This window comes from Azolla caroliniana, unplaced genomic scaffold (genome assembly GCF_043228905.1).
Source record: "Azolla caroliniana isolate FFs.n. ecotype wild unplaced genomic scaffold, voAzoCaro1.0.p SCAF_7, whole genome shotgun sequence".
Classification (NCBI taxonomy): domain Eukaryota; kingdom Viridiplantae; phylum Streptophyta; class Polypodiopsida; order Salviniales; family Salviniaceae; genus Azolla; species Azolla caroliniana.
Genome location: NW_028230442.1, coordinates 22118441 through 22239790, shown reverse-complemented (window position 1 = coordinate 22239790; position 121350 = coordinate 22118441). Strand labels below are relative to the sequence as shown.

General features: G+C 40.3%; 6 protein-coding genes, 1 long non-coding RNA gene and 1 other non-coding gene across 9 annotated transcripts; 2 read left to right on the top strand and 6 right to left on the bottom strand.

Annotated features, from left to right (window-relative positions):
* Positions 1–8047: 8047 nt before the first annotated feature.
* Positions 8048–11336, bottom strand: LOC147862355 (uncharacterized). The gene is made up of 5 exons (XM_087322007.1): positions 10943–11336; positions 9226–10368; positions 9068–9147; positions 8901–8972; positions 8048–8786 (listed from the first exon to the last, which is right to left on the bottom strand). The coding sequence occupies exons 1-5, from the start codon at positions 11294–11296 to the stop codon at positions 8300–8302; spliced, it is 2136 nt and encodes a 711-aa protein (XP_087178133.1). The 5' UTR covers positions 11297–11336; the 3' UTR covers positions 8048–8299.
* Positions 11337–40894: 29558 nt separating this feature from the next.
* TRNAV-GAC (transfer RNA valine (anticodon GAC)) lies at positions 40895–40967 on the bottom strand. The gene has a single exon. It is a non-coding gene; the product is annotated as a tRNA-Val (tRNA).
* Positions 40968–49233: 8266 nt separating this feature from the next.
* Positions 49234–53101, top strand: LOC147862353 (uncharacterized). Its single transcript, XM_087322471.1, has 6 exons — positions 49234–49506; positions 50234–50376; positions 50505–50598; positions 50745–51311; positions 51914–52251; positions 52599–53101. The coding sequence occupies exons 1-6, from the start codon at positions 49332–49334 to the stop codon at positions 52821–52823; spliced, it is 1542 nt and encodes a 513-aa protein (XP_087178597.1). The 5' UTR covers positions 49234–49331; the 3' UTR covers positions 52824–53101.
* Positions 53102–53864: 763 nt separating this feature from the next.
* On the bottom strand, positions 53865–60457 carry LOC147862352 (Leucine-rich repeat (LRR) family protein). 2 transcript variants are annotated; one of them, XM_087322717.1, is made up of 21 exons: positions 60330–60457; positions 60155–60218; positions 58949–59085; positions 58587–58673; positions 58403–58478; positions 57787–57861; positions 57606–57675; positions 57447–57524; positions 56945–57005; positions 56790–56868; positions 56619–56709; positions 56476–56536; positions 56272–56339; positions 56033–56127; positions 55814–55951; positions 55149–55253; positions 54927–55051; positions 54713–54809; positions 54534–54608; positions 54379–54434; positions 53865–54289 (listed from the first exon to the last, which is right to left on the bottom strand). In XM_087322717.1, the coding sequence occupies exons 1-21, from the start codon at positions 60392–60394 to the stop codon at positions 54208–54210; spliced, it is 1785 nt and encodes a 594-aa protein (XP_087178843.1). In that variant the 5' UTR covers positions 60395–60457; the 3' UTR covers positions 53865–54207. The 2 variants fall into 2 exon arrangements, with proteins under 2 accessions (XP_087178843.1, XP_087178844.1); XM_087322718.1 differs by lacking the exons at positions 60155–60218; positions 60330–60457 and having other exon boundaries at positions 58993–59073.
* Positions 60458–84486: 24029 nt separating this feature from the next.
* Positions 84487–87677, top strand: LOC147862351 (transcription factor BC1-like). The gene is made up of 7 exons (XM_087321938.1): positions 84487–85001; positions 85141–85227; positions 85399–85494; positions 85625–85690; positions 86127–86192; positions 86983–87102; positions 87215–87677. The coding sequence occupies exons 1-7, from the start codon at positions 84549–84551 to the stop codon at positions 87440–87442; spliced, it is 1116 nt and encodes a 371-aa protein (XP_087178064.1). The 5' UTR covers positions 84487–84548; the 3' UTR covers positions 87443–87677.
* An 859-nt stretch (positions 87678–88536) lies between these two features.
* On the bottom strand, positions 88537–90758 carry LOC147862350 (uncharacterized). The gene has a single exon (XM_087323104.1). It carries the CDS (start codon positions 90625–90627, stop codon positions 88537–88539), a length of 2091 nt encoding a protein of 696 aa, XP_087179230.1. The 5' UTR covers positions 90628–90758.
* A 557-nt stretch (positions 90759–91315) lies between these two features.
* LOC147862349 (putative pentatricopeptide repeat-containing protein At3g01580) lies at positions 91316–94970 on the bottom strand. Its single transcript, XM_087322841.1, has one exon. The coding sequence runs from the start codon at positions 94696–94698 to the stop codon at positions 91684–91686; it is 3015 nt and encodes a 1004-aa protein (XP_087178967.1). The 5' UTR covers positions 94699–94970; the 3' UTR covers positions 91316–91683.
* Positions 94971–97179: 2209 nt separating this feature from the next.
* On the bottom strand, positions 97180–97664 carry LOC147862348 (uncharacterized). Its single transcript, XR_015530053.1, has 2 exons — positions 97248–97664; positions 97180–97217 (listed from the first exon to the last, which is right to left on the bottom strand). It is a non-coding gene; the product is annotated as an uncharacterized LOC147862348 (long non-coding RNA).
* Positions 97665–121350: the final 23686 nt, after the last annotated feature.

Genomic DNA, 121350 nt, shown 5'->3' with positions numbered 1-121350 from the left:
GATTCATTCGGCATTCTAGATCCCCTGCTGGTGCACCTATCTTCTTCATTAAGAAGAAGAATGGGACTCTTCGGTTGGTCGTGGATTATCGAGGGCTAAACAAAGTGACTATCCGGAATAGATATGCTCTACCATTAATCCCGAATCTTTTGGAATGTCTCAGTGGTGCAAAATATTTCACGAAGTTGGACCTTCGCGGAGCATATAATCTAGTTTGGATTCGCTCGGGGGATGAATGGAAGACAGCTTTCCGCACTCGCTATGGACATTTTGAGTATACAGTGATGCCATTCGGTCTCACGAATGCACCTGCTGTTTTCCAACATATGGCGAACTATATTTTTCGAGATTTTCTTGATATCTTCACTATAGTTTACCTAGATGATATTTTAATCTACTCAAAGACCCAAGAGGAGCATGATGAACATGTTCGTCAAGTACTGCGTCGACTCCGAGAATATGGTCTCTACGCAAAATTAGAAAAGTGTAGTTTCGGCCAGAATAAAGTGGAATTTTTGGGGTATGTTGTATCGTCAAATGGTATTGCTATGGACCCCATGAAGGTACAAGCAATTTTAGAGTGGCAAACGCCCCTTTCAGTGCGTGATGTGCAATGTTTTCTCGGGTTTGCAAATTTTTATCGAAAATTTATTAAAGATTATTCCAAGGTTGTGCTTCCGCTTACTCAACTCACACATAAAGATCAACCATTTATATGGAGTTCAGATGCAGCCAAGGCATTCGAAAGCTTAAAACGAGCATTTACAACGGCACCTATCTTAGCACATGTTGACCCAACAAAACGCTTCATCCTCGAAGCCGATGCATCCGATTTTGCACTAGGGAGTGTCCTCTCGCAGACTGGAGATGATGGACAACTACACCCTGTCGCCTTTCATTCACGAAAGTTTGAAGCTGCAGAGATCAACTACGAGATCCATGACAAAGAGCTTCTTGCAATCGTGGATTCGTTTCAACAATGGCGACATTTCCTAGAAGGTTCTTCTCAACAGATCATTGTCTACAATGATCATAAGAACCTGACTTATTTCCAAAATGCTTGAGTCTTGAGTCGGCGACAAGCCCGGTGGGCGCAATTTTTGACTCACTTCGACGTTATCATCATATATCGCCCTAGGATGCAGCAAGGCAAAGCAGATGCTCTTTCTCGGCGCTCTTGTATGGAACTTCGTCCAGGGGAACCTGCATTTGAGCATCAAAAACAAATCCTTTTGGGTCCTAATCGATTACGATTAATGGTAGTTAACGCCATAACAACTCTTGAAAATTCCACTCTTCTTGATTCCATTCGAGATCATATGGCCATTGATGATTTCGCCAAGGATGTTTTGGATCATATTGTCCCGGATCGTGCTTCTTGCTCACAGTCGAAAAATCCTCGTAATGACTATGTTCAGTTCTATTGGCATGATGGTTTTCTATTTCGACAAAATTTATTGTATGTTCCTGATGGTCCCCCACGGCTACAAGTTTTGCAACATTGCCATGAATCACCAATGGCTGGTCATTTTGGAGTTCACAAGACTTTAGAATTAATTTCTCGACGCTATTGGTGGCCTCACCTTTGTCATTTTGTTGAGGAGTATGTTCGGAGTTGTGAATTATGTTGTCGATCAAAGAATCCTCGTCACCGACCCTATGGCTTACTACAACCACTTCCCATTCCGGAAACTTCTTGGAAGTCTATATCCTTGGACTTCATTACTGATCTCCCAGTTTCAAAAGGTTTTGATGCAATTCTCACAGTGGTTGATCGATTTACCAAAATGGCACATTTCTTGCCATGTACAAAGTCGATTACTAGTCAAGAGACGGCTGATCTCATTATGCGGGAGGTATTTAAGCATCATGGTCTGCCGAATGATATTATTAGTGATCGTGGTCCACAATTCATCTCAAAGTTTTGGAAGCACCTGTTCAAACTTCTTCACATTTCAGTTAAGCTTTCTTCGTGCTATCATCCTGAAACAAATGGCCAAACAGAGCGTACCAACCAGACATTGGAACAATATCTTCGTTGTTTCATCAACTATCAACAAGATGACTGGGTTGCTTTTTTGCACTTGGCGGAATTCACTTACAACAACTCAGCCCATTCTTCTACAGGATATTCCCCATTTTTCGCAAATACGGGATGTCATCCTCGATGGACGATGAATGCGCATCTAGAAGTTCCTACCAACCCTGCTGCCGAGGATCATCTTAGTCGCCTCCAAGAAATTCAAGCTAACATTCTCCACAATTTGCACGATGCTCAATTTACACACAAGAGGCTTGCCGATCGTCATCGTCTAGACTCCTCAAAAAAGTTCCGCATTGGGGATCATGTATGGCTTCTCCAACACAACATCAAGACCACTCGACCTTGCAGTAAATTGGATTACCAACGTTTTGGCCCTTACATGATCACTGGTAAGATAAGTGATGTTGCATTTCGTCTTGACCTCCCTCCGCACATGCATCTTCATCCGGTGTTTCATGTATCCCTTTTGGAACCTTATACTACAAGTTCAATTCCGGGCCGTCTTACGACACCCCCCCCCCCCCCGCCCCCCCCACCTATCGAGTTCTTGGACGGGCCTGAATTTGAAGTTGCTGTCGTTCTCGATTCTAAAATCGTGCGTAACAAGCTGTATTACTTAGTCAATTGGCTAGGCTATACCCCCAATGATCGAACTTGGGAACCTGCCACAAATCTTTCCAATGCTGCAGAACTCGTCAATGCATTTCATCGCCAATATCCTTGTAAACCAGGTCCTAATACAAACCCTACGATCCGTGAGACGTGTCGTCGAAGAAGGGGGATAGTGTCATGATAACAGTCACATCATGCATGGAAAGGATCATGACACTCACATTATGACTCGAAAGGATTTGAACCCACGACCTTGTTGTACACATGTCAAATCCTTAACCATTGTATTAATATTCTTATATGTGTAGTCTCTAGAATATGAAATCTAATATCATAGGAATATTCTATATTACTCTACATTCTAGAATGACCTAGAATATTCTAGAGTGTTCTATACCACTAGAACCTTCTAGAATACTCTAGAGATCTTCTAGATTACTCTACATTCTAGGATAACCTAGAATATTCTAGAGTGTTCTCTATTACTTATAAATAGGGATCTACCACCCATCCCAAACCTAAATTGGTTCAACTTCATTTTGTAGCCTACTCTTTGTAATCCATTTTACGCTTCAATATAATAATTCTCTTTCAATTATCTCTCTATCTCTTTTTCTCTCTCTTTCTCGCTCTCAGTCTTGACAGGTTAGTGATGAACCACGTCCACCGTGGTATCCAGGCTGTGCATTCCGTTTGCTTAATCATGGGCAACCCATTCATTACTTAGGTTGTCTTGTTGGTATAGATTTATCATATGAAGCGATGCTATCACCATCGTTGTTATCAATCAAGCGTAAGCTAGTATATTGGGACTCTCAACACCTATCCTTCGTAGGCCAAGTTGTGATCACAAATTCGGTGTTGTTGGCCTCAATGTGGTTTATTGCATCTGTTTGGTTGTTCTCTAGCTCGCCAATCATGAAAGTTCAAAGCCTCATATGTAACAGTTTCCTCTAGGGTGGAAAAAATGGGTCTCGTGCAGTGGCCAAGGTGGGATGGGATGTTTTGATTAGACCCAAAAGCCAAGGAGGGTTGGCTTTAATTGATCCCTTGATGCAATCTCGAGTTCTCATGATAAAGTTTGTAGTTAGAGGACTGTTGCCAAGGACATAGGCTTGGAAGGGTATGTTGCTTAATCAGTTGATGCAATTATCTCCCAAGACGGGAGGAAACTGGTTGCCTTCTTTGAAATGGATGTTCTTGGCAGATGCACAAACACCGAGACAGAATTGGACATCCAATAGATTTCTCCTGGGAATCGTCAGAGCATGGGATGCAATCAAGATTTTCTTACACAAATAGATGCTTGACACATGGCATGGTGGGATGAATGTTGTCCAGGATTCTGTTGGAAATGTATTGGGCCTTAGGACTCGTCTTGCTTGGGGAAAACTTGACAATGGGCCAACAACATCAATGAGATCCTGGATTCAATTTTACCAGATGCCAGAAGTGGATCGGCTTAAGCAATTACACTCGGTATATGGGGCGAAAACAATGACAATGGAAATCTTAGCGGCTTTCTCACAGACCTCAACACGACTTCAACCAATGCAGGAGCATATGTGGTTTGGATGCCTTATGAATGTCATGATGCTTTATGTTAAAGGAATTTCTATAGACATATGTATTTTTTATTTCCATATTCAACATGACAATAAATTGCAGCCTTATACACCCTCAAATAATTTACTAGAGAACCTGCTCATTGTGCTAGTTAGGGTGATTGCCAAACCGTCAATAGCTGGTTACGGTTGTGGATCCAATTACTAATTTGTGGCATATGCTCTGGTTATATGCACAGTCACAACCAGGCAGTAAGCTGACGTGGGATCCAGAGGGATGGTTCTGGACCAATCCCATGATGGATCCATTGTAGAAAGTTCCATTCTTTTAGTACAATGTGAAATTTGGCAAAACCTTACTCATGTCTAAGAATATTCCAACTCCTGCAACTCAAAAGCACTGGAATAAGTGGGGTGTTTCAAGCATTCATTTGAAGGCATATTGGAAATGGATTTGGTCATTCAAGGGACCAACCAAATATATTCTCTTCAGATGGCTTTTACTACATGCAACACTACCAGTAGGTCAATCATTGAAAGGAGATGTGGCAACTAGTCTTAGATAATGTTGTTATTGCGGTGACATGCAAGAAACTACCAAGCATGCTCTCGGGTCATGCTCACTAGCCCAACAAGTATAGAATAAAGTTCTCTCTTTATTCCTGACAATTAATGTAGGTTGCCTCTTCTCTTGGGGATCAATGGTATGGGGAGTTCTCCATTCCAGTCTCCTGTTGTATAAAGCAGATGATGCTCTAGAGGCTATGACAGTCATCAATAGACATCTAATTAATGTCTCCCCTTTCCAGCAACCTCGCAAGCAAATGCGTGCAGCCCATGTATGGAAAATCGTATCTACGGTTACATTATGGAAGTATCGTTGTAAAAGACGATATGATTCCACAATTCCTCTTCTCTCCGATATATTGTTGGAATTATGGGGGAGCTTATTGGCGGTTGTGCGGGGGCAATATGACAATATGCCAGGCTCTTTTGAGGTTGTTCTGAATAAAAGGAAACAATTACTGCACTTATGGAGGAAGTTGCCTCTGTTTACAGTCTCCTCTCAAGGACCGTTATGGAAATATCATCACCCCTGGTCCTTGCCCTATCTATTTCTTTTATATATAATACTCTCTGATTTTACATTTTTGTAGCCCTTCGACGCTTTTCTTAATACTAATGAAGGAAATCTTTATGAAAAAAAGAAGAGCTCCTTTATTGAGCTCATTCTACATGTGAGTTCATTTTGCTCATGAGCTTGGTTGGATGGTAGGTGAGGAGTCTTTAAAGTGAGGGGTGCTAGGACTTTCCACAGTGATGTATTTCTAACAATAATGAAGAAATGTTTCTCTATGATATTTCAAGTCCCTTATATCCTTGACAAATACTTAGTATACTTTGTAGCATGATGTTGATGTCATTATGTGCTTAATTAAAGTCGGGTAATTAATAAGAAGAAGAAACGAAAACGAAAAACGAAGGAACCAATTCAAAAATTTAAAGAGATAAAGGAGAAAATCAACCAAAAACTTAAACGCAAATCATTGAAAACTAATGTGATATTGAGATGTTAAAAAACTATCAAGTTTAACGTCTAGTTTTTCCCTTTGTTAATTACTTGTTGCACATAGAACGACACATGAAGATACACATCAGAATCAACGTGGGTGCTACACTAAGGGCAAGACTAGGAAAAGGGAGGGGATAGAATAAATTTACTCCTAAAGATTTAGGCTAAAATGGCCATCTCAATGTGAAAGGGGACAAACACTATGTAAAAAGCTATAAAAAGCACTTTTTGTTTTTTACTTTTTAGGTGCTTCTTCAATCTTTATTTTTGAACCCCTTCTATAGCTTAAGCTTGGGTTCTTTCTAATCCCCTTACCCCCCATGTATTCATTGTGAGTTAGAGAGATTAAGGATAAATGATCATTAGCTCAAACCCTAATCACTCATCTTCTTGTACATGTTGTGTGACTTCCTTAATTAGTTGAGGTTTGATTAGTACCATTACAATGAATGTTTTGCTCTTACATATATATGCACTTAACACTTAAGGCTTCTGGAGGGATGAAGGTTAACTTATTAATTAATGGTATTGACTGGTAGGAGTGTTACATCGAGTGCATGTATTAATCTCAATCAAAGTACTTATGCCTCCAAGAGACAAGGTTGTGTGGAAGAACAAAACCTCTCTTCACTCACTTACAAAACTAATTTAATTCAGAACTACAAATGATTAACCAACACACTTAAGTACATTTCAAGAGAAGGAAACGTACTTACAAAGTGAGCATATACATTGGAACTAGTTGAAATTTGCACTAATACAATACTAATCCAATGCGTAAGTTAAGGAAAAGTGATTAGGAGTAATTGATGGGAAAGAATAGTTCCATTTGGCATTTGATTACATTTCAATTGTGGGGGAATAGAAGAGCTTTGGACAATAATTAAAGAATTGATCAGGGAATACGAGATCTAAAATTGGGCATTTGACTACGTTTAATTACAACAATGAAGAGAGATTGATCAAGGAATATGAAATCTAAATTTGGGCATTTCACAATAATAAAACTGTAGTTATGTGAAATAGATTAGCTATAAATAATAAATTGGGCATATCGTGATGATGGAAATCATTGGAAATGAGAAATTTTCTGGGGATTTATTTAGAGTATTTGGGAGGGATTAATCATAGAAAGTAGTAATTGATCGAGCATTTGCTTAGAGTTTTTGACATTGTGACTCGTGAGGCAATCAAATGGAATTAGCAATGAGAATGGTCGACAACAAAAAAATTGGGCATGTGATTTAATGTGGAAAACTTCAGACTTGTTGCTAATATAAAATTAACGACAAACTTTAAAGAAAAAGTATGCATGCATGCTTAAACATATTGTGTAGAATCTATGTATCGACGGAGTTAATCTCTCCCCAATGTCGTTTGCAGAGCTCGAATTGGCATATGCCTTTTTGATGGTGAATCGGGTGAAGATGGTTGTCACTCACCTTCGAGCCTCACTCTCACTTAACGATTAAAAGATGATTAACAATAATATCTCACTCACTCGCTCTCATAGACAAATGGAAGCAAAAAATATCTTTATTATCCCTCTTGCTAAGAGGTTTAGCGCCAACAAGCACGAGAGATTATTGATTCTCTACTAAACACAATCACTAATCTCTCTTAGGCTCAAAGGTTACAAGAAGAGAGAAGAGAGGAAATTTAAGCTCTTAATCATTAGGGAGATTTTTACAAATGGAAAAACCCTTACAAAGTCCCACAATGTGGTTTATATAGGATTTACACTTAGGGTATGGCCCTTTCACACTTGGTCACCCATTAGCTTCCCTTTCCTTTGGTTTGCTCTTGCTATTTCGACTTCGTGGTTCCTTTAGCCGTACAACGTCCTTGTTGATGTACCCTTCTTCACGATCAACTGTGGTGCAGTCCAAGCGCTTAATACATACACCATGATCACAATATCATGTGGCTTGCACCCTAGTCTATTCCAATTCATTTTGTTTCTAACTAATGGGCATAAACATTCATGCCATGAGTTGATGATGCCTTTAGATTGGCCACGAGATGTAATGTATAAAGAAAATTAACGATGAATGTTTCTTCAACTATTTCGGGTGTCACTCATTGTTTCTCCATGGCAATTGTGTACCCTTAGATAACCTTGACTTATATGGGCCTTATGTAACATATTAAAGATATTTTAAGACTTAAACTTTCTCTATAACACAATCTATATAAAGCATTTCTTTCACATTTTGCTTAACAAAACCAATTCAAGATTCGAGCTTTAGTTTTAAAGCATCATTTCATTATTTTGAATTTGTATTCAACACGATTTTTTAGTTGATTGCCTCAATTATAGGTTTCTTACATATTACAATGTCTTTTCTTGATAATTTGATGGACAAGATTATGTGGTTTTGAATTTGATTTTCATGACGATTATACTTAGTGGTAAAATGTTTTAGTAGTAAATTGATTAAAACAAGAAAAGCAAAGAGGAAGTGAAAAATACAAGGAACAAATTGATTTTAGGAGGAACAATATTTATGCCCTCAATTTTGAGTTTGATCCATATTCATAACGTCTCCGTAACATTGGCATCCTCATAGTCTCTTCCTCGAGGTTAAAATCATTGAACCGAGATCCAACATCATGTTGTGGTGGTGCAAACTTTGCAACATGCTTTTCTTTCATTGGAATTCTATTGTTTGTATGTTTGTTAGAACTTTGAGGATAAGGGGTCATAGATGAGAAATTCCCATCAAGGGTTGTGTCAACACACTTGTTGTTGAAGTCAGTTGTTGTTCTTCTTCGTGGGGGTGTATGATATTTAACATGGTTATGTTGCATACTAGGTGATAATGATGGTCTTTGCATACTTTCATCATTTTTTTGTAGGGGCGAGCCGGATGTTGACATGTTTCGTGGCTTGAATATCGTTTTTTTTGCCACCTCCATATCTTCTACATGCTCCTTGAGCTCCCTTTGCACTACCTCAAGGACGACATCGCCGAATCTGTCACACCATGCTCTATTCCATATTGAAAAAACAAAAAAACAAAGTAAACACTAAGCACACATTGGTTTGCAAAGAAGAACATAAGTTAATCAACCATCAATTTGAGTTCTCCATCCCACTACTTACCGAGGAAAGAATTTCCTTAACTCGGATTTATCCATTGGCAATCTTGTTGCTATCATGTTTATCTGCTCATTGCTGGGATATGTCATTGAATAAAAGATATCAGTTACAAAAAAGGTAGTGTTTAGATGACTAAAATTTATATATATACAAGCATAAAATGAACACACGTGAACATTTGTCCGGGTTGTAACTTGGTCATATTAGCTTGAATCCTATAAAGCTCATTTTTCACGTTCTCACCCAAGACCTGCAAAACTTTTAGTCACGATCAATAAAATTGAGTGCCTAACTTTTTATTTGAAAAATTGCATTAATTTTATTTTACCTTGTTGACGAGAGTATTCGAAGGTTCACTTGAAGAATAAGTCATCTTGTTTTCAAAATCTCTAGTATTGTCCCCTAGTCCTTCACTTTCGTTAACAAGATTTATCGACATATGGTGTTCATATTCATGGTGGTATTGATTCTCGCTATCACTATCTATTTTGTGTTCATCGTCATCAAATCCGTAATTTTTTGGGGGGGAAGAGGATTTATCTTCATCATCATCGTTGTCATCATCTAAATCACTTCCCTTGGAAGAATATTGGAAGCTTGAATTTGGCACACTATTGGACATGATAACTTCTTCACGTTTACTATCTTTTAAAGTTGGCCACTTCCCTTCTGTAGTAGCAAAAAATGGATTTTGTTCATCTTCTTCTAATTCCTTTTTCTTCACATCCAACCGCTCAAGTTTCTTCGTGATAAACCCACTCATCATGGATTTAAACTTGTTAGGATTGTTGGAAAAAACCCTTTTTGTTGATCCTTTATCGAGCATTGGCATATCTTTGTCACTTGGAAGGGTATCTTTATAACCCAAAAAGGGATTGGATATTCTATCATTTTCTTGTTCTAGATTAGGATCAAGTTGTGGATTAATTGGCACATCGTAAATTTCTTTCATTGTTTCCATGGATGTTTTGTGATGGTAGGGATGAAGAGGAGCTGGAGGATCTCTTTTTGGACAATGCTCTGTTCTCCAAAAGCTGAATGGGCGAGCAATTTGCGATCGCCCAAATACTTTTTCGGCCTTCAAAGGACTTGAGGGCTTGATGTGGCTCTTACTTCTACTTGGAGACTTGCTTAATCTAGATAGAGTCCCCATCACATGCTTGAAAGGAGATGAGGGTGTTGGAGCTTTCACACTATCATTCCCATCTACCTTATTTGAGATTTGTGATGTTCTAAAGGTGCGAAAGTCCTCGGGTTTGACCTTAGCTCTTCTAAGTGGTGATGGTGTTCTTAATGTAGGTTTTAGTTCTTCGTCTTTCACAACCTTTGCATAGCCTTTGGAGGGATTACTTGTATCAAAGATGAAATCACTGGCATCGATCATAGCACCTTGGTTAGCCAAACGCAAGATGAGGGTATTCTTTGCATTGTGGTACTCTTTTTCAGTAATGCAAGTCGTGTAAAGAAGGTCCTATAAATAGTACAATATTGTTCCTAAGAATCGTTAATGTTAATGTAAGAAAAAAGAGAGTATAAGATCACAAGAAAATTAGAGAACTCAAGTAATGCCTACTATTCCAAAAATAAAGTCTAACTTGTCTAGTTCCTGTGGTTATATTTAGGATAGTGTTGGTCACACCACAAAGGGCACTCTAAAGATCCTCAAGGCTCATCAAGCAAAGCCCATCCTACTCATGAATGTCCTTATCTACATTAAGGCTATTAAATACAATTATGCTCACATTAGGGAAAACTTGGACCCAAATCTTGTGAGGCCAAAATGATTCCAAAATATTGGGTTTGGATAACCCAAAATGATGCTCTCTCAATAAACAAGAAAGAGGTCCCCATTGAGAAATATGATGTGATTCTAGAGGTTCGATCAAACCCCTCGATTTTGACTTTATATCACAAAAACTTATGGCATCTTCTTAGCTACTACCACCCTGTTCTCTAGTCAACTTTTAATCCAAAGGTCCCTTTAAGACCCATTCTTACCCACACAAAAGAACAAACAAATATTATATTGAATGGTGGGTTTCAACCTGCAAAAAAAGGAGTTTGTCTCGGGTAAATTCTGGCCACTCATCAACATCTGGATGAGGCGGCGATGACTCAACAAGGAAATCGAGAATGTGAACCTTACAATCATGAACCTCTCTTTGAGGAATGAGGCCTTCTCGAGCAAGGAAAGAGAGATGAAGGAGTCGATGGAAGGCATCTTGTTGCCATTTTAAGCTCTCTGTGTGCACAGTGGATTGATGATTGAAAAATGAAGACTTGCCATGAGAGGACACAATGTCGAAGGCGGACATGCCACTTGCATAGGATGCACTCCTTTGCAAGAGTGGATATGAGGACAACACATCATCATTCCCACGACGGTTTAAGTGAGTCATAGGCAAATCCCTCAACACACACACACACAATATATATATATATATACACACACACCTCAATTGTGAATTGCTAATTCCTAGTTAGAAACATTAAATATATTGAGATACAAGTGTTTGCAGGATATTAAACTAGTACTAATGTAGAATTATGATGTTTTCCATTGTTTTCTAAGTAGTTACCACAAATATATCTACTTCTCACAAGTGTTCTTGTTTATAGCTACCTTATAGCGTACTACTTATTATATACTAATATTACAAGATAGCCTTTTGTGAGTGCCTCATTTTTCTCTTTAAGGCATTATTTACTCATGATTGCTCGTCTCTTGTAAGTTGCACAATGCCTGCCTTAAAAGTTACACGTTGCTATAGATCAGTTAGTGAGAGATCAAATAGCCCCACGATTACAAATACTATGAACCTAAATGTTTACAAGCTAACATTTTTCTCGGTGCATATAATTTCCCCTTATGTCATTTTTAACTGCATTATATGGGGTTTCACTAATTTTTCTTGATGAATAGTAAGTAAACTTTCTTAGTTTAATTTTCTCAATGATTGTTCATGTAATGATTTTCAAATTTTGTTGCGCATTGTTGTGTACCTTTAAGATGCCTTTTCACGCGTTAAAGAATAAATAAGGTTTGGAGTATGATGCTATTTTTCCTAGTTCAAATTAGGAACATCTAGTATTTCTTTTAAACACAAATCTAAAGATAGTAGGAACGATACCAAAATTTGGATCTATAAATGAAGCAAAATATACAAAGTGATGTAGCCATAATAGGGGATTTAGAAAACCCTAAAGCAATCTAGCTACAACTTACAATTAATCTAGTATTACCACATAAAACAAAGCACAATATAGTAGAAATGATGGTTTTATTAATGTGTTTTCTTTTTTTGACCAAATTAAGCAAGAGAATAAGTCGCAACTAAGTTCATTGGAGCTACCACAAAATGTCCTTGATTAAAATACCTAGAATGAATTCCGCATTTACGTTTTCTTGATGATGACAAAAAAGCCTTATTTACAAATTTCAAGTTCCAACAAAACCTAGTCTTAGTTTCCAACTTGATTATAGGAGGAAGTTCTTGTGAACTTGCCTAATTCATGGCATATCGTTCTTGCTTAATTTATGATCTTGAAGAAATGAGAAAGGTATATATTCATGAATTTGAGCATGCTTTTCGAGTGGAACATCACCTTTTACCCCCACATTTAGCACGAGTGGCAATTAGATTAGTTTCCTTCGTGATGGATGACGTTACTTTGTAGTCCATGAAATTCTAAACATTGAAAACATTCAAACTTTTTGCACAATCCCACACACTTTATTTTATTTTATTTTATCTTACTTCGAAACTTGTAAAGCCCAACTAGCCTACGGGGGTTGTTCCCAAGATTGTGGCCCTACGTTACATTTGTTGTCCATGAGTTAATGGTTGCTTCCTATTTAAATTAGTAAACAATGATAGGCTTTGATTTTTACAACGATGTTCCAATGGCGTTATAGAGTATTCCATTACATTCTAAAGTGATAGAGAAAACCAAAATATTAAGAAACTCTAGAGAATGTTGGAATTGAAGGGCATATTCTTAATAGTATTTAATTAAACATTAGTTCTTATCATCTTATTGAACATGAAGTGTTGAATAGAGCAATGGCAATTGGTGCATTGTCTTCATTAGGATGAATTAACGCAACTTGTCTTCATCTTGAATTTCATTGATTTTGTTCATGGGAAAATTAATGTTTCTATAACACCTATATGGATCATTCTTTAGTATGTGGTTCTCAATGCAGGACTAGCCAAAACATCCACATGTAGTTGGTGAGAAAAACATGGATCCGTTAGAATGTTGTAGAAGATCCTCTCACCTGATGCGCCCATGTTATTAGCATGGAGAAGGAGGTGGTTCTCATGCTACATATAACATGGTCTAAACATTTTGTTGTCATTTGTGAATCTCTCTTAACGAGTTTCCCAAGGAGTTTTGTTACGCTCTCTTTACTATGTGTGGTCTATTTTCAGCCATGTTTTTTGACATCGTACCCACCTCATCCAATGTTTAGCTTGCTCAAGAAAATTGTTGGCATGTGTTAGGTAGGTTTGTTGATAAAATATAGTGAGTGTTACAATTGCATCCTCAGAATCTATGACCCATATATAAGAAGCTCCCTTAGGGGATGCCTTAACCACCAACTTTCTCACCCTCTAGGTCACTAAATACCGGTCATGACAACATGCTCTATTAGAATTAATATTGCAATGTGTTTTATTGGGGGGTTCAATACCCTCAGCATAGGGATAATTAAGGTCTTCCCGTGATGAAGTGATGTTGAACGACCATAGCCAAGCTTTATAGATAAAGATAACGATAAAAATCCTCGTAAAATATTGCACTAGTAAAGAAAGTACAACAAAGCCATAACATTCTCTAAATCAACAAGATGAAGAAGAATGCAATATGAGTACTCCTATGACTTGAATCAGAAAATCTTCACCGATGGCACTGCCACCTTTTCCACTTATTACTTTGTAATTAGTTTTTTCTTTGATTTTTAGGTACCCTAAGTTAGTGTTTCGAAATTATTTGCCCCTTCAATGCTTCACTAGTGGCTCTAGCTCTAAGCACAACAATGGTTGAAAGACTTGAAATATGGTGATGGCACTAGTTTGATGTTCGTCTGGCATTAAATTTTTTTGGGCACTAGTTTGTCTTGGCATTATGAATGCTTTTGGCGACAAATTCAATTAGTGTTATTTGCATGGTCACTCATTATTCACTAATTATCATATTTATTTCCTAATATTCTTTCTTCTAATTTTGTCCCTTCATTTTGATGCTTATTTTTAGTAACAATAATCATCATCATAACAACAAATTATTTGTTACCAATAGATTCATTTCCCTAATTGGGCATTTTTGTTTCTAAACAAATCAATCTTCTGGAAATGGGTTCATTTTGATTCAATAAATTTTCATATCAAAGGGATTCAATTCTATTTTTTATACATAATATATTCATCATAATTCATTTGTTGTTTTTAATGAAATCTATTTATTTCAAATTGATTACTTTTTTATTACAAATGGTTTGATGATTTCAATTTGTTGAGAATAAAACTCAACTTCCCTAGTGTGGGAACACGCCTTAGGAATAGCCAAGTGTGTGAACACCCCACCACTTTGTATCATAACTAATGTGTCATAGGAGTTAAGTCATATGACACATAGTTACTAGGTAGTTACGTCTCCACCTCCTTCCCAAGAGGTGGTTGCAGTAAGAGAAATATATAGAGAAGGTGACTACAGAAGCACCTTCTCCTCTTCTTTGTAATTGTTGGCTGTCTTTCCTTGTTAATACAATTTTTTCTATTTTCTACATACCTTGTGTTTCTCTCTCTCTCTCTCTCTCTCTCTCCCTATCATACACACACACACACACACACACACACATACACACACATATCTCTTCCGCTACACAAAATCACACTTGATTCTTTACATGGTATCTGAGTGATTGGTAGCTTGATCCAAGCTCATTCGCGTGTGTTGTGCTTATGCGAATGTTCACGAAGAACCAGCAGATCGTTGTAGCAGCAACCCTCCACAGTTCATATCACAGAGAAGAAGAAATCACAAGTTGACCATCATGAACACTCAGATGAGCAGCTCTCTCCCTAGTGAAAAGCACACACAGCGACTACCCAGCATGGGAGCAAGCATCAAGTAGTGTGTTGTACTGCCTTGCATCATGCGTTCATGATCACATGCTCGGCTACATTCGAGAGGCCAAAACGCCAAAGGAGGCACGGGGGAACCTCAAATAGATATTCACGACCAACACAGTCGCACGAAAACTTCGACTCCGTCAAGAGTTTAACAATATCCAGTATAGGGATATGTCAATCGGCAACTACACCTTGAAGATCAAGGAGTTGTGTGACTCGCTCAGGTCAATCAATGTCAACATTGACGGCGATGAAATGGTGCAAATATGCCTCGACGGCCTAACACCTTGGTTCGGTGCAATAAGATCAGTCGTCCTCACAAGGGAGAACCCTCCCTCATTCAATCTCGAGTCGATGTTACTAGTCGAAGAAAATCACGTCCGAACAAGTGGCAATACATCAAACAGACAAACACTCTATACTAGTTCGGATGGAGGAAGAGGGCCCGACCATGGAAGAAGGGGCCAATTAGGCCAAGGCCGAAACAATCAAAGGTAGTCCCATTAACACAACTTCTACTACCGGCAAGACGTCACAAACACGCGAGGAGGGGCGTCTGGCTGAAGGGGGAGCAATCATGGTTGACCAAGCCGAGAGAACAACTTTGTTCAATGTAGATATTGTGGCAAATTCAATCACTATGAGGTAGAGTGTTGGAAGAAGAAAAGCGAGTCGGCTTTCACAAGCCGACAACTTACTAACTACGCCTCAAATTCCGATTATGACGATCATGGAGGAATGTTCATGATGCAGCATCGAGCGAATTCGATGACAAATCGTGCTCGATTGACACCTCCATTTCAGAAAATGTATGGTTTGTCGAGTCGAGTGCATCTAATCACATGACGTCTCATGAAGATTGGTTACGATAGTTGCGAAAGACCAACGACCCGGCTATGTGGAAACTGGGGATGACACAATTCACCCCATTTAGCATGTTGGTAATGTCCCATTTGGCAAAGAGTGCAATCAGACCTTCATTAAGAACGTCTTGCATGTTCCAACTATAACAAAGAATCCGGTCTCGGTTAGCCCGATCGTGGAACAAGGCATGCGCGTCCAATTCAATCACAGAGGTTGCTTCATTGAAAAGGAAGGCTGAATTATCACTCACGGACAAAGAGAAGGCTGAATGTTCATCCTTGACTCTCATGAGATGAAATCGACAATGTTTGCCAAGGGCCATAAAGCGAAGCCAATATAGAGCTATGGCACAAAAGAATCGGCCACATCAACCTCTAGAAGCTCAAAGGAATGCAGTCGAAAGGAGTCGTCATCGGACTCCCGACCTTTATTGAGGAGGAGATTGCAGGTGTATGTGAAGCCTGCCAATTTGGCAAACAACATCGGCAAACGTTCCCGAAAGAGAGGAATGTAAGCAAAGGGATCCTAGATGTAATATATTCATATGTATGGGGCCAGCTCAGACGACAACATTTGGTGGTTGCCGATATTACGTCATATTCATCGACGACTTCGCCAAACACACATGGATTTATCCTATGTGTCAAAAGAGCAAAGTGTTCACACACTTCCAAAAGTTTGAAAACGAAGTCGAAAAGGCCTTCAATCGGACGGAGGCAAAGAGTACTTCTCTGACGCCTTTACCGCATACCTTCGACAAGAAGGAATTCGGTGGGAGTTTACCTACCGACATACACCTTAGCAAAACGGAGTACTCGAACAGAAGAATTGTCACATATTAGAGGTAACAACGGCAATGATAAACGTCGAGAAAAGCTTGCCGAAATCATATTGGGTTGAAGCGGCAAAAACAGTTATCTATCTAATGAATTGGTGCACAACATTTGGAGTGCACGATGCTGAGAAGTTCTATGGAAAGATGTTGAACCTATCCCAGCTAAGGATATTCGGCTCTATCGCATTTGTACATATTCCCAACGAAAAGTGACAAAAACTAGATCCCAAGTCAAAAAAATGTATACTCGTAGGGTGTTGATGGATCATATACAAGGTGAAGCACAACGCCGATGGCACTGTCAATCAGTATAAGGCCCGACTTGTTGCGAAAAGGTATGCGTAGACACACGGTGTCGTGAAGATTTTCGGCAATAGTGTGAAAATCCTATAAAACGTACGAAATTGAGTATGAATCACGTAATACAATAATTGTGAAGATAACATTTTTAATATCTAAGTATAAAATGATGGAGGTTTCAAATGCACTTTATTACACGAGAAATGGACAACTAAATGTCAAGATATGAGGGTATAAAGTTTGTGAAAAGAAAAGAGAAAATTGTGAGATATCCCACATAGGCACGACAAATACGGCTCTCATCATATATAAGGTGGAGCAAAAGATATTATCTTTGTGTCTATGTGTGGAGCATAGAGAGTTCAAGGTAACTTGAACTAAGAGTGGAGGTGGCTAGCTACTTGAAAAGGGTTTTGGCCAACCAAAACCGGACCGGCGATGGAGCCGGTGATCCGACGGCATCCGACCGCAACCCGGCGGCGGCATGCGGCACCGGTATCCGGCGGCGGCATCCGGCGAGGCACCGGTATCCGGCGAACCGGCGACTAGATAAAATAAATATATAAATATATATACATATTTACATATACAAGGAAGGCAAGTATGGATTCAAACCTTGCACCTCCAAGTTAGGAGTCAATTGGCTTACCATTAAGCCATGCTATTTAGTTGAAATTATATTTCTATCATTGTACTTTTACATGTAAATTCTCATACATGAGAGCTAAAATGAGTGACCTGATTAGCATGCACCACATGTAATACTTAAGCGCCAAATGGCAAACATGCAATTTATGCATGTCTTGTACCCTCACATGCATCATATGCATGAGAGCATCTATAAAAGAGGGAAGGGGGAGGAGAAAAAACACGGTTTTTTTTTATGAAAATTAAGAGGAAGAAATTCGTTATCAAATTGATCGTGTAATCTCAACTTCTCTCTTTCCCAATCTATCTTAAGTACTTTCTCGCCAAAGCTTGTATCGACTCTAAATCCTTCTGGTCCAGAACCCCGGCGGTTCCGCCTCACGATCCGCGCGTAGTGACGGATCTTCACGACATAATTAAGTGGTGAACCCGACGTGAAAGAGGCGGTAGGAAAGATCAAGTCGAGATTAATACTTGGAGATGGCGTCCTCAAGCAACCAAGCAGGAGAGCTCGAAAGGATGATGCTAATCGTCGAGCAAATGATGAGATCTCGGGACAACGACGCGAGCGTGGAGAAGGCTGTCGATCGTGTCGTAGAGCTCGAGGGCCAATTCGATGGAAGGAACGTTACGAAGTTCCTTGATGCATATAAGAGGGAGATGAATCAAAGGGACGTGTCCGAGGCACGTCAAATCGCAAGCTTCAAGAGAGTTGTCGCCAACAACATCCAAAGATGCGTCATCGAGCTTCAAGAAGGAAAGACAACATGGTCCGAGTTCGAGAAAACGATACTAGCGGAGTTCGTGACTGAAGACTCAACGAGGATGACTCGACATGCCCTGATGAAGTGGATAGAGAAGAAGAATAAGAAGATGAGCGTCTCGAGGGTGTACGACGAATTCGACCAGATGTTTAGTCGTCTCCCCAATACGGACCAAGTATTGCTTGAAGAGGACAAGACTTTGTACTTCTTGAAGGCCGTGGACATAAAGGATAGACGGGAGTTGGGGACTCTTCTCGAAGATGATACCCAAGCAAATGGGCTCGTAGCGGACTGGATCGCAGTGAAGCGGGCATGCAATAGGCTCGACAAGCGTCGCCAATGGGTTGATGACACCGACATGACGGGACCGACTACCACGGAGAAAGCAAGACTGCCGAAAGTAGCTGAGCCGCTGAGACAAAGTAACGTGGAAGAAAAGAAGATTGATGACGACATCATCGAAGAGCTAGCGAAGATGTTCGAGAAGGTCACGCTAGCCAACATGAATCGTCGGGGCCCTAAAGGAAAAGAACCCTTTAGATGCGTGTGGTGCGATAGCATGGAGCACATTAGAAGGGATTGTGCGAGCCTTCGAGAAGAGATTCGACAAAATATCGTATACATAGAGGACAACATGATCTGCTCAAGTGAGACTAGAAGACCCCTACGGGTGAATTTCGGAAGAGGAGGAATGAAGAAATCTATGGAGGATGCCGATGCGACTCATGTGGATGCGATGCACTATGCTGCGTCGGCCGGAATAAGAGTCGGGAAAGACAAGACTGAAGTTGCTAGAGCGGGAGCAAAGTTTTGGACTTCCGTTCTCGAATATGAGAAGAAGTGAAAAATCACATCGAACGAGGTAGAGCTTGCGGACCGAAGCGTGCAAAGCATAACCGGGTGGTCGGATCCAGTAGACGACAACACCATACTCGCAGAGGTGATGTGCGACAACCACGAGGTGTTCGTCGAAGAAAAGAGAAAGAGAATTGTTGGGATTTCGGTCCCTCCGGATGGGATGTCCGGAGATGAATGACGGCAAGCCCGGTTGCGGTTACGGAACCGGATGATGAAGAGTACCCGGCATGAAGCCGGATGAAGTGTACCCGGATGCGGATCCGGATGATGAAGAGTACCCGGATACGGATACGGATGATGAAGACCCCGGTTACGGAACCGGATGCTGAAGACCCCGACTACGGAGCCGGATGACGAATGTACACGGAGAGAGATCCGGATGCGGGGACATATTTGTGAATATGTTTGCCAAGGGCCCTTGAGGCTATATTTGTAAATAGCCCGAAAGTCATATGTGTATAAATATGACTTAGGGCAAACAGTTTATGTTGCTGCTTATTTTTCATGCGAAGCAAGAGCAGCCGTGAGAGAGAGAGAGAGAGAGAGAGACGAAGAGGTCGTTGCCTCTGTGTATTGCCGCCGCCTGTGGCGAAGACAGTGAGCTCAAGGTTGTTGCCTTGTAGCTTCACCATTGTACATCTCTGTGTATAGTGTGAGTTGGAGTTTGAGGACTCACGTGGTTTTTCCCATTTAGGGTTTTCCACGTAAAACATACTGTGTACTCTTCTCTCTATTGTCTTGGAGCATTTCGTATTTCCTGTTTTCTGTGATTTGATCCTATTTCTCGGTTGTGGCCGAGTGCGGTGTTCAACAAAGTGGTATCAGAGCGACGGTAACACAGAAGATGGAAGGCGGCGGTGGTGGGCCTCCGGGCATGATGGTGCTAAACGCGCAGAACTACGCCGACTGGAAGATAAAGATGGAGGACCTGCTCATTGTTCGGGACCTGTATGAACCGATCGACAGGTCGGAAATACCCAAGGGGGTACTTGAGACGGAGTGGAGGCTTCTGAACCGGAAAGCCGTTGCAACCATTCGGCAATACGTCGACGTGAGCGTTCTACAACACGTGGCGAATGACACCAACGCATATGAGATGTGGCGGAAGCTGTCGGGCCTCTACGAGAGGAAGAATGCGTTGAATCGGACCTCCCTGATGAGAAAGATAGTGAACCTCAAGTACCGGGACGGCGAGAGTATGGTGGAACACGTAAGCACGTTCATGGGATTCGTGAACCAGCTTGCGGCGATCAAGTTCCCGTTGGAGGATGCAATGCAAGCCATCATTCTGATGTGTACATTGCCGGAAAGCTGGGAGAACTTGGTGGTGACACTCAGCACCTCCTGCACCGAAGATAACTTGTCTCTACAAATGGTAAAGACAAGCATTCTAAATGAAGAAGCGCGTCGGAGAGATAAAGAACCGGTCTCCGACTCGAAGGCGCTGCTTACCGAATCGGAACGGGGAAGACAATGGAACCGGAGTCCGCAAAGACGGGAGAAGTCGGGGACCCGGTCGCAGTCAAGAGGAAGGCCAACATGCTTCCACTGTGGGAAGCCGGGGCACTTCCGAAAGAATTGTCGGCATTACCGTAAAGACAACGGAGCCGACGACACCGATTTGAAGAAGTCACCGGAACGAAACGGTGCATACCGGGGAGCCACGGACCGGAGAGGTCCGGATCGGCGAGGGCAGGACCGGAAAGGAACGACGGCACTCGCGGCAAGTGAAGAGGAGATCATGCTCATCACCGAAGAAGGTGAACTAAACATTGCCGGCGATGAGACGACCTGGGTGATCGATTCCGGAGCGTCGTTCCACCTGACCCCGGAGAGAAGATACTTCTCATCCTACACAGCCGGTGAGCATGGCTGTGTTCGGATGGGAAATGAAGGTACGTGCCGGATTGCCGGCATAGGAGACGTGTGGGTGACAACCTCGACCGGATGCAAAATGCTGCTGAAGGATGTCAGACACGTTCCGGAGGTTCGATTGAACCTGATTTCGGCCGGGAGGCTAGATGATGAAGGCTACACAAGTAGCATCCGAAACGGCGTAATGAAGTTCAGCAAGGGGAACCTGATAGTGGCTCGGGCCCGGAAAGACAACACACTGTACCTGATGAATGCCCGGTTATGTCCGGAAGAGTTGAATGTGGCAGCCGACACTGCCGGTGAGCTGTGGCACAAGAGACTATGCCACATGAGTGAGAAGGGGATGAAGAGGCTTGCAGAAGACAACCTTATTCCAGTGAAGCATGTGCGCCTGGAGAAGTGCACCGACTGTCTGGCCGGTAAGCAAAACCGAACCTCCTTCCACTCAAGGCCACCGACGAGACGTGGCGCACCATTGGAGTTGGTGCACACCGACGTGTGTCAGGTAGAAACGAAGTCACATGGCGGAGCCCAGTACTTCGTAACATTCATTGATGATCACAGCCGGAAGCTGTGGACGGCACCGTTGAAGACAAAGGACCAAGTACTGTCCGTCTTTAAAGAACTCCACGCGAGAGTGGAAAGAGAATCCGGCAAGAAGCTGAAAGCGATACGAGCGGATAACGGAGGGGAATACCGGGGGCAGTTCCAGGAGTACTGTCGCTCGAAGGGAATCCGACTCGAGTTTACTGTGCCGAAGACGCCGGAACTGAACGGGCTGGCCGAGAGGATGAACCGGACCATAATGGAGAGGGTCCGGAGTATGCTGGCGCATGCGAAATTACCCAAGGGATTTTGGGCTGAGGCAATGTCGACGGCGACATATGTGATAAATAGATCACCCTCAGTACCTTTGGACGGAGACACGCCGCAGAGAGTGTGGACCGGTAAGGAAGTATCCTACCGGCATCTGAAGGTGTTCGGGTGTCTCGCATACGTGCATGTGGCAAAGGACCGGAGAGGAAAGCTAGATCCAAAGACCCGGCCATGCATATTCCTCGGTTACGGCGACGACGAGTTCGGCTACCGAGTATGGGACCCGGTCGACAAGAAGATATTCAGGAGTCGAGACATCATCTTCATGGAGGACAAGACGCTCGCCGACTGGGAGTCGGAGAAGAAGATGAAGAGCTCCAAGTCGACCGGTGAGGATCAACTCTACGAGGAGCAGTCCCGACCGGCAAGGGACCGGTTAGCACTCGAGGATCCGGCCGAAGACGGTGAAGAAACGGAACCGGCCGAAGAAGATGAAAACGATACCGGAACCGGCCCCGATCCCGAAATGGATTCGGATGAAGAAGAATCGGAAGAACCGGTTACCGAAGCTCCGGAACGGAGATATCCTCTAAGAGAGAGAAGGGCCCCCCGGAGATTTCCGGAACCAGAGCACGTGCTGCTAACCGACGAAGGGGAGCCGGAGAGCTTTGAAGAAGCAAAGCACGACACCCAGAGCCGTAGGTGGTTGAGTGCCATGCAGGACGAGATGGATTCCCTGCATGAGAACCACACATATGAACTTGTGGAGTTGCCGAAAGGAAAGCGGGCACTTCGAAACAAGTGGGTGTTCAAGCTGAAACCGGGAGATGCCGGAAACCCCCCGAGATACAAAGCCAGGATTGTGGTGAAGGGGTTTCAGCAGAAGAAGGGCGTCGACTTCGACGAGATATTTGCCCCGGTAGTGAAGATGACCTCCATCCGGACGGTGCTGAGCATAGCGGCAAGCATGGACCTCGAGGTAGAACATATGGACGTGAAGACGGCATTCCTTCATGGTGACCTCGAAGAAGAGATCTACATGCAGCAACCGGAAGGATTCGAGAAGAAAGGGAAGGAGCACCTGGTATGCCGGTTGAAGAAGAGCCTTTACGGACTGAAGCAGGCTCCCCGGCAATGGTACCGGAAGTTCGACTCCTTCATGACCGACGAAGGGTACCTCAAAACGCAGTCCGACCACTGCGTGTTTGTGAAGAAGTTCGAAGGAGGAGACTTTCTAATACTCCTCCTGTACGTGGACGACATGTTGATCGTCGGACGGGACCAGGTCAAGATACGGATGCTGAAGAAGGCTCTTCACCGAACCTTCTCAATGAAAGACCTGGGTCCGGCGAGGCAAATACTAGGGATGCACATCATCCGGGACCGGAAGAAGAAGCAGTTGTGGCTGTCACAGGAGAAGTACGTGACAAAGGTGCTTCAACGGTTCAACATGTCGGAAGCAAGACCGGTCGGATCGACCCTCCCGGCAAACTGCAAGTTGTCCAGCAAGCAAAGCCCCAAGACAAAGGCTGAGAAGGAGGACATGATGAAAGTACCATATGCCTCTGCCGTCAGAAGCTTGATGTACGCCATGGTGTGTACGAGACCGGACATAGGATATGCAGTCGGAGTGGTGAGCCGGTACATGAGCAATCCCGGCAAAGAGCACTGGAACGCGGTCAAGTGGATACTCCGATACCTGAAGGGCACGGGAAACGTGTGCCTCCGATTCGGCTCCGGTAAGCCCGAACTCGACGGCTTTACCGATTCGGATATGTCGGCTGATGCAGATACCAGCCGGTCCACATCAGGGTATGTGATGACGTATGCAGGGGGAGCTGTTTCGTGGCAGTCGAGGCTGCAGAAGACGGTTGCGTTGTCAACCACGGAGGCGGAGTACATGGCGGCTGTTGAAGCCGGCAAGGAAATAATATGGATGAAGGACTTCATTAGAGAGCTCGGTATCCGGCAGGAGGAGTACCGACTCTACTGCGACAGTCAGAGTGCCATCCACCTTGCGAAGAACGCAGCCTACCATTCCCGGACGAAACACATCCAGCGTAGATACCACTGGATCCGGGAAAGGATAGAAGACAAGGAGTTCGTGCTGACGAAGATCCACACGAACGAGAACGGGTCGGATATGCTGACCAAGGTGCTCACACCCGACAAGCTGGAAGCATGCCGGAAGAGGATCGGATTGGAGAGACATCCCATGCCGAAGTGAAGGGGGAGTTTGTTGGGATTTCGGTCCCTCCGGATGGGATGTCCGGAGATGAATGACGGCAAGCCCGGTTGCGGTTACGGAACCGGATGATGAAGAGTACCCGGCATGAAGCCGGATGAAGTGTACCCGGATGCGGATCCGGATGATGAAGAGTACCCGGATACGGATACGGATGATGAAGACCCCGGTTACGGAACCGGATGCTGAAGACCCCGACTACGGAGCCGGATGACGAATGTACACGGAGAGAGATCCGGATGCGGGGACATATTTGTGAATATGTTTGCCAAGGGCCCTTGAGGCTATATTTGTAAATAGCCCGAAAGTCATATGTGTATAAATATGACTTAGGGCAAACAGTTTATGTTGCTGCTTATTTTTCATGCGAAGCAAGAGCAGCCGTGAGAGAGAGAGAGAGAGAGAGAGACGAAGAGGTCGTTGCCTCTGTGTATTGCCGCCGCCTGTGGCGAAGACAGTGAGCTCAAGGTTGTTGCCTTGTAGCTTCACCATTGTACATCTCTGTGTATAGTGTGAGTTGGAGTTTGAGGACTCACGTGGTTTTTCCCATTTAGGGTTTTCCACGTAAAACATACTGTGTACTCTTCTCTCTATTGTCTTGGAGCATTTCGTATTTCCTGTTTTCTGTGATTTGATCCTATTTCTCGGTTGTGGCCGAGTGCGGTGTTCAACAAGAATAGAAGAGCAAGGGCCATCAAAAAGACATGAAACAAGGAACGCGAAAAAGAAGGACGATGCGGAGACGAGTCGACCTTTACAAAAGGAGGAACGAGAATCAAGCCGAAAAGGGGAGCCAAGCATACGAGTTGAAGAAACGGTTCGGCCCGTGAAGGTTGGTGTCGAAGTCCCCACTCGGAGGACAAGGACTATACCTACCTATAAGCTAAGGTCGGACATAGAGCAGACGACGGACCTAAAGAAGATTCTCGAAGAACGAGTTCTTGATAGCCACGTAACTTTGTCCTTGAGGGAATTGCTTGGCATTACGAAGAAGGAGTTCCACGACACGATCGTGGACCTTGTAAAGAGAAAGAGACAACAATCGAACGAGGAAGAAGAGAAGCCGCAAAAAGCAAAAACGAATGCCATAACGATGGCAAGAGACAAAATCGATGAAGATATGGTGGACAGCCACTACACTCGACCTCATTGGGCACGAGCGACAACGGAGACGCCGGTGAAGATCGGGGAGAAGAAAGAGACCGTGGTAGCCTTGATCGACCACGGCTCGGAGATCAACCTCATGTCAACTGACTTCTACAAAAAGGGAAGATGGCCAATCAATACAAACCACGGATGGAAGATTCGCGCGGCAACAAAGTCTACGGAGGACTTGTACGGAGCTTGTCCCAATGTCAAAGTCACGATCGGGGATGTGGAGATGGATCAACACTTCTTCGTACAAGAATCGGCGTCGCATCCTGTCATCCTAGGGCAACCTTATATCACATCATCTCGGATGGAGACCAAAGTGTTCGATAATGGAGCAGCCTTCGCACGAATAAAGAGTCTTGACAACCAAAGATCGGTTCAATTCCTAATGGTGCGAGCCAATCATGAAAGGAATCGAGATAGTCTCGGAGGCGAATCCTCGGATTTTTAGAGCGGACTATTGAAGCATGGGGCACAAATAGTCCGAGCAATCACAAGACCCCACAAGAAAGAAGAGTGCGTGGATTGCAAGGAGAAGCAACATGTGTCACACCTAGTGGCGCATGTAAACTAGTACTACCCGACAAGAAGCACAAGCGCCGGATACAAGAATTCGAGAAGATGCTGAAAGAAGAGAATATAATAGAAGAAGGAGAGTTCGTGACTCATATTATGGAAGAAGCCTCATTTTACGACACCATCGGCGAAATCGAGGACGTCGTGAACTTGAGCTATCTTCACAACCAACGTGTGATTTCGGTTAACTCCGTCAACATGTACGCTATCATCGATGAATACCGTCGTGGCATCTCGATGAAGGAAGCTGACATCAACACGAAATATAAAACGATGGATAAGAAGATCAAGCCAGTTGCGGTTCCGCTACCAGAAGATAGCTGGCAAAAGATGAAGGAAGTCGCTAACGATCCAAGCTTAAGAGATCCGAAGAAGATAGGTCATGACTTCACCAAAGAGACGAAGGGGAAGCTACGAGTTGGAAAGGAGGATTTCCTTCTCCCTGAAGAGGAGCGAATGTTTTGCGATCTGCTTGAGAGACATGGGAAGGCTTTCGCATTCTTCCCATGAGAAATCGGATGCGCCGACCCAAAGGTTATAGAGCCAATGGTGATCTTCACGGTGCCTCATGTGCCTTGGAATTTGAAACCGATACCGGTTCCGAGAGCACACCTTCCGAAGCTGATCGAGCTCTTAAAGGAGAAGGTGAGTATGGGAATTCTAGAACCGTCGAATGCTCCTTATTCCAATAGGTGGTTCACGGTGCCGAAGAAGAATGGATCATTGCGATTCATCCAAGATCTTCAACCCGTCAACAAGGTGACAATTCGAAATGCCGGAATCGGTCTGAGCGTGGACGAATTTGCCGAAGCATTTGCGGGCCGGTCCATCTACTCCATTGGCGATCTCTACTCCGGATATGACCAATTCCAATTGGCGATCGACAGTCGGGACATTACAACCATGAGGACTCCGATCGGGCTTGTGCGGATGTGTACCTTACCCCAAGGCGCAACGAACTCGGTGGCTCATATGGTGAATGCCATGAATAAAGTCTTGAAGGATTGCATTCCGGACATCACGATGCCATTCTTGGATGATATTCCGATAAAAGGATGTTCGGATGAGGAGAAAGATGAATCGAAAGATAAGGAAGGTTGTAGAAAGTTCGTTGCGGATCATATGAAAGATTGCGAGAAGGTGCTTCAAAGGCTCGAAGATGCGAATTTGACATTTTCGGGAGAAAAATCCGCATTCGGGCAACCGGAGATCTTGGTGGTAGGTCACTTGTGTGGAGCATACGGCCGGAAGCCCTCGCCATCCAAAGTGAACGCAATCCAAGACATGAAAGAAGAATGCGAAAACCAAACGGAGGTTCGAAGGTTCCTTGGAGCGTGCGCGTTTTATCATATATGGATTCCTCACTACGCTCATGTCGCTGAACCGTTATATGGACTACTAAAGAAAAGAATAAAGTTCGAATGGCGAGAAGAGCACACAGAGGCGATGCAAAGATTAAAGAAACTGCTTCTTGAAGCTCCGGCACTAAGGAAGGCCATGCTGTCGAGGGCAAGATTTTCAAATGGAAGTAACATGGTTTCGGAAGATGAAGATGTCGCCCTCGACTTCTTCAAGATGGCTCGATTGTCGGCGGAAGACCAGGACACGCAAACCCTCCACGCCTTCAACGAGAACGAGTACAAAGGAGAATGGTTACTCATCGGTAGATTCCTAAGAACATTGACGACAGATGCTTCGTTGACAAAGGAGGAGGCCCTACGAATCCGAAAGAAAGCTTACTGATACTTCTTGAAGGGAGGATTCCTTTGGCGACATCCAAAAAGAAGGACAGGAATACCACGTCGAGTGGTGGTAAAGAAAGAAGAGCAAGAGACGCTGATGACCGAATTCCACGAGAGTGCTTGGGCAGGTCATAGAGGAACATGGGCGACGTTCGAAAAATTGAAGGAGAAGTACTGGTGGCCAAGCATGTACAAAGATGTACTCCATTTCGTGTCCACATGTGAAACTTGCCAAATATATTCAAATATACGTCATCGTAATGAGTTAAAGCCGACATACCCACTCACCATTCACTTCAAATGGATGGTGGATCTGGTCTCGATGCCAATGGGAGTGGGACAAATGAAGTACTTAGTGCTCGCAAGGGAAGACTTGACAAATCAAGTGGAAGGACGAGCCTTGACAAATAAGACGACTTCAGCCGTTTGTAAATTTTTACTTGAAGATGTTGTTTGCCGATGTGGATGTGTAGGGAAGATAGTGGCCGACCGAGGGGAGTTGGACGCGCACGAAGCGACGGAGCTCTTCGAAAGACTAGGCGTGAAGCTCTCCCTCACGACTGCCTACAATCCGGAAGCAAATGGGAAGATCGAGCGAGGGCATGGACCTATCGTTAAAGCCATCGTACGTGCATGCAACGGTCGAGTCGAGAATTGGCCACGACTATTACCCTATGCCTTGTGGACTGATAGAACGACACATAGCTCGGTGACAGGGTATATGCCGACGGAGCTTATGTATGGAAAAAAGCCGATTATGCCCATCGAAAGGACGATCGCCTCATGGGTAGCGATACCGTGGGAGAACGAGATGAGCCGAGAAGAGTTATTAGCGGCGCGGATAAGGCAACTTGAAAGAAGACCTGAAGATTTAGAAAAAGCGCGAAAGATGATGAAGGCAGCCCGAGTAAAGAACAAAGTTCGGTTCAACAACACGCATCGACTTCGTCCCAAGAAGATTGAAGAAGGGGATTGGGTTTTGGTTTACGACAACACCCTTGACAATCAACATAGTACAACAAGGAAGTTCGCAAGAAGATGGTTCGGGCCGTATGTGGTGACAAGTGCCAACGATAATGCCACATACCACCTTGCGGAACTAGACGGATCAAGGTTGGCCGTACCCATTGCAGGAAAAAGAGTAAAGCTTTTCAAGAAAAGACAAGACAAGGATCCTGACCTCGATTACCTCGACGATGAACATAATAGGCCGGATGAAAATGAAGACATGGAGGAATCTAATTGAACATCGTAGCCGAAATCTAAATTTCAAGATATGAGGGTATAAAGTTTGTGAAAAGAAAAGAGAAAATTGTGAGATATCCCACATAGGCACGACAAATACGGCTCTCATCATATATAAGGTGGAGCAAAAGATATTATCTTTGTGTCTATGTGTGGAGCATAGAGAGTTCAAGGTAACTTGAATTAAGAGTGGAGGTGGCTAGCTACTCGAAAAGGGTTTTGGCCAACCAAAACCGGATCGGCGATGGAGCCGGTGATCCGACGGCATCCGACCGCAACCCGACGGCACCGGTATCCGGCGGCGGCATCCGGCGAGGCACCGGTATCCGGCGAACCGGCGACTAGATAAAATAAATATATAAATATATATACATATTTACATATACAAGGAGGGCAAGTATGGATTCAAACGTTGCACCTCCAAGTTAGGAGTCAATTGGCTTACCATTAAGCCATGCTATTTAGTTGAAATTATATTTCTATCATTGTACTTTTACATGTAAATTCTCATACATGAGAGCTAAAATGAGTGACATGGTTAGCATGCACCACATGTAATACTTAAGTGCCAAATGGCAAACATGCAATTTATGCATGTCTTGTACCCTCACATGCATCATATGCATGAGAGCATCTATAAAAGAGGGAAGGGGGAGGAGAAAAAACACGGTTTTTTTTTATGAAAATTAAGAGGAAGAAATTCGTTATCAAATTGATCGTGTAATCTCAACTTCTCTCTTTCCCAATCTATCTTAAGTACTTTCTCGCCAAAGCTTGTATCGACTGTAAATCCTTCTGGTCCAGAACCCCGGCGGTTCCGCCTCGCGATCCGCGCGTAGTGACGGATCTTCACGACAACGGGGTCTATTATGAAGAGACCTTTGACCCGGTGGCAAAGATGACAACCATTCAGACTGTGATATCGCTTGTAGTACCCAAAGGGTGGCACCTCCACCAAATGGATGTAAAGAACACCTTTCTCCAAGGCAAATAAGATGAGGAGGTGTAATTGGTACGACCACCTGGCTTCAAGTCAAGGACACACCCAACAACAGTCTGTCGAGTAAAGAATCCGCTCTACAACCTTAAGCAAGCACCTTGTGCATGGTATTTGAAGATAACCCAATATCTTTACCGAATCGGTTTCAATATGTCCAAGTTTGACAATTATTTGTTCATCCGGAGCGACTCTAGAGGACAACTATTTATCATAATATAGGTTGACAACTTGGTCATTGGAGGAGAGCACATGGCAAATATTGACCATATCAAGAAACTCCTCTATGGTTGATTCGAAATGAAGGACGTGAATGAGTTGGACCATTACTTTCTAGGTATAGAAGTAATTTGGATCCAAGCCGGAATTATGATATTTCAGCAGCACTACATCCTCAACTTCTTGTGTAAGTTCGGGATGACCGAGTACAAATCTATCGTTACCCATCTCGATCGAAACATGAACCTAGATGTTGATTCCGGTACAAAAGAATGTGAGCCGACTCACTATCGACAGCTAGTCGTAAGCTTAATCTACTTCACCATTACCCAACCCAACCTAACCTTAGTTATCCGATCGTCCCCCTTAGCTAGTTTATGTAGACACCTCATGACATTCATCTGGACTGCGCTAAGCGAGTACTAACGTATGTAAGTGGGATGATGGATTTGGGCATCCTCTACAAATTGGCCAAGACGATTTGACTCGAAGGGTATACATACGCTATCGTGAAGATCTGTCACTACTCGCGGATCATGAGGCAGAACCGTCGGGGTTCTGAACCGGAAGGATTCGAAGTTTACGCTAGGTTTGGCGAGAAAGGAATTAAGATAGATTGACAGATAGAGAGAAATTGAGATAAGATAGAACGCTTGATTTAAGATTGAGAGAACAAGGTATATCATCAAAAGGATCACGAATTTTCTTCTTAATATTAATTTTGATTTAAAGTACAAAGCTCTTGATAAGAATTTTTACATTACCAAAATCCCCCTTTTGTCTTTTTCATCCCCTCTTTTATAGATGCCCTCATGCATTTGAGCGTTCACGACATGCATAAAATGGATGTTTGCCATTTGGCACTCATGTATTACATGTGGTGCATGATAACCACGTCACTCATTTTAGCTCTCATGTATGAGAATTTACATGTAAAGTTACAATGATAAAAATATTATTTTAAGATAATGTTTTGGCTTAGTGGTAAGCCTATAGACTCTCAACTTGGAGGTGCAAGGTTCAAATCCACACTTGCACTCCTTGTGTATATATATATATGTATATGTATCCGGTTGTCGGTCCGGTTTTGGTTGGCTAGGCCACACCCAATCATCCAATAGCTTAGTTCAAGTCACCTTGAACTCTCTATGCTCCACATATAGACACAAAGATAATTGCTTTTGCTCTACCTTATATATGGTGAGAACCTTATTTCCTGTCTATGTGGGATATCTCACAGTTTTATTTTTCTCTTCTTCCTTCTTATACTTCACTCCCACATAACTTGTCACTTAGATGTCCGTTTTTTTATGTGGTAAAGCACATTTGAAAGCTCTTGAAGAACTCCATATTTTTGTACTAAGATATTAAACATATTTAAAATAGTATTTTCACTATTATTGTTTTATATGATTTATACTCGATTTCGTATGTTTTATGCGATTTTCACACCATTGCCGAAAATCTTCACGACATCCACCCCCACCAAACCGCACGTCCTTCGGTACGTGCCAAGAAGAGAGAATGTGACATTTCGGCAATGGTGATCAGCATGACTCCTCAACGTCGAGCATGTCTATTTCTTTGTATTGGAATCATTGTTGCCATCCAATCCACCATATCATTCGTTTTTTCTTTGCTTTACCATGACTTGTTGTCATGGCCCCTTGCTCTCTTCTTGAGGATAATCGTTTAAGTCTCATGAATGTTCCACCTTCATCTCGGCCATCTCCTTGGTCATCTAACTTTCCTTTATCATCAGTTCTCGTCTCATGCTTGCCTTTCCTTATGCTCACTAGCCTCGACCGAGTGTTGTGGCTCTTATGCTTCGACCTCCGTCTAGGCCGGTTCATCTTTTGTCTGTTTCGACCAATTAGCTTCTGGCTTGGTCGACCTTCGTCCGTATTCACATTCGGCCGAATCGGACTCAGATGATCGACTTTCGTTCGGGTCAGTTTACATATGGTTTTCGGTTGGGTTGGCCTCGGTTGATCAACTCTCGTTGGGGTCGGCTTCCGTTCGGGTCGGAATACCAACCGCGTCATCTTCCATCCAGATTGTATTATGGTTCTTCCTTTCTTGCCGCTATCTGGCTCTTCATCGAACTCTATTGTAGCTTTGTTTTTGGCGTCCTTTTTGGCCATCGTTCCTCCGTATGCGCTGGCTTCGACCCTCATCTCCTCGCCGCCACCTTCCATCTCTCCAGTCTTATGTTCACTCTCGGGCACAACTGTCGAAGTCTCTAGAACCGGTGTGGAGGGATTCCTTTGTCTGTGGCCATCTTCCTCATCGTTGTTTCGGTCCTTCAATTTCCAGCCGCCACCTTCCGTCTCTTGGGTCTTACATTGGTTCTCGGACACAATTGCCCAAGTCTCTAGAACAAATGTGGAGAAAATTTGGTCGTCGTTATTGACGGTATTATCTTGGTCCTTCTCTTCCTTTTCGCCACCATCCGTCTCTTGGGTCTCACGTTGGTTCTCGGACGCAACTGCCCAAGTCTCTAGATGAAGTGTTGGGAAAGTCTCCACATGACCATCCGCCATCGACTCGTTCATAGCCATCTCCAACTCGATATCGTTTTTCGCGGCTAGATCATCAATTACACTAGCCTCGCACTCTTTATCTCCATTGATGCAAGCTTCGATTTGGCTTGTTCCATCTAAAAGGACTACACACTCTTGAAAACAACGCTCGGCCACAATCGAGTCTAGGATCAAACATAGAAAAAACCGGGTAATGTACGCACGACATAGTAAAGAGAAGAGTACACAGGATGTTTACGTGGAAAACCCAAACACGGGAAAAACCACGACAGTCCACAAATTGCAAACTATCACTATGTTACAGTATACAATAGATGAACACAGAGGCAATGACCTCTTGTTCACTGTCTTCGCCATTGGCGGCGGTTACAACAGAGACAACGTCCTCTTCGTCTCTCTCTCTCTCTCTCTCTCTCTCTCTCTCTCTCTCTCTGTACACGGTTGCACTCAAATCTTGGACCAATAAGAATGACAACTACACTAAGTTTGCCCTAAGTCATATTTATACTAATATGACTTTTCGGCTATTTACAAATATAGCCCCAATGGACTCTCAAAAACATATTTACGAATATGTCCCTTCATCCGGTGAGCACTCTTCACCGGGCCTGCATCATCCAGTTGTTGCCGGGCACTCGTCATCCGGTTCTCACCGGGCCTTCCTTGTCGGGTACTCGTCATCCGGTTCTCACCGGGTCTTCCTTGCCAGGTACTCGACATCCGGATTCGGCCGAGGCCGATACTCATCAACATTGTTCTTCTCACTTCCCATCTGGAGGGACCTGTTTCCTAACACCATCATCCGTTGTTTCGAACACGACGCATGTTCCGAAACATTCGACCTCCTTTGAAATGGCCATCATCGTCCTCGAGTCATCATCAATCTTCTTTTCATGTTGGATGTGTTGTTTAGGCATCTCGACTTCTTTAGATGGTTTTGATTTTTCTACGCTTGGTCTTACCAAGTCAATATCATGGAGCCATCGATGACGCATGTCGTCTTGTTGCATGCTTGCTTCACCACGACCCAGTCCGCCACAAGCCCGTTCGCTTGGGTATCATCTTCGAGGAGAGTCCCCAACTCTCATCTATCCTGCATGTCCACAACTTTCAAGAAGTACAAAGTCTTGTCTTCCTCAAGTAGCACTTGGTCCATGGCAGGGAGACAACTAAACATTTGGTCGAATTCGTCGTACACCCTCGAGGCACTCATCTTCTTATTCTTCTTTTCTATCCACTTCATCAAAGCATGTCAAGTCATCCTCGTCAAGTCTTCAGTCGCGAACTCCGCTAATATTGTTTACTCAAACTCGGACCATGTTGTCTTACCTTCTTGAATCTCGATGATGCGTCTTTGGATGTTGTTGGCGACCACTCTCTTGAAACTTGCGATTTGACATGCTTCGGACACGTCCCTTTTATTCATCTCCCTTCTGTATGCATCAAGGAACTCCGTAATGTTCCTTCCGTCAAATTGACCCTCGAATTCAACGACATGATCGACGACCTTTCCCACATTCGCATCGTTGTCTCGAGATCTCATCATTTGTTCGACAATCAACATCATCCTCTCGAACTCTCTCGCTTGATTGCTTGAGGACGCCATCTCCAAGTATCGGTTGATCCTCGATTTGATCCTTCTTACCACCTCTTTCACGTCGGGTTCACCACTTAATTATGTCGTGAAGATCCGTCACTACGCGCGGATCGTGAGGCAAAACCGTCGGGGTTCTGAACCGGAAGGATTCGAAGTTTACGCTAGGTTTGGCGAGAAAGGAATTAAGATAGATTGACAGATAGAGAGAAATTGAGATAAGATAGAACGCTTGATTTAAGATTGAGAGAACAAGGTATATCATCAAAAGGATCACGAATTTTCTTCTTAATATTAATTTTGATTTAAAGTACAAAGCTCTTGATAAGAATTTTTACATTACCAAAATCCCCCTTTTGTCTTTTTCATCCCCTCTTTTATAGATGCCCTCATGCATTTGAGCGTTCACGACATGCATAAAATGCATGTTTGCCATTTGGCACTCATGTATTACATGTGGTGCATGATAACCACGTCACTCATTTTAGCTCTCATGTATGAGAATTTACATGTAAAGTTACAATGATAAAAATATTATCTTAAGATAATGTTTTGGCTTAGTGGTAAGCCTATAGACTCTCAACTTGGAGGTGCAAGGTTCAAATCCACACTTGCACTCCTTGTGTATATATATATATGTATATGTATCCGGTTGTCGGTCCGGTTTTGGTTGGCTAGGCCACACCCAATCATCCAATAGCTTAGTTCAAGTCACCTTGAACTCTCTATGCTCCACATATAGACACAAAGATAATTGTTTTTGCTCTACCTTATATATGGTGAGAACCTTATTTCCTGTCTATGTGGGATATCTCACAGTTTTATTTTTCTCTTCTTCCTTCTTATACTTCACTCCCACATAACTTGTCACTTAGATGTCCGTTTTTTTATGTAGTAAAGCACATTTGAAAGCTCTTGAAGAACTCCATATTTTTGTACTAAGATATTAAACATATTTAAAATAGTATTTTCACTATTATTGTTTTATATGATTTATACTCGATTTCCTATGTTTTATGTGATTTTCACACCATTGCCGAAAATCTTCACGACAACGCCGACTGGGCCGGCTACAAGGCCGACAGACAATCGACTTCCATATTTGTCTTCTCCCTCGGCAATAGAGCTATTTCTTAGAGTAGTAAAAAGCAACCGACAACCGCACTGTCGAGCACAGAAGCAGAATACAAGGGTGCAACCTATGAAGCCGTTTGGCTTAAGAGGATTCTTAAGGATCTTGATGTCTCCATCAACGATCCCATCTTCCTTTACTATGACAACATGGGCAGTACCCACCTGGCTAGCAACCCAATCTTCCACACTCGGACTAAGCACATTGAGGTGGACTATCATTTCATCCAAGAACGTGTCCTAGCTAGCAATGTCGATCTGCAATACATCAACACCAACCTGCAAACAACTGACATCTTCACAAACACCATGGGAGCTGACAAGCTACGGTAGTTTACAATGAACCTAGGCCTCTTGACCGCCAACCAGCCGAGCTCAAGGGGGACTAAGGAGTCGCCACCCAACATGAAGTCGAACGAAGCAGTGAGTCAACCATCCACAACCGAAGTCTGGGCCGACTACCAAAGCCAACTCGAAGACCAATCCATACCCAAGTTGACTATCCGGTGATCGGAAGTTGTGTTTGAAGGGGCATGTTGAGTATCAAACTCAACTTCCATAGTGTGGGAACACACCTTAGGAATAATGAAGTGTGTGAACACCCCACCACTTTGTATCATAACTAATGTGTCATAGGAGTTAAGTTCTACGACACATAGTTACTTGGTAGTTAAGTCTCCACCTCCTTCCTAAGAGGTGGTTGTAGTAAGAGAATATAGAGAGATGGTGACTACATAAGCACCTTCTCCTCTTCTTTGTAATAGTTGGTTGTCTTTCCTTGTTAATACAGTTTTTTTGTTTTCTGCATACCTTGTGTTTCTCTCTCTCTCTCTCTCTCTCTCTCTTTCTCTCTCTCTCTCTCTCTCTCTCTCTCTATCATACACACACACACACCTCCTTCCTAAGAGGTGGTTGTAGTAAGAGAATATAGAGAGATGGTGACTACATAAGCACCTTCTCCTCTTCTTTGTAATAGTTGGTTGTCTTTCCTTGTTAATACAGTTTTTTTGTTTTCTGCATACCTTGTGTTTCTCTCTCTCTCTCTCTCTCTCTCTCTCTCTCTCTCTCTCTCTCTCTATCATACACACACACACACATCTCTTCTGTCACACAAAATCACACCCGATTCTTTACACAATTCGACTACTTCTACATGAAATGGGTTCATTTTTATTACATTGTTTAAAGTCTATTTTTCCTCTTAGTTCCTTCTTTTCCCATTTAGACTTTAAACAAAGGTGCCACGCACCTATATATCACTTGTGTTTGTTGGCCTTATGCATATTGTGTTTCAAGGGGGTTCACACCTTGTGTTTATTGGCATTCCACATACTATCAAGGGTTCATGCATGTTATGCACACATAACGTAGGTGAGGGTAGGTCACTAATATTTACATAAGTGAAGGGTATGTTTACTAATGTTAGAAAGGGACTAATATGATTTGATAGAATGAATGATAAGTGCATGCACTATCATGATCTTGACAACCAATGAATTGAGAGTCTTTTAGAAAGGCACGTCTATTCAAAGGGCCTAGGAAGAGGTATAAATATGAGGCCTAGCTACTCCCATAAAACACAATAAAGTCGAAAGGTTGCCATCTTAAGGCATCGGTAGTGCAGTTAGGCTTCTGTCGTGACAATCGTGTTATCTCTTCCGATATTCAGAGGTATGAAATGTCTATGGTAGGTTGGCTATGTCTTGATCATATCTCGAGGATGGTCGGGTGGAACGGGTTCTCTGTCTAATCTATTTACCTTTGTTTCGGTCTATTAATTAGTCATAGACTCTTAATATGGTATCAGAGTGTTTAGTAACAAGGCTCATCATGCTCTTTTTTTGTTGTTTTGATGTTTCTGTGTGAGAGATGAGGATCTAACAAGGCTCATCATGCTCTTCTCAAGATCAAAACAACATTCCAAACCCGATAATTTCTTTTTCGATATCTCTCTTCTTTCCTATGAGGCGTCATTCTTGGTCGAATGAAATTTGGATTATGATTTATTTTCTTTCTTTCTTCTTTGAGTTGCATGACATGTTTTGTATTGTGTGCGATGATTGTGCATGGGGCCGCACGTGTTTGCACTACACTCACCTCATGGCCCTTTTGCATATTGCGTTGTATATGACACTCTCACCTCTATTGAGCCATCTATTAGTCAATTCTATGGGATGTTGTGGTCTTCATGAGGTGCCTATTCACTACCTTAGGGCATGTTTGATGTTTCATATACTTATTTGATTATTGTTATTGTTATTATTTTCTAATTACACAATTTGTCTTCCCACTTTCTTAAGATTTTCTTATAATTTTCATCTACCGACCCACACTTAACTCTCTTTTTTACCCTTAATTGTCATGTTCATAGATTGACCCATGCATAATATTCGTGGTATTCGACATCCGTAATATTCGCGATATTCAACAATATAAAACGGTCCCGAGAATATTATAAAACCATTCGTTTACATATACATGTGCACACATACATATATCATATATGTATATACATAGATTGACACATGCGTGATATTCGTGATATTCTCCATGCGCAATATTCTCCATATTCGAGAATATAAAATGGCCCCAAGAATATTAGAAAACCATTCATTTTTCAAAATAAATATAAAATATTTATTTATTTATTTAAATAAATTTATTTCACCAAAAAAGACAATTATTCATTAATAAATTATAGTGTCAAGAGAGTTTATGAAACTTATTTTAATTAATCAATCAATTAATTAATTTTTTAAAAATCGAATATTTTTATATTTATTATACAAATATAATTAGTATGAACTTGACGATATGATTGGTTTGAAGTACTATTTTTAATGTCAAAATAAAAATATGCATAAATTTTGAGGGAATAAAAAGTGAGAAATTAATGAGCCTTTATTTTATTTTTTTTATTTATTAAAAATAAAACGAATACTTATAACTTATAAGTTATACATTTATTATAAAAATTTAATAGTGTCAAATCCTCAAGTCCCTCTTTTATTATCCCTATTTATTGTCAAGTTCCTTTTTTTTATCCTAGGAAATTTAAAAAAACTGATTTATTTATTTTTTTTGAGTTAAACGAATACCTGACCACCCATTCGTATTCGTTTGCATTCGAATGGGAAACCCGACGAATGCGAATATGTCAATCTATGTGTATATATATACACATACATATATGATATATACATATACACAAATACATACATGTGTATACACACACATATATCACTCATATATGTATATACACACATACATCAATAATTAATTAAGTCACTAATATCATAATTAATTAATTCACTTAAACATTAATTGACTCACTAATACATTAATTAATTTACTAATATTGTATACATATCTTAATTCATTAACAAATTAATTAATTAATTGAAAAATATTAGTTAATTAATTAGGGCTTCTACTAAACTTAGCTAAACTTAGGGTTTTAGTGAAAGCCTGAGTTTGGAGCTGAGAACAAGATGTAGGATTAGAATAGAGAATGAGAGGGAGTCACGGACACGGGCTCAAAAGAAAGAAATATTATCGAAATTAGGACTATGAGATAGATTAGGGCTTTCAGCTGAAACCCTAATTTTCTGGCCGAGAACAATATGCAGAGGGAAGCAAGGGTAGCACGCACAGGGAGGGAGTAGGGTGAGGCTTCCTCACTCGCTACTCGTTGTTCGTTCACTCGCTCACAGGAAAAAAAGAACATTTTATTTTTTATTTAAAAAAAAAAACAAATATATTTACATGCATTCATATTCCTATTCATATGGATTCATGGGGCAGGCCCCATGAATGCGAATATGTCAATCTATGGTCATGTTCATATATACTATTTACGTGTGTTTACCTATGGTGTAACAATTCCATGTAGAATATTTTTTCGTATTGAGTGGGCATCATGCCGCTTTTTGAACACTTTTTCTGAAGTGTTATCTAGGTTTAAGTCATGTAATCGAGCCTTAGAACTTGATTAAAAACACATGATTTCACCTATGATATTTTACACATCGATTTGAGTACTACATCTTTGCGCACAACAATACCGCCACTTGTATTGATCAATGTGTGGCCTTGTGGCCGCAATTATGCCAATCACTATCACAATATTTGGATAGATATGTGCATACATAGCACCCTCCATTTATTTATGGCATTTTTTAGTTGGTAACACATGGTTTTTTGAACCTTGTTTCATCACTTCTAGGCTCGTATAGGTAGTGACTTATTTTTAAATCTTTTTCATAACATTTGCTTGTAACTCGCAAAACTACAACACTACTTGCGAGTGCGCTTGTTTTTGCACGTAATACATTTTCTCAACCATACCAATACATCCTTGCACATAGGTGAGGGTAGGTCACTAATATTTACATAAGTGAAGGGTATGTTCACTAATGTTACAAAGGGACTAATGTGATTGGATAGAAAGAATGATAGGTGCATGCACTATCATGATCTTGACAACCAATGAATGGAGAGTTTTTTAGAAAGGCGCGTCTATTCAAGGGGCCTAGGCAGAGGTCTAAATACGAGGCCTAACTACCCTCATAAAACACATTAGATCGAAACATTGTCATCTTAAGACACCAGTGGTGCAGGCTAGGCTTTCGTCGCAACAATTGTGTTATCTCTTCCAAAGTATTAGTCATGCTAATATTCAACGGTATGGGAGGACAATGGTAGGTTGGTTGTGTCTTGATCATAGCTCTGGTGTGGTCGGGTGGAACGGGTTCTTCTATCCAATCTGTTTACCTTATTTCATTCCGTTAATTAGTAATAGACTCTTAACAATGCACCTACACATCACTTGTGTTTGTTGGCATTATGCATGATGTCTATCAAGGGGTCCCACCACCTTGTGTCTATTGGAATTCCACATACTATTAAGGGGCCATGTGATGGCCACATTACTTGTGCTCGTTGGCATTCCACATACCCGTTTTAGGTGTAGAACCAATGCTCATCGTGTTTGTTCCTTATACCTAGCAATTAAATGATATTTTTTTTCGTTCTATTATTACATCGATAATCCTAGCAGAGTATCACACTTGTCCACAATAGCAATAGAGGTTATATGTTCATTGTTCAACAAGATTGTTCAAAAGGAATATTTTTGTAGATGCTACAATACCTAAACGAGGTTTGTGAGTGCTTGGAAATGGAACTTGTGGTGGGGTGAGCCATAAATGCCATTTAAAGTTAAAAGGCTAACTGTATGAGACAAATTACAAGCTGTTGAAGTTCGAAAAGATAAAAACTTGACAACGATATGCTTGAACTATGACCATTGCTTCAATTTACGCTTATCCTTCTTCTCCATTCATTCAATCATGCATAAAATTTAAAATTTAAAAGTGAACAATTGAAGTAGATAAAAAATCTAACAAGATATAATTTGAGTGAACCAAATTGTTCAAAAAGAAACATATCTATGGGAATGCAGGGTTTCGAACCCTGTACATCTTGCACGTCAAGCAAGTGCTCTACCAATTGAGCTACATCCCCTCAACCAATACAAGTAAAATCTCATAATCTTTTCTCTGGATAAACCAATGACTCCTCAAAAGTCAATTCATCGATACGTAGTTGTTTGCCGAAATACCTATAATATTCTCAAAAATCCCCAAAACAATTTGTGTTCTCACAATACCCCTATTACCATGACAATCAAACTTCAAACACCACTTATTGATACATCTTGATGGAAATTCCATGCTATAGTTCAGTAACAAAACAATGATCATTTGATATGATTTATCCCAGTGGTAAACATATCTCCATTATATATGCGGAGAAGGATTTGATTTGACAATTATCAAATAGGAAGGAAAAATATTTCATTTTACTATTGTCTTTCACCTAGACTATTGGATGGTGTACCATCATATTTTATCCTTGAGGACAATAATAAAATCTATCTAGCTCTCAAAGGACACTATATTATTATATCAATTACATGGGCATGAACTCAAGTGGTGCATGCATGGAGCCATTCATATTTCTAACATGGCTAGGATATTGCATTTGATTCGTAAAGCTCAACTATTGTTCAAGCCATCTTCATCACTTTAGATTTTTAATTTGATCACCAACTCTCTATGGTTATTTTCGAGCTTCCAACTTTACATCATCCTAGATCATGATCGGTAATTTACAATGCTTTGAGAAGTCAAAGAATTCCATCATCTAAAAGCTTCTACATGTGTCCATATATTTTGCAAGATGCCGATCAATGAAATTTAAGACGAAAATTTCAAAATAAGAATTATGTATGTTACTCATCGAAACCATGCATATTGGCATGTGGCAATCAAGAAACCTAAGATTAGAAATGAGTTAAAGAGAAACGAAGAAATGAAAAGAATTTGAAAATGTTAACTCGCTCCATCTACAAAAGTTCAGGCAATCATATCTATCTAATGCCTTTTCCACCTCGCTAAAAGCCTTTTCATCCCTCTAAAACTCTTTTCTTCTCTCTGACCTTTTTCTCTTTGCAAAACCCTTTTCTTCTCTCTAAAATATTTTCCATCTTTTATGCATTTTCTTGATGGGTGACCCTTGACCAAAGCTTCAAAATCTTGTGATTTTATGCCTCTAAATTGTTTTACAAGGGCTAACTTGTACCAATTAGCATTGTCCTGCATTAGAAAATATTGAATCTATAAGGGCATGTTAGAAAGAAAAGAAAGGAAGTGATTTCAGCATGAAGGGAGTGTGGTTAAGTAAGAATATGTGGCCTACATCCCATAGCCCCCAAATAAAGGCGTATCCATTTTGCCCAACTATCTCTTCAGGAAAGTCCTTATTTTCTGCCCTTCCTTTATGAGATATCTCTGCCTCTATAAAGTCCACAAGTCGATCAAAGTTAACAGACATACCTTTGACATTGACACATGTTTCTAGAAGAGTAGCACCCGCGAATGTGGCACTTATGCCCTATTGAAAGTTGTTGCTTTGGATCTTTTTATACTTGATGGGCTTTATGAATTCTCTCACAATAGAAATGCTTACTAATCAAGTACAAATATTGACCAAAAAATAAGAAAACAAGTAAACAATTATAATTCTCTTATTAGATGCCCAATTTCTTATTTGATGTATTGCAACAACCAATGATCCTTTAGCTTTGAACCATTATGTTGTGTTCGTAAGACCCTCTTTCATTAGTGTCTTAGATCCATGACGATGAAGAACTCTATTTTGCATACTTACGTCTAATCCTCAAATAAATCTCTTGCAACTATAACAACACAATACATGTACAATGTTTTGATTTGGCATTATACATATACACTTTAGGTATCCCCCAACAAATGGTTGGTGGTTATAGATGATGAGGTTACCTTGTTGAAATTCTAAAATTTATTGGTAGCTTGCTTGTGATTTGCAACATTAACGATTGGGCTCAAGAATTGAGCAATAGGTTTGATGTTGCATTAATTATATAACATAGCTTGAGATAATGCATCCTAACGACTTGCTCCTAAAATGGTTTTACATTCTTGTCACTAACATGTTATCCATATTTCATAACACAAGGAGCAAAAATAAGGATATTACTTTTTCTTTTTCTTTTCTTTTTTGTCCATAAAGATTTCCTTCATTTGCATTAAGAAAAGCGTCGGAGGGCTACAAAGATGTAAAATCAGAGAGTATTATATACAAAAGAAATGGTCAGGGCAAGGACCAAGGGTGATGATATTTCCATAACGGTCATTGAGAGGAGACTGTGAACATAGGCAACTTCCTCCATAATTGCAGTAATTTTTTCCTTTTCTTCAAAACAACCTCTGAAGAGCCTGGCATATTGTCGTATTGCCCCCGCACAATCGTCAATAAACACCCCCATAATTCTGGCAATATATCTGAGAGAAGAGGAATTATGGAATCATATCGTCTTTTACAACGATACTTCCATAATATCCATAATGTAATGGGTATATACATGGGTACATAGGCATTTGCTTGCGAGGTTGGTGAAAAAGGGAGACAACAATTAGATGTTTGTTGATGACTGTCATAGCCTCTGGAGCATCATCTGTTTCATACAACAGGAGGCTAGAATGGAGAACCCCCTTATCGTTGATCCCCAAGAGAAGAGGCAACCTACATTAATTGTCAAGAATAAAGGGAGAACTTTATTCCATACTTGTTGGGCTAGTAAGCATGACCAAAGAGCATCCTTGGTAGTTTCCTGCATGTCATTGCAATAACAACATTGTCTAAGACTAGTTGCCACATCTCTGTTCAATGACTGACCTACTAGTAGTGTTGCATGTAGTAAAAGCCATCGGAAGAGAATATATTTGGTTGGGCCGTTTCCAATATGCCTTCAAATGAATGCTTGAAACACCCCACTTATTCTAGTGATTTTGAGTTGCAGGAGTTGGAATATTCTTAGACCATGAGTATGGTTTTGCCAAATTTCATATTGTACTGAAAGACTGAAACTTTCTGCAATGGATCCATCATTGGATTGGTCCAGAACCATCCCCTAGAGTCCTGTCATGGACACACCAACCCTAGACTACGAAAAAGCCCGGATGACGAGGCTACGACTAATAAGGTTACAAATGTGGAACTCGACGTGATGAGGCTAGAAACTTGGGAAGTTGGGAGCGACGAGATGAGGAACTTAAGACGCTAGGAACAATACAAGAGCATAAAGACAAAAATGTAAATCAAGGAGAGAAGATGGGGCTAAACAAGAATACTAGATTGATGTGTCAATGACTAGTGTTGAATCCCCTGAAAGGGATCAAGGAGATTACAAGTATTTATACATGTTTGTGGGCTCTACATGTAGTTCCATGCATAAACCCATTTTCATGCAAAAGCTTATGGAGGTTTTTAGAAGCTTCTAAAAACTCCTAGAACTTGGAATAGATAATCTACTAACATATGCATAACATGGCTATGTAGTTGGATGTGTTGGTTAGAACAAAACACTTGACTATATGCAAGAGGTGAAGAGTTCGAATCTTGACATAATTGTTGTCATGTTCGTGACAGGTCCCACATTAGTCTATCGATTGGTGCTCATGCATATCCCATAAATGAGATATTTAACAGTTGTGGATTTACCCTAATTGGCATAATGAGCAATGAGCAATACACCCTAATTGGCACAATGAGCAATGAGCAATACAGACTGCACAAATTCCATTCCTTTAACATAAAGCATCATGCCATTCATAAGGCATCCAAATTAAGAAAATAAGGATATTGCTCGTTAAGAGTCAATGGAATAAAATGGATTCAACCATAAGAACACAATACTTAAAAAAAGCTATTTGAACGTCTATATCCAATTCCATTCCTTTAACATAAAGCATCATGCCATTCATAAGGCATCTGAATTTAGAAAATAAGGATATTGCTCGTTAAGAGTCAATGGAATAAAATGGATTCAACCATAAGAACACAATACTTAAAAAAAGCTATTTGAACGTCTATATCCAATGACCATAGTGATAGAGTGCATTTCATTGAACAAATAAAAAAAATTTAGCACAAGAATTTGATGCAATCAAAGGAATCTCAACTTTCATTCGAACAATTAAGAGTCCTTAACGGTCATATTTTATCATAATTCCAAATGAAAAAGTTTTTGTAAGTGAGCGTATAACCTAGTGAAGACATCAAAATACATCATGGTTACATACAATAAATTGGATCCACCAATTTGTCAAAGCTATCATGAGAGGTTGTGGTATTAAAAGGGGATAAGGTTAGATTATTATGATGTAAACAATGGATTGAAAGAAGGTCACTTACTATGTTAATATATTTGTTTATTGTAGATTCGTCATACGGTTGACCATTTCTTATCTTAATGTACGGCACAAGTCAAGCATAAGATAAAAGTGAGAATTATTGTCATAATAAGATTTTGTAACAAGATTGCCATTTCTCTACTCATAGAAACATTTTCACAAAAATAAACTAAACAACCACTTGCTGACTTAGTTATGGATTGACTGATTCTAGAGGAAGGACATTTCTATTGGTCAATCTATTAATAAGTCAAACCTTAAAAGATTTTGCACCTCACATAGTCATAAAATATGAGTTTCATGTACTTGCATGGCAACCTCACTTTTTTCTTTTCATGTGAGCTTGATGCAAAACTAGCAATTTCATCACTTTACGTTCATTTGTTGAGAGATTGAAGAAGGTGAGGCGACGACATACTAACATGCATGCCATTACTTTTTTGGCAATTATATTATGGCAGATGGATGGCGAGGACTTAGGAGGTTGAGACATGTGCGTCGTTTGTTTATGGTCTACTCAATTTCAATGGTACAATACAATGCCAAAAGACAGTTAGGATTAGGAAGGATTCTCATTCGAGCAAAACATACAGACAGATGCAAATTTCAATTCTCACAAGAATGGGCCGAAGTAGAGATCGACCCTAGAGACATCATACCACACATCATGAAAAGATAATGCTACCGAACTTCGACTTATGCGATGAATGCATTCGACTAGCAGCAATTGCAACGAGAAACGGGAGCAGGCGGGTAGCGATCTAGAAATAGAGCAGGCAGGTAGCGATCTCAATTTCCCCCGGGGATGACAAAGATGTGGGGGTGATGCCCAAGACATCATGACATGTGGAAGTGGTACAAATACATACTACAAAAGGGCTTGACTCATGATGTAGAGATCAATAACATAAGAATAAACACGTGTTTCGATTGTTCGCAGGAGTGCAAGGAGGAGTGCAGAGGCGTGATCGAAGACCAGGGATACATCCTACCTGCATGCATATACAAACATGACAAACAAAGGCAGTCTCTCCAAGAGTCACATGGTTTGGCTTGACTTAGCTTGACTTGGCTTGACTTAGCTTGACTTGACTTAGCCTAATTGAGAGCCAGAGCCATAGAGATGGATATAGAGCCCTTGCAAGACAAATTGCATGGATTTGACTCATGGTATTGACCTTCTCTCTCTCTCTCTCTCTCTTCTCTCTCTCTCATGTTTTGCATTGCACCTAAAAAAAAACACCTCAAAAAAGATACTCTTTCAAACCCTTTTACTCTGTCTCTGTCTCTGTCTCTCTGTCTCTCTGTTTTTTGGTTGCTCTGTTCTCCTCTACTCTGCTCCTCAGTCAGAAAAGCCCTAATTTCCTTCGCCATCGCCATCCCTACCTCCAACACAACCGATCAGGTACGCTTTCTTCCTCCCCCCCCCATCTCTCTATTCGCCCATTAGCCCCTTCTTCTCTTCCTCTGTTATTTAGGTTTAGTAATTTCTATTTTCCCTTTCTTCTTTCCCCTTTCTGCAATTAAAATTCCTGAGGCATATCATGCTGGAGATGCAACTGCGTGCTGGAGAGAGATTGAGGTTTACTTTCTCAGAGATTTGCAGCTTCTCACTGCGATTTAAGATTTCTCAGACCTTTGGTTTGATCGCGATTTAGGGATTTCAGGTATTTCAGAGATCAACGATGTAGGGTTTCTAAGATATTGAGGGGCTTTCAGAGACTTAGGGGCTTCTCAGCGACCGGGTTTTAAATATTTCAGAGATTAGAGATTTAAGGGCCCTCAGAGATTTAGTGATCTCTAACAATCGAAAATTTCTCCGTATTTCTAGGGCTTCCCCATAAATCTAGAGGGGTTCCTGAAAATTTTGGGTATTCAGCAATGTGAGGGCTTCAGTATTGGGTATTGGATTTTGTAACAACCTAGTGGCTTCTCTGCAATTTAAGGTCCCTCAGAAAATTTAACATTTTTCCAGTGTTATAGAGTTCCTGAGTGATTTTATGATTTGTTACGATGTATGTGTTTCCTGCGATTTAGGGTTTCTTAGTGTGAATTAGAGGTTTTCAATGATCTAGGTTTTTTCTGATATTTTATGGTTTTTCAGCGATTAATGAGTTTTAGGGATTCAAGATTCGTGAGAAATTTATGTTTATTTTAGAGATTTGGATTTCTTCTCAGTGATTTAGGTTTATTTTCTGTTATTTCCTGGAAAATCCTGCTATTTATGCTTCATAGCTACCTCATGACACAGTTTTAGCTAGCATATTTCTGATTTTCTAGTTCAAATCAAATTCCTAGGGTTTTGAGGAAGTTAAAATATTAGCGTATTGAATTTGGGTAGCTTACATGGAGGGAGACCTTTGTTGGTGTCATTTATTGATTTCACTTCAAGTAGAAGTAAATTAGTTCTCTGTTCACATTTGTTCTTTGCGGCATCCTTGAGAAGTTGGTTTTTGTACGTCATTTCGCTTGTTGTAAAATACTTAGCATACAATACGTGTACAATGTTTATGCTAAGTATTTTAAAATTATTCTACCCTTTATTAAGAAATACTTAGAATACATAAAATATGTAGAATATGACAAGTACTTCTTATATTTATATTGCATCTAACAAATTTTTTTATTAACTTTGAATGGTTTAATCTCACAACATCATTAAAGTATCACATAAAAACTTCATATACTGAAGGAATTGCGCCAAAAAGTTTCTCAATGAAGAGATCATTTCATCTCAAAAGAATTTCTTAGGCTAAATGATACTAATAATACATTTTTTTATAATATCTATTTTTAAGAAACGTAAAATACTTGTTAAATGTATAGAATATTTATTATATATTAAATACGTGGAACTATTTAAAATAGCAGTTTTGAAATGTAGAATATGTGTTAAATACTTCTATGCATTTTTAAACTATGGTCATTTCTCTTTCTTAGTTTTTTTGTCCAATTTTTTCGCCTCACATTCTGAGTTCAATATTTCCTAGTATAGTTTTTTTTTGCTACGTCTGATGTATTTGTTATGTAACATGTTTGTCTATGTTTCTATTCAGTTCTAGTATCTCTCATTAATCTAATTCAGTGATGTTTTTAGCTTTTAATGTGCATATTAATCTAGTCCGTTTTGCTCAGTTACCCTGATTTTGAACCCTTCAATATTTTCCACTTTAGGGCTTTAGTATTTTCAAAGTTTGGTCATAATATACTCATTGTTAAGTCTTTAAAATGATTGTTTATCCTCCATTTTATGTCTTTAAAATCCATAATTAAGTTGTTAATGTGATCAATTATGATAATTTTAAAGCCATTTATCTTATCATTTTTACTAATTTCTATTAGGTCTTCAATCTACTCATTCCTAAATCACTAATCTACTGAACTTTAGGTCTTTACTATTCTCATTTGTTAGGCTGAACCTCAATTTTTAGGTAGAGATATCTGTGCATCCCAGGTCCTTTATTGCTGCACGTTTCTGTGCATTTTTCTGGTCATTATCTTGCTCATTTTGAGGTCCTTACCCTGCTAATTTATACTTGTCGTTAGGTCTTTAGTCTCCTTGTTTGATGTCTCTAACCACCGTGATTCTACTTGCTTTGATCCCCTAATATGGTCATCTAGGTGCCCAAATTTTAGGTCTTTAATCTGATTAGTTTTAACTATATTTAGGTTATCAATTTGCTTCTTTTTTATCTTTAATCTGCTTATTTATGATCATTTATGCTGTTTTTGGTATTTAACTCCTCATTGTAGTTCAAGAATGCACAATTTCTGCGTATTTTGATGTCTTTTGTCTTGTGTATTTATGATCATTTTAATGTTTTTAATTAGCTTGTTGTCTTCAATCTTCTTGATTTTGCTCCTTTGAAGTCTTTAAATTGCTCATTTTTTAAAGTGCTTCACATGCACATTTATACTTATCATAGGTCATTTCTACATTTCCTTTTTCTTTTGCACTAGTTCTGCTAGACTGATGTCATTCTATTGGACTGCAGAAATAAAACTTTCCTTTGCATAGAAAACGTAGGTTTTCATAGTGCTCGACATCACAGGAAAATGATTGTAAACAACTGACCTTTTTAAGGAGCAAAGTATGAAGATTAAATCTAGGAAAGCTTCTAAAAGAGCTGGGGCTGAAGATGGCACTGTGAACCTTTCATTGAAGAAAGGCAGAGATAGTAGGAATGCTTTGGATCTTCGGAGGAAAACAGCAGAAGTAGCATTGATAACATCATCAGCATCATCAGCTTCAAAGAAAAAGCAATCGGGTTGGAATAATCCCTGGTCTTTCTTTATATATGACGTTTAATTTTGTGACTAAATTATAATTTCTTATTTGCATGTTCATATTTCGAGTGTCACATATATGAGGTTAGATCATTATCTCTTCTACCGAAAGGGTTTCTTGTAGGAATATCTGCATTATAATATGCTTGTTTAAAGTGTAATATCTCAAAGTCATATATATGATGTCTGGGCGTTATTGCGTCTACCATAAGTGTCTGAGGTAGGAATATTATTCCTATTATAATTTATGGTTCGAAATTATTTATGATGTTATTGCTATTATCTGCTATAGTCAAAGAGCCTTTAGTAGGAATATTCCCATTATAATGTGTGGTTTGTGTTTTAATATCTCAAAGACAATACTTATGATTTTTAACTAGTAGTCTCTTAAATATAAGGCACTCTTGTCGGAATTTCCTTTCATAGGTTCATGATTTTGGGTTAGTTTATCCAAATGCATACATTTGATGTTCATGTTGCTTTTGCTTATGCATCCAGGTCTTCGGTAAGAATATCTGTGTTATAATTTCTTTTTAATGGGTTAACTTTTCTATGGGGCACACACATATAGGATTTTACATTGATCTCTTCTACCAAGAGGGTCTCTAGTTTGTGGATATCCTTACTAATATATAATATCGAGTGTGGGTTAATATTTTTCAAAAGGCACATGTATGATGTTTACATTATTATATTTTCTGTCAACAGGGTGTCAGCTTGTCTCAGACAATCAGTCTTTGGCTAGAGCAAAAACAAAGAAGGGTTCTGATGCTCGACCAAATGATAATGATGCATGTCATGACCTAAGGCTAGCATTTCCTAGTATTAATGGAGCATCAGCAGAGCACAATGTAAGTAGTTTTTTTTAATTGGTCAAACGATGTCAACATAGATTCTGAACTTTTCCTTTTTCATCTTATCATGATATTCAGAACATGCTGTAGTTAGTGATCTTATGTTTTTCTGGCTTGTTTTTTAGGGTGTTTCTACAACATTAGATACAATATTTTCCCCTGTTTTTCATTTGTTTAAGGACGTGAATGGGGAGGCTGGAAACAGTTGCACAAGCAGCGGTATGATCATTCTTTTGATCTCTAATATTTCTCTTCCTCCATATACACACATCTGATACTTTTCTTAGGTATGATGGTTATCTTAGATTGCTTCTCTTTTTTGACTGATTTAAACTGTATGTTTCATGCGTTTTTACCCTTTTCAGTTGAAGTGGCAGACACTTCAGATGAGAAACCTGAAGACATGGATGTTAGACATGACTTTGGAATTGATCTTAAAACTTTTGTTGTAATGAATCATGGTTCCAATAAAGAACTCGAAAAATTGGTCTCTTCAGATTCTGTGGTTGTAGACACATATCCATCATCAGGGAATGACCATACCAACTCCGTTGCAAGTAGTGCTGATGAAGAAGTGATTGGCACACATGTAGCTTTTGATGTAGGTGTGAATTGCATGGAATGGTCTCTAGAGGTTGAAAATCGAAATTCAGAGCAGACTGCAGAGTGCATGGAAGATGGATTATATGATTCTGAAGGATCTTCATTATATCTGGCCATTCAACAAACTAATGCTTTGGATGGTAGTAATGAAAAATCTCGACAAGTCGAGAACGTAGCTGAGGAAGATGATCTAGATGACTTTGATCCTTACCTTTTCATCAAACATTTGCCAGATCTTTCAGAAGTAATATTGTCAAGCCGCTCCCCTGTGTTGCTTCCTAAACAAACACGACGTTGTCCACCTATTACACTTGTCTTGGACCTTGATGGTAATATAGTGTTTCATGTATGCTAATTTTTTTAGTTAAAAAAATAGGGGAAAACCACATACAATACCGCTAGCTTTTAGCATATTCGCTTGAACACCCTCGGTTACCCAAAAACTAGCAGAATACCCCTCACTTTTTCAAATTCACCAAAGTGCCTGTAAGAATATTTAATTTGGCCCTAACTAGTGTTTCACAAGGTAAGTTTGCCAATTATCTAGCCTATTAATTGCTAAGAAGAGGCAAACTAATTAATTAGCATATGAATTGATAGCCTATGAATTGCTATCCTATAGGCTATCAATTTGAATCGGATGCCAAATTAAACTGATTATATTGCTAATTATGCTCTAGTAATCTCTGATAAAACCCAATAAAACTAATGTGTATTTGGGTTATTTAAATCCTGTAGTGGTATTCAGGGGGGATTTTCTGGCAATCTAAAAAAAGGCGATGGAATATGATGGAAATATGCAATAAAGTTGGGGGTGTATTGGTATTCTTTCTGAGAGAAAAGTAAAATAAACTCGGTATTTTATGCATTAACTAGCTGGATTTGCATCAATGCATTTTATAAATAAGAATTTTTTTTTTTCTTGATCCAGAGACCTTGGTTCATTCCACATTAGAGTATTGTGATGATGCGGATTTCACATTCCCTGTGAGTTTCAATTCACAAGAGTATACCGTGTTTGTGAGGCGAAGACCACATTTGCAGACCTTTATGGAAAGGGTCGCGCAAATGTTTGAAATCATAGTTTTTACGGCTAGCCAGAGTGTTTATGCCGACCAGCTACTCAATATGTTGGATCCGAAAAGGAGATTGATTCGGCATCGTGTTTTTAGAGATTCTTGTGTGTTTGTTGAAGGCAATTATTTGAAAGACTTGACTGTGTTGGGTCGTGATCTATCCAAAGTGGCCATTGTTGACAATTCTCCTCAGGTATTTTCTGAAAAGTGTGGATATATTTAGAAATTTGAAAACTCTTGGATTATTTTTGGGAGTTTGTGAAGAACGAAGGATATTCTGAGAAATTTTCCTTTAAATATGTAGAAAGTAAAAATGGGTTTTGAAATGCTTCACCGGAAAATTTCATGTCATGGTTGTATTTATTAATACTATAAGAGTGATAAATGAACAATGAAAGATTTATTTAGTGCGTGTAATTAATTTGAAATATGTCACTTTCGAAATTCATGTATCATGGTTGTTTTTACTATGATGGTTGTCACTTCTAGGAGTGATAAATGAGCAATGAAAGATGTATCTTGTGCATATGTTGTTCACAGGCTTTCGGCTTCCAAGTTGACAACGGCATTCCAATAGAGAGCTGGTTTGAAGATAAATCTGACAATGCCCTTTTGGGGCTACTACCCTTTCTAGAGACATTGGTCGGGGTAGATGATGTGCGACCAATTATAGCAAAAAAGTTTAACCTCCGGCAGAGAATAGCAGCAGCCATGGATCCCCCTATTAGCAATCATCGAGGTGATCCTCTGGAACGAAGTGTATAAGCAAAATTCAGTGAGAAAGCAATAATTTCATTTTATTCTCTCAAAAAATATTTGGAAGGTTCGTATGTTGCTTTTGGAGCGATGATCTTCTAGACAAGAAAAGAACTTACATCTCAATTTCATGTAAAAAATTGTAGATGATGCCCATAGAGAGATATAGCTAGGTGAGTACTTCTAGGAAAATTTAACAATAATGTAGATTAATCTTGACCAAGGGAATAATAGCTCGTTCATTGTTGTATTTTGGCTTTTTCCCAATGGAACATATGGACCTTTCTTAACATTATCTATCTATATTATATTACACTGATGTATCATGCCTGACTGTGAGTGGTCATGGATGTGATTTATAGATAAATTTATAAGGAAAATTGCTTGTAAATCTTGAATAAATATCATCATTCCTTTTACCTGAGAGAGGTTGTAATACTTTTCATGATGCAGCAGTTTCCTCTATATATGAAATGAACATTCATAATCTAATTATACATAGATGATGACATTAATGAATGTGATGGGTAATCAGTCATTAGAATTCACTATAGTTTATTTTGTACACAAATGGTGATACCACGTACCACAGTTTCCTTTATGTATGATGAAATATTTCAGTTTTGTCTCACAATGATAGTGAATGAAAAGATGCCAACATTTTTACTGTCACATTAATTTGTGGCTAAGTTTTTATAATATGCTTTTATTCATTTTGGCATGGTAAAAAAACCAATGCATAACATGACTGCTGCAGGATTAAATATATCTATATATGTATCTTCTTCAATTTCTGTAGTTGAATAAAAGAATCCCCTAAAAATTGTTATCATAATCTTGCTTGCCTATTTTTAACTTTAACGGCTCACAATTCATTTCTCTAATCACTGTATGAAGACATCCTGAACTTAACTCATGAAAAACTATTTAAATTTATTCAGAATATGAATTTAATACAGTAACAAATAAACAGGTGATAGAAGTGCATCATTTTACATTTTTGGCCACTCCTGATGCAGAGAACAAAACAGAGAATTTCATATCATGTGAGATTCCATATATAGCAACTGACTATACCCATGAAATCAATCATAGAAATATAACACAAGACATCTTGTTCCTTTCATGTCATTAATTTGTCGAATAAAGGTGTAACTGATATCTCACACCAATTTAGGCTGCCACAATTAACTGTCATGTCTGATATATTACAACATCAGGAAATAAAACCTCCCTATCCCTAAATCTTTCCTTCTAGAGAGAAGAGAAGCTGCTTTTCCAAATCCCAAAAGCCAAAACTGAAGCCCAAAAGAATGAATACAAGTTTCTGTTTGGAGGCCCCTCTATAAAGAATGATTTAAGGTAAAAGCATTACAAAAACGGCAGATATCTATCAACACAATTGTCCTGGTAGTTTCAGTTTCAGGTATTCAAGAACTGCTGCTGTCCCACGCTCCAATATTGTTCGGCGAATACTACAGATAAAAATCAACCAAAACATAGCGGTATAACATAATCACATGCATGAAGAACATTTTAATCACATAATTCATGGTTTTGTTACCTTCTCAATGGATTTCCATCCAATTTTAAGACTTGTAAACGTGATTCCAATAACCCCTAGGACAACAGACTCAAAAAGTTAATAAAACCATCTTTGACATAGACAGAACTAGGAAGAAAGAAAAGGGAATTATAGATGTAAAAAGTCATCCAAACCAGTTCTGCTGGTAACGATGAAATGTTATTATCTGATAGATCTAGTTCCTCCAATGACTTTAATGAGGCTACTCCCTGGCCAAAAAAGGTATAGATCTCTGATGTGAACAACTACTTTATTCTTTACTTCCAGTAATCACAAAAAAGTTTAGGTGATCGATACCGAGATGCTTGTGTACCTTAGGAATGGTTGAGATTGAATTCTGGCTTAGATTTAAAACCCTCAAATGCACCATATTTTCTAATTCTGATGGAAATTCTTGTATCTGCATTCTTCTGCAAAAATGGAATTGGGTTGGGTTCTTTACAATACAAGGCACAAAAGACAGCACCATAAAATATAGGTTCTAGGTGAGTGCAAAGATGAAAACAAAAACAGGTATAACAAGCAACCTTAAATGGAGCTCTTGTAAGCTAGGCATGTTTAAGAAGCCTGGTGGGGATGGAAGCTTTGCTGGAATGTTACTTAAATCCAGTGCTTTCAGTCCTCGAAGACTCACGAAACAATCTGATGGGAGCTATTGAAATACTCCACCCAGAAATACAACAAGCCGATATTAGAAGTTGGAAAAGCAAATTATTCCTTCCTCTTCACTGTAGTAACAAAAATCTCACCTGCTTTAAGGGATTTCCTGCTAATATCAGTCTTTGAAGGTTTGAAAGATGAGAAAAGATAGATGAAGGCCATTCATCAATTTTATTTTTTGAGAGTATTAAGACCTGAATTAAAGAGAGAAGAAATAAAGAAAAGAAAATAAACATGTTGTTTCCCAATCTTGGTCCATTTCTATTTTATCCATTCTGTTACTTAGTTGGAATTCTATTTTCTCCATTCCGTCATGTTCAACAATACACTACCTGTTGAAATGCCTTGAATAAAATCCTTCTACATAATTACCTTCGCTCACTTTTCATTTATTTGTACATTTTATACAAAGCTTGTATACACCATAACTTGTGTATATACCATATTATGCCATCAGAATCTTATTGCACAGATATTCTTTTTGCATAATATATATTAATATACCTCATACTAATTATAGTGCATATTTATGCTATATGTGTATTTTGTAAGGCATTGAAGAACTTTAATTCATAGAGTAGGAAAAACTATAGAATTGAGAAGATGCCGTATATTCCAAAAAAAATGCAGGTAAAAATTACTCATAGTGTCTAAGATCTCACTTAAACGATTGACAAATTAACCTGAGAATATACAGAGTAATTTACCAAATGAGAAGACATAAAAGTCAACGATAATAAGGAACCATTCCTACCTCCAAGGAACCGCAATATGACATTTCTACAGGTAAGTTTTGAATTCGATTGCTTGAAAGATCAATGCTTAAAAGGTTCTCCACCTCAAAAACTTTGGCAGGAATATTTTCTAGATCCATTCCAGAAAGTAACAGACTCTATAGAGTAACCAAAGCATTGATAAGGAATTTACACGAATAAAGACAATCATAACTGAGTTTCAAAAAATCATTGATAACCTTGCTACATGAAGCTTGACGAAGCGCATTGACAACTTGATCTTCGGAGGCTACGCCAAAAACATTTCCAGTGGATATGGTTCCAGGTTTTTCATCTTAAGAAAAGATATCCATTTCTCAATAATGTGCATGGATATGTGTGGATAGATGTATGTATGTGTATGTAACATGGATAGTTATGTGTATATGCATGTATGTCAATCACCTTCATGTAGAGGATGCAGAAATCTGATACTAACCTTGATTACTAGATATTCGGCCACGTAGATGTTTCAATAGCGCTGGAGTAGAACCCAATACCAAAGAGCTGAATTTTGATCAATAAAAATCAACAAGGAACTTGGTAAGAACTTCATATATATATATATATATATATATATAGGGTTTGTGCAGATGATTCAAGGGAGAGTCAATGTCATGAACAAGCATAGAGCATCTATTACCTACGTAAAGTCTTCAAAGGATTTCCAGATAGCAAAAGCCTTCTTAGGGTGGTCATGGATCCTTCAAAGGGGACGATAATCAGTTTGAGAATTCATGACTAAGCTTTATTATTCAGTAATTTAACCTAAGAGAAGAAGTGTACCAAGCTCTGCAGGTAAACCTGCCAGATTGTTATTTGACAAGTCGAATACAGAAAGACGAAGAGAGCATATCGCTACAGGAACCTCACTAATCTAGCCATAAAAAGAGATATTCTTCAGTATTGTGGATCCGCTCTACCTCAAAGGTCCTCTTTAGCCCAAAACTTCCATACCTGGTTGGTTTGAAGATCTAGTGTTCCCAAGGCTGTCAAAGAACTCAACTCAGCAGGGATTGAAGAGAGACGATTGTTTCTGTTGATCAATTTTGTTTAAATGTGTGATCTCTTTCATTGGTTACAAGATAACGAAGACATATGACACTACTCACCCAACAGAGAGTTCTGCCAAGCTTTTGCATCCTGAAATAGATGGTGGCAGTGAAGAAATGGCTGTACATTTGTTTGCAAAGTTAGAATATAATCAGAAAACACTTATCTCACACAAAACTTCTGCACATACTCATACAATGTAAAATTTTTGAACAACTATACAAAACCTAGTACAAGTATCACGACAAGAAAACAATCCACGCAGCAGGAAGTATGGTGTCCACAAAATTGTTTTCCTTGACATAATCTGCATGTACGTGTACATGCATATGTATATGCATACATATGGTATGCTATAGGTATGACATGTGCTTAAGATACCAATACGACAGGAGGTACATATGAAGTAGATAACAAGAATCTATGATCCTCTACAAAGGCTAATAACTGTTTAAGAATTTAATGCATATTTTTCCACTTCATCAAAGAGGGTTGACAGATGCACTGTTGCCACATTTTAATGGAAAGAACGCCCATATCATTAATAGCATTAAGATTCACCATTCTGGTGTAGATTCAACCGTATCAAATGCGAAAGGCATCCCACTGCATCTGGTAGTTCGGTTATCTTGTTCTTAGCTGCAATAAATCCTAATTGTTACAAATACACAAGACAATACAAATTAAACATTTAAACCAGTAAGTGAAGAACCTGCCTACCAGCATTAAGTTCAGTAAGGTTCAGGACTCCCTGAAGTATATTCTCTGGTATTTCTTGAAGCTTATTTCCCTAGAAATTCATAGAAATCCACAGAACATCTCAAAAGATACTTTCATAGAACCAGCATATGTATGTATGTGTGTATGTGTGATTACAGGTTCAAAATTCAAAGCTCAGGACCTCAACATCCAAAACCAATAGCCGTGTGCAATTCTGCAGCTCCTTGGGAAGGGTTAGTAGCGAGTTATTTGTAGCCTAGAAAAAGAACCATGGAAATTTGAGCAAAATTGAACATCTCCTGTGAGATTTAAAAATCTTGTGTATGTTTACTTCAAGCTTATCAAATTGCAATGATAAAGGCCAAGGCCTACTCAGCTAAATCAGAGCTGATAACACCTTTCAAAGATCGCAACCTGCACATTTCTCAACCTCCCTCCAACTAAGGGTGTGTTCAGATGCCAAATGTCCATATAAAAAACTCCAAAATAGCCCTGAATTTTTCTTTATTCACCCAAGTACCCCATGGGTTTTTGTTATCTCCCCAAATGACCTTGGTCAACCCTCAAAAGAGCAAATATATGTGATATTTGAGAAATTATGTGTTCAATACATTCCCATTCTCTTTTGGGTGTTTGAAGACATACAGAGAAATAATGATTAGGCAGAGGATGTTTGGGCAAATAAAAAAATAATTCAGGGCTATTTCAGGAATTTTCCCAATTCATAATATGGGATTTTCAACTTAGGCCCAACATTTCAAATGTCCATCGTGATGCTCTGGTAAAGCAGCACTAACCTTGAGCTCTGCTAGTTCCAAGCAACATCCAAGGGTTGATGGAAGACTTGACAGTATATTGTTTGAACAGTTCAAACTGGCAAATAAATAAAAACTCCTTTCATTATCTTTTTATTACCCTCAATAACAATCACATTTCGGAAAGAATCTTAGAGTTGTAAGTTTCAAAGTGTGTGGATTTTACCGAACCAATGCAGTTGCATCACCAATCTCTTCAGGTAGCATTGATATCTTATTATTAGAAATATCTAATGATTTGAGTAAGACCAACCTACAAAATATTGATTTTCTATAAGCAATACATCACAGATTACACTATTTAGGGGAAAACTTCAAATTACCCCAGATGCTTTTTTAATTTTTCCAAATGCCATTGGTCATCAACCAAGACAGGGAAAGGAACCGCATTGACCATACAATTACTCAAATAGCACATATAATTGGTCTTTTGGGGGTTGACCAAGGGCATTTGGGGAAATAACAGAACTCAGGGGTGTTACAGAGCTTTTCCCATAGCTCTTTTTTTTACTATGATTAACTACATACCTGCCAATAGTCGATGGCAATGATGTTATTTGGTTGTGACTCACATTCAATACGGTCAAGGATGTTAAATTGCCGATCTCGGCAGCCAATGCCTTGATATTATTGTGAGCCAGCAATAGTTTCTGGAGCTCCACAACCTACAATCATACATTTACTCTCTGGTCACTACTTGTCCATTATTAAACCTCTCCCAAATTTTATTGCATTTATCCATCTAAATTCTATTTTCATCACAATTTACTCTCATCATCATATATTGAACATTTCTGACAAATCTAAAAGTAATTATCCATTATCTAAATGTGATTTAGTCTAATAAACTAATACTTCATATTATATCTCTCCCAATATTTATAGTATTTCTAGAAGTAAGCTTCCATTTTCCAAATTTGAACTGGCTAATAGTCTTTCAGGCCATTTCATGTGCATTAGTGGAAATTACTTACATGCACCAGTCTATAATCATAAAGTTATTCTGATGGGTTTGTTCATCAAGAATTCAATGCTTTTTCTCAAACGATACATAAACGATGATATGTAGCTGGAGAGAGGTTAACCTAGTGCCCTTTATATTTGAAATGAAAATATACACAGCTACATATCATCGTTTATGTATCATTTAGTTATTTAAGGCTATAGTATCAATAGCTACTCTGCTCTTAATTAAGCCCTAATAATGGGTTAGTTATGTATAGCGTATGCCAATTAGCTACAAGGTTAATTAAGGTCAGAGTAGCCTTTGGCCCAATAGTCATAAAACCCCATGTAATAATTACATTGATAAAATGAAAAAACTATCGTATTATATACTAATATATCACACCCGGATTACATAGTACCTACAATATCACATTCAGAATAGATATATAGTTACCTATGTAAATAACACATATAGAAGCATAAAACCCAAAATGATACTCAGAATAAAAGCAGAAAACAGAGGTTCAATACATACATACATACATACACATATACATACACATATACATATACATACATACATACATACATACATACATACATACATACATACATACATACACATATACATATACATATACATATACATATACATATACATATACATATACATATACATATACATACACATATACATATACAAATACATCACATATACATCCATCCATCCATACATACATACATAGGCATAGGCATAGATACAAATACAGACAAAGATAGACATACCTCCCACCATTTCTCATCTGAACCAGCTGCTTCCAGTAGATCATAGACCTGCAATGGAACCTCACTGCTCGAAAAGGCAATGTTAAACCGGAGAATTTCACACCACAAGGCTAGCATTCATGTCCAGATCAAAAGAAAAATAGGAACAAAAATAGAGGAAAAGGATGGCTCTTACTTCAGCGAGCGATTGGAGAGGTTGAGAGATCCAGAGGCTCGAGCAACCTGGAGGAGCTTCTCCATGCTCTCTCTCTCTCTCTCTCTCTCTCTCTCTCTCTCTCTCTCTAGAGAGGCCTACTCTGTTTCTCTCTGTTCTTGTGGGAGGCCAATGGACACTTGGGGAGTGTGAGCAGCATTTCCTTGGGACAAACATAATTTGGTCGCCCAAAACCGCATCCCGGACACCTGAAACACAAGCCGCTCTTATAATCGCAGACCACGAAGGCTACATAGGATTTTTAGTGGAAGGAAGAGTTGCAATTTATTATTTTAGAAATGCCGAATCTACAAACTGGGTTTTATAAATGTATATGCCCGTAATGCGTCGTCATCGTCGTTGGATAGGAGAAGGTTCTGGTTCTCTCTGTGTGATACTTTGCCCCTTGCAGATCGTTGGTGTATGGTCGAAGATTTTAATGTGATCGAGGATAAGTTGGATAGAAGTGGGGGTAGCCAAACGGTTTTATATGGTTCTGAATTAAACATCTGGGAGAGATTGTGCGTTATGGTTTTCAAGATACTTGGTGCTCTTCCTCCTTTAGCAAAAGCATGTCGAATCTTTGCAATTCGCTAGATCAGATAGAAGGATGTTAGGCATTAATCTAGCTCGATTAGACAGATTTTATGCTGATGACTTCTTTATGGGATTAGGAGGATCATTACAAATATTAGTTGGGACAACTTTCACAAATCACTCGCATCTTATTGTTACTTTGAAAAAAGTGGAAAAATTTAAGTCCTTTAGGACGTTTATACCTTCCTCATTGTATGTTGATGTTGCCATTCGAGAAGATGTTTTGACATTTTGGAAGGATGAAGATGCATCGCAACTGATGGTGTGTAATAGAGTTGTGAATGTAATTACCAATGTTAGTAATTGGTTTCGTAGCAAAGCGGAGGAGGAACAATGTCAACTCAAAAATAAGATATTGAGCTAAACGAGCGATTGTTTCATTGCAACATTTTTAGCAATGTATGCCATGGGCTACGTGGTGATGTCTAAATTGAATAATACAACGGATAAGATCTCTAAGTTACAAGATGTGTGGGCTCAATGCACTTATAATACGTTTGTTGCAAAGTGGGCATAGGTGGGGGATAAAGTCTCTATTGAGTTTTTCAAACTTGTAACTTAAAAAAGAACTTGTAATGGGATGAAACAACTTTAGAGGAATGATGGATCTATCTCGGAGGATGCCCAAGAAATGAGGGATATTCTTAAGCAATTTTATAGGAATTTATTGTATGCTTAATGTTTTACACTTGATTAGTTGGAGAGTCGTAGAGTTGTATGGTAGACCATGCATACACGTGTTTTACATATGGTAGTTGTTTTGATTAAGCATATTTCGGTTTTTGAAGTAAGGGTTGCTTTGGATGAAATTGGCATACAGGTATGTCCTGGTACTGATTGGCTTTTAGCAGATTTCTTCCGGAATTATTGGGAGTTTATTTGGGAATGACATTACTGTTGCATTCCAGGTGGTGTTTGATATTGGATTTATGCTAGGAAAATGGACAAATGGTATGATATATCCTATTCTTAAGTTAGAAAGGGTAGTGGTTCATATTAGGAAGTGGTGACCCATCATTATATTAACTACTATTTATAAAATATATGCTAAGTTGTTGACTACGAGATTGCAACCTTTTTTAACACACATCATTCATAACACCCAAACAGGGTTCTTATAGGATAGGGGTATACTAAATAACATTTTCTTATTTTGGGAATTGGTCACAATTTCACAAGAAATGAAAGAGGATTTGGCTATCTTGTTGTTGGGTTTTGAAAAATCATATTAGTCTTTTTTTAGGGCACCATGGAAAAGTTAGGGTTTCCTAATCAATGGTTAATGGATTGGCTGTTGTGCAAGCAACTTATAAATATTGGAAAGCTGGTAATTTAGAAGACTCTTGGTTGGGTGCTTATTGGAAATGGTTGTGGGCCATGCAAATTTCTAAAACGGTTGTATTGTTTCGATGGTTGGTGGTACATTATGGGATAATCTGTGAAGGGGGGTATTGGATGTCTCTTACACTACAACAATCGTTGTTTGGTAGAGGACAAGGTTTGGTCTACAATATCTTCTTTAGTAATTTGGGTATTGTGGAAGGCAAGATGTAAATGTGTATTTTAAAAAGTCAAACAGAATGCAGTTGAGTTAGTCAAGGAGATATGGTTGATGCTTTTGCATACTCTAAGACGTCAATATGAATCAATGACTGGTGAGCTTGATGTTGAGTTTCGTAAGCAGCAACATTTTAGAGAAATGTAGACAAGGGTACAGGTCTTCACCTCTTTTGGGGAGAGAATAAAGTGAAGATATGTTGCACCAAGGTGGCTTTTTCCAGCCCCCATTATGGCAAGATCCCACTTTCTAAGGTAACTGCATGAGGGCTTTTGCTCTTCGACATTTTGGTTGATGTGGGTATGTTGGTTGTGTTGTCCTATATGAGTTCTTTTAAGCCTTTGGGCATCTTTCCATTAATACCAAGGTGAATCTTTAAATAATAATAATAAGAAACATATATTTTATCTATCCCTTGTGATGAATTTGTGAACATGAATTCAAGGAGAGATGAGTTGATTAGGGCACCCTTCCCAATTCATCCCAATGGAACTTGGAAAAACACATAATATAATGTTTTTCCATGTGCACCTATGTGCCTTTTCCCATTGTTATAAGCATAGATTGACATATTCGCATTCGTGGGGGTTCCCAAACAAATGCATACGAATATGCATATGCATGCATGAAAAGCATTGGTTAAAAGAGAGAGAGAGAGAGAGAGAGAGAGAGAGAGAGAGAGAGAGAGAGAGAGAGAGAGTTCCACACTACAAAACATCAATGATATTCACCGTTTTTATGGTATGGCTAATGCTAAAAGACATACGAAATTGATTGATAACTTTTCATATATTCTTACGCAATGCAATGTACTATTGATGAATAATCTGCATGATGAAGAGCTTTTGGATGTTCAAGTTCAAGTACATGGCATTGTGAAGAATTTGTCTTGTCAAAGTTATCAACAAACAAGACTAGGTCAATTAAAGGAGGGATTTATAGATAATCAATCACAATCTCATATGTTTAAGACCACCATATACTCGTTCAAATGCGATACAAATTAAGATAGGGGATGACATTGTTGTAGACCCAATCAAGGTTATCGAGTTATGTATTACTCATTTTAAGAATTTGATTAGGCCAAAGTTGATTATTAATGAGGATCTGTTGAAAGCACGACAAGAGTTTTATAATGTAATTGGGAGTGTCGTGAATACAAAGGTTTGTCAATAATTGGATGCTGATTTTGAAGAAGCTGAGGTGAAAAAGGTACACCTTTCAAATGGTAAAAGCCCTGGTTGGGATGGTGTTACAAATGAAGTTTTTAAGAAGTATGTTGGCATGCTTAAGAGTCCATTCACACAAACGTTTCAATAATGTTGGGATTTTGGTTTCATGCCTGAGAGCTGGAAGGTGGGCTTAATCAAATTGATACCAAAGGTACCATCTCCGAAGTCATTTCAACAATGGAGGTCTATTTCATTGATGGGAGGGTTATGCAAAGTGTTTGCAAATATATTATCCAACAGACTTGAGAAGTTCTTACCTCAACTTATTTATCCATCTCAATATGGTTTTATTACATGTAGAAATATATTGCATAATGTTTTGAATGTTCAAATGGCTATTGATTATGCTTGACATATACATCAAGAAATGGTTATGGTGCAATTAGATTTGGAAAAAACATATGATCATGTAAATTGGTCTTTCCTCTCAGGTGTGATGTATAATATGGGGTTTGGTCCTCGTATGTGTCAACTTATCTTTTTGCTAGGGCAAAATGAGACCTCGTGTGTGATGCTTAATGGCAGAGTTACTCCGAAAGTGTTTCTTACTAGATCCGTGCAGCAAGGATGTCCACTAAGCCCACTGTTATTTGCTAAGATAGGTAGAGGAGACTAAGAAGTGTTGTAACTAAGTGGATTTTACATACAATTAATATAATTGTGTGCTTTTACCAAAAACAAAAAGAGAGAGAGAGTTCATAAACACCGTCCTTTTTGGTTTCCTAGATATAAAAAAGGAGACTTCACAATAATAAATTTTTATAATAAATGTAAAAGTATTTGTTTTATTTTTAATAAATAATAAATCAATGAAATAAATAAAGGTTCATAAATTCCCCACTTTTTAAATATATTTTTATCTAACATTAAAAATGGGACTTCACACTAATCATATTTCTATAATAAATATAAAAAATATTCCTTTTTTTAAATATAAATAATATTCGTTTGGTGTAGAAGACTCAAAATCGTGGCTACTTGCGGTGTAAATGGGAAAGTTGTGTGGGGTTCCATATAGGGTGTCACATTAAAAGGAGACGGTTGGGCAAAATAGTTAAACCCATAGTGTGTCCCAATGTGTTGGGGTGAGACTTGACACAAATTCTGCTTTTTTAGGAGATTTGGCTTATGGTGGCATGCTTATCGGTCTAGCACATTTGGATGAGGCGTTGCAAGTTCGTTTTCAGCGGCAAAAGCTTACATGTGGTGAGATGATGTTAAACATTTGGTTCGAGCTGGTGGCCTAGTTGTGTGGATGGTACAACTCGATTCGGGGGGTTCAGACGAAGCAGAAATGGCAAGGTCAAATTTTTTGTTGAAATGGGGTGGTTCTCCCTTGATGATCAAATCTTCGACATGGCCTAAGTGGAACTACCATGCGCCTAGGTCGTTGTTTCTACCGACAACCCCTAATATTGTATATGGGATGTAAATATGCATGTTTGGATGGGGTACAAGTAAGTTATCATAGTCGTATTATCGGGATAACTTTGTTGTAAAAGAGTTTGGTGGGATAGGTAGGGTTGGGGATTATTGTAGGAGTTGTGGGAGGAAGAGTAGTGTGAGTTTTGTTGGTTTTGGAGTTGTTCCACTATGTTGTAGATACTAACTCCACTAAGGTTGTCTCTATGAATCTTAGTGTTGAACTTTGTTGTATTTTGGTTGCTAATTAATATGAAGTAGGTTTTTTTTTGGGAAAAAAAAACTAAATAAATAAATAAAATAAAATAAAGGTTCATAGACCCCCCCCATTTATTTTTGACACTATAAAGGAGACTTAATACTAATCATATTTTTATAATCTATTAGTGAATGATTGTTCTTTTTTCAGTGAATTAAATTATTTTTTTATTTTTCTTTCAAAAAATGAATTAATATCATTTTTATTTATTTATTTTGCAAAACGAATGGTTTTATAATATTCTTGGGGCCATTTCATATTCTTGAATATTGCGAATATCATGCATGGAGAATATCACAAATATCACTCGTGTGTTAATCTATGGTCATGAGTAACAAAACACATTTGTGCTCATAAGCAAAGTTTGCCATGAACATTAGGGATTATCATATCCATTAACCATAGACATTGGCATCATAACAAATTATATGCTTCTACCTTTGTTTCAACATTCAAAATCATATTCTAATGTTCATGTTCTTATAATGTAGTAATAGTTTTCATCATTTGCTTATTTTGTTCTCTTCATCACTATCATTTGTTTTTTCCATGGAAGCCCAAAACTTGTTGGAGTTTTTTGGAAGACAATAATATTTTGATATTTCTACAAATGGAAGATAGATTTGCTCGATCTATTATTAGTTCATGGAAGGATGTCTCTCTGGATTTAGTAAAGAGATATCCAAAAAAAGATAAAGACAACCCTTGATTTGGATATTCGATCTTCACTGACCATAGGGGAGATATGCTTTGAAAGCATACTCGATGCACATGGGAAAAATTACATCAAGAGCTAGCATAGTCTATAAGTGCTTGGACAACATTTCTATCCTCGTCAATAGATCAAAGAATTTTGGTGCTTAATAAGACAAGGGAGGGAATAACAATGTTTTACGTTATCGAAGCCATCTTTTCTAATGTATAGATGCAATTTGGACCTTCTACACAAAGTGGATAGGCTTGTTTACCCCATTGGATGTTTTGATTGGAGTAAGGGCATATATTTGGGCAAGAACTGTTTATGACTTTTGATGTACATGATGATGGTAGGTTAAATTAATATACATACAAAGACTAATTTGTTTGGTTTTTGTTTAGAAAAGAACTGAGGGTGGTCGCAAAGGATTGATTAATTTGGTAGGAGCAACGAAGCAAGCGGACCAGGACCAAGAGCATGAGCATGAGTATGAGCAACGGAGCAGGGGCTGAAGCACGTCCTTGTGAGAGGTGCAACAGGAACGGAGCAGGAATAGGGCTGAATCACGCCCACCTGCCAATGCACCCTCTGTAGGTCCTACCACTTCCAGCTGACGACCTACAGTCGGGGTCATCACAGCCTCCTGGTCGGCCGCCTTCGACGACTCTTCACCATCCTGCTCAATTAGGGTTTCCCCCCAAAAGCTTCGAGTAGTGGGACCACCATCCCACCCCAAAAAAAGAGTTCGACTTTATTTATTTATTTATTTAAAAAACCGATACAACAAGAACATTTGACGAGTGGCCGCCTCCCCCAACAAAAATCAAAACATTGGAAGATTGCCTCAATCATGGAAACCCTAGACATCGCCACTACCGAACACGCATCTCAAACAAGCCCCTCGGTTGATAAAGAGCAAATGCAAGATCAAAACAACCCATGTAGCGGGTGTCCTATTGAGATTAGTTTCTCTAGTGAAGAAATGCTACTACTTGAGCAGGAGATAGATCGCCTTGAGCGAATAGTGGTCATATGCCACGTGGTGGGATCACGCCCAAATTGAGGATTACTGCGAGATATGTTGCAAGGAAAATACTATTCACAATTAGGTGGTATAAAGGAAGTCCAACAAAAGGTTTCTATCAAATCGTCCTAGAGGACAAGGATTCAGCATCAAACCTCATAGCAATGTCTCCCTGCCATGTCCCAAACACATGGATGTTCATGTGTAAATGGACACATGTTTTTAACCCAGAGAAGGCCACACAACACGATGATTCCATTAAAAAGGTAACAATGTTGTTTCCTGGTTTATCCTTAGAATACAACATGTTACTTCATACTATTGGAAACTCCTTCAGTATGATGTTGGACGAGGAACTAATGCTAAGGGACAGGCTAAAGAAACACCTAGGCCCTCCCTCTATACGCCTTTTGGTGTAGGACATCGACAAACTTCCTTCCAATATCCTCGTCCCTAGAAAAAACGGAATGCGGATTGAACAACGCATAGAAGTGATCAACACACTGAGGCAATGTTTTGCATGCAAAAAACTTGGTCATTTAAAAAAACATTGTCCCATGAGAGGCATTAAAGATTTCGCCAAGGAGACCCTGGAAGGTTGTGGCACCATAGGACATTAGAGGCCTCCCCCACCACGATCCAATAAGGCTATGATGGAATGGCGAGTGGTGGAGAAAACCCATGTCCTATCCTCCATCACCTCTGAGGCCCAATTGATTTGATCTACTACAAGAGCCCCCCCCCCCCCCCCCCCCCCAACTCATGAACACTCCCTGAGTACTTTCTTAAGCCCCAAGGAAAGGCCTAAGGTGACCCCAAGCACACAAGAGAAAGTTCTCATTAAATCTTACAAAACAGGGAAGCGACGAAGGATAAGTCATGTTAAGACCCCCTAATGCGGAGATTGAGTGGAACTACACCCAATGGAGAAACAACAAACCAAGGCACAAGTCTGAATGTCACCCCTAAGATGATAGTCTTCCCAGACACAAATGAGTGTGATACCTCTAGCCAGGACCTTGAGCCACACCCGCAAAACGCCTTGAAATGACTAGGTATAAGGCACGAGACAATGGACATGTATCAACGGTACACAATAATGGAGCACCTACGACCTTGTGAATGTTAACGTGTGGATGCTTTAGAAAGAACCGGCTCAGCCGGATAACAATAGAGAATAAGATGAAAGTTTAATGGAGAAGCTTAGTACATAGAGAGTATACGCGGGAGAGACAGAGAGAGCAGAACTTAAACGTAGATTCAAAAATAAAAATACTCTATAACTCTGTACAAACAACGTGCTAAACTGTCTCCGATTCGTTCTCGCTCTTGTTCGAGTAGGTGTTCCCCAACTTGTCTTCCGGTTTCAGGCCCTTCACCACATTAGACCATGTCCGGGTCTTGGCCTTCTCCTTCCGGTCGGCTCTGTCCTTCTTGACTCTACCGCCCCTGCCGCTCGTTCCGGCTTGTTTGGATGTGCCGACTTCCTTCGTCAACTCATCTTCCTTTTTCCTCTTGTTTCCCCCTTTGTTGGTTCTTCCCTTTTTGGTTCTTTGTCTGGTGCCGTCAACAGTTTCTTTGCCTTTGCCCGTTATGGCACCGGTTTCTTTGCCTTTGCTCGTGCCCGTTCTCCCCCTCAAGTGCGGCACGTCGAGATGCTGAACACCAAGCATTTCGATGAAGTGTTGCAACTTGTCCAATCCAAGCAGTTTGGTGAAGATGCCAACAACCTGCCAATCTGTCTGAACATACCGAAGTTCGACTTCACCGCTCAGGACCCGCTCACGCACGAAGTGATAATGCACTTCTATGTACTTTGTCCAAGGATGGAACACTGGGTTCTTGGCGAGCTGAATGTTGCTCATGTTGTCATAGTAGATTAGGATCGGGGTCGACACCTCAATCCGGAGATCTCATAGTAGTCGCCGAAGCCAGATGGCTTCACAGGTGGCATTGGTAGCGCCCCGGTACTCAGCCTCAACGCTCGACAAACCCACTGTTGGCTGCTTTTTGCTGCTCCACGCAACAATCGTGCTACCTAGAGAAAACATGTAACCGGAGGTGGATCGGTGATCAGATGCATCACCAGCCCAGTCAGCATCTGTGTATCCGACTAGCTTTTCTTTTATACCATGTCGGTATAACAATCCCCGGTCCTTCGTGCCGCTCACATATCGCAATATTCGATGCACGCACTAAAGGTGCTCCACCATTGGCTTCTGCATGAATTGGTTGATCACACCGACTGGATAACTGATGTCGGATCGGGTGATTGTCAAGTATATCAGGCTTCCGACTATTTGTCAGAACCGTTTCTCATCGTAGGCCGGTCCGGAGTTAGGACGGAGCTTCTGGTTCCAGTCCAGGGGTGTGGAGATGGGTCAACATTCCGTCATGTCGAACTTGTACAACATATTCAACCCATAGTGTCGTTGTGAGATCAATATGCCGTTGAGGGTTCGGATCACCTCAATCCCAAGGAAATAATGAAGGTCCCCTAGATCCTTCATCTCAAATGCATCCGATAGCTAGGCCTTGACACGGTCGATTTCATTGAGTCCGGGTCCGGTGATGACTAAATCATCTACATAAAGTAAGATGCAAACCGGACCGTCCTGACCTTGCCAGATGAACAACAATTAGTCGGATTTAGAGGTCACAAACCCCATCTTACGCAACCAGTGCATGATCTTTGCATTCCAAGCTCGGGGGGCTTGTTTCAGACCGTAAAGCAACTTTTTAAGCCGGCACACCGCCGACTTGTTTATCTTAGACTGAAAATCGGGAGGTTGGATCATATAGACCCGTTCTTCAAGGTCACCTTGAAGAAACACATTCTTCATGTCCATCTGGTGAAGATGCCACCCCGTTGCCGCAACAACCGCTAGTACCACACTAACCGTCGTCATCTCCGCTACCGGAGCGAAGATTTCGTCGTAGTCGATTCCATGGGTTTGTGCGTATCCCTTCGCCACTAACCGGGCCTTGTACCGGTTGACCGAACCGTTGGCATTGTACTTTACCTTGTACACCCATTTGCAACCGATCGGTTTACAGTGTCGGGGAGGGTCAACGAGGTCCCATGTGCCAATTTGCGTCCTTTGCCGCTTCGGCGTAGCTCTCCAGCTCATGCACATCCACCACTTTAGTCATCCACGCATAGTGATGCGCCATGTACTCATTGTATTCGTACCGCATAACGGGGTTCTTCTGACTAGAAGACTGGCGTAATTTGTCATCACCCGGTTTGGGGCCCTTCTTGGCCAGTTCGGACTTCGGTCCCGAAGATCCGCCTTCGTCCTTTCCAGAGTTGGATTCACTCCGATCCGACTCAACGATGCCGGCTTCATATTCCTACATTTTCTACTTCCCTTTCTCTTTGCGCGTGAACCGTCTCCTCAGTTCCTTGCGCAGGGAGAGCACGACAGAGTCTCCACCACTCGCCGGTTCTTCAACCGATTGGTCATCCCAACTCAGCCGCTCATTCGGTCCACTTATCCGGAATGCGATCAGACTCTCTTCTAGAGTGCCGAGTTCTTCATCTTCTTCCTGGACCTCCTCGGGCTCACTAGCCTCATCTTCCAGAATCGGCTCTTCATCGGGAGTTGGAGTCGGTAGGGAGTACCATGATGTCCTCTCATCAAACTCGACATCTCGGCTTACTCGGACTTGCTTAGTCTGGGGGTTTTAGCACTTATACCCCTTTTGCTCATGCGAGTAGCCAACTAGGATGCACTTCTCCGACTTCAGATCCAGCTTCCTCTGCTTCTCATCCGGTACATGCACATATGCTATGCTACCGAATATCAGAAGGTGTCTCAAATTCGGCTTGCACCCGAAATACAACTCGTGTGTTGACACCTTGTCTCCGATCCGGTTTTGGATGTAGACAGTCGTCCGAACCGCCTCAGCCCAATAGAATTGGGGCATGATTTTCTCCTCCAGCATTGCCCTTGCCGCGTCAACAATCGACTAGTTCTTCCTTTCAGCCACACCGTTTTGCTCCGATGTGTATCTGTAGTTGAATTCTCTCCGAATTCCGTTCTGTTGCAGATAATTGTTGAATTGGCCGGAAAAGTATTCTTTTCCGCCATCCCACCGCAAGCACTTGACCTTCCTCTCCATTTCCCGTTCAACTAAGCTTTGCAAGTTCCGGAAACATTCGAAGACTTTGCTTTTTCGTTCGATGAGGTAGATCCACGTGTGCCGACTATAGTCGTCGATGAAGGAGACGAATTATCAACTCGCGCCAAGACTAATGTTCTATGTTGGTCCCCATACATCTGAATGGATTAGGTCGAGCTTGTTACGGCTCTGATTTTGTTCGGTGGGGAATGGATGCCGGTGATGCTTCCCGAGTTGGCAGGCTTCACAAATTTCGGCCTTCCAGCCGCTAAATTTCGGCAAACCGAAAACGACTTGTTTCAATTACAGGTCTTGAAGCCTCCGATAATTGACGTGGCCAATCCGCTTATGCCAGAGATTGAGTTATGATTCAATCTTCTATCCTTTGGCAAAAATGGTGGTGCCAATGTCATTTGTGTTGAGGAAAAACATCCTCCCTTCTCTACGCCCTTGCGCGATTATCCGGCCATCTTCCTCGATGAAGCACCCGAGATGCGTAAACCGCACCTGCATCCCCTGGTCGACGATTTGTCTGACCGACACCAGGTTCTTTGTGATTGTCGGTATGTCTAATACGTTCATCAGCTTCCCCTTCTATCCGACATGGCCCAAAGGGACTTCTCTGACATGCACAATCGGGTGAGGGGTGTCATCTCCGGTTTCGATGATTCCCGGTTGTTCCGGTTTCTCCGAAAACAAGAACCACTCTTCATGGCTCGTTATGTGGTTGGACGCTCCGGAATCAACGTACCATACTTCCTCCGATTTGGAACTAGTCTTCTTCATCGAGTTAGCCTTGTGCTTCATCACGAAGGTTGGCGCTTTACCGATCTTCCCGGTTCTGGATCCTTCCGATCCTTCTATGTAGTGCGAGCTTTGCCGGTTTTCCTGATCAATTTTTCTAGATCCGGATTTGTCTGAATCGGCGCGCTTCTTCTAGCACTCGCTTTCCCTATGGCCCTTTTTGCCACAATACCAGCATTCTGTGTCGGCTATTCCTTGTCCGCTTTTGGCGTCGCTTTGACTCCCCCTGCTTGTGGAGGGTCTCGAACTACTGTCGGGACTACCTCTGTGCCTCCGGTCCTGCTCTTGTCAGCCACCTCCATTGTGTGCCGACCCACCTCGTCCACCACGTCCATGAGGCCGATCTGTCTCCGTGTACAGCATCCGGTCGTCCGATTGAGTGGTCCTCGACCCACTCACATGGTTTTCTTTGATCATTAGCATCTATTGCAAGTCGAAGAAAGTGGCTTCTCCCGGGTGCAGATCATTGTCCGGATTGGCCCGTACCTTTGCGCTAGACCACCGAGGCAGATTTGTACCATCTCGTCTTCATCCACCGTCACATAGATGAACCCAAGTGCGTCACAAATCTCCTTTATCTTGGTGGTGTAGTCCGTAACCGACATGTCTCTTTGTCGGATGTTGTTCATCTCTTGTTGGAGCTGCAACTTACGAGTTGTGGTACTCGTGGCGAAAATCTTCCTCAAATTTCCCCAAGCCTCCTTCGGCGTTTTTGCATCCTTTATGTAGCCAAGCATCTGGTCATGTACACAGGACACTAGGCAGTACAATACTCAGCTCGCTCCTTGCTCCCATAACTGGAAGTCATTGTGTGTCGGCTCCGATGCTACCTCGTTCGTTCGTTCCATGAAGCTCCAATATTCATGCCCCAGCAGGTACTAGGCCATTTTGTATGACCAGGATGCGTAGTTGCTCCGGTCGAGCTTCTCTGTTGGAAGTGAACTCGCCATTCCTCTGTCCATATCTTCTCTTTGTCTATTGTTACTGGTTTCTAGGGTTCGTCTACGAAAGCAAGTGTCGACTGCAAAGGTTCTCAACCCTCGCGCTCTGATACCATGTGAATGTTAACGTGGGGAAGCGTTAGACAAAACCGGCTCAGCCAGATAACAACAGAGAATAAGATGAAGGTTTAATGGAGAAGCTTAGTACACAAAGAGTATACGCGGGAGAGACAGAGAGAGAAGAACGTAAACGTAGATTCAAAAGTAAAAATACTTTATAACTCTGTACAGACAACGTGTTAAACAACACTATTTATACAAGTCCATAAAGGACTGATAGAAGTACTGACAGGTACTTCAATATTCCTACGTGCAACTGACATTAACTACGAGACAATGATTACCTAGTAGTCTAGGCTACTACTAGGATTCCGGTTCCCGCTTGAATCCATCTCCCCGATCCGGTCGGTTGTTTTCGGATACCGATCCGGCTCAGGCTTATTCAGTTGATCCGGATCCGGTTGAGCTTGCTCGCTCAACATTTCCACTCTTGCTTCCAACACAAGAAGCCTCGTCCAAGTCCAAGATTAAAGATACGTTATGTAGCCAAGCAGCATGTTTTGTAACAAGAATAAGAGATGTAGACCTCATGAACGAACTAAAGAAGCACTAGAATAACACAGAATTCTGGTGCACCATGGATAAAGAGGAACCTCATCTCTGCCATATCCACTTGCGGACTATCATAGACATTCAACTAACACCCGACATTTTCTATTTCTATGAGCAAGAAGGGGCTATTGAAGCTAATCGGATAGCCCACAAACTCCACTCATGGATCTGGACCATCATTCCACCGATGAAAATGACAGTATGTCTAAATTGTGAGTGCTCCCCACTCACGGTTTGTTGTGCAAAGCATCAGGAACACCTGGAAATCTACCACCCCATTCCATGATTATGAATGTGGTAACATCGAATGTGCAAGGGCTCAAGAGTCGACTAGACCAACAAAACAGATGGAAACTGAGAATGGATCTTGAGGAATATATATTAGGGGGTGTTGCTAACATCATCATGTTGCAAGAACGCCACCTCGATAGTACCCGTTCCAAGGAAGTCGGAGACCTTCTACTAGGATTGTGGTGAACAATTTGGGAGCCAGCAATAGGGGAGGATGGAAATCATGGTGGTGTTTGCACTTTAATTCGGGAACATCTAGCCCAAGGCTTAATACACCAAGAATCACTTATACCTGGTAGGGCACATTTTTGCACGTTGGCCATCCAAGGGCAACACTGGAATTTCATGAATGTTTATGCTCCAAATAACAGAACAAAAAGGGCAACATTCTAGGAGCGCATCCGCCTACAAGTAACGGGTGAGTAGGAGTGTTGCATTGGAGGGGATTTTTATATGATCGAATCCCGTCACAATGGCTCTAACAACAATCCCATAGTTCTCCAAGGATGGGACCGTAAACAATGGAAGAAGTTATGTGTCCACCTTAACCTGGGAGATATATGGCATTCAGACAAATTCCAACGAAAAAGGGACTCTCTCTTATTTTCCCGATCAAATGAGCGGAATAGTGGACCTACCCTATCTCGCATCGACTGTATTTATGTAGGCAAGGCCCTAGAAGCGAAGGGAGGATGATACCGCATAACTCCAGGCACAACTTTCTCCGACCACTACCCAATAATCGATCATTTTCAATTGCACCAAAAGTGGGGTCCATTCCAACCTCGAATCCCACACACTATTTACACAGTTACAGAGGTGAAGGAACAACTCACCACCCAATGGTCATTACCCTTTAATGACTCATCAGCATCCAACAAACTTCTAGTTAAACTAACAAGAACTTCAAGTCTATTACACGAGATCATCAAGATCAGAAGTAAGGATGCTTAAGAAAAGTGATTGAGGACAAATCAAGGACTAATTGCCTTACAACGACTCCAATAGAGATACCCATCATGTAGTTGGATCGGGGGACAGGTTGCCATGGCCAAACAAGAACTCATCATGGCAGAAAAGGCAATCTATGACATGGAGTTTCATGGAAGCATGGCTCACTAGATTCTAGTAGGGGACAAAACCGTGACAAAGGAATTCTTCCGATCCAAGGGACCAAGGGCACGCTAGAACAGTGATGCGCAGCCTCAACTGAGAGGATGGAACGACCACTGAGGATGGCGAAGAAATGAGGAATATCGCCACAACCTACTATAAGCGACTACTTACCGAAGATAGTATGGCCTCAGGGGAAGACACAAGAGGAGATATTATCCTCCAGACCATACCCTAGAAAGTCACGAAGGAAATGAATACATGGCCCACGCATCCCTTGTCAATCATCGAGATATGGGAGGCCCTCTTTGATTTGGATGTAGCTAGTTGCTCCAGAATCAATGGCCTCGCCCCTCACTTCTTCACAAGCCTTTGGGACACTATTAAAGAAGACATGAGGAGATCATCACTTCTGGAAACATGTCGGAGGAATTTGGACAAGGGATGATACATCTCATTCCTAAAAGCGGCGGCAGTGCCAACGACATTAGTAAGTGGCGACCCATAACTCTTCTCAATATTATCTATAAGTTGCTTGCAAAAAACGTGGCACGCCACTTAGCACCACTTCTCCCTCAACTTATTCATCTCTCTGTCCTAGAAAGGTTTTGTTAGAAATTGAAGCATCGTAGACAACCTTTTCTCATTCTGGGAAGCAATAGCCCTTGCCAAGCGTACCAACAACAAGGTAGCTATGGTGCTCCTAGATTTTTAGAAAGTATATGACAGGGTATTATGCTGAAAATTTCTAGAAAGTGTGATGGGGAAAATCAGCTTTCAAGAGGCATGGATCAAAGGCATTGCAAGACTTTATAGGAACACCAACAATTGTGTTTCACTAGCAGATGAAAGGGGTCCCTTCTTCCGAATATCACGATCTATACGACAGTGATGCCCACCGGCTCCATCCTTATTTCTATTATACGTTGAATCACTCTCTAGCTTTCTCAACTTGTAGCATCTAAACCTAGGTGGTCTTCTTGTGCTGCACTCTCACCAAAGCCTCCTGGATATAGAATTTGCAGATGACATTGCGGTCTACCTGCCAGGGGACTTAGAAAATCTGCAAATCTAGAAAGTGGATTAGTCGTATTTTGCAAGAGATCAAATGCCATGATCAATTGGCACAAATCCTATGCAATATGGCTTTCTCATGAAGCACATCCTGTGTGGCACCCGCAACCTACTTTCAAGTGGATCAATCAGGGAGCGAGCACCAAATATTTGGGTTTCCAAATTGGATTCAACATTCCTCCAGACAATATGATTGCACCAATTATTCACTCCATTTGACAAAAGTCGATGCATTGAAATTGGAAAAAACTCTCGCTAGCGGATCATATCATAGTGGTAAATCGGGCCTTATTTGCAACAGCATGATACAACCTATCATGTTGGACAATCTCCAAGGAAAGTATACACCGGATTTAGTGACTGGTATGCAACTACATTTGGTTTGGTAAGGAAGATCATGTAGCTCAGGCCAAGGTGGCATGGCCTATACTCACATTACCTAAGTCAAAAGGAAGATTGGGTCTTATTGATCCCCTCTCACAATCCAAAGCGAAATGGATAGGCTACGAGGAGGAGGCCTCTTTGATTCCAAGAGGTAGGGAAACACCAAACATGATTGAAGGCTCTGAATTGCGAGATAATGAGATACTAACATTGAATAGGGCAATTCGAGTACTCACATATACTGGTCATAAATGGATTGTAGATCTCGATCCGATCAAAGTACAACCAGGATGGCACATATGTACTCATGAAAACACATGCCTATGTAAGGTCAGTTGGGACACTTTGCAATGGACATGGCGCGTTCCTTATGCGAGTCAAGGAAGCAAAGTCATCCCTTTTTTCCAATTCACGAATAGATTGGGTCGCCACATTCAAGCCGCTCAAACCGCCCAAGAGTCAGCTGATGCAAAGGTCTGGCACACATATCATGTTTCTCACACAATTATCACCATGCTTTGGCAGAAATTCTGGAAACAACAACACATGAGGCGAATTACCACATTCCAATGGTCATTAATACATAAGTCATTACCAGTTGGAGCGTGGCAATGTGGGAACCTTAGCTTTCCTAATTGTGTAGCGTGCCCAAATGCAATAGAATCAATCTGACACGCTCTGTGGGACTGCCCAGAGACCCATCAAATATGGTAGGGGATTGACGGTCTATTCCAATTATGCCAGGTGCAAGGCACAATCAAGTGGGGGAATGTATGTTGGCTATCATGGCAAGGCTCCCCAGTTAACAGGTATGAGCATCAGGAGGAAGGGATGACTTTGGTAATAAAAGCACAAGAAGTTCTTTTTTCCACCATCGGCAATATCCACTCAACTCCTATTAATGCCAAATCTCAAGTTGTGTTGGAATTGGCCAGCCCAATAACTCTCTAGATTCTATGGAAACAACAGTGTAGATGGGTCTTCTCCAACCAAACTATGCATCCAATAATGTTAATGCAAGACATATGGAGTGCAGTTGTAGCCACTCTAAAGAGCCAATACGATGGCCTCAAGGGTGGCTTTGATGGAGTTGAAAGACAACGACTAGCCTTTATCCAACAATGGTCATCCTCTCCCTTTCTTGAGTTCATGGGCATCCACATAAGATGGAACTATCGTGTCCCTACAGGGATTTGTATATAATACTCTCATCTGTAAAATTCTATAACTAATGGAAGGAGTTTTTTTTGGAAAAAAAAAGAAAAAGAAAGGTGGAGTATGGAAAGGAGACCAATGTCTAGGTTAACTTGGGATCTTGGTGATCATTATTGGAAAGCGTTGTTTCAAGCTCATATAAATAGATGCCTTTTTTCAATCTTCTAAGAAGATTGGTAGGAAATATTATGTGCTAGGTCATAGAAAAAACAGGATGCAAATGTTTTCTGGAGATAGAATACACTTTTTCCATAACTCAAACAATTTTGGAAATGGTTGTGGGGCATAAAAATGAACATAAAATTTATTTGTTTTAGATGGTTGTTGATTTGTAGAGTTATACCAATTAATGGGCACTAGAGAAAAGGGGTGAATGCAAACAAAATATGTCCTTTTTGTATGTATCTAATGCAAATTGAATGCAAACAATATATGTCCTTTTTGTATGTATCTAATGCAAATTGTTAAGCATTGTTTGTGGAGTTGTGATTTTGCGATGGAAATATGGAAAAGAAACTTAAATCTATTAATACCAATATATCCTCGAGCAATGTATACATGGGGGTGGTATTATGGGTGGTTGTTCAAGGTCAACTAATGTTATTTGAATTGGAGGATGTTGCATATGCTCTTTCTATGAGACTTGGTCCGATGCTAAAAACAATTATACCCTTGAATCCATGAATAGAGACTAATAAATCTTAAATATGGCAATTGGTAAGTAGTATCCAAATTTTCTATAATTGGATGGCAAAGTGCTTGAAGGTATTCCAAAATGTGACAAACTCTTTGGTTAGATAATTACCGGGATTTGGATAGAGATTGTGCATAATCTTAGTGGTTCTCTCGATAACATAAATGGTAATACACAATGAGCAAAGTTACAAGGATTGGAGTTTCATGCCATATGGAACAAAGAAATGTTTTACAAATAGACTTTTGACAAGGTGGAGTGGTTTTACTCTATATCGAAGTATTTCTTTAAGTGAATAGTTAGAACTTAACCTTCATCAAAAAATGGGCGTAATTACCTAATGTACATATTTCATATGCATTGTAGGGCTTTTCTTAATGTTAATGTAGTATCTTTTCTTGGGAAAAAGAAACATTTGTTTTTTCCAAAGTTGCTTGGTTATCAATTGTTATTGGGCTCTTCAAAAACCAATCCAGTTTGGTTGGGAAAGTCATGTGATCGTTATATTCATCACATTTGTAAATGAGCATGGGGGGGATCAAGCAAGTGGCAATTTTCTATTTTGGCATGAGTTTCTCAACATTATATTATGCTACGAAAGTGAGTCGGATATTCGATTATGATGTATGTAAGTTACTATCACTTTTCATAACTAAATGAAAGTGATACATTTCTTATTAGGAATCAAATTCGTTCAAGGTGTCATATACCTAAACAATGCGTTGACGATAGAGTTCCTTCCTTAAAAGCATGCTTTTTCTGTATAGTGGAGAGTTAAAGAAGCATATGTGGGTTTTCATCATTAGAATAAGGATAAAAGTGTGGGATTTTTTGATTACTTTGTTCCTTTTGACTTGTCAATTTACAAGGGACAACAAATTACTGCATAAATGTAGAGACGCACGCGTCTAGAGGCTTAATTATGAAAGTATTGCTACAAGGCCATTGATTGAGAGTGAAACTCATCTTTTCTAAATACAACTTATACTTGACTAGAAGATAACAAAGCGATTAATTAAAATTTATTAGTTTACTGTATAAATAGGACATGGAGAGAAGAAATAAGATGCGATAGATTGATAAAGAAGCATAGATCTATGAGTAGATTAAAAGTGCCCAAAACATGCATCTTAATTGAAATGATGAATATGTAGACTAAGACCCTAATGCTACATTGTAAACATGACTAGCATCTTACTTTATGCGGATTTAGAAAATTAAAATGTTGAGCAGTGATTTCTAGCATCAATACTGTACATAACCTCAACATTATGATTATGTACGCCATGAATAATAACTTTTCATATTGATAAACTCTAGATGCGAATACGCATAGATTCCTCAACAAGATATCTAGTCTTCTATGTGTTGTTGAATATCAAATTTGCTAGTAGTGCTTTGACAATGATTGAAAGTTGTTATCCATATATATATATATATAGCAGTCGTGTAGCCATAATCTTTGCCTCTGTCATGTGTCCCATCAAGGAATCAAACAGATCAGAACAATAAAACTTGATACATTTCCATTTATATATTTTCTTTCACATTGTTTCTTTTAGATAAGGCAATGCATTCAAATATCAAAGAACAACAAATCAATCCGTGCATCATAAATCGAAACCAATATATGCCATTTGGTTGATACAAATATGCTACTGAATTCAAAATTATAGATGTAAACACAAAATATTAATTGTTTACATCTCCAGCTCAAGAAACGCTATAATATACTTTCAAATGACAATACTTTGGCATACCGATGTATATATAATGTATGCCCAATTTATTGTGTCGGCTCGTAACATTGCCACATTCTACCTCCATTGGAAAGGGTTCTCTAATAAAAACTACACTTACATTTTAATAATTGCCAAAACAATCAAGTCTCTTTGTGAATTGTCCCTCTCATGCATTTTGCTATCATTTGTATTATTTACATATAGATGTTTGTATCTATACAAAGTATTGCAATGCATACTCTGAGGTATGATGCAAATACAATTGTCTTAAGTGAGTTGCTCTAAGAAAATCACAAAAATCATTTTACTTAGCTACCACGTATGTAGTTATTACTCGAGTTAGAAGGAACTTACATGTGTTTCATAAAGATATTAGAATTTTGGGTTCTCTCTCTATAATTGGAACAATAGATCATCATCACTACTAGATACATATATCTCTTTATCTTTCTTGGTAAATAACATATCATCGTCATTTGTGTGTGTATACTTTGCCACAATCTAGACCTTAAAGAACAAGAATACTTTATATTATGATGTGCAACAAATTATATAGCCATCAACAAATGTTTCCCACTATCTACCATTGAGTCCATTGACCTCATATAACTACCTACCTTAAGCTTGGGTATATTCATCCTCATCTCTTCCTCACATGTTGTCCAACATCAACATTGGGAGACGAGGCTCTATTATGATGTTTTTTTTGTATCATATGTCAATGACCTCCTAGGATGACAATTCGAAACCATTCTCTTTTATGGCTATTTGTATTGCACGTTGTCTTAATATATCATTACACCTCATGCATGTGGTTTAACCAACATTTGGGAAGATATACACTAGGATAATTAGGTTTTTGGCACGTAAAAAAATATCAATGTTTAAACAATAAAAATCATTGTACTATATGTGTATGTGGAGAGGTAAATGCTATAATCATAGGTTCACATCATCATAAATCCTAAACCCCATGTCTTGTAACTTGAAGTTGATGTTTGAAGGCTAACAACAAAATCCGAAAACTTAAATTGGCTTAAGATCAAAACTTTAAATTAATTTCATTGTTTTTTTTGGCATAGATTTGTTGCTATTGTTAACTTGTCTGTTCACTAGCTAGAACTTCTATGCCAATTAAGACAAATGTAGGAAAAATTATTAATTATTTGAGATCAAGTTCCACAATGTTATAGTTTACCATATTTTGAAGTAAATTTTGGGAATACATACTTAAAGAGTGATCTATTGCATGTTAAATTGTCTTCTCTCTATATGAGCATTAGTAATCTATTGCATGTTGAATGGGTGATAATTGTACATGAATAACAATAAATTTGTGAATTGACATACGTAGGTTCACGCCTTGTTCACCCATATCATGGGCATGTATCTCATGAAACTTTTGGAATTAGGACATTTGACTTCTTATGGTTATGACTACTAGTGTGATTAAGCACAATAACAATGTTTCAAAGGTTATAATCCATAAGGCAAGTAAGAATGCATTCCTATTATGATTAAGCTCTATTATTATATCAAATAACACCAAGGAGATAGAGGATCAACAAAAAACATTGTGTTTTGTAGGTCACTTGCTTATAAATCATACATGATGTTCATAGCAATGCCTAAGTTGCCAACTCCCTGTTGATGAGGCTTTTATCTTATGTGATCAAGATTCCCTTTCATTGGTCTTGGTTGCTTGAGGGATATTAGGGTTTGCATCGCAATATTCAAATTTAAAGCTCTACTAGACAGTTTGTCACAAAGTGTCCTTGGACTTTATAGATTGTGCATATAGTTTATTGTTCAATGTCTAATTTTTTGGATGGCAAGAGTTCACTCCTTGTGAATGTTGAAAAAGTATAGAGAAAGACTATCATAACGGACGACATATTGATGATATCATTGTTTTAAACACATGTTACAATACATACATAAATTTATTTCACGTTATAATACATACCTCTCTCTCTCTCTCTATCAAGTTGCAAAAACCACTACTTCAGATAACTATGATTAATGATTTTATTACATACATGTCTATGTGTCAAGATGACGGCTTTGAAGGAAATAGAATTTCAAAGTGCATTTTAAAACGTACTCATTTCATTAACTTTAGTTCCTCTTTCTCGGGGATAAATGTTAAGATACAAAACCATTCTTGTCACACAAGTAATCAAAGATAAATCAGAAACGAAACAAGGAAATTTAAGGTTGACAATGACACTTAAAATATTCCTATCAATAGCAACCCTACCAAGGGAAGTGTATGTCACTTCAAAAATGTGCATATTGCAACTGGGTGGTGTATGCCCGCCTCATTCTTTAACCATGCGTGTATTCTTAGTGGATCATGTTTGTGCATGCCCATTCATTAACCACACACAACATGAATGGGTTGCGTCTAAATTTTGATTCATTGACATCGGAATCCTTTCAGGCACATCAAAAATTTTGGATCCTTAATCTTGTTATAGTTCTTTCTATTAATGGAAAAAGGGAATGTTGACAACCATTGTGATGTTTGTTTCCATTGCGTTGGTTCTTGATTTGAATACATTGGAAAACTATGGAACCATACTACTTCCATTAATTTTGTTCTTCATATGACAAGGGGGATGCTAACAACCATGTGGCTAATCATTTGGTAGGTGAGCTTCATCTTGTGCCCCTCTACACTCTCGTTTGGAATGGTTTAATCATTTTCCTTTTATTTTCTTAAAGAAAAATAGAGACTTAATTGACAATCATTTTGGCAAATCCCCAAGTGTATATCTCTCGACCTATGACTGAAGTGCTAACACAATCTCACATTGCCACTAGACCAACCCAATTGTGTCCAAAACATATTAAAAGGAGAAAGACACATTCACGTGGCTCGCGCGTGCCCTCCAACAACGCATTGAGTTACCGAAACTAGCAAGAGACCAACTCGAGTGCTTAAAAAAGAAAAAGACCATATAAACAAAAAGTTACCAGGAAGAGAAAGAGAAAAGAAATAAGTTACTAGGAAGAAAACAAAGAAGAAAAGAGAACATGCGTAATTGGCTCGACTCTCGACCCTCGACACACACACACACACACACACACACACACACTCTCTCTCTCTCTCTCTCTCTCTCTCTCTCGTGCATGCGCGTGTTGTGTCGGGTAGTGAGATTGTCAGAGTCAAAAAGAGAGAGAGTGTAAGGGCACACAAGTGTTAGTTTCAAGGACTAGTTTACATACATAGACACACACACACACATAACATAACATAACATAACATAACATACATACATATGTACACACACACACACACACACACACACACACAACATACATCTACATACATACATACATAATACATACATTCATCTTCATGTGCATACATCTATACATGCACACATACATACATACATCTACACATACATACATACATTCATCTTCATGTGCATATATCTATACATGCACACATACATACATACATACATACATTCATCTAAACATGCATACACACACACACACACACACACACACACACACACACACACACACACACACACACACATACATGGGTTGATTCTTTCTTGCTTTACCAACATTCTCTTGGGCCTACCCTGTTTTAGTGTCCTTTAGTATCTCCTTTGGAATCTTAAGTGAATGTTTTTTTAATATATATGTAACTTTTAAATTCCTCATTATTTAAAGATTTCTGGACTCTTTATGTGTGACCTTTCAAGCACACCCTGCAACCTGAACTCTTGTATATACAGATACAAACATACATACATGTGTGTGTGTGTGGTAATTTTTAGCCTCTTATTATCAGTATTACTTCATTAATCCCCTGTTCTTCATTATCATTGCCTAAAACTCTTCATGGTTTTTTTTTTTGTTTGGTTTTGATCTCAACTCCCATTTAATCATCGATAAGAAGAAACGGAATCTGATTGCTCTGATTTTCGTGCCTCATTACAACAAGGTATGGATTTGTTTGATGAATCCTCTTTCTTTTTCATAATGATCCTGCAATTGCAAACTTCAAAGAATGCGTTTGCACATATACATACATATGTATACAAGCACACATACGTTTATATGGTATTATCTCATTGCAAAAAAATGCACATATTTGCATGCTTATTACATATATGCCTGCATATATGGGTCTTCTTTCATATGTGATATTTTATATGCACATTTGAAAAAGTTGGGTTGCAGTATATCATATTACATGATATTTAATCAGATAATCATATATTTATACTTGAGAATCTATTTATATGCATATGTGTTTTTGTGCCATGTAGGTGTAATATCAAAATTGTAAAACAAGCTCGAATTAATAAAGCTGTAAATAGATCCCAAGAATATGGATGATCTCTTTGCAATCTCATCTTGGCAAGAGCAACTGAATGGTATGGGAAAGCACTCTTGGAATAGTATCGGCAATTTCGAATATGGTAGCAATGCATACCATTGTTCCACAATCAACAATACTAATGATTTAGCAGAGAATAAATGTTGTAATCATGCTTCGAGGGTTAGTTCCATGGCACCTTATCTCACTGGAAAAGATTCTGTAGAAAAAGAATCCCTACTGAGCCCTAATGAACATCAAGGTCTATTAATGTACGATCATAGGAACATAATGCATCAATATGATCCACTTCTTTCAGCCCAAGTGAATCATTTTGAAAAACATCAGACTGTGTCAGCTGCCACAGTGACTGTTTCTTCTCGGCCTTTTACGAGTGGCCCAACGCCAGAGACAATATTACCAATTGAACCAAGTTATCTCAGTAAACAACTTTGGAGTGATGAAGTGAGTAGTATTATTATAAGCTTATTGGATGTCAATATTACCTTAGTCATGTCAAGATTCAAAGAAATTCTTAATGTTTTCAAAAGGACTGTACATAAATTTTATGATATGGAAATTTGCTGTATTTACTTACTTGAAGGCAGCCCCATGGCGTAGACATCGAGCACTGGACGCATCAAACAGAGGACAAGGAAGAGTAGAAATGCGGGTTGGGCAACATTCACAGGTTCTTATATGAGCATAGTGAAATCCTTATATAACGAAAATATTTGATGAAGGGCACAACAAGAATATTTCTTTGTGAGATGCTAAATATCATTATTTCTTTTTGAAAGGCTAATCTCTTGATATTTATATATACACATATTGACAACAGTCAGTATATTCTTATCACCAGCCTCAAATCAATTCTACACTGGCCAACGGAAATGTGAAACCGCGTACGAGGGCCCGACGTGGGCAAGCCACTGACCCACATAGCATCGCTGAACGTGTATGTATATTGGCAATACAACACCCATGTATTGGTTTAGGGTTTACTCAATGCAATTTAGCCCTCTTTTTTATGCATATCTCTAGAGTGCAATCTCTCATAGTTTACTATTGGCTACGATTTTGTGCAGCATCGTCGGGAAAGAATTGCAGATGGGATGAAAAAATTGCAGGAGCTTGTCCCAAACATAAGCAAGGTATAAATATTGTTAAAATAGACAAAAGAATTTCTTCAGAAAGTTAGTGAAGGATGCTGAAGAAACTTATTGATCAATCTAATGCCACGGTTCTTCTTTCCATGCCTATTGATTATCATCTAGATCCACGAATTAAAAACAAATTTTTGCGGTAAAGTATACTGCCTAGGATGTCCGGGCTTGTGGTGGAGGATGAGAATAATCAACTAATGGTTTTAGTGGACTATAAAAATCTTATGATTTTGGAATGGCATAATAATTGGTTGTTGAATCATGGGTTTGAATACCAAGGGACTAGCCATACATGACAATTACTTTTGTATTGAGAAGATATACATGCATTAAGATAGATCTTTTATGAATAGAAAATTCCAGATGTCCACTTTTTCTTTTAGTTGTGACAGGTTTCACCCTCTTGCTTCTCATTTTGGAACAGGTAGACAAGGGATCTATGCTCGATGACATAATTAGTTATGTGAAGTTTTTGCAACTGCAAACCACGGTATGCTCCCTACCATGCTTGATATATACCCTTAACTACCAAGGTGTATTCTGACATTTTGGAAAACGTAGATATATTTTTCGGAACCACTGGACAAGTTGGGGTATTTTTGGTGTTTTTATGCTCTTTCAGGCTCCAACATATATACCTTTCATGTGTGCATGGGTATTTCTGTGAATATGTAGTAATTATTTTACTCGAGGTCACATCCATTATCAGTGCCTATAGATGACATATAACATACAGATGATTATAGACATATTTTGCAGATTACATCGTATTGAAATGGTTGAACTTGGTGAACATTCACAAATAATAAGAACATCTTGTTAGGGTGGAGACATTATGTGCTCCAATAGGAGCACTATATTTGATCCCCACCAGATAATACAGTCTCTGGCCTTTTTGTCTAGTCAATATATGGCCTAGGGTGAAGTCTAATTCGATCTATACCTGTAATTTAGCCTTATGTTTACTCTTAGTTTAGTTCGTAGAAGTGTGACTCTAGACGGCAAGTTAATGTCATAAGAGTGCAAAGACTAGCATACAAAATTCTAGCCAGCCTAATAAAGGTGACAAGAATAGGTTACAACAAATGCGAACATCATAAGAGTGCTAAGAATAGGAAATAACATACTAGTATCATGAGAGTTTCAAGAATAGAAACAACATGCCAGTATCGTTTAGTAGAAAATATCTTCTTCTTTTACATCTCAATTTAATGTTCCCCTTTCCACCATATGATATCATTGAGGTGATATTTAGAAGTCATATTTTGTCTCATTTACAGGTGCTAAATTTGAACAAATTGGGCAGCACAGGTGCTGTTGCACCACTTCTTGCAGCAGATATTTGTTCAGATGAGATATGTCATCAGCGTCAAACATTCCCTGAATCTCCGATCTTTTCGGTATCCAATACTGACGAAACATTGTTCGATTTTCATATTGCTTTTTGAATTTAATGGTAAAAATACCTCCAACTTATTGTTCATTACCACAATCTACATGTGGATTTCCCAGGGGCAAAGCAGTGTTGAAGCAGGTATGGCTGCAAATACCAATGCTGACTATAGTAGCAAAATTATTAAGGCTGAAGAGGAAGTTGTGAAATTAATGGAGGTCGACATGAGCTCAGCCATGCGTTTCTTGCAAAAAAAGGGATTATGTCTCATGCCCATCTCGTTGGCAGCAGTTATCTCTAGCAAGGATTCTTCTTCTGCATGTTCCAATGATGCAAAAGAGAGGTAGAAGAAAGTTGTTTCCAAAAGCCATCCTTTATGTATTCTTCATGGCAAATGTAGTGGTATATATGTCAGATACATGTTCTGGAAAGTGTGAAAAAGTCTTTAAAGGATCCATTATCTTTTTGAGTTGTATTTCTATTGAGGTGAGTTGCAAGTGGTTCAAGCTTATCCACTGTAAATTATCATATATCCTGCACAGGTAAAATGGTACTTTAATTAAACTCAGTGTTACAGGCATGAGTGCCGTAGGTTCACAGTGATTTGGTTATTATTGTATTTTGTATCAGAAATGCCGTTGTAATAATATGAATGCTTCTTTGATGAGCAGTGAGTACTACTACGATAGTAACTGTCGAATCATGTTGTCCTACAAATAGCTCAAAGATTTGGTTTCTTGGCCATGAGTTGCTCTAGTGCTTCATATCTTTCCTCCTAATTCTTCATTAAGAAAGGAGGATGATCATTCACGAAGTTATTGGAGTTGAAAGCGTACGTTCAAAGTGAGACAAACTCTACTGAGGTGACTATAATAAGCCATTGTGAATTCTCATTCAGTAAATGTATATGTGGCAAGTCATGATTATTTTCCTATTTGAGTACAATCATAGAATGAACCATACGTACCATACGTGCATTCGCATTCTTGAATGATTCAATCAAACGTGTGGTAAATCATCTCAAAGTTGGATTGGATTTATAAGTTGGAAAAAATAAATAAAGAATGGAATTTCAAAAAATGACTATGGTCTATATTATATATTGATTCAGTCACATGTCCTCTCTATCCCAATAAGTTGACTCTAATCCGTTATGGACCACCAACATAAGTATGGTTGCAATATTTGCATTGTATCACATGTATACCTTTGGGATGCTTCTTAAGAATCAAAACATTGCTATCCTCCTCACCATCTCTATCTCTTGGTTTCTTCTTATCATCGTAACTAGTGAAGGTATCAATTTCTTCACATTAGAACTTTACAAAAAAATGATTATGAACTATAAAGATTGAATCAAAATGTCATTATAAATTATAATCAAACGTTCAAAAACTCATAAAACTTATATTTGACTATATGAAGAAAACATGACACTATTTTAAGGGTTCTCACTAGAATGTGCCTCATTACCACCAATGACATAATTGTCTTCAATATTCTCCTCATCTTGCATACTATTGAGGATATCATTTGAATTTTCATTTTGTAAAATTTCTCGCTCTTTTTGCAAGTTCAATAACCTTTCTGCATCATCCTCTTTATCAACCATTTCCATTGTAATTTCCAATGGAGTGTAACGTCTTTCTTTGATCCTCTTGAGAAGCCGTAAATTAGTGTGCAAATACACTAATTTCTCCACATGACTTTGGGATAACCTCTTTCTTCTTCTTGTATGTAGAAGAGAAAATGTACTCCGATTCCTTTCACATGGAGATGCACTAGAACCTTGTGAGAGCACACGAATTGCGAGTTTCATCAAATTGGGAGTAGCTGTTCCAAATGTTTCCCACCACATAACTGGATTTATCATTCTATTTAAATCCTTTGCAAATGGAAGACGAAACATATTGCATGTTTGTTTTCTATAAGCATAAAACTCATCTATCAAGGCATTTTGCAAATCTTGATTTCCACTAGCATAACGCATGATTGTTGTCATCCAACCAGTATTCATCTCATTATTTATTTCTTGACCGTTTCCAGTCCATATTGGATGCAAAACATACCCTATAAGATGTAATGGAGATTGCAACATTGACCATCTATTTCTGCAACACAATTTGATTTCATCAAGCTTCATAGGATCCATTTCTATCAAAGACATATTATTTATTTCTTTTATCATTTGTTGCATACAATCATAAATCAATCCCATAGTAGCACCCTCCCTATCTGCTAAACGAAGTAGTTTCAAAATTGGGTTGCATAATGTCACTATCATCTTCACATCTGACCAAAATCTAGGGTCAAGAATAATTGTAACTATCTCCTTAGCCTTCTTTGTTTTAGATCCCTTCCATTTGCCCCATTGTTCACTGACCATCATTTTTCTCAAACCACCATATACTCTCTCATCTAGCAAATTCGAAAGAACAATAAAACTATATGCAAACCTTGTATTAGAAGGTTTAAGCAATTCTTTCTCACTAAATCTTCGAAACATTGCCAAAACATTTTGTTTTCTAGTTATGAAAACGGTAATCTTCATAGCTGATTGCAAAATGTTATCAATCCAAGCCAATTTGGCTATATCCTCAAATAACAAATCTACACAATGGCATGTGCATCTAGTATAGAAAATTGATGGCCACTCTTTTTCTATCATCTCCCCTGCCACCACACAATTAGTAGCGTTATCCATACAAACTTGCACTACGTTCAATGGTCCAACTTCAAGAATAACATCTTTTAAAATGTTAAAAATGTATTCTCCTGTCTTAACATGACCACTTGTGTCCACTGATTTCAAAAATACTGAGCCATACATAGATGATGCCATAACATTAATAATCGGTCTATTTCTAGTATCAGTCCAGCCATCACTGACTATTGTGCATCCATATGTTTTCCAATATTCTTTCATTTGTGATAAATCGAGTTCGATAGTTTTAATTTCTGCATTCAAATACTTATTGCGCAATTGATACGCAGAAGGTGGTTTAAAAGAAGGCCCAACTTGTCCAACAGCCTTAAGCATATCATGGAAAAATGAACTTTCTACTTTTCCATGTGGAATATCTTCAGCATAGAAGAACCTTGCAAGTGCCTCTTCTGCATTTTTCCTTAATTGCATATTCCATGACATCTGTGAGGAACCAATTGCATCCAATTTTATTTTTTTCTTTGTTTCATTACATGCTTGAGGCTGAGATACATTATGCATTTCATTTTCAGAAATCGATGTAGAAGTAATACTTTGATTTTCATTTGGAATAGGTGCATCAACATTTGAAACAACTTCCTCACCTGCAATCCCCATTAATCTCTTGATTTGCTGTTTTACATCATTACTTGCATGCTTACATTTCTCCACACCTTGTCCTCTCAATCCCAATAAGTGGACCCTAATCCGTTGTGGACCACCAGCATAAGTATGGTTGCAATATTTGCATTGCATAACATGCATACCTTTGGGATGCTTCTTAAGAATCAAGACATGGTTCCATTCTTCACCCTTTTGTCTACCCATTTTGGTTACCTAAATTTCGACAAGAACTGTAGTGCCAAAGCTACAATAGAATTGAGGACTTACCGATGTAGACTGTGGCAAGACTGATTTACATACTGGAATATATTTGGGCAAGTTGTGGGCTGTAGCTGATGCAATGAAGATGTTGGGGCAGGGCCTGCAACAAAGTCCCGGAGAGAGAGAGAAAGAGAGAGAGAGAGAGAGAGAGAGAGAGAGAGAGAGAACGACTCTTCCAAACAAAAATACAAAAGGGGGAAAAAAAGGAACACGCATTTTTCCCTTTTCAAACGTGTTCGTTTCCAAACGTTTTCAAACGTTTGGATGCTTGCACCTAACATGTTTATTACTTTCTTTCGTACTTTACAATGAATGAAATGGTTGAGAGAAGCATTTTCCATTATCTATTTAGAGGTCTCAATTCAGGTATTGCAGACTTTGGAAAGATATTATTTTGCAATAAGAGGACTCCGCCTGACAAAATACATTGAAAGAAGTGAGCTAGATTTTCTAAACATTTTACCGATTTTTAGATGAAAGAAAGAAAGAAAAAACGATGATTGGACATATATAAACATATTAAAGATTTAACGTTGATCAAACTTCGTTTGTCTTTCCACATTCCCCATTTTCCTTTCAAACTAATATTGTGGTGGTTGTGTGTTATTAATAAGAGCTACAAATATAAACAAACTTTGGAAATTGTAATATCTCATTCATCCTTGATCAAATACAATTCCATTTCATAAAGATTGCTTGTATGATACATTCTTAGGTGAATAAACTGTTTGATTGTTATCAGCTATACAAATACAAACAGGAGTTAGAAACTGTAGTATCTCTCACTCATCCTTGATAAAAATACACTTCCATTTGATCAAGATTGGTAGTAGATATAGATTCTTGGATGAATAAATATGTGCATGATAGTGAGTATAGAAGGATACCATCAAAGTTTATTTCAGCTATTCTTGATAGTAATCTCATTGACTATCAAAAAATAGAATCTGTTACTTCACATTATCTCCATCTCAAATGACTATCCTCAGCTTCCTCTGCTCAAGAGCATTTTGAGCCTTCAGCTTCTGCATAGATGTTCGCCATCATGACATATGCAGTGGCTTGCTGAGGGTGCATATCTAAAGCATGGGCAAATACTTGTTTTGCCATCTCCAAATTGCCATGTGTGTTGCATGCTCCTAATAAGCATAACCAAATGGTCAAATCAGCCTTCATTGGCATGTTTGCTAAGAGATTTTCTAGTCTCTTGAAGTCGCCAGCACGCCCAAGGACTTCCAACATAATGCTGTAATGCTTCAAATTCCGACTTAATCCATGATCTCTCATCATAGATTCAAAATACTCAATAGCTTCAAGGACCAGGCCAGTGCGACTACAAGCTGAGAGAACAGATGTAAACAATACATTATCAGGCGTAATGCCTACCAGTTTTAGATGCAAAAACGTGTGTTTGCATGCTAAAGAATTTCCTTCTATAGCAAGACCAGAAATATAAGCAGTCCACGATACAGAATCAGGGGCACAAAGAAAATCAAAGAGTACTTTTGTGTCCTCAATGCTCGAACAGCATCCGTAAGCATGAATAAGTGTGGCTGAAAGGGCTGGTGTTCCATCAAATCCAGTAGATGTGATGCAGAAATGGATATGTTTGCATATCTCTAAGCTCCCAGTTTCTCTACAAGCATGTAGAACGGAGAGAAATGTAATATCATTTGCCAGCACCCCTAGGTTTTGCATTTCTTGATATAAATGTAATACTCTTTCTCCATGTCCTTGGTCTCCAAGCACAGATAGCATTGCATTCCACGACACAAGATCACGACAAGATAAGAGAGAAGATGTGTTTTCCAAGTCAATAACCGCGTCACATTTTCCATACATATTCATAATAGCAGTGCCGACGAGAGTGTCGGATGTATAGCCCATCCTATGAGCATCTTCATGCAATGCCTTACCTATTTGCAAACAAGAAACCTTGGTCATTTTCTTCTTCTGCCCAACAATATCTCCTTCTTCTTCTGCTAGTATGCAACATGCCTGAAAAGCACATATAAAAGAGAGCTGATCTGGACCTACACCCTCCTCCAACATCTCTTTGTAGACATGTAAAGTTCTCTCTCCTTTACCATGATCAACATATGCAGAGAGTAGTGCATTCCATGAAACAGTGTCTCGATGGTGCAAACCATTGATTACATGCTCCGCTTTGCAAATTGCACCACACTTTCCATACAGACTGCAAAGTGTAGTGTTAAGAAAAACATCTTCTGAGAATGACCTATTTCTTGCATCAGCGTGTAATGCTTGTCCAATCTCTAGTGCTACTTCTCTTTCTAAAACAAGTGTATTTTCCATATCACAAAGAACACAGCACGCTTGAATGGCAGAGATAAACATGCATTGATCTGGGATTATGCCGTCTTGGTGAGCTTGTCTATACAACTTCAAAGCCTTCTCTCCTTCGCCATGCTTGATGAATGCTGAAAGCATCACATTCCATGAGACGGCATTTCGTTCCAATAATGAAGAAAAGGCATCTCTTGCTTCCACAATGGCACCACATTTTGCATACATGCTCACAAGTGTGTTGCCAGAAAAGGCATCGAGTGTAAATCCTTCTATTCCAGCATCATTGTGCAAAGCTTTCCCAATTTCTATACACATTTCCTTAGTTGATTCTTCGGACCTATTGAGGATTTCTTCCTTGCCTTCAGCGAGGATGCCACATGCTTGAAAGGCCAATGAGAAGGTCAGTTGGTCTCCACACATGCCTTCATTTTGCATATGAACATAAAATATTAAAGCTCTTATTGCTTCATATTCATTGATATAAACCGACAAAAGTGCATTCCATAAGACGACGTCCCGTTGAATAACCATGGAGAATATGTTTTCTGCTTCACAAATTGCCCCCAATTTTCCATACATACTCAACATTGCAGTACATATGAAGACATCACATGATATGTTCTTTGTTCTGGCATCGGCATCAAATGCTTTTCCTATTTCTAAAACAGTTTGGTTCATCATCGAGTCATTTCGAAGATCTTGTTCTTGGTTCTGAACTAAGATGCCACATGCCTGGAGGGAAAACATTAAAGAGTGCTTATCTGGAGCCACACCATCATCAATCATTTGTCTATATAAGAGGAGTGCATTTCCACTCCTACCCTGTTCCACATATGCTTTCAACATTGCATTCCATGATACAAGATCTCTCCCTCCCAACCTTCCAAACACATACTCAGCATCGGAAATAGCCCCACATTTCCCATACATAGCAACAAGGGTATTCTGAACAAATACATCTGATATATGTCCCCTGTTGTATGCATCACCATGTAAAATTCTTCCATGTGTTAGATTCCCCAAACTACCACAAGCTTTGAATAAAGCTGCAAAAGTGAAGTTGTCGGGATTTATACCATCATTTAGCATATGTTGATACATTTCGAGAGCTTCTCGTGACCTACCATAGTCAACATATACTGATATGATCGCTGTCCAAGAGAAGACGGTCTGATAAGAAAGTCTTACGAATATATGGTATGCATTCTCAATATCTCCACATTTGGCCAGGGTCACAACCAGATAGTTACCAATCAATCCATTTAAATGGCCTTGATGTGCTTCTAAATGCTCTTGAATTCTCTTAGCTTGAGGCAATGCATTGCTCTTATTACAAGCTCTAAGGAGGAAAGTATACATGTCGATAGAGGGAGGAGTCTCCATGCGAAATAGAATATCGACTGCCTGATTTAAATGTTTTTTTTCGCATAGAGATCTAATAAGGATCTCTTGCTTACCCCGATGATGCACCGGCAGACGATTCTCACAGCATAAAGTGGAGAGAAACCTATTTTTTCTTTGTTTCTCATCCTTGTCATGATTGCAAATGATATCCAAGTGTCTTCTTCCAGAAAGTGTGTTTAAACCTCCCAAAGGCGAATGTTCGATGCGAAGAATGTGGTAATCTTGACGTGGAGATATGTACCTTGTGAAGCTTCTTGCAGCTTCTTGAAGTGTTGAGAGAGGACCCATCATCATCATCATCACCTTCTTCTTCTTCTTCTTCTTCTTCTTCTTCCTTGTCTACCTGTGTTGTATATGTGCCATCTTCCTCCATTGCTTCAAGAGTTGTCTATGCTCACACACGAATTGGACCATGAACTGAGTACCTATACCATATACACAAGCAAAATGCAGAACATCCTACTCTTATGGATATGCTGTTTCTTTGCTAACCACTAACCATGTGGGTAGTTACATCATCATCATCATCATCATCACCATCACCATCACCATCACCATCACCATCACCTCCTCATCATTTGGTATAGATATGTTTTCGAGCAATGCATACCGAGTAACCGCTCCCTCCGAGGCTCGACGGACATGATCATCTCTCAAGGTTTCTCTTTTGCATCTAGTGTCGAAGAAATTTTGATTCTCTCTCGTGGACTCTCGTTGCATCTAGTGCCGAAGAAATTTTGATTTGTCATGTTGTCCAATGACGCCGGGTGGTGGTCGGGCCATTAAGTTAATGCCAATGCCATAGTTACTCCTAGGCCATGCTATCAGGGTAAATTACTAAATTTTGCTAAGTTGTCTCTTGCTTGGGCCATTTCGTCGATCTTCAACATGGCACAAAGCCACTTTGTTTTTATAGGGAAATGTCCACCTGCTCTTTGTTCTCTCTTTCGTTGCATCGTATGCAAAGGAAATTGGTTTATGATATTGTCAATCTTAGGTGAGTATCATTTGGATATGTTAATGCATAATTTAGATCATCTTGGTTAGATTTTGTTTTTTCTAGAACTAGTTCCTCCAAGTCACATGGGCACTATTATGCCTACCTTTTTATCTAATGGCTTAGATTATCTTTCCTCGAGCTCCCATGCTTAATGATCTAAGTAAAAGAAACCACCCCTTCGAGAAAATGTTGCTCAACATTACCCATCCTAACCATGTATCAGGTAATGTACAAATTGTACAACATCCTAAAACAGATCATCCTATCGTTAGAGCTAGGTCCATCATTGTCCAATGAACAACACCTCGAGGAGGTCCATGAGTAGAGTATTCCTAACTTTTTAATCATACACAACTTTTATTGGACTTTCTTGCTATAGTTAGTTGTGTTCACAACACAGGTTCTAGTTATCTATAGTAAAGTCTATGGTAGAGATGGTGTTGTAATATTATTGATAAAAATACATAGTTACATCAATTTAGTGCCTTCGGGCTTAAAGCTAAGTTATGTGAATGTTATTATAGCTGAAAATCCAATTTACTAAGTGACTAAAAATAGTTAGGGTCATCCGAATTGACTATCGAGCCATCTCTTTCTAGAGGGTGTCATTCTTAGGATGATTGGGAAACATGCCATAAAACTTTACATGTTTTTTGTGAAGCCAAATGAAATGCTTCCTAGAGTTTTTGGTGTCCACTAGAAGGGTATATCCTTTTGCCATCTAGGAAAACAAATGATTGACGGTGGTGTACTCCATTGGAATTTGTGTGTGTCCATTTCAAGAATGTCAATTTCACCTATAATGTCATTTGTTTTCAAGAATGTCCATTTCAAGAATGTCAATTTCACCTACATTGACACTTTGCCAAAAATTCCATGATTCAATTCTACATTGTCGTGAGATATCGTAAATCTCACGAGATATGTGATGTTCATTTGAAGGGCATATCGTTTTCCATATCATAGTGATGGATGACTATTTGTGGTGTCCATTTGAAGAAGGCTATTATTTGGATAGGAAAATTGTTGCACTAAAAAACATTGAGTTTGCAAAAGGAAAATAGGGGAACATTGCGAAATTTTTATGATCACCAACATAACCATGAACCACATTGCTAAGAGACTTTGACCGCAAGCCCTTTATGGAAGGATTTTCCAAGTGTTTGTGTGAATATTTAAATGTGGAATATAGAGGCTTGTTTGGTGTCTATGAGTAGATCTCATTTTCTTCTCTATGAGAGCCCAATGAGGTATATATAGCACAAGATACATGTTGATATTATAATCCCACAAAAGAGTATGTATTGAACTTCTAGTTGCATTGTTTGACCAAAGGAATGTCTCTATTGACCGTTGATTAGAAGCAAATGAACAAGATTGGCCATTCTATAACCAAAATTCTTTTATATTGTTGTAGTTCAATAAGCCTACAACACTCTAGGTTCATCTCATGTATAATGGATGTCTAATGCCTCTATACATGTAGGGTAGGAGGTCCTAAAAAAGAGGGCAAATCACATGGTGTGCGGGAGGCAAAAGGAAAAGAAAAGTTAGACCTTGCCCTTGAATTCATTCAAAATATGACAAATAATATAGGTTTGATAATGCATTAGTTAATCATGTTGCATGTGACAAACCAACTACCGAATATTCAAGTCAACATAAAAATACACTTTATGATATGTATTATGAAGTATCTGTGTCATATTGAATGTAAATTGAGAACATCTCCATAAAAAGAAGTGAGTTATTTTAATTAAATTAAACATGAGATTGGACACTGATATGTGTAGTAAAGTTGAATATAAATTGAATACATCTATCAAGACTTGATATAGAGGAAATAAACTTGGGTATGTCGCAACAAAACAATTTCCTCGAGGCATGAATAAACAATAAAACGCAAGAATGGGCTAGACAAATGAGTCTCTAGCTACTTGGGGAGGTAGAAGAGTAAATTCTTCAAGATGTGTTGGTGATGATGACTCCTTACGTGGAGAGCAGGGATATTGTGACTCTGGTTACATGAAGACCACCGATGAATTCTTTTGGAGATACCGAAAATACGCAACACTTTTCTTGGATTACCCATTCCTCCCAAGGAGGATGTAGGAGTGATGGCATGGCATGGCAAAGGAGGAAATGAGTGCGAGTTCAAAGGTCGAGGTTTCGAGAGATGAGGTCGTGAGAATGTCATATCGTCCTCACATGTCAGATATAAACAAGACTATGTGTGAAACTTGTTGGTAGATTTGTCTTGGCTAGGGGTAAGGTACCAACAAGAAAAGAGTAACTAGAGGAAGAAGTGAATTGTAAATGGTTAGAAATCTAGAGGAGAGGTAAGATTTATAGTTTGAAGAGACACTAGTGAACATGATTTTGGGTACATATGCATACATATATGATGTGTGTGTGGGAACTAACATTGTTTTAGAGAGGATGCATAGAGTTGGACCAAGACCTTGGGATCATATTCTTTAGGGAGGTTTGGTGGGAAGAAACTGGCCCTAGTGGAAGAAGAGCCAAATGGAGCCATGGAAATGCCACCTTGTAAGCTCATCTTCGCTTCCGCGGCTAAGAGCAACCTTACATATGCATTCCGGATCCTAGTCATTAGTGCTGAGGGCGAAAGCGGCACGAACCTTCGCCACCTGACACGGGGTTTGGCTTGGATTCGTATCCGGCCCGGGAGAGAGCCATGTGATTGTGAGCCAGACCTTATAGCATGTGGGCGGCCGAGCCGTGTGCTGAATTTGTTGTTTAGTCTCTTATAGCCCCGTGCTCGGATGTGACGAGGCCGCCCGAATTGTCGGAGTAGCTTTGTTACCATGCTTGCTAGCCATTGTTGAATGCTCAAGCTCTTTGAGTTATCACCATCTGAATCATCTTCGACTTCATAGTCATGATGATTGTGGTAATGGGAGGATGACTCAAACTTCCCAATTGCTTCTTCAATAGGTCCAAGTCTAGTGCTGGCCATAGAGAGAGAGAGAGAGAGAGAGAGAGAGAGTTGTGAAGATGAATATTGTGTTTACTCAATTAGCATATACTAATGGAGATGCAAACAATAGATGTGCAGAAAAGCAGGGGATGAGAGAGAAAGTTTGAGTTTGAGAGGAACTCTTCTTGTTAGAGAAACAGGGGATGGGAGAGAAAGTTTAAGTTAGAGGAACTCTTATTGTTTCATGTATTGTTACCAAAAGAGACCAAATTTGATGCAAACTCTACATACTAGTGTTATATACAAATTTGATTGAGAGAGATTAGAATTTTCCACGAGACGTCAATATGATCTATAGGAATACCTAGGACGACACCGAGCCCAAATGGACACTTGTTAAGATCTATATGGAATGGGGCCGACCCATGGACTAGGCTCGTACTTGGGCTCTCTCAATTTTTATGACATTGATGCTACGGTGTAAAAGCCACTAAATCATGAGACACACGCGTGCGCGCACATACTCAGATTGATTATAAGGTCAATAAGCAAACTAAATTTAGCCCCACCTCAAAGCAAGCAATGCATCCACACATCCCAAAAGAAAAGCTAAGTTTGGAAGGTGTAACAAGAGGGAGGGAGGGAGAGAAGCTAAGAGATAAGTTTTGTTGACAAAAGAGATAAAGTTAGGGTAGAGAGAGAGATGAAATATTGGGTGCAAATGTTTTCCTTCTCATCATCAAATCTCACCACATAATGCCCCCAATCACATCCCCAACTTTAAAAATGGAAGTCCACCGAAAGCAGATGTTCAAATTGCAAGAACTAGAATCCCAAGCAAAGCTTTGCTTGATTTTATCTTTGAAAATATCCATTTTCGGCAACATTTATTATTCTCATCATTTCCTTTTTCATGTAAATGCACACACACAAATGACTCCAAGATGGGGAGCACTCCCTTATGGAATCATGTATGCTAGTTATTGAAAAGTAAGCAGGGACATCCTCTTCATGTAAAAAATTGGAATATACATAGGTAGATAGAGATGGGTGATATCAAGTGGGGTTTGTTCCTTATGTTGAAAACTCAAGTCACTAGTTCCTGGACCAATTGGCCCCTAACACGGAGGAAAAAAGCAAAAATGTTTAAGGTTTATGCATTTACAAAAACAATCTTCATGAATCACCATTTAGAGATAGTAAGAGGATATCAAATAGAAGTTTGCAGATCCTTCATTATGTTATTTTCCTTCGAACTTATATGAAACATAATCATCAATGTTACACTCAACTTGTGTATGCCAATTGGTAGGTCCAACTAAATTATCATCTTCTTGGTCCTCTATAAATGTTTCATTGTTCTATTTTTTGGGAATAGATGGCTAGTTTGGAGCTTAGAGACGAGAGTTATTATATCATGGTATGATTATTATGTATTAGCTTCTATTTTAACAATGCTATTGAATGCCACAAGTCATCACCAATGACGTTGGGCAATATATCATTATATAGACACCTCAATGTTCATATTGAATGAAAAGCAATGCATGCACACACAAACAAAATTCCCAATGTCAACCAATTCAAATAAATTAGAATCCTATCAATCTTTTCTAGAACAAACTTTATTGTTTCTTTCCACAAAGAATGCAATAAAACGGGCTTTTTGTTTAAATATGTAAGTTATTGGTTTTGCTTAAGCAACGCCGAATACTCTCACTTTCTCATGATTCATTTTATACTAAAATGTGAAGTAACCAATGAGAAAAGAAAGCAAAATATATGGAAGTGAGGCTAATCCATTTTTTATGTATGTGTCTTTCTAACCTCCACATATCAAAATCCATCAGGATTATTAACCACCACCACTTCAAGTCTTTTGTGAAGGCAAGCATTATTGAAGATATTTTGGGCCATGTGATGTGCTTAACTAATTGTGTTTAAATTCACGAAATATATGTGATACCATAACCTCTACATTCAATAAAAGGCCATGCTAATTTAATGTTTGAATCACTTTCTCTTTTTTTATCAGGGATAAGATCCCTATGTAATATAGAGATTAGTTTCATGTGCACACATTATCAATGAGTTATGGACCCACTATCTTTTTGAGACATACATAGTTTGTACTAAATGAAACTGGTAGCCATCTTAAGTATTTGAGGTTGATGATCATGAGAGTCTTGGCGAAAACATTTTGGTGATGTATGTACATTTATTTAAATAATGTTGCATTCATATACATCCATATGTTGTTGATCTTATAAGATCAACCCTCACCAATTTTTCAAAAAGGATTATGACCTAACCCCACACATTCTATAAGTCTCTTACTTACTTTCTTTTTTCGTAAAATGCATTTTATTAGAGTATGATAAGATGCTAAAAAACGGGTTATGCATGACCATTGGATGTTGTAGAACCCAACAATTCACTTTTATAAACCTCATTTCATTAAAATACATCATGATGTCAGGAAAAAAGGATAACATGTGACCATAATGCTAACATCACATTGGGGTGGGCCCAAGAACCCCTAAATTGTTGTAAAACTTTTAGAAGAGAAGGGTTTCAACTTTCACATCCATACCTTTGATCATATTGGATCATGCTTTCCACATATATTCGACCAAACCCAATCCTTGCACACAGTTCTCTCACAACCACAATGTGCACTCTCGATCGTAACATTCATTGGTAAAGTTCTTGAACATTGAGATTCACTACTCACTTTCACATGTGTCATGTGAAATGTTAATATTTTTGGCCGCATAGGCCATATTTGACCTCCTAAGATGATAATAGAATCTGCCTATCTATTTATCTCTCATTTTAATAGTCTTGAATGTGTTTTAGGTTATCTTGAGGATCTCAATAATCCCTTTATTTTATCCTCTAATCACTTGGGCTCTTTGAAAAATAAAAAATTAAGCAAAGTATCCATCGTCGTATAATGAAGATTTCATTGTTGTTGATGAATCATCAGTTGTATGTCTAAAATTTTTCTTTATACTACTATTCCTCTAATAAGGATACATAATGACTAATAATCATGCCGCATGGCAACATTGCACTCATGTGAAGGAAGACTAGGACCACACATCATACTATGAATGCCAAAAGGTTAGCCATGTATAAGAATATGCTTGAGATCATTATGAGAAAGTATTTTAGAAATTTCGGAAATATGCATTACCCATGTTGACTAGAGGTTGGATATCGTGTATGGCTCTTACGACATAATGTGAAGACCACTAGGCCTTGTAACAAGTTGGATCATCAACGTCCTAGTCCATATTTAATCACTAAACAGATCAATGAAGTTGCATTTCATCTCAATCTCCCTCCTCATATGAGTATTCATCCAGTGTTCCTTGTCTCACTCTTGGAACCTTATGCTTCAAACTCTATTCCAGATCGCGGTGTTCCCCCTCCACCTCCTATTGAGCTTGATGAAGGCTTTGAATATGAAGTCAAATCCATTTTGCATTTCATCTCAATCTCCCTCATCATATGAGTATTCATCCAGTGTTCCTTGTCTCACTCTTGGAACCTTATGCTTCAAACTCTATTCCAGATCGCAGTGTTCCCCCTCCACCTCCTATTGAGCTTGATGAAGGCTTTGAATATGAAGTCAAATCCATTTTGGACTGCAAAGTACTGAAGAACAAATTGTATTATTTGGTTGATTGGTTGGGTTATACACCTGCGGATGGCCAGTTGAAAATCTCAATAATACCAATTTAGAACTTGTAGTTGAATTTCATCGATGATATCCAAATAAGTCAACTCCTAGTTCGTGCATTGCGACTCATGGAACTCAAAGGAAGGGGATAATGTCATGAACATATGCCAGAACTTTGAGACTCGTAATAGAGATTCAAACCATGACCCCCTCAAAGATGATGTATAACTTCAACCACTAGGATACATTATATTACATTTATTAAATTGTAAATTCTTATATTAGATCAAGAAAAAACATATATAATAGTATGAAACGTCGCCACCGCATAGACTAACGCATGATTACCAAGTGTCATGCTTGCATGAATGAAAAATGGCGAGCATGCATGCCTATGAGGTGGCGAGCATGCATGTATCCAAAGCATGCTATATAAACATATATCGAACTATTGATGAACCATTCCGGTTCAACACTAGTCTTCGGCATACTCTTATAACCCTTGTTCTCATTGCTATTGTAACCCTTGTTCTCATTGTTAATCCATTTTCAACATCTTATTTCTCCCTCATTCCTCTCTTATTTTCTACTTCTCATTCTTTTCTTCATTTTAAATTTCTCTTTGGCTATGGCCCTGATAGACGTGGTTTGATGTGGTGAAGGGCTTGAAGGTTGAAGACGAATTGGAGACAGCCAATTCGGACAAGAGTTGGAACGAATCAGAGACAGCCGATTCGGAAGACGAGTTCCATTCGGAGGAGCTGAATCAGAAGAAGGCCAAACGGAAGGGAGGTCACGGAAGTTGACACCAACACGGAGGAACCGACGGGTCGAGAAGCGCCGAAGTCGCAACAACGGAAGAGCTGAGATGGGCATGTTGAGCAGACAAGCCGACCGAGAAGGTCCAAAGGCGCGGAACCAGATGGGTCGTGGGAAAAGGAACCGAACTGGACGAGGAGCACGAGCTAGGCGGGAAGACGCCAGGAGGAGACAGAGGAAAGGACTGGTGGACACACATAGCGATCCGACCTCAAGTTGAGCTTGAGGGGGAGTGTTGAGCAAGCAAGCTCAACCGAATATGGATCGGCTAAATAAGCTAGAGCCGGATTGGTATCTGGACAGAGAACCGGATAGGTACCCGGATTGGAGAACCAGATCATACCCTGGAATAATCAAAACCAGTAGGCCATTTGAGCCTACGGTTCGAGCCTAATACGTAATCATATTCCTTGGAGTTAGTGTTAGTTGCTCGTATGAGCGTTGAAGTACATGTCAGTACTTTTGTCAGCCCTTTTAAGGACTATAGTCTGATAGGTCATCGGTTCAACCCCGGCTGCACCCTGATTCAAGGAGATGAGGTGTGTGTCCTTAAAAGAGTCTAGCCTTCATGCACAAAAATTGATAGAAGTGTCCAATGATGAGGTGTGTACTAAACAAAGTATAGCCTTCATGTACATGAATCGATAGAGCTATGTGAAACGACATAATAATTCAACTGGACTTCTTGTACATGAATCAATGGAGGTTTCCGAAGTAATGTTCCTTTTGTGCACCGTTGAGAAGGTTGTGGTTGTTGTTGGGAATTCGGTCCCTCCGGATAGGATCAAGATGAGAACCAAAGGAGTCGGATCAGACGAGGCGGATGGACGAACTGAAAGGGTTCCGGATGAGGCTCGGAAACCGGATCGAGTGAATCCGGATGGATCCGGTGCAAACCGGATCCAAGGACATATGTGTACATATGTTTCATGGTGAGCCCATCGAGGCTATATTTGTAAATAGCCCTAAATTCATATAAGTATAAATATGACTTAGGGCAATCACTTTATGTAGTTAAGTGAGTGTAGTGATATGGTGTTGTTGTATATTGTTGTATATAGAGAGTGAGAGAGGGAGAGAGAGATAGAGAACTAGTTTTCTATTGTAACCACCGGTTTGGCGAAGACATAGAGCTCGAGGTCGTTGCCTCTGAGTCTCACATTCTATTCCTCCTCTCATAGTGATAGTTGGAGTCTATGGGCTCCTGTGGTTTTTCCCATTTAGGGATTTCCACGTTAATGTCCTATGTCATCTCGGTTTTAGTTTGTTCTCTTCTATTGCTTGTTGAAGACTCAGTTGTGGCCGAGCATTATTTCCGCACAATCTGGTATCAAAGCATACAAAGGAAATGGAAGAATCATTCGGCAGCATGTTCAAGCTCACCCGCTCCAACTACCTAGTGTGGAAGTCGAAGATGAGGGATATGCTCGTGGTCAAGGATCTCTGGTTGCTGGTACAGTTCGGGGATAAGAAACCAGATAAGATTGATGCCGGGACATGGGAGGTGATGCACATGAAGACAACGACATACATACGGTGCTTCATCGACATGAGCCTGTACAACAACTTCAATGAAGAAAGTAAGGCTCATGTGCTTTGGGAAAAAATCGGCACCATGCTGGAGAGTAAAAACGCCGTAAATCGGGTTTCGGTATTCCGGAAGTTAGTGAAACTCCGATACCGGGACGGATCCAGCATGGCGGAGCACATGAACGCATTTCAGGGGCTCATAAACCAAACAACTTTGCTCGAAGTACCTCTAGCCGACGAGGTACTTGCATTGCTCCTGGTCGGTTCCCTCCCGGATAGTTGGGAGACGTTAGTTGTCACTTTGGGCAACGCCGGGCCGGAAGGAAAGCAATTGTCCCTAGCAAAGGTAAAATCAAGCTTGCTAGATGAAGAAACTTGCCGGAAGGATTAGGAGTCCGGAACTGATCCGAAGGTCTTGGTCACGGATGATGACCATAACCGGGGAAGAGGCCGGTATCAGAGTCCCCAATACCGGGAAAAATCGGGGACGAGGTCGAAGTCAAGGGGAAGGCCCACTTGCTTTTATTGCGGAAAGCTAGGGAACTATCAGAATTTCAGGAAAGAGAAAGGAACCGACAGTGCCGATTCGAAGAAAGGTTTGGACCAGAAAGGTTCGGAGAGAAAAGGAACATCAACGATTGTGACAAGTGAAGAAGAATTGATGCTCATTGCTGAGGAGAGCGAGCTCTTGTCAGCGACGAGACAACGTGGGTTGTCAATTCTGGAGCGTCGTTCCATTTGACTGACACCAGACTCGAAATGCTTCTCATCCTACACAGCTGAAGATCATGGTTGTGTCCGGATGGGGAATGAAGGTACCTGCCGAATCGTTGGCATAGGACATGTGTGGTTGATGACATCAACCGGGTGCAAGCCGCTGCTAAAGGATGTCCAACACGTTCCGGAGGTTCGGTTGAACCTGATATCAACCGGTCGGCTAGATGATGAAGGCTACATGGGGTAGCATCCGGAACGGAGTCATGAAATTTAGCAAAGGAAGCCTGATTGTGGCTCGAGCCTAGAAGATCAACACATTGTACCTGATGTATTAGAGATATGATCTAATGTAAGTGTATGATAAGGAGAAAAGAATGATAGCTAGATAGATAGAAAGGAGAGAGAGAAAGAAGGGTGCCGAAATGGACATGGACTCGAGCCTCGATTGGCGTCCCATACCACCGCTATGGCATTGTGTCGTACCTGGTGCTGGCGCACTTGCTACAAGAGTTGAACCACCATGAAACAGAGTCTCGACGTAGTCAAAAGATGATCAAATGAGGGTAGTTAGGCCTCTTATTTATAGTGATACCCAAGGCCCCCATGCAAGTGGCCTAATGGGTTGTCTCAATCCTGAGGATTACAAGTAATCCTCCCCTTCTTTACACTCTCGTTTAACCCTCACACTTATCCACATGTATAGAATACTACGGTAAATTCTCACCACGAGATATTATATGGTCATGCCCATAACATACTCCCCCTCTTTAAAACATTGCACTCTTGCAATGGAAAGTTAGGGAAGTTAGTTCTGAGAGTATTTTCCCGTTCCCATGTGGCATCTTTTATTGATTTATCCATCCATTTTATTTTAAATTCTCGGATTTCTTTAGTACGTAATTTTTTTGTTTTAACATCGAGAATTCTTTCTAGTACATGTGGTTTAGAAGATAATTCTTCAGAAGTAACCAGAGTTTCAGTTGTAATTGTATTGTTGCCAGAACCTAGAAGTTCTTTTAGACGACTCACATGAAAAACTGGATGAATTTCAAGACCATCGGGTAGAGTGAGACGATAGGCTAATGACCCAATGCGTTTGAGGACTGTAAAAGGTCCACAAAACCGTGGGGCTAACTTAGCACACTTACCCTTAGAAAATGTCTTAGAATTGTGAGGTACACGTAAAAATACCTTCTGTCAAGGGTTGAATATAGGAGGTTGCCTATGATGATCGGCATAAAAACGCGCTCTATCTTGAGCTGTTTTTATATTATCTCGTGCAATATGCAACATATCTTGCATATCTGGAAGAAAGTTTTGCATACTTCGTAACTCATCATGATGTATATTAACATCAATCGGGGCTGGTGGCTGAAAACCATACATCAACATAAAAGGACTATATCCCGTCAATGTATGCTTGGAGCTGTTATAAGCAAACTCCAAAATTGGGAGATAACATTCCCATTTTGTTGGTTTTGTACCAATGTATGCTCAAAGCATGTCCTCAATAATTTGATTTACTCGTTCTGTTTGTCCATCGGATTTTCGGATGATCCGTGGAGCTCATGCTCAATGTAGTTTCTAACTTCTTAAAGACTTGCGTCTAGAAGTCACTAGTAAACTTTGGATCTCGATCACTCATGATATCCATCGGTAACCCATAAAACGAAATAACTCGTCAACGAATTGGTAAGCCAATTCAGGAGCTGTTAGCATGGTTTTCGTAGCAATAAATCTGGCCATTTTAGTTAGTCTGTCAACCACAACCCATATGGCATCATGACCTTTTTGGGTGAGAGGAAGGCTAACAATAAAATCCGTGGATATACTTTCCCACTTATAATTGGGAATGTCCAAGGGATGTAAAAGTCCTGCGGCTTTAAGTCGCTCGACTTTGTTAACCTGACATTGGTGACATTTAGTCACATAGCTATGTATGTCAGGACGCATCTTAGGCCAATAAAATTGAGTGGAGATGAGAATGAGTGTACGATGTATTCCGGGGTGCCCTGCTGAGGGTGCGTCATGGCATTAAAAAGAATAATCTTTTTGACCTCAGGTAAATCTGGAACACAAACCTTCCCATTACGATAAAACAGACCGTTAGCAATGTGGAAGTATTCCTTCGAGGATGTGGTGGTGTCTGTTCCAGACTCAAATCTTGCCCACTATTTCGCAAAATAACTATCATCATGATACTTTCCTTGAAGGTGATCATAAAGATCTGATGTTATTTCAGTGAAGCTAAGCATGTTAACTTCACGGATGCGACTTAGTGCATCAACAACAATGTTCATGGAACCTTTACGATATCGTATGGAAAAATCAAAGTCCTGGATGAGATCAACCCATCGTGCCTTACGACCTTTCAGGTCTTGTTGGTCACAAAAATATTTCAAGGACTTGTGGTCCGTAGTTACCACAAAACAATTTCCATAAAGATAATGGCGCCATGTTTTGAGCGCATGTATAATTGCAAATAACTCCTTTTCTTGAACGGTATACCGACATTGAGTAGAATCAAGTTTCTTACTCTCAAATGCTATTGGTTTACCATCTTGATATAAGACAACACCTATAGCATAATTGCTTGCATCGGTTTCAACCTCAAAAGGTTTTGAAGGATCAAGTAAAAGAAGCGAAGGAGCCTTGCACACCAGGTCCTTGAGTTGTTTAAAGGCGAGGTCTAGTGTAGTATTCCAGACAATAGGTTTTGTAAACTTATGCGTTTGACCTTTTAGAAGATCACTAAACGGCGTCATCAATTGGGAGTAATTACGAAGGGATTTTCACAAAAACCCGACAAAACCAAGGAATGATCGAATTTCTTGAATATTCCGAAGAGTGGGCCAAAGCTTGATTTTCTCGATGTGAGAAGGATCAATTTCAACTCCTCGTTCGGTTATGAGATGTCCAAGTTAAGTAATTGATTTCTTGAAGAACTCACATTTTGAGATCTTCGCATAAAACTGTTTGTCACACAATGTTTGTAAAACAAAGCGGACATGTTTAGCATGTTCTTGTAATGTACGGCTATAAACTAAAATATCATCCAAGAAAATAACGACAAAATTTTCAAGTTGTTCTTTGAAAATATCATTCATTTCTTGTTCGAATGTAGCCAGAGCATTGGTCAAACCAAAAAAGATAACCAAAAACTCATAATGCCCATAGCGCGTACGAAGTGCCGTTTTAGGAATATCGTCCTCACTTATATGAATTTGATGGTAGCCAGTATGGAGATCAAGTTTCGTAAAATACCGAGCACCCTGGAGACGGTCAATTAGATCGTTAGTTCGAGGCAATGGATACGAATTCTTGATCGTCACTTTATCCAAGCGTCAGTAATTAATACACATACGCCATGTGCCCTCTTTCTTTTTAACCAAGAGAACTCGTGCACCCCATGGAGATTTACTATAACGTATATAACCCATTCGTAAATAGTCCTTGAGTTGCTTAGATACCTCATCCTCTTTAGATCGACTTAAGAGATAAGGAGGTATACTTATTGGTGCAACACCAAGAACAATATCTATACGATAGTCTATATTACGTTTAGGAGGTAACCCATATGGTAGTTCACTCGAAAAAACATCACGAAAATCATTTAAGATTTCATCAAGTTGTTGTTGTTCAAAATATGTTAATTGAACCGAGACATTATCGATATTGTAAACGTGAATGTCCGGATCAAGTACACAATAAAATAGAGTAGAACAAGACAACTTGGATATTGATAGAGAGGAAACAATTGAGAGGGATTGTTTTTTTACACATTGAATAAAATGAGTACAATCGTTCAGTACAAAAGTTATTGAATGATGAACCCAATCAATAGATAAAGAAGAGTTTGTATTATAGAACCAGGGATAACCTAGTATTACATCAGTGGTACAAAGATTCATTACATGGAAGTCTACTTCCTCTATATAAGTATCAATAGAAATTCCTAATGAATGAATCACCATGTTGATGTATTGTACTCTTCCATTAACCAAGTGCACCGTATAGGTGTGATCACTTACAGTGGGTTGGATTCCCCATATCTGAACCAAACGATCATTCACAAAGTTGTGTGAGCTTCCCAAATCAAACAAAAATTGTACAGGAGATCCATTGATATACTTGTTTGCACGTAGTAAATCATTGGGACCCAATACATAGTGAGGGAAAGAACATTGACAATTACTTAAATGATGTGTATAGACCTGAAGGACATTAGGAATCTGACCTTTATGGTCTGCAGCTTTAGATTTGCTATTGTGCTCTTTCCGTTGGAGCTTTCAACATTGCTCTTTTGTATGACCCTTCTTTTTGCAGAATACACAAAAAGGATGTTGTCGCTTACAATCGCGATCCATGAGTTCGTTGGGTGTCATGCGTTTCCCAGCGAATTGCGACTACTTAGTCCCGAGCGCTTCGTTGGGTTTGTTGTTGTCCTTCTTCGAAGTGCGTTGGTAGTGAAGAACTATTTCAACGGCCTCTTCAAAGGATTTAGCGTGCACTATCCAGTGATAGTCCGAATTGGGGATGCCATTGACAAAACAAGCTATTTACCAATTTTCCCCTTCTAGACCTGATTTTTGGAAATGGATTCTAGCATGGTGGACATCGTCTGCTAGCGAGGAAAACTTCATGCTAGAGAGGTTCATTAAAGCTTGTGCTACCTCGATTCGAGAGGGAGGTTGCAAAAAATTGGCCCTTAAAAACTGTGACAAATTCTATCCAGGTATCGGGCAATTTCCCCAAAGTTCGGAGCCCACGCCACCAGGCGGCGGCCTTACCCCCTAGTTCTCGGTCGACATATGCAATCTTCGTACTATCTAGTGTGGGATAGAGCTCAAAATGAGACTCCCATCGGCCTAGCCACGTGTAGATTGCTTCTTCGGTTCTTTCCTTTTTTTCTCTCGTAAATGGCTTAACGAGAAACGATGGTTCACCCTATCGCTCATCAGGTCTATTACTCTCACGTTGTAAACTAATGACACGTGTCTTGAGAGCACTTTGAGATTGCCGAAGTTCGGTCATCTGTTGAGCGGTGAAACTAAGGTATTGGCTTATTTGTGAAAAATACATCTCAATGGACATTTGTCCAAGAGGATTTCCTTGAGTTCCTTCCACTTGAGCGGATGACATTGGGTTGTTATTTTGAGGAATTGAATGATTATTTCTGGCAAAGAAATAGGATAAGGTCAGACAAATAGTCATAACATCATGTCGTGATGTAAACATATCATGGGCAAACATTAATCGATATCATGATCTGACGTAAATACCCCTCTAGACGTATGAGATGAGGTTGAAGATCAGGTTACTATGGTAACACAAAGTCTCTATATCGATTTTTCATGACGGCTCCCCGAGGCTCAACCATGTATGTTCACGTCATGAATAGTTTATACACGAAAAAAATGTTAACAATAAACTATGTTTCGGTGCCCACATATGTGGTTTCGGCTCTTTAAGTCCTATTACGAGGACCCCGAAGTGCACTTAGACCTGAAGTCTAAACATGTGTTATAGTCATATGTATCAACGATGTTGTGTGGTCTTGGTCATATTTGAACCCCAAACCTCGAGAACAAATGCATTAAACACTTGAGCCAACCAAGTAGGTTGCTCTTCTTGAATGTTTAATGCGTATAAGAGATATGTGAGGCATTTGCCCATATATGTCAAGCTTCCTTATTTCCCCCTCGTTAACCACAAACTTTGTTGGTACGTTACCTAACCTCAAGTCTTGTAATTACGATGGCATACGCCAAAGTGCAACCTAATGGTCAAGCCAAATGAGCCCTCTTTTCGTAGTAGGCCAACATGGCCCATCACATGGTTACGTCATTACGAATGCCTTTCGTAAGAATGATCTCATGGTGGCATCGTATCCATGTAATGAGGGAGGGATGTTGGATATGTGTGTCATAAGAGTGACCTCACATCAAGTGGGTCAAGCCCTACGTTCTCAACACCATTGTGGCTAAGATTGTTTCATTACATAATGAAATCAAAGTCACCAACGGGGATGTCAACAATAAAAATTTGTTGAAAAAGGGATGGTGACAACGCCATTCTCACAAAAATGTGAGGACGACCACCAAGATCCTTTCCCCGAAAAGGAAAACATTCGATATTGAAATCACGTAATAACTTATATACACATATGTATATTATCACATATATACGATCAAATACGTATACACGTGACCACATATGCATATATAAAAGAAATCGTAATATAAAATAGCCCAAAATGATGTAATCGAGATACGTAATCGAGGCATATACCCTCAACGCACACGAAACATCTTAAAATAAGGGTTAATCGTAATACGCAATTGAGGTATTGACCTAAACCCCAAGCAAGTTCACAATTGGCGTAATGGGTTGTCTCAATCCTAAGGATTAAAAGTAATCCTCCCCTTCTTTACACTCTCGTTTAACCCTCACACTTATCCATGTGTATAGAATACTACGGTAAATTCTCACCACGGGATATTATATGGTCATGCCCGTAACATACTCCCCCCCCTCTTTAAAACATTGCACTCTCGCAATGGAAAGTTAGGGAAGTTAGTTCTCAGAGTATTTTCCTATTCCCATGTGGCATCTTTTATTGATTTAACCATCCATTTTATTTTAAATTCTCGGATTTCTTTAGTACGTAATTTTTTTGTTTTAACATCGAGAATTCTTTCTAGTACATGTGGTTTAGAAGATAATTCTTCAGAAGTAACCAGAGTTTCAGTTGTAATTGTATTGTTGCCAGAACCTAGAAGTTCTTTTAGACGACTCACATGAAAAACTGGATGAATTTCAAGACCATCGGGTAGAGTGAGACGATAGGCTAATGACCCAATGCGTTTGAGGACTGTAAAAGGTCCACAAAACCGTGGGGCTAACTTAGCACACTTACCCTTAGAAAATGTCTTAGAATTGTGAGGTACACGTAAAAATACCTTCTGTCAAGGGTTGAATATAGGAGGTTGCCTATGATGATCGGCATAAAAACACGCTCTATCTTGAGCTGTTTTTATATTATCTCGTGCAATATGCAACATATCTTGCATATCCGGAAGAAAGTTTTGCGTACTTCGCAACTCATCATGATGTATATTAACATCAATCGGGGCTCGTGGCTTAAAACCATACATCAACATAAAAGGACTATATCCCGTCGATGTATGCTTGGAGCTGTTATAAGCAAACTCCAAAATTGGGAGATAACATTCCCATTTTGTTGGTTTTGTACCAACATATGCTCGAAGCATGTCCTCAATAATTTGATTTACTCGTTCTGTTTGTCCATCGGATTTTCGGATGATTCGTGGAGCTCATGCTCAATGTAGTTTCTAACTTCTTAAAGACTTGCGTCTAGAAGTCACTAGTAAACTTTGGATCTCGATAACTCACGATATCCATCGGTAACCCATAAAAATGAAATAACTCGTCAACGAATTGGTAAGCCAATTCAGGAACTGTTAGCATGGTTTTCGTAGCAATAAATTTGGCCTTGCAGGAACGCATTCTTTACATCCATCTGATGTAAGTGCCACTCCTTTGCCGAAGCTATCGCAAGCAAAACACGGACGGTCGTCATCTTTGCGACCGGCGCAAACGTTTCATCGTAATCGATGCCATGTTGTTGCGCATAGCCTTTTGCTACTAACCGGGCCTTGTATTGGTTGACCGAGCTGTCAGTGTTGTACTTGAACTTGTACACCCACTTGCATCCAATCGGCTTTACACCCTTGGGGGCGTTAACCAGGTCCCAGGTTTCATTCTCCGCAAGTGCGTTCATCTTTTCCTCCATGGCGGCACACCAATTTGCGTCCTTTGCAGCTTCTACGTAGCTCTCCGGCTCACGCACTTCCGCTATGTGTCTCATGTACGCATAGTGATGCGTCATGTACTCGTTGTATCCAAACCGCAAAACAAGGTTCTTCTGGCGGGTAGATCGACGTAATTGTTCATTAGCCGATGTTGAGGCTGTTCTGGCTGACGTGGGTTTGCTCTTGAAGGTCCGTCATCGCTCTTCTCGGAGTTGGATTCACGTCGATCCGAATCTTCCCTATTCGTGCCGGACTCCAGCATCTTCTTCTTTCCCTTTTCTTTGCGCGTAAGCCGTCCCTTCGGGTCCTTGCGCGGGGAATGCACGGCCGAGTCTCCTCTACTCGCTGGCTCTTCATCTAACTGGTCAAACCGACTCAGTCGCTCATTCGGTCCACTTAGCCGAAATTAGATTGGACTCTCTTGAAGAGTTCCAACTTCGCGCTCATCCTGAGGCATCTCAGCCTCGTTGGCCTCATTTTCAGAACTCGGATTGGAGTTGAGGTCCGGAGTCGGAGGCAAATACCAAGACGCGGACTCATCGAACACAACATCGCGACTTACGCGAGCTTGTTTGGTTCGGGGGTTTTAACACTTATAACCCTTTTGTTCGTCCGAATAGCCGACCAAGATACACTTCTCAGCTTTCGCATCAAGCTTCATCCGCTTCTCCTTCGACACATGCACATACGTGATGCTACTGAAAACCCTCAAGTGTCGTAGATTCGGCTTCCTTCCAAAATACAGCTTATGTGCCGACACTTTTTCGTCGATCCGATTCTGGATGTAGACCGCGGTTTGGACCGCTTCGGCCCAATAGAACTTGGGCATGCTCTTTTCTTCCAGCATTGCTTGTGCTGCTTCCACAACCGACCGATTCTTCCTTTCGGCTACGCCTTTTTGCTCCGGCGTATACCTGCAACTGAATTCATGTCGAATTCCCATTTGTTGTAGATAACTGTTGAATTGGCCGGAAAAGTACATTTTTTTGCCATCCGACCACATGCACTTGATCTTCGTCCCTGTTTCCCTTTCGACAAGATTTTTGAGGTTCCGGAAATAGTCGAAGACCCCACTCTTCTATTCGATGAGGTAGATCCATGTGTGCCGGGTGTAGTCGTCGATGAAGGAGACGTAATATCGACTCTCACCAAGACTCACGTTCTGTGCTGGTCCCCATACATCTGAGTGTATCAAGTAAAGCTTATTTCAGCTCCAATTACGCTCGTTGGGGGAAGGAAGTCGGTGTTGCTTCCCTAGCTGGAAGGCTTCACAAATTTGGGCCTTTCGACCATTGAATTTTGGCAATCCGAACACAACTTGTTTCGATTGCAGGTCCTGAAGCCTTTGTTAGTTGATGTGACCTATCCGCTTATGCCACAAGTCGATATCCGGCTCGACTTTTTGCCCTTTCGCGAACATGGCGGTGCCTACATCATTGGTGTCGAGGATGAACATCCTCCCATCTCTGCGCCCTTGTGTAATAACTTGGCCTTCTTCCTCGATGAAGCACCCGAGATGCGTGAACCGGACTTGCATCCCCTGGTCGATGATCTGTCCGACTGACACCAAATTCTTCCGAATTGTCGGGACGTGTAACACGTTCATTAGCTTCCCTTTTTGCCCGACATGGCTGAGGGGAACTTCACTGACATGTACGATTGGATGCGGAGTGTCGTCTCCTGTTGCGACTACTCCCGGTTGTTCCGGTTTTTCCAGATATGAGAACCACTCTTTATGGTTTTTCATATGGTTTGACGCTCCGGAGTCAACGTACCACACTTCGTCCGATTTTGGGGTGGTATTCTTCATCGAGTTCGCTACGTGTCTTGTCACGAAGGCTGTCCCCTTTCCGACTTCGTCGGATCCTTCGGCGTAGTGCGTTCGCTGCCGATTTCCTTGTTCGATCGGGCCGGATCCGGATCTGATTTTCTCCGAATTAGTGCGCTTCTTCCAGCACTCACTCTCCTTGTGGCCTTTCTTGCCACAATACTAGCATTCCACGGCGTGTTTCCCTTGCTGGTTCTTGTCGCCTCGTCGACTCCCCCTGCTTTCGGAGGGTCCAAAATTGCTGTCGACATCACCACGATGCCTTCTTCCTTGCTCCTGTCGGCCGCCTCCATTGCATGCTGATTCGTCTCGTCTACCACTACCACGGGGCCTATCTCCCTCCGTGTACAACATCTTGCTGTCGGCGTGCATACTCGTCGACGCACCCGCGTGATTCTCCTTTACAAGGAGCATCGATTGCAAGTCGAAAAACGACGACGTATTCTCCCTTGTATAAATAGCAGTTCGGAATGCTCTGAACTTCGACGCCAATCCTTCGAGGCAGATTTGCACCATTTCGCCCTCCTCAACGTTCACATCGATGGAGGCGAGGGAGTCGCATATATCCTTTATCTTGGAGGTGTAGTCAGCCATCATCATGTCGCATTGACGTACATTACTCAACTCCTGTCGGAGCTGGAGCTTCTTGGCTGTGGTGCTTGCGGCGAAAATCTTTTTCAAATTTCCCCAAGCATCCTTTGGCGTTCTTGCATCCCGAATGTAGCTCAAGTGTTGTTCGCTCACATAGGACGCGAAGCAGTAGAGAACTCTGCTTGCTGATTGTTCCCAGGCCGGGAAGTCTTTGTGTGTCAATTTCAGGTGTTGCATCATTCGCTCCATCGACATAGCTCCAGTATCCATGTCCGAGCAGGTAGTGGTGCATCTTGTACGACCAAGATGCATAGTTACTTTTGTCGAGTTTCTCAGTTGGAAGCGAACTAGCCATACCTTTATCCATTTTTTCCTTTTCGTTCTTCACCGAGATTAGTTTTTTTGTTGTTGTTTCGAGTTGAAGTCGGTTGCAGAGGTTCTCAACCCTTGCACTCTGATACCATGTGAAATGTAACGTGTGGAAGCTATACGAAACATAGAATACCGACAGAGAAAAAACAGGTTTAATGGAGAGCTTAAAACACAATGTATGTGGGAGAGACAGAGAGGGAATGAACACACAGAAAAACTAAATTCAAAATAATGTGTAAAACTCTGTCCATAGGATGTGCTTAGAGAGCACTTTTATACAAGTCCATACGGACTGACAGAAGTACTGACACGTACTTCACTGCTCATAACTGAGCTCCTACACTAACTCCCAAATATATTCCCTTGCGGAATATCTGTTCAACGGCCTCCCGGTTTTTGCGCCGATCCGGCCTCTTGTTGCACACCAGTTTGCACACCGGTTTACGCATCGATCCGGCCTAACAGATTGGTCCAAACCGATCCGGTTCTCAGCTTGCATAGTCGATCCAGCCAATGTAGAGCTTGTATCTCAACAAAAGTGTTATTATTTTGAATTGAGTTTATGCTTTTGGCTCTCTCTCTGTCTCTCCTGTGTATTCTCTATTCTTAAGCTTCCATTAAACCTTCATTCTCTGTTTTATGTTGCTATCCTGATAAACCGTTTTGTTAAAGCTTCTGTGTATTAACTTTAACATGGTATCAGAGCGTGAGGGTTGAGAACCTCTGCAGTCGATGAGCGATTACTGTAGACAAACCCTAACACCCGGTAAAGAGCGAAAGATGGACAAAGGTATGGCAAGCTCGATTTTGACAGACACAACTATGCATCCTGGTCATACAAGATGCACCAGTATCTGCTCGGACATGGATACTGGAGTTATGTTGAGGGTGCGAATGACATAGCGCCAGAGTCATCACAAAAGGAGTTCCCGGCATGGGAACAAGGAGCAAGCAGAGTTCTATACTGCCTAGTGTCCTCCGTGCATGACCAGATGATCGACTACATTAGGGATGCTAAGACGCCGAAACAGGCCTGGGAAAATATGAAAAAGATTTTCACCGCAAGTACGTTAGCCTAGAAGCTATAGCTTCGGCAAGAATTGAACAATATCCGACAGAAGGATATGTCAGTTTTAGACTACATCGCGAAGATAAAGGAGAGTTGCAACGCATTAATGCCCATTGACACCGGCGAGGTAGCACCGAAGCCGGCACACAAAGACTTCCCGGCATGGGCGCAAGGAGCGAGCCGAGTATTGTACTGCCTCGCGTCCGGTGTGCACGATCAGATGCTCGGTTACATCAAGGACATAAAAACGTGAAAGGAGGCCTGGGAAAATCTACGGAAGATTTTCGCCACAAGTACCATAGCCCGTAAGTTGCAGCTTCGGCAAGAGCTGAACAACCTTCGGCAAAGAGATATGTCGGTTATGGACTACACCACTAAGATCAAGGTGATCTGTGATGCACTCAGACCATCAACGTAATAGTGGAAGAAGAAGAGATGGTCTAGATCTGTCTTGGTGGTCTTGCACAACGGTAAGGGCCAATCCGGATGACAATTTGCACCTGGGAGAAGCCACCCTCCTTCTTCGACTTACAATCAATGTTGTTGGTCAAAGAAAACCATGCGAACGGGTCGAGGACCACTCAATCGGACAACCGGATGTTGTTCACGGAGGTGGATCATCCCCGTGGGTGTGGAGGACGAGGTGGGTCGGCACACAATGGAGGCGGCAGACAAGAGCAGAACCTAAGGCACAGAGACGGTGCCGACAATAGTTCTAGACCCTCCACAAGCAGGGGGACTCAAGTCGGAGCCTGAAACCGGCAGCCGAAAATCGACACGAAATGCTGGTATTGTGGCAAGAAAGTTCATAGAGAGAGCGAGTGCTGGAAGAAGCGTGCCGATTCATATAAATCTGGATTTGGCAAGGCTCGCACTACGTTGAAGGATCGGAAGGATCCGGAACTGGAAAAACCGGAAAGGGGCCTGCCTTCGTGATGAAGCACAAGGAAAACTCGATGAAGAAGACCACTTCCGGATCGGAGGAAGTGTGGTATGTTGATTCCGGAGTATCAAACCACATTACGAGCCATGAAGAGTGGTTCTCATTTCTAGAGAAATCGGAACAACCGGAATTGTCGAAACTAGAGATGACAGTCCTCACCCGATTGTGCATGTCGGAGAAGTTCCTTTAAGCCATGTCGGACAAAAGGGGAAGCTGATGAATTTTCTACATGTTCTGACAATCACAAAGAACCTAGTGTCTGTCAGACAAATTGTCGACCAGGGAATGTAGGTGCGGTTTACGCACCTCAGGTGCTTCATCGAGGAAGAAGGCCGGATAATCGTGTAAGGGTGAAGAGAAGGGAGGATGTTCATCCTCAACACAAATGACGTCGGCATCGCCATGTTTGCCAAAGGACAGAAGATTGAATCGGACATCGATCTTTGGCATAAGTGGATTGGCCACATCAACTACCGGAGGCTTCAAGATTTCCAATCAAAACAAGTTGTGTTCGGGAGTCCCAAATATGTGAAGCTTGCCAACTCGGGAAGCAACACCGGCTTCCATTCCCCACCGAATGAAACCGGAGCCGTAACAAGCTCGATCTAATCCATTCGAATGTATGGGGACCGGCACAGAACGTTAGTCTTGGCGGGAGTCGGTATTTCATCTCCTTCGTTGACGACTACAACCAACACACGTGGATCTACCTCATCGAGAAGAAAAGCGAAGTATTTGACTATTTCCGGAACCTTCAAAGCTTAGTCGAAAGGGAAACGGAGATGAAGATAAAGTGCATGCGGTCGGATGGCGGAAAAGAATACTTTTCCGGCCAATTCAACAATTATATGTAGCAAAACGGAATTAAGAGAGAATTCAGCTGCCAATATACACCAGAACAAAACTATATGGCCGAAAGGAAGAACCGGTCGATTGTCAACGTGGCAAAGACAATGCTGGAGGAGAAGAGTAATGCCCAAATTCTACTGGGTTGAGGCGGTCCGGACGGTTGTCTACATCCAAAACCAGATCGGGGACAAGGTGTCAGCACATGAGCTATATTTCGGGCGGAAGCCGAATTTGAGACACATTCAGATATTCGGTAGCATAGCATATGTGCATCTATTGGATGATAAGCGGAGGAAGTTGGATCCGAAATCGGAGAAGTGCATACTCGTCTCATCGGCTACTCGCATGAACAAAAGGGGTATAAGTGTTATAACCCCTGGACTAAATAGGTACGAGTAAGTCAAGATTTCAAGTTTGATGAGTCGGCATCATGGTACTCCCTACCGACTCCAACTCCCGACGAAGACCTGATTCCGGAGGATGAGGCTAATGAACCCGGAAAGGTTCAAGAAGAAGATGAAGTTGTCGGTACTCTAGATAAGAGTTCGATCTCATTCCGGTTGAGTGGGCCGTATGAGCAGCTGAGTCGAGATGACCAGTCGGATGAAGAACCAGCGAGTAGTGGAGACTCTGCCATGCTCTCCCCATACAAGGAACTGAGGAGACGGTTCACGCGCAAAGAGAAGGGGAAGAAGAAGATGCTGGAATACGTTACCGATAGTGAAGGGTCGGCTCAGAGTGAATCTGACCCGGGATCGGAGCGAATCTGGTTTGTATCCTGCTATATGTTGATAATTTAGTCATCACCAGACCCGGACTGGATGAAATTGGCAGAGTGAAGTCCCAATTGTCAGACACATTTGAAATGAAGGACTTGGGGGACCTTCATTATTTTCTTGGGATCAAGGTGATTCGGGGCCCCGATGGCATATTGCTCTCACAAAGACACTATGTGTTGAATATGTCGTACAAGTTTGGCATGACGGAATGCCGACCGATCTCCACACCCTTGGACCAGAACCTGAAGCTACGTCCAGACTCCGGCCCGGTCTGTGATGAGAAATGGTTCCGAAAAATTGTCAGGAGCCTTATATACTTGACGATCACCCGACCCGACATTAGTTATCCAGTTGGGGTGATCAACTAGTTTATGTAGAAGCCGACCACGGAGCACCTTCAGTGCACGCATCGACTATTGCGATATGTGAGTGGCACGAAGGACCGAGGACTGTTATACCGACATGGTAGAGCTAGGAAGCTAGTCGGATATACCGATGTCAACTAGGCTGGTGATGCATCGGATTGCTGATCCACCTCCGGTTACATGTTTTCTCTTGGGAGCGCGATTGTTGCACGGAGCAGCAAAAAGCAGCCAACAATGGTTTTGTTGAGCACTGAGGCTCAGTACTGGGGCGCTACCATTGCCACTTGTGAAGCCATCTAGCTTTGGCGATTGCTGTGAGACTTCCGAATCGAGGTACCGACCCCGATCCTGAATTACTCCGACAACGTAAGCATCATACAGCTTGCCAAGAACCCTGTATTCCTTGCTCGGACAAAGCACATAGAGGTGCATTATCACTTTGTCCGTGAGTGGTTCCTGAGCGGTGAAGTTGAACTTCAGTATGTTCATACGGATTGGTAGGTTGTTGACATCTTCACCAAGCCGCTCAGATCGGACAAGTTGCAACACTTTTCCGGAATGTTGGGTCTACAACATCTCGACGTGCCGCACTTGAGGGGGAGAACGGATGGCACCGGACAAGGAGCCGGAGAGGAAGAAAGAACCAAGGGGGGAGATGAGCAGAAAAAGGAGGCCGAGCCAACCGAAGGAGTCGGCACATCTGAACAAGTCGGAGCAAGTGGAAGCGACGGCAGAGTCAAGAAGGACCGAGCTGACCGAAAAAAGGCCAAGAGCTGGACGTGGTCCGATGTGGTCAAGGGCTTGAAAATGGAAGACGAGTTGGAGACCACCAACTTGGACAAGAACTGGAACGAGCCGGATCAACTAAAGGCCAAGTGCACGAGAAGGCAGCGGAAGTCGACATCGATGCGGAGGAACCGATGGGTTGACAAGCGCCGGAGTCATAGCAACGAAGGAGCTGAGTTGGACTTGCTGAGCAGACAAGCCGACCAAGGAGGTCGAGGAGCGCAGAATCGGACGGGTCGCGGAAAGCGGAACCGGACCGGACGAGGAGCGCGAGCAAGGCGGGAGGATGCTAGGAGTCGGACGGAAGAACCAGCTACCACAGAAACTGACACCCCGATCTGACCTCAAGTTCAGCTTGAGGGGGAGTGTTGAGCATGCAAGCTCAACCAGATCCGGAACGAAAAACCGGATCGGTGTCCGGATGATATCCGTAACCAGGAGTGTTACCCGTAAGAATATACAGGGAGGCATAAGGGTATGTGTAATGATGTTGTTGTTGTGTATGTGTAAAGTAAATGAGTATGTGTGAGCACATGCACAATTATGTGCATGTGACAAGAGTGTAACGGTCGTCTCTTTTGTAACGGTCATTATTTACAGTTACATTATGTATAATATAAACCCCTTATGGGGCATCTAATGGATATAGTTTTTTCCCCTCTCATTTTTGTGTCATTTTGTATTTTCACTTTCCTTCTCTCTCTCTTTCTATCGTAACCCCCTTGGGAGGGGGGTGAAGCCATTCTAAGATTCACCCCCCACCCCAACAACACTTTTGGCATGCCCGAGAAGCACATGATTGTCACCAACATATGATCATCACTACCGTTATGATCATCA

What these genes read in the sequence shown, in the direction of transcription:
- LOC147862352 (XM_087322717.1), bottom strand. Translation starts at nt 60,394, where the DNA reads ATGGAGAAGCTCCTCCAGGTTGCTCGAGCCTCTGGATCTCTCAACCTC. An exon ending in TTGGCAGAACTCTCTGTTGG is followed by an intron (nt 56,869 to 56,944) that starts GTGAGTAGTGTC and finishes ATTGATCAACAG; the next exon opens with AAACAATCGTCTCTCTTCAA. An exon ending in CATATTGCGGTTCCTTGGAG is followed by an intron (nt 55,254 to 55,813) that starts GTAGGAATGGTT and finishes TCTTTAATTCAG; the next exon opens with GTCTTAATACTCTCAAAAAA.
- LOC147862351 (XM_087321938.1), top strand. Translation starts at nt 84,549, where the DNA reads ATGGATGATCTCTTTGCAATCTCATCTTGGCAAGAGCAACTGAATGGT. An exon ending in AACAACTTTGGAGTGATGAA is followed by an intron (nt 85,002 to 85,140) that starts GTGAGTAGTATT and finishes ACTTACTTGAAG; the next exon opens with GCAGCCCCATGGCGTAGACA. An exon ending in CTGAATCTCCGATCTTTTCG is followed by an intron (nt 87,103 to 87,214) that starts GTATCCAATACT and finishes TGGATTTCCCAG; the next exon opens with GGGCAAAGCAGTGTTGAAGC.
- LOC147862349 (XM_087322841.1), bottom strand. Translation starts at nt 94,698, where the DNA reads ATGATGATGATGATGGGTCCTCTCTCAACACTTCAAGAAGCTGCAAGA.
- LOC147862353 (XM_087322471.1), top strand. Translation starts at nt 49,332, where the DNA reads ATGAAGATTAAATCTAGGAAAGCTTCTAAAAGAGCTGGGGCTGAAGAT. An exon ending in AAACAGTTGCACAAGCAGCG is followed by an intron (nt 50,599 to 50,744) that starts GTATGATCATTC and finishes TACCCTTTTCAG; the next exon opens with TTGAAGTGGCAGACACTTCA. An exon ending in TTGTTGACAATTCTCCTCAG is followed by an intron (nt 52,252 to 52,598) that starts GTATTTTCTGAA and finishes TGTTGTTCACAG; the next exon opens with GCTTTCGGCTTCCAAGTTGA.
- LOC147862350 (XM_087323104.1), bottom strand. Translation starts at nt 90,627, where the DNA reads ATGGGTAGACAAAAGGGTGAAGAATGGAACCATGTCTTGATTCTTAAG.
- LOC147862355 (XM_087322007.1), bottom strand. Translation starts at nt 11,296, where the DNA reads ATGACTCACTTAAACCGTCGTGGGAATGATGATGTGTTGTCCTCATAT. An exon ending in ACAAACTCCTTTTTTTGCAG is followed by an intron (nt 10,369 to 10,942) that starts GTTGAAACCCAC and finishes TACTATTTATAG; the next exon opens with GACCTTCTTTACACGACTTG. An exon ending in CAACCCGGACAAATGTTCAC is followed by an intron (nt 8,973 to 9,067) that starts GTGTGTTCATTT and finishes GACATATCCCAG; the next exon opens with CAATGAGCAGATAAACATGA.